At 38.4% G+C, this 144,179-nt stretch overlaps 1 protein-coding gene and 1 pseudogene across 1 annotated transcript; both read left to right on the top strand.

Moving 5' to 3' along the window:
• Positions 1–61,457: 61,457 nt before the first annotated feature.
• Positions 61,458–64,118, top strand: LOC122029155. The gene is made up of 4 exons (XM_042588102.1): positions 61,458–62,348; positions 62,571–63,385; positions 63,474–63,579; positions 63,657–64,118. The coding sequence occupies exons 1-4, from the start codon at positions 61,458–61,460 to the stop codon at positions 64,116–64,118; spliced, it is 2,274 nt and encodes a 757-aa protein (XP_042444036.1).
• A 1,658-nt stretch (positions 64,119–65,776) lies between these two features.
• On the top strand, positions 65,777–131,139 carry LOC122029154 (annotated as a pseudogene).
• Positions 131,140–144,179: the final 13,040 nt, after the last annotated feature.

Raw genomic sequence — 144,179 nt, 5'->3', positions numbered from 1 at the left:
AAGAGTATTAAAATACTTGATCCGATCGAGGTGGAGAATACCTAGCCTTGATGAGTGACTATCTAGCCGAGTGTGGATTCTATCAACTCACTCCTCTGAACACCACGGTGGAATGGTGTATCCGAAAGGAGGAATCGTACCTAATTAGATATGATACGATCGATGATGAGTCACATCTTCCGATCTTCCACGCTACCTATGGGGCTCAAGCTCAGCACATACTCAGCGAGGTTCCATCCAAGGTCGTGATAAAGACACCATAGGGATATGGATGAGAGATGCTGTCTTTCATGAGGATTTGGGGTTGTGAGGCTTCGCTCGATGTCAAGTCTCGCAAGTTAGGACCCAATCCACAAGTGTTACTTTACTTTGGATATCCCAAGAAAACTATACTTTACATACCAGCAGTTGTGTGAGAGTGCGGGGTCTTTCTAGAAAGGGACTTTGTTTCTAGAAAGACTAGAGAGCGTTCAAGATCACAAACCAAGATGCACATGATGCCTCGAATGAAAACCACAGCAAGTGTTGTGGATGATGTTCCACAAGGAGTTGAGGAACAACCAACCGGCAATAGATACCTCTTGTCGATAGGGTACGTCATCACCGAGAGAGATACATTTCTTGTCGACCATGATGACATTGTGCTCATAGAGGATGAGCCTACCACCTATCGAGGAAGTTGTGATGAGACCAGTGAAATGGCTAGAAGCCATGAGATCCGAGATGGAATCCATGTACACCAACCAAGTATGGACTTTGGTTTATCTACCTGAAGCCCATTGGGTGCAAGTGGGTCTTTAAGTGAAAGACCGACATGGATGGACTTATCTATAAGGGTCGCTTGGTAGATAAAGCAGATCATGGTATTGACTATGATGAAACTTTTCTCCATAGCGATGTTTAAGTCCATTCGGATCATGCATGTTATTGCAGCTTACCACGATTACGAGATCTGGCAGATGGACGTCAATGGAAACCTACTGAGGATGTGTACATGACACAACCCGAGAGTTTTGTAGATCCAAAGCATACTAGCAAAGTATAGGTCCATTTATGGACTAAAGCAAGCTTCGGAGCTGGAATCTTCGATGCAGTTTGATTTCATCAAGAACGAAGATGAGCCTTGTGTCTACAAGAAGGTTGTAGGGGATATAGTTGTCTTCCTCATATTGTATGTGGATGACATATTACTCATTGGGAAGGGCATCCCAATGCTTCAATCTGTCAAGACATGGCTAGGGAGTTGCTTAACAATGAAGGACTTAGGTGAGGCATCCCGCATTCTAGGGCTACAGATATATAGAGATAGATCTAAGAGATTGTTTGGCCTAAGTCAGAGTACATACATTGACAAGGTACTCCTTCGGTTTGCCAAAGATTTCTACCGATGTCACATGGCGTGAGTCTTTCAGACCAAGGTCCCTCTTCTAGAGAGGAGAGACGATCCCGTATGCCTCAGCCATAGGATCGATCATGTACGCCATGCTATGTACTCGACCGATGTCTCGTATGCTTTGAGCATGACGGATACCAGTCAGATCCAGTGAATAGCGGTCAAGAATATTCTTAAGTACTTAAGAAGGACTATTTCTTGATATATGGAGGCGATGATAAGCTAGCTATAAAGGGTTACTGATGCTAGCTTCCAAACCCACTGGATGACTATAGATCACAATCGGGGTTCAGATTTTGCATTAATGGTGGTGTTGTTAGGTGGAAGAGTTCAAGGATATAATCGATTCTACAATAGTAAATTGCTGCGCATCGAGGCGGAGGCGATTGATCCGAAGTTCATCATCGAACTTGGGGAGGTTCCATTGTTGACCCCATTGAGCTCTATTGTGACAACAACGGAGCTATAGTGAAGGAACCTTGCTCACACGGACGACGACATACTACGAGCCCATCTCATTCGAAATCATCGAGAGGAGATTTGTACCTACAGAGGCTAACATCGCAGAACCCTTGACCAAGGCTTTGGCACAGAGGAAGCATGATGGTCACACTAGGTCATTTAGGCTTAGAACCTACATTGATTGGCACTAGTGCTAGTGGGAGATTGTTAGCTAGAGCCCTAGAGCCAATCATTTGATGATTGTATTATGGACTTATTGTATCTTATTTTTATATTAATAAAGGCATTTGTTTGGTTATTATACTTACTTGTATTGGTGCCAAATAAACTAAGTATAATAACGTCCTTGAGTAGAAGGTTCTTACCTATATCAATCGATTGGTTGAATCGATAGTGAGATGATATAGGGAACACTATTCTTAATCATTCCTAGTCGAGTATTAATATTCAGGGACAATGTTAATGCAATAAAACTAGCATGTAGGTTAACTCGATGACTTGATCTAACAAGTCATGGATATAGAGATATCAAGTTGACACATGGGTATACATTAGAGAATGTATACTGAATGACCCGCCATGAGAAAGTATCATGGATCGTTATATGAGTGTCATATATTTTCTCATGTGGCTATTAGTATGACTACTAGTCCTTAGACCTGAAGTCACCATAGATCCCTACATAAGGAGTTATGTACTTTGGTTTCGTCAAACATCACCCGTAACTGGGTGGACTATAAAGGCGATTACTGGGTATATAACAAATTATGCAGAGGGATGTGAGTGATGTAGATGGGATCTATCCCTCCTATATGACGGGAGAGACATCGATATTCTTGAAAGAGTGAGACCACGAAGTGCATGGCCATGCCCAAATGAGTCAATATAGGATATTGAGCTCATTTGATTTTCTGAATCTACTTGGAGTTCAAGATTTAGATTGGTCAGAGGATGACACGGTCTATGCCTCACATTGACCAATCTAGATGTCTAGGATAGAAGGACACTTGTCATATATTGTGAGGAGTCACAATTAGTAGTCACAAGGTGATGTTGGATCTCAACATTCTTGTAACTTGGGTAGTGATGATGTGTTGCTAGATACCGCTCATTACTTATGCTCCTAAATGGGTTTAGGGCATTGCCAACGTTACAAGAACCTATAGGTCACACACTAAGGACAATTAGATGGAGATTAGGTTCATATGATGAACCAAGAGGATTAGATTCATTTGATGAATCAAATTGGATTAAGAGTAATCCTAATTGGGCTAACTTGAGTTCGACTCAAGTTGATTCATGTATTCAATGAGCCTATTTTAGATTATGACTCATTGAATCAATTTAATTAAATGAATTAGATTCATTATATTAAGTTGGCTTGAATCAAATGGTTGGATTCGATCAACCATTGAAGAGATTTGGTCAAGTTTGACTTGACTTGAGAGGAAGATAAAAGTCAAGTTTGACTTTACTTTATGCCACCTCATTGGTGAGTTGGCATTGATGTGGACCAATGATGTTACTCCACATCATCATGGGTTCCACCTCATGGAAGTTACAAAGCCATTTTCTTTAATAGCTTCACATTAATTGCACTTAATGCAATTTTTTGGGAGTTACACAACTTGAAAGTGGCCAGCCACTTTTGAATGGGAATCAAATTGATTTTCCTCATTGAAGTGCATTATTCCTTCTTCTTCCTCTTGGAGCTCTCTTCCTCTCCCTCTCCTCCTCAACTTGGCCGAACCACACATAGGTGCTAGCACACCTCTTTGTGTGTTTTTCTCCACCTACGAGTCCGTGTGACTTTGTTAGCTAGAGCCCTAGAGCCAATCATTTAATGATTGTATTATGGGCTTATTGTATCATATTTTTATATTAATAAAGGCATTTGTTTGGTTATTATACTTACTTGTATTGGTGCCAACGAAACTGTTGGGTCCTTCGGGCAGCGAAAACCGCTTTTTCGCGTCGCGGAAACCCCGAGTCACCCAAAGCCGTAGATCCGTGCAAAGATTCGTAAACAAAACTTTTTCGAAAAACTTTTTCTTGTACGAGTTTGTAAAACTTTAGATCTACACTAGATGAAAGTTATACTTTCGAAGCGAAGCTCTTCGGATCTCAAGACCGTCAAGTGTCGGTCCTCTAGAAGTATCCAAACGGACACACTAGATGGAGGTCACCAAAAACCAAGGTGTGCTAGCACCTATGTGGTTCGGCCAAAGAAGGAGGAGAGGGAAAGGGAGAGCTTGAGAGGAAGAACACTAGGAAGAAGAAGGAGTTACACCACTTGAATGGGAAAATCAATTCACACCCCAAAACCAAGTGGCCGGCCACTTTCAAAAACTCACAAATTAATTGCATTAATTGCAATTAATATGAAACCATTAAGAGAGTGGCTTTGTAACTTCCATGAGGTGGCACCCATGATGATGTGGAACATCATTATTGGTCCACCTAATGCCAACTCACCAATTAGGTGGCAAAAGGTCAAGTCAAAATTGACCTTTGGTCTTCCTTCTCAAGTCAAGTCAAACTTGACTCAATCTCTACCATGGTGGATCTAATCCAACCATTTGATTCGAGCCAACTTAATATAATGAATCTAATTCATTAAATTAAATTGATTCAATGAGTCAAAATCTAAATTAGACTCATTTAACACATGAATCAACTTGAGTCGAACTCAAGTTAGCCCAATTAGGATTACTCTTAATCCAATTTGATTCATCAAATGAATCTAATCCTCTTGGTTCATCATATGAACCTAATCCCCATCTAATTGTCCTTAGTGTGTGACCCTATAGGTTCTTGTAATGTTGGCAATGCCCTAAACCCATTTAGGAGCATAAGTAATGAGCGGTATCTAGCAACACATCATTACTACCCAAGTTACAAGAATGTCGAGATCCGACATCACCTTGTGACTACCAATTGTGACTACTCACAAAATAATGACAAGTGTCCTTCTATCCTAGACATCTAGATTGATCAATATGAGGCATAGACCGTGTCATCCTCTAATCAATCTAAATCTTGAACTCCAAGTAGACTCACTCGATCAAATGAGCTCAACATCTAATATTGACTCATTTGGGCATGGTCATGCACTTAGTGGTCTCACTCTATCAAGAATACCGATGTCGCTCCCGTCATATGGGAGGGATAGATCTCATCTACATCACTCACATCCCTCTACATAATTCATTATATACCCAGTAATCGCCTTTATAGTCCACCCAGTTACGGGTGACGTTTGACGAAACCAAAGTACATAACTCCTTATGTAGGGATCCATGGTGACTTCAGGTCTAAGGACTAATAGTCATACTAATAGCCTCATGAGAAAGTATATGACACTCATATAACGATCCATGATACTTTCTCATGGCGGGTCATTCAGTATACATTCTCTAATGCATACCCATGTGTCAGCTTGATATCTCTGTATCCATGACTTATGAGATCAAGTCATCGAGTTGACCTACATGCTAGTCTTATTGTATTAACATTGTCCCAAAATGCTAATACTCGACTAGGAATGATTTAGAGTAGTGTTCCCTATATCATCTCACTATCGATTCAACCAATCGATTGATATAGGTATCAACCTTCTACTCAAGGACGTTATTATACTTAGTCTATTTGGCACTAATATAAATAAGTATAATAACCAAACAAATGCCTTTATTAATATACAAGAATATGATATACATGAGTCCATACAATCATTAAATGATTGGCTCGAGAACCAACAATCTCCCACTAGCACTAGTGCCAATCAAGATAGGCTCTAAGGCCCAATGACCTAGTGTGACCATCATGCTTCCTCCGTAGCCTTGGTCAGGGATCTGATTAGCCTCTTGTAGGTGTGAAATCTTGCATCTATCTTCGCATCGATATCTCTCGAATGAGATAAGGAGAGGGTCAAAGCGGGTTCCTTTATCCTTACATGCTATAGCCCCATTGTTGTCACAATAGAGCTCAACTGCGCATGTTAGGAACCACCAAGGGTGATGATGCGATCCACCACCTTCTCCTCTCGATGCGCATATACTCAAATCTCTTGTAGAATCACCATCGTGTCTCGCCGAACTCTTCCACCACAGACCACCATTTAAGCAAAACACGAACCTCGATCGCGATCGGTAATCATCCCGATCGGTTTGGAAGCTGGCATCACCGTAACCCTTTACAGTTAGCTCATCATTGCCTCCATATATCAAGAAATATTCTTTAGTCCTTCGTAAGTACTTAAGAATATTCTTGACCGCTATCCAGTGACTTTCACCTGGATCCGACTGGTATCCGCTCGTCATGCTCAAAGCATACGAGACATCGGGTCGAGTACATAACATGGCGTACATGATCGATCCTATGGCTGAGGCATAAGGGATCTGATCCATGCGGTCTCTCTCCTCTCTAGAAGAGGGACCTTGAGTCTTCGAAGACTCACGCCATGTGACATCGGCAGAAATCCCTTCTTGGAGTTCTGCATGGCAAACCGAAGGAGTACCTTGTCAATGTATGTACTCTGACTTAGGCCAAGCAATCTCTTAGATCTATCTCTATAGATCTGTATCCCTAGAATGCGGGATGCCTCACCTAAGTCCTTCATTGAGAAGCAACTCCCTAGCCAGGTCTTGACAGACTGAAGCATAGGGATGTCCTTCCCAATGAGTAGTATGTCATCCACATACAATATGAGGAAGACAACTATGTCCCCTACAACCTTCTTGTAGACACAAGACTCATCTTCGTTCTTGATGAAACCAAACTGTTTGATCGCATCATCGAATCGAAGATTCCGAGAAGCTTGCTTTAGTCCATAAATGGACCTATGCAGCTTGCATACTCTGCTAGTATGCTGTGGATCTACAAAACCCTCAGGTTGTGTCATGTACACATCCTCGAGTAGGTTTCCATTCAGAAACGCGGTTTTGACATCCATCTGCCATATCTCATAGTCATGGTAGGCTGCAATAGCAAGCATGATCCGAATGGACTTAAACATCGCTACTGGAGAAAAGGTTTCATCATAGTCAATACCATGAATCTGCTTGAAACCTTTAGCTACCATGCGACCCTTATAGATAGGTCCATCCATGTCAGTCTTTCTCTTAAAGACCTACTTACACCCAATGGGTTTTACCCCTTCAGGTGGATCAACCAAAGTCCATACTTGGTTGGTGTACATGGATTCCATTTCGGATCTCATGGCTTCTAGCCATTTCTCGGAATCTGGTCTCATCACAGCTTCCTGATAGGTGGTAGGCTCATCCTCTATGAGCACAATGTCGTCATGGTCAGACAAGAGAAATGAGTATCTCTCAGGCTGACAACGTACCCTATCAGACCTGCGAAGAGGTATGTCTACTTGAACTGGTTGTTGTTCCTCAACTCCTTGTGGAACAACATCATCCACAACACTTTGTGGTTCCAGTTCAATTTCCATCGAGGCATTAGTGCTATTGTTCGCATCTTGAACTTCTTCAAGATCGAACGCGCTCCCACTAGTCTTTCTAGAAATAAAGTCCCTTTCTAGAAAGACCCCAGTCTTTGCCACAACTACCTTGTGCTGACTGGGAATGTAGAAATAATATCCCTTAGTTTCCTTGGGATATCCGATGAAATAGCACTTGTCGGATTTAGGTCCTAATTTGTCTGAGATTTGACGTCGTACGTAAGCCTCACAACCCCAAATCCTCATGAAAGACACCTGGGCATCTCTCCCAGTCCATATCCTATATGGTGTCTTTATCACGGCCTTTGATGGAACTCGGTTGAGTATGAAAGCTGCCGTGTCTAGAGCATATCCCCATAGATATGTCGGAAGATCTGTGTGACTCATCATAGATCGTACCATATCTAATAAGGTACGATTCCTCCTTTCGGATACACCATTCCACTGTGGTGTTCCAGGAGGAGTGAGTTGAGATAAAATCGCACACTCAGCTAAGTAGTCACGAAACTCATGGCTTAAATATTCACCACCTCGATCTGATCAAAGTACCTTAATACTCTTGCTAAGCTGGTTCTGTACTTCATTCTTGAATTCTTTGAACTCTTCAAAGGATTCAGACTTATGTGTCATCAAGTACACATAACCGTATCATCAGTAAATGTGATGAAGTACCTATAACCGCCTCTAGCAGCAACATTGAAAGGGCCACATAAATCACTATGTATGAGTCCTAACAAATCAGTTGCTCTCTCGCTATGCCCACTAAAGGGCGTCTTGGTCATCTTTCCTCGTAGGCATGACTCGCATATCTCATAAGATTCAAAATCAAATGAGTCCAGCAAACCATCCTTATGGAGCTGGGATAAGCGCTTGTCATTTATATGACCTAAGCGACAGTGCCAGAGGTAGGTTTGGTTCATGTCATTTGACTTGAACCTCTTGGTACTAATGTTATAGATAGGGCTCTCAAGGTCTAGAATATAGAGTCCGTTTATTAGTGGTGCACTACAATAGAACATATCTTTTAAATAAACAGAACAACATTTGTCTTTTATTATAAAAGAGTATCCTTTCTTGTCTAAACAAGAAACTGAAACTATGTTCTTAGTAAGAGCAGGCACATAACAACATTCATCTAATTCTAATACAAGCCCAGAAGGTAGAGATAGATGATAAGTTCCTACAGCAACAGTAGCAACCCGTGCTCCATTGCCTACGTGTAGGTCCACCTCGCCCTTCGTCAATGCCCTGCTATTTCTCAGCGCCTGCACATTAGTACAAATGTGAGAAGCACATCCGGTATCTAATACCCATGATGTAGAAATAGATAGATTGACTTCTATAACATATATACCTGAAGTGGAAGTCTCACTTCGCTTCTTCTTAAGATCCTCCAAGTATACCTTGCGGTTCCTCTTCCAGTGCCCGGTCTGACCGCAGTGGAAGCAGGTAGCATTCTTGGCGACCCCCCCTTTAGGCTTCAGTGCCTTGCCTTTGCCCTTGGCTTGGGACTTTCCCTTGCCTTTGGGCTTGCCCTTGCCCTTATGTTTCTGAACCATCGAATGGGCTTAACCTTCTTAAGGTTAATCTCAGCAGTTCGTAACATGCTAAGTAGCTCGGCAGTGGCTTGTCAATCTCGTTCATGTTATAGTTCAAAACGAATTGACTATAGCTATCCGGCAAGGATTGCAAGATTAAGTCAGTGGCCAGCTCTTGGCCAAAGTCTTTGTAGGTTCTCTATGTACCCAATCATCTTGAGTACATAAGGACCTACAGGAGCCCCATCGACATCTTGCATCGAAAGTGCCTTCGAGATCTCAAATCTCTCATGCCTCGCTTGTCCTCGATATAGTTGGCGAAGATGCTCAACCATATCGAAGCGCCCATCAACTCATGTTGCTTCAAGCTCGAGTTCATGGTCAGCATTAGACAGACACATCTAATGCGTCGTCTTGATGCTTCTTGTAAGCATCTTTGTCGGCTCAAGGCATTGGAGGAGCCTGAATGGGCTCCCACTCCCAGGGTGAGAACTATTCTCAAGTTCCTGTACCAGAAATTCGTTGAGCTTGTCCTTCTCAAGGACGGATCGCAGGAGAAGGAATTCGTGTTCGACGTCATGGTTATCTACAACAGAAAATTTGCAGAAATAAATATCATATTCTTTAGAAATCATTTAATTAGGCCTTTAATTAAATGATGCTCCCACTGAATTCTATAATTCTTGTGGGACAAGATCCACATCATACTAACCCTTGAGTTAGCTTTGGCTAATACGCCCAAGGTTTAGTATGATCGGTAGGTAACGATTACCAATTACATCTCTATGCAACTCTTGTTTATAGAATAAAATCCTCATTTATATTAAAACTCGAGTTAGCTTTGGCTAATACGCCCGAGAGTTAATATAGATGTGATTTTGACCTATCTTTCCAACTATTGGAAGAATGCCTATAGTTGACTCGATCCAACCGAGTAACTATGAATACTCAATCTAATTGAGTTTGTATTCACCCATGCGTTGATAGGCGGGACCAAGATTGTCCCTCCGTACCCTACCAAGATAATATGTATTGCTCTGGCAGATTCAACAATACATGTGATCGAGGTAGTGATAGGTATCACGGCACGGTTAGGCATTTTAGAGTTGGTTCGATCTAGATCTAATCTAATCGAGAAGGATGCATCTTGTGCACGACTTAGATCTAATCTAATCGCAAGGGTGCATCATGTGCACGACTTAGATCTAATCTAATCGTTAAGGCACTAATTAATTAATTAATTATTAAACATGCATCAAATACATAACAATTAATTAATTAATCTATTTGTGATTTAGTCATGGCCCTACTACGATCTTCTCAAGCCAATGAGAAGATCGAATGGTCAACCTAGGGTCAACCAAGCTCCTCCCTTTGACCACCTTGTGTTGCTCGTGCCCGCCTCGGAACTCCGTCTCGTGTGGACCCTCCACCGCTCCAATTTGTACATTACAATTTGAAACTCGAGTTACATTCGAGTCTAAATCTAATTTACAACCAGAATATAAGAGAGAGGCACGACACGCAGGTCGCGAAAATAAAATAAAATTACAAGCACGCACATCACATAACGGCACGCAGTCAGTATTATGAATTACAACACATTGTCCAATCAAATTGGGTCTTTGGGCCATGACTATCATAAATTTAATATATAATCCAAAATTATATATTTTAATAATTTTCTATAATTTTAAAATTAATTTTAAAATTTTTACGAGTAAAATCTCCCGGCGGTCCCAGGCCCAGGGCAGCGCCCTGATCTAACCATCGTGAGGGTTCCTTGCGATCCAAATGTACCTAAATCCGCTGTCCCAAAACGATTTGGGTCGAGACATTGCCAAAAATCTTCCTGGTTCGCTTTTAGCGATTTCGGTGCAATCGGGAGCAAATCTTGCGGGTTAGGGCAGTACCCACGATCTAACCATCGTGAGTTGCTCCTTTGCGATCTAATGCCCGCTGTCCCAAACGAATTTGGGGCAAAACGAAGCCGTTTCGAAGCCTACAAGTGTCGAGACACTTGTGCTTCGCTTCGGAAAAATTACTCATAAAACTCTAAAAACTCAATTTTACAGAAAATTACAGAAGGTATATTTTCATAAAAATACAAACGAACTATGTACAAGTCTTTGCACGTGGCTCTGATACCATTGGCTTCGCGGAAACCCCGAGTCACCCAAAGTCGTAGATCCGTGCAAAGATTCGTAAACAAAACTTTTCGAAAAAACTTTTCTTGTACGAGTTTGTAAAACTTTAGATCTACACTAGATGAAAGTTATACCTTCAAGCGAAGCCCTTCGCGTTCCAAATGATGCGGATCTCAAGACCGTCAAGTGTCGGTCCTCTAGAAGTATCCACACGGACACACTAGATGGAGGTGACCAAAAACCAAGGTGTGCTAGCACCTATGTGGTTCGGCCAAAGAAGGAGGAGAGGGAAAGGGAGAGCTTGAGAGGAAGAACACTAGGAAGAAAAAGGAGTTACACCACTTGGAAAAAATCACCAATTAATTGCACTAAGTGCAATTAATATGAAACCATTACCAATTAATTGCATTAATTGCAATTAATATGAAACCATTAAGAGAGTGGCTTTGTAACTTCCATGAGGTGGCACCCATGATGATGTGGAACATCATTATTGGTCCACCTAATGCCAACTCACCAATTAGGTGGCAAAAGGACAAGTCAAAATTGACCTTTGGTCTTCCTTCTCAAGTCAAGTCAAACTTGACTCAATCTCTACCATGGTGGATCTAATCCAACCATTTGATTCGAGCCAACTTAATATAATGAATCTAATTCATTAAATTGAATTGATTCAATGAGTCAAAATCTAAATTAGACTCATTTAACACATGAATCAACTTGAGTCGAACTCAAGTTAGCCCAATTAGGATTACTCTTAATCCAATTTGATTCATCAAATGAATCTAATCCTCTTGGTTCATCATATGAACCTAATCCCCATCTAATTGTCCTTAGTGTGTGTAACGTTGGCAATGCCCTAAACCCATTTAGGAGCATAAGTAATGAGCGGTATCTAGCAACACATCATTACTACCCATCGAGATCCGACATCACCTTGTGACTACCAATTGTGACTACTCACAAAATAATGACAAGTGTCCTTCTATCCTAGACATCTAGATTGATCATGAGGCATAGACCGTGTCATCCTCTAATCAATCTAAATCTTGAACTCAAGTAGACTCACTCGATCAAATGAGCTCAACATCTAATGTTGACTCATTTGGCCATGACTTAGTGGTCTCACTCTATCAAGAATACCGATGTCGCTCGTCATATGGGAGGATAGATCCCATCTACATCATCCCCCACATAATTCATATATACCCTTTATAGTCCACGCCACGGGTGACGTTTGACGAACCAGCATAACTCCTTAGGGATCCATGGTGACTTTAGGTCTAAGGACTAATAGTCATACTAATAGCCACATGAGATGACACTCATATAACGATCCATGATACTTTCTCATGGCGGGTCATTCATGCATACCCATGTGTCGACTGATATCTCTATATCCATGACTTATGAGATCAAGTCATCGAGCTGACCTACATGCTAGTCTTATTGTATTAACATTGTCCCAGAATGCTAATACTCGACTAGGAATGATTTAGAGTAGTGTTCCCTATATCATCTCACTATCGATTCAACTAATCGATTGATATAGGTATGAACCTTCTACTCAAGGACGCTATTATACTTAGTCTATTTGGCACTAATATAAATAAGTATAATAACCAAACAAATGCCTTTATTAATATACAAGAATATGATATACATGAGTCCATACAATCATTAAATGATTGGCTCTAGGGCTCTAACTAACAGAAACTAAGTATAATAACGTCCTTGATTAGAAGATTCTTACCTATATCAATCGATTGGTTGAATCGATAGTGAGATGATATTGGGAACACTACTCTTAATCATTCCTAGTCGAGTATTAACATTCAGGGACAATGTTAATGCAATAAGACTAGCATGTATGTCAACTCGATGAATTGATCTCACAAGTCAGGGATATAGAGATATCAAGTTGACAAATGGGTATACATTAGAGAATGTATACTGAATGACCCGCCATGAGAAAGTATCATGGATCATTATATGAGTGTCATATACTTTCTCATGTGGCTATTAGTATGACTACTAGTCCTTAGACCTGAAGTCACCATAGATCCCTACATTAGGAGTTATGTACTTTGGTTTCGTCAAAAATCACCCGTAACTGGGTGGACTATAAAGGCGATTACTGGGTATATAACCAATTATACAGAGGGATGTGAGTGATGTAGATAGGATCTATCCCTCCTATATGACGGGAGAGACATCGGTATTCTTGATAGAGTGAGACCACGAAGTGCATGACCATGCCCAAATGAGTCAATATAGGATATTGAACTCATTTGATTTTGTGAGTCTACTTGGAGTTCAAGATTTAGATTGGTCAGAGGATGACACGGTCTATGCCTCACATTGACCAATCTAGATGTCAAGGATAGAAGGACACTTGTCATATATTATGAGGAGTCACAATTAGTAGTCACAAGGTGATGTTGGATCTCAACATTCTTGTAACTTGGGTAGTAATAATATGTTGCTATATACCGCTCATTACTTATGCTCCTAAATGGGTTTAGGGCATTGCCAACGTTACAAGAACCTATAGGGTCACACACTAAGGACAATTAGATGGAGATTAGGTTCATATGATGAACCAAGAGGAGTAGATTCATTTGATGAATCAAATTGGATTAAGAGTAATCCTAATTGGGCTAACTTGAGTTCGACTCAAGTTGATTCATGTGTTAAATGAGTCTAATTTAGATTATGACTCATTGAATCAATTTAATTAAATGAATTAGATTCATTATATTAAGTTGGCTTGAATCAAATGGTTGGATTCGATCAACCATGGAAGAGATTTGGTCAATTTTGACTTGACTTGAGAGGAAGATAAAAGTCAAGTTTAACTTGACTTTATGCCACCTCATTGGTGAGTTGGCATTGATGTGGACCAATGATGTTACTCCACATCATCATGGGTGCCACCTCATGGAAGTTACAAAGCCATTTTCTTTAATAGCTTCACATTAATTGCACTTAATGCAATTTTTTGGGAGTTACACAACTTGAAATTGGCCGGCCACTTTTTAATGGGAATCAAATTGATTTTCCTCATTTGAAGTGCATTATTCCTTCTTCTTCCTCTTGGAGCTCTCTTCCTCTCCCTCTCCTCCTCAACTTGGCCGAACCACACATAGGTGCTAGTACTCCTCTTTGTGTGTTTTTCTCCACCTACGAGTCCATGTGGATACTTCTAGAGGAGTATCTATCTTGATACTCTTGAGATCCGGCACCGTTTGGACGAGCGGGAATGCGAAGGGCTTCGCTTCAAAGGTATAACTCGTTTCATGTAGATCTAGGAGTAGATCTAAGTAGGAACTAGTACTCGTAATTTTGTTTTGAAATCTTTTCTTCGCACGAGATCCGTTGGCTAGGATGATTCGGGGTTTCCGCGACGCGAAAAAGCGGTTTTCGCGGCCCGAAAAATCCTACATGCCGGCCACATCCTCTTATAGGGGTCGGCCCTATAGCTTGGTGACCAAGCTTGTAGGGGTCGGCCAATATTAATTCAAATAAGGAGGGTTGTTTTAAATTTTTAAAATCTTCTCTTTGTAGAAAACTATAAGAGAGATTTTAATTTTTAAAACTTTCCTTATTTGAATTTGGCCACATGTTTTAATAGAGAATTTTAAAAGTTTTAAAACTTTCCTTTTTTAACCATCCTCATAGTTTAAGAAAAAAGAGAGATAAATTTTAAAATTAAAATTTTCTATCCTCATGTTAAAAAAAGGAAATTTTATAAGAGAGATTTTAAATTTTAAAACATGGTTTTAATTTTTAGAAACTTTCCTTTTTTAACTCCAACTTTAGGAAAGAGAGCTTGTTAAATTTTATAAGAGTTTTTCTTGTAAAATTTTATAAAAATAAAATTCCTTTTTCCCCTTGATGAGGTGGCTGGCCACCTTGCTTGGTGCCCAAGCAAGTGGCCGGCCATATTAAATTATTTAAAATCATCACAAAATAAATTTGGTGATTGATTCAATCAAGAAGAAAGAAAAGGAAAAATAAAAAGGGAAAAGGAAAAACTCTTGGATGATTTTATTTTTTGTAAAAAGGTTTTTCTTATTTGCCTTGGGCAAGTAATATAAAAGAAGGGGTGAGGGGGCTTCATGATAAACAACTCTTATTCTTTTGCTTGGGTGATCTCTTGTGGCCGGCCCTCTCCCTTCTCCCTTTCCCTTTGTTATCTTCTCCTTGGTGGTGGTGGTGGCCGAATTCTAGAGGAAGAGGAAGGACTATTTTGTTGGGTTTTTCGGGCCGCGAAAACCGCTTTTCGCGTCGCGGAAACCCCGAATCACCCAAGGCCAACGGATCCGTGCAAGGTAAAAAATTTTCGGAAAAACAAAATATGAGTTTGAAAAACATTTTTAGATCTACTCCTAGATCTACATGTTAAGAATTTTACCCTTGTTGCGTGCCCTCGCAAATCCCGCTCGTCCAACGGTACGCCGGATCTCGAGAGTGTCAACGTAGACACTCCTCTAATGATATCCACACGAACAAGGAGTGTCTCTCACACTCAAAGGATGAAGAAGAGAGCTCCAAGTGTGCTAGCACTTTCTAGAACTCTCGGATGGGATTGGAAAGAAAGAAAAGAAGAAGATACAAAAAGAAATCTTATACACTCACTAGTAGTATCCTCCTTTTGTGATCTTCACTCTTCCTAATGCTCTTGGAATCAACTCAACCATCTTCTCCTCCCATGAAACCCACGACAACAGTAGCAAGGAGGAAGAAAGACAAGGAAGAAGATGATAACATCAATGCACACATAATGCCACAAAATCAAAACCCCTCCATTGCATTAGTGTGGCCGGCCACACAATGTAACCCCCCCATTAATGTGGCCGGCCACATTAAAACCAAGGGGAGTGTGTAACCCCCATGAGGTGGCATGCCTCATGAGGTGGAGGTGATGTGGCAAGGATGAGTCATCCTTATGATGTGGCAATACATCAAGTCAAACTTGATGTTTCAACTTCCATTTGGTCAAGTCAAAATTGACCAATTTCTTCCTTGTTGAGTTAAATCCAACCTTTGATTCAAGTCAATTTCAATTTAATGAATCTCAATTCATTAATATAAATTGACTCAATGAATCAAATTTAAATTAGACTCATTCAACAATTGAATCTAATTGAGTCTAACTCAATAAGTCTAATTTGAATCCAATCTTTGCTGCATCATATGAACCTAATCAAATTGGTTCATCATATGAACCCAATCTCCATCCACTTGTTCTTTGTGTGTGACCCAATAGGTTCTTGTAATGTTGGCAATGTTTCTAAACTCCTTTAGAAACATAATCAATGAGCGGTATCTAGCAATACATCATTGCTACCCAAGTTACAAGAAATGTTGAGATCCAACATCACCTTGTGACTACTAATTGTGACTCCTCACAATATGTGACATTGTCCTTCTATCCTAGACATCTAGATTGATCAATATGAGACATAGACCGTGTCATCCTCTAATCAATCTAAATCTTGAACTCCAAGTAGAATCACTCGATCAAATGAGCTCAACATCTAATGTTGACTCATTTGGGCATGGTCATGCACTTAGTGGTCTCACTCTATCAAGAATACCGATGTCGCTCCCATCATATGGGAGGGATAGATCCCATCTACATCACTCACATCCCTCTACATAATTCGATATATACCCAGTAATCGCCTTTATAGTCCACCCAGTTACGGGTGACGTTTGACGAAACCAAAGTACATAACTCCTTATGTAGGGATCCATGGTGACTTCAGGTCTAAGGACTAATAGTCATACTAATAGCCACATGAGAAAGTATATGACACTCATATAACGATCCATGATACTTTCTCATGGCGGGTCATTCAGTATACATTCTCTAATGCATACCCATGTATCAGCTTGATATCTCTATATCCATGACTTGTGAGATCAAGTCATCGAGCTGACCTACATGCTAGTCTTATTGTATTAACATTGTCCCTGAATGTTAATACTCGACTAGGAATGATTTAGAGTAGTGTTTCCTATATCATCTCACTATCGATTCAACTAATCGATTGATATAGGTATGAACCTACTACTCAAGGACGCTATTATACTTAGTCTATTTGGCACTAATACAAATAAGTATAATAACCAAACAAATGCCTTTATTAATATACAAGAATATGATACAATGAGTCCATACAATCATCAAATGATTGGCTCTAGGGCTCTAACTAGCATATTTTGGGTGGTGTTCATCTTGGCGGATCGTCGCCCACACGACCTCCAAGGTGAGGCGAGGAATACGCCAGAAGATCTCGAGGTCATTAGCTTACAAAGAGAAGGTAGAACTAGTAGTTTTCTTCCGCATCATACTAGTTATTTTCTTTGTAAGAATTCTAAATACAAGAGGCAATTAGATCTAGTTTATCGAATTTGTTTTTTGATTTTGTGTTTTCTTCTTTTTCGAATTTGTGATTCGATTGTTCTTTTTGGTTAACCTAGAGTTATTTAAGGAAATAAATATTAGCTTTCCTTAAAAGGCTTTGCCTAGGCGATAGTGGTTGCTCCCATATCCAAGAAGGCCATGTGCCTCGCCATGCAATCCTGGAAGCCAATTTTGGAAATTAATATTTATGGAATTAATAACTTAGGTAGATTTGAATCAATAGTGTTAAGTTTCGCTTGCGATTCAAATCTAAATCATTAAGAGCAGATAAGTTAAATTTGGAATCAATGATGTTAAGTTCTATCTACGATTCCTAATTTAACTTCTAAAGAACACAATAGGTTATTTAAGGAAAGGTTCGACACTTGTACAAAAATTTTTGTACGGTGGAATCGGTACATTTTTCTAGGACTAACCAACACTGAGGAAATAGCCGAAATGAAGAAGAAACCATATGCCAGTGCTATTGGTAGTTTGATGTACACTAAGTTGTGTACTCGTCCTGATATAAGCTATGTCGTTGGCTTAGTTAGTCATTTCCAGTCAAACCCAGGATCAAGACACTGGAAAGCGGTGAAGAGGTTATTCAAATATCTCAAAGGAATAGTGGATTATTGCCTCTGTTTCAAGGATCATATATGAGCCTAAGTGGCTACACAGATGCAGATTAGACAGGGGACCTTGATGACAGAAAATCCACATCTGGCTAAGTCTTCTTGTTGAATGGTGGCGCCATCTCATGGGACAGCAAGAAGCAGGCTTGTGTAGCCTTGTCAACAATGGAAGCTGAGTATGTGGCTTGTGCAGCGGTTGTGCAAGAGGCTGTCTGGCTAAGAAGGTTCCTGAAGCATCTGAAGATTGCTGATGACAGTGGGAGTCCTGTTACAGTGTACTGTGACAGTCAAGCTACAATAGTTTTTTCCAAGGATCCCAAATATCACAGCAAAGGCAAGCATGTAGAAATTATGTATAATTTTGTAATGGATATTGTTGACAAGAAAAAGGTGATTCTTGAGTACATCCCTACATGAAATATGTTTGTTGATCCTTTTATTAAGCCATTGACTAAAGAGTCATTTCATGGTTATGTGAAGTCTTTGGACTTGAAGAATGTAACTAATTGTAAAGACATTTTGATAAATGAAAAATAGCATGATCTATTCAGTGTATATGTCTTTGTTACATTAGAATAAAAGTCTCGATAAGTATGTTGGCAGATTGAGATTGTCCACTCACATGGACAATCATATCTATTTGTTAAGTACAAATAGAGGTAAGATCGTTGCTTATGGGACAGCTTATATACCTGTGAATAGAGACATACCCATAAGTTAAGGTAGTCTTGATAATTGTGTCAAGATGATTGGAGTAAATGCACCCACCATTTACTGAATCTTCTTAACGGCCAGATTAAAATTCATATGTTGAATTCAGGATTAGACATTAGGTATGTCTAGATCGAAATCTGTATGATGTTAAATTTGGGAAAAATATTTGCTCTTTTTAATAAAGAGAATAACATCGTAGCATGTGATTCATACCACATGTGCTATGGCGACAAGAAGAGTAGTAGGAGAATGGATCCCTGCTTCTCTACTATGTGAGACCCTTGAGATTATAAGTTAATCTCAATCTTACCCTAAGTGACTATTTAGCTGTCTACTTGAAGTTTTGATCAGTGTTTGCTACTTTAGCATATTTCCTATTGGCTATGGATGATTCGATCTATGGAGCATAATTAGGAAAGTGACTGATTAGAATGAATAGATTCTAGCTAAAAAGGAAGATTAAGATTGATTTATAGCTGTGACATTTATTCACTGGTACCAGTTATATTTTTAGTTCAGTACATAAAATGTAATTGTGAATAATTTGTTTAATTAGAGATATTGAACATGCTCTTGACATATAGTCAATATGAGGGATTAGAGATGTTCATAATGATGTAAATAATTTAATCTGGGGTAAAGGTAAGTCATTTATGTCTCTGATTCGTTCTATGGACATTTTTGTTTCTGATTCGTTCTATGGAGCAGCTAAGTAAGGTGTGACAATCTTCTTTGCAGTTGAATGCTCAATGTGCTTGCTGTCGCAAGAATCATTTTCCCTAATGTATGGAATGGATGTTCTTGTTTGGTCTTTGTGACTAATTAATTTTGCTCTGGTCTTCGTGATTTGATCCTCATAAAGTCTACGTGACTTATTTAGTATTTGTGACTAATTTTGCTCTGGTCTTCATGACAAGATCACCTTGTAGTCTATGTGACCATATAACCTTATGGATTAACTTGGATGAGTGGGAGATGTTGGGCATTACAGGAGACGAAGGGGTTCATCTCTCTCGTTGCTGCAAACGTCTCGTTGCTGCAAACACCAAGGCAACAAAGGGGCGCCCTTTCCCCTTTGTCTTCCTCAACCTTCCTATAAAAGGAGCATCCAAGCAATGAGAAAGGCGGATGAAGCGGAGGTGATCAGAGAGCGTACCAAAGTTGTGAGGTGATCAGTGAGCATTAGAGAATGTCCAGAGGTTGGGATTTGGTTAGTGAAAAAGTTCGAGGAGGTTCCGAGTGGCGATCTTCTCGGTGACAGCAACAGCGACGTCTTTGACGATATCTTCAGCGAGTTCATCGGGAGATCCATGTAAGTCATTTACAGTTTACTTTTCGGTTGTATTTCATGCTATCCGAATTGACAGAAACTCTATTTGACTAATGCAAAAAGAATATTTTTGAATGTTAGCATATAATTTTTCATTTTGCAAAACAAGTAGAACTTTTTGTAAATGATTGACATGCTCATCTAAATTCTTACTATAAATCAAGATGACATCAAAATATACAACAAAGTTCCTAATATATGCACGCAAAATATGGTTCATTAATCTCAAAAGTACTAGGTGCATTAGTTAGCCCAAATGGCTTGACTAACCATTCGTACAAACCATACCTAGTCTTAAAAATAGTTTTCCATTCATCTCTCTCACGCATGTGAATTTGATGATAGCCAGACCCGATAGCTGGTGGGAAGTCTAGATAGGTCCATGGGACCTAATATCAGGCGGGGAGTTCGGTTGGGTCTACGGGACCTGACAATCGGCCAAAGTCCAGTTAGTCTACATACCTGACAACTGGTAGGAAGACCTGATGGGTCAAAGGTAAGTCAAGTCAATGCAAGTGGTAAGTGAAGGTAAGCAACTGTAGAAGAGATCCAGTGAGGATGTGTTCCCCATTGAGAGAACAGTAAGCATCGATCCAGCTTAGGTCTATTTGGGAAACCTAAGCTGAGACCTTGACAAGATCCTAATCTTAGGGAGATAAGATCTAATTAATACTCATATTTTATTATATTGTGCTAACACTATTTTACAGGGTAAATATTGTTTCTATTGTCAGTATTAACCTTTTTTGCAAGGAAGAAGCTGCTGAAGAAAAGGGGTCTGGGCGCCCGAACTAGGCTTACCCGTGCAAGGCCAAGGGTGTCGAGGTGGTCTGGGCGCTCAGACTAGGTCCAGGCGCCCGAACCTAAAAAATGATCCATAAGCTGATGTGGAGCGTGTTGGGAATTTCGGGCAGCAAAAACAGCTCTTTCGCGTTACGGAAACCCCGAACCCCAAGCCATTGGATCCGTGCGAAGTAAAATAAAATAAAAATTTTATGAGTACGAGTTTCTTACATCTAGATCTACACTTGGAGAAGGAAGTTACCCTCGATGCGATGCCCTTCGTAATCCCGCTCGTCCAACGGTTCGCCGGATCTCGAGATCGTCAAGCGTACGATCCTCTTGAAGTATCCACACGAACAAACTAGGTGGAGAGGCCAAACAAAAGGTGTGCTAGCACCTATGAAGTGTTCGGCCAAGGAGGAGGAGAGGGAGAAGAGAATGAGAGCAAGAGCAAAAAGATGGAATAAAATGCCTTGAATAAAAAATGAATTCCATTCATCACAATAAGTGGCCGACCACTATTGTAACCTCCTCTCATTTAATGTGGTCATTAAAATGAGGAGGAGATTTGTAATCTCCATGAGGTGGCACACATATGTTCTAAACATGATGATGTGTAACACCATTATTGGCGACTTAATGCCAACTCACAAATGATGTGGCATAAAATCAAGTCAAACTTGACTTTTCCTCTTCCTCTCAAGTCAAGTCAAACTTGACATTATAACTCCCATGGTTGATCTAATCCAACCATTTGATTCAAGCCAATTTAATATAACGAATCTAATTTATTTAATTAAATTGATTCAATGAGTCATAATCTAAATTAGACTCATTGAACACATGAATCAACTTGAGTCCAACTCAATTAGTATAATTAGGATTACTCTTAATCCAATTTGATTCATCACATGAATCTAATCCTCATGGTTCATCATATGAACCTAATCTCCATCTAATTGTCCTTTGTGTGTGACCCTATAGGTTCTTATAACGTTGGCAATGCTCCTAAAACTATTTAGAAGCATAAGTAATGAGCGGTATCTAGCAACAAATCATTACTACCCAAGTTATAAGAATGTTGAGATCCAACATCACCTTGTGACTACTAATTGTGACTCCTCACAATATATGGCATTGTCCTTCTATCCTAGACATCTAGATTGATCAATGTGAGGCATAGACTGTGTCATCCTCTAATCAATCTAAATCTTGAATTCCAAGTAGACTCACTAAATCAAATGAGCTCAATATCTCATTGACTCATTTGGGCATGGCCATGCACTTCGTGGTCTCACTCTATCAAGAATATCGATGTCACTCCCGTCATATAGGAGGGATAGATCCCATATATATCACTCACATCCCTCCGCATAATTTGTTAGATATCCAGTAATTGTAACGCCCTGCCCCTTCCTGCTCAAGCTGACGGGGGTTACTTATCCTTTTCTTCTTATATTATCTTACTTACATACTTGTTAATAATCTTTTCTACTTAAAACAGCGGAAGTCTTGTTTATAGTATATTTTTATCTTTTTAAAACTTTTCTCTTACTTTTCAAATCATCATCACTAACTACCTATCATATAAAGTCATATAGCATGCTTAACATAAATTTAAGCCATAATACTAATAAGCATGATGAAATGTCATGGCGTCATGAAAGAAGGACATAAGCATAATTCTTACTAGATAAAAGCAGGTCTTCCTCTTTTAGCCGAGCTACTACTACACACATCCTTCTTGCCCCTCCTGCTGCTCCCTTGGTACATCCATTCCTTGCCTTTATCTGTGGTACAAGGAAAGTAAGTTATGAGCACAGAAGGGTCAGTAAGATCCTTCCTACTCACAAAAACTGTAAAGCATAGCATATTCATAAGGCATAAAACATAAAGACAACTCATCATATCATGTATAGAAGCATCATATCGTAACATAATCGTAAGGTATCATGGCATATCATAAGTGCATCCTAGCATAACATAACATAATCATAAGTATCATGGCATATCATAACATAATCATAAAGTGCATCCTAGCATAACATAACATAATCATAAGTATCATGACATATCATAACATAATAATAACGTGCATCCTAGCATAACATATCATAATCATAAGTATCATGACATATCATAACATAATCATAAAGTGCATCCTGGCATATCATAACTTAGTCATAAGTATTATGCGAGATGACTTTCAAAAACATGTATCATGAAAAATATATGCAACATGTCTTTTGAAAACTTATTACATACATAAACATAATCTCAACATGATTAGGGCCCCGGCTTGAACCACATACATAAATGCGCGCGTCCTATGTAGGTCCAAGGTACCAAGTCTCGAACCCTACAAGGCATACATACTAGGCTCGTTTTTTAGTCCATCGACGTAGGGGCACTTCGGAGCCCATCCCTAACGAGGCCCGTTTCTTAGTCCATCGACCCTGGGGCGCTTATGGAGCCCACCCTTTGTACAAGCCATATAAAGTAAAGTAGCATGTCATACATATCATGGTTCTTATTATTTCATGCACATCATATTTCTTAACATATCATATCATACAAAATTTGGGCACACAGCTCATCATAATAGCATGCATAATTTGGGCACACAGCACATCATAAATACATGCATAATTTGGGCACACAGCTTATCATAAAAGCATACATAATTTGGCATACAGCTCATCATAAATAGCATGCATAATTTGGGCACACAGCACATCATAAGGGTTATCAACATGCATAGATCATGAGCATACATAATTAAACATAGAAGCATAGCAAGCTCTTATCATATCATGAAAACATTGCATGTGAGACACATGGGAATCATATTTAGGTCTCTAACCCTAATATCATGTAGTGGCCGAAACATATAGTTGTGACTTAGGTTAAAAATCAACATACAAGCATGTGAACCCTAAACCAATATCGTATCATGTATCACAAGGAACATCATGAGCATGCTTAGTTTAGGTTCTAGGTTTCCTAAGCTTAGAAATCTTGTCATGGCCGGATCTTATCAATCATTACATTGGCCAAAAAGCAACATACAAGCATGTGAACCCTAAACCAATATCATATCATAAATCGTGAGGAACATCATAAGCATGTTTAGTTTAGGTTCTAGGTTTCCTAAGCTTAGAAATCTTGTCATGGCCGAATCTTATCAAGCATTACATTGGGCAAAAAGCAACATACAAGCATGTGAACCCTAAACCAATATCATATCAAATGTCATAAGGAAGCTCATAAGCATGTTTAGTTTGGGTTCTAGGTTTCCTAAGCTTATAAACCTACCATGGCCGAAACTTGTTAATCATGGGACTAGGTTTCATGTGGCATAAAAGCATGAAAAACCCTAAACCAATTTCATAGCATTTATTACAAGGAACATCATAAGCATAGTTAGGTTGGGTTCTTAGTTTCCTAGGCCTTTAAACAAGTTGTGGCTGAAAGTTCATAAAGCATGAAAAGTTCTAATCAACCCTACAAGCATGAGCATGTCATGTTAACTTCATATTTTTGTCTTAAGGAACATCATGGCATGCTTAGTTTAGGTTTAAAGTTCTCCTAGGCCCTAAAACCTACCATGGCCGAATATTCATGAGCATGGAATAAAATTCTAATCAATATACAAGCATGAGCATATCATGTTAACTACATATCTTGTCTTATGGAACATCATGGCATGCTTAGTTTAGGTTTAAAGTTCTCCTAGGCCCTAAAACCTACCATGGCCGAATATTCATGAGCATGGAATAAAATTCTAATCAATATACAAGTATGAGCATATCATGTTAACTACATATCTTGTCTTAAGGAACATCATGGCATGCTTAGTTTAGGTTTAAAGTTCTCCTAGGCCCTAAAACCTACCATGGCCGAATATTCATGAGCATGGAATAAAATTCTAATCAATATACAAGCATGAGCATATCATGTTAACTACATATCTTGTCTTAAGGAACATCATGGTATGCTTAGTTTAGGTTTAAAGTCCTTCTAGACCCTAAAACCTACCATGGCCGAATGTTCATGAGCATGAAATAAAGTTCAAACCAACATACAAGCATGAGCATATCATGTTAACGACTTATCTTATCTTAGGTAAAAAAAATCATGGCATGCTTGGTTTGAGTCTTAACTTACCTATTTCCTTTATTCATGCTTGACCGAGAGTCTATGGACATGACTCTATGTTCTAACCAAACATTCTAGCATATGAACATTAGATAAATCCTCTACCATAAGATACATGTTACAAGAACATATTGAACATGTCAAATTTGGGTCTTTACATTTCCTAGGTCCTTCTTGTCTTGGCTGAAAATTCCATGAAGGTATCCTAGGTTTTAGGTAACCAAATCTCATAGGAAATACACAAGCTATTGTACCACAGGTGAGGGAAAACTTACCTCCTTTGGCTTGTGGTTTTTCTTAAGGAAATAGGTACCCTAGGTGCAAAGGAAGGAGAGAGCTTCTTCTTCTTGCACTTCCTTTTTGTTTCTCTTTCTTGGAAGGGGTAGATCTTGAAGGCTTCTTCTTGTAAATTAGTTTTATTGGAGAGGAACCTTAGCTTAGCTTTTGGAATGAGGAGAGGGAGGGCTCTTGGTTTCAGTGAAGAATGAAGAAGGAGAAGGAAGGAGGAAGAAGAAGAATTTATTCCCTTGCTTTTCTTCTCCCAATCCTATTTATTCCTATGTAAATGAAGCATGTCTTCATTCATTCCCTCAACTCCTCTTTTCCCTCATCCCTTTAATCCCACGAAAATAGAGAGAGGGAGGGAAGTAGGCAATTTATCTTTTGCTTGCTTCTTCTCTTAACCAAGAGGAAGAGAAGGTAAGCAACTTGGTTTTCTCTTTCTCTTTTACTTAATCATCTTCTCTCCTTTAACTACCATTTCCATTCTCTTTTATTCACTTATCATTCATTACTCTAGTGGTTCCATCCACTACTTTAACTCTATTACTTGTGGGAGGTTCAAGGTTCAATCCTTGGCCTCACCTCTTCTTATTCTATTTTGGTTTCTATTTTTTTTTTCCTTGTCTTTTATTTTTAAAGAAAATACTCCTAGACATAGCTTAGCATTTCATGGGTGTTATAGTAACCCATACCTCATAGAAAGTTTGTTCTCGAACTTAAAATAGCGACATCAGGTGGCACTGGACTTTCTACTGAGTGCATCGACCACTTTGTTCGCCTTCCCTGGATGATAAAAGATCTCGCAGTCATAGTCCTTGACTAGCTCGAGCCATCTACGTTGTCTCATATTTAGGTCTTTCTATGTGAAGAAATATTTCAGACTCTGGTGGTCTGTATAAATCCTACACTGGGCTCTATATAAGTAATGCCTCCATGTTTTTAGTGCGAAGACCACAGCTGCTAGTTCTAAATCATGAATGGGATAATTCCTTTCATGCTCTTTGAGTTGTCTAGAGGCATAGGTGATGACTTTGCCATCTTACATGAGTACAGCTCCAAGTCCTAGTAAGGAAGCATCGCTATACATATCAAAGCCTTTGTTACTTTCCGGAAGAGTAAGGATTGGAGCACTGGGCAGTCTCTGTTTCAGTTCCGTAAAACTCTTCTCGCAGTCGTCCGTTCATTCATACTTTTTGTTTTTCTTGGTGAGAACCGTCATAGGGGCTATAATTTTGGAGAAATCCTCTACGAACTTCCTGTAGTAGCCCGCTAGTCCGAGAAAACTTCTGATTTCACTAGCACTCTTTGGCCTGTTCCAGTTACTTACAGCTTCAATCTTACTTGGATCTACCATGACTCCATCCTTGGAGATAACATGACCCAAGAATATTACTCGGTCTAGCCAGAACTCACATTTGGAGAACTTTGCATATAGTTGTTTTTCTCGGAGGATCTGCAGTACAATATTCAGATGTTCGGCATGTTCTTCCTGGGTTCTTGAATAGATGAGAATATCGTCAATGAAGACAATCACAAATTTATCGAGATATGCCGCAAATACCCGATTCATCAAATCCATGAACATAGTAGGGGCATTTGTCACTCCGAAGGGCATAACTACGAACTCATAGTATCCGTATCTTGTTCGAAAGGTTGTCTTTGGTATATCATCTTGTTTCACTTTCACTTGGTGATAGTCAGACCTTAGGTCAATCTTAGAGAAGACGGTTGCTCCCTTCAATTGGTCGAACAGGTCGTCGATCCGTGGAAGGGGTATCTGTTCTTGATTGTCGCATTGTTCAACGCTCGATAGTATATACACATTCGCATAGACCCATCCTTTTTTTTTACAAACAACACCGGAGCTCCCCATGGAGAGTGACTAGGGCGAATAAGTCCCTTGTCGAGTAACTCCCGTAGCTATTCTTGAAGTTCCTTCAACTCAGTCGGCACCATCCGGTAAGGTGCTTTAGAGATTGGTTTCGTACCCGGAACTAATTCGATCGTAAATCTATTTCCCTATCAGGGGCTAATCCCGGTAGTTCATCAGGAAATATTTCTGGATAGTTGCATACCACCCTGACCTCTTCTAGCTTCTGGCCCTCGGTTTGACTTGTATCAACCATGTGCGCTAGAAATCCAGTACATCCCTTGTCTAACATCCTCTGTGCCTTTATAGCTGATAAGAATCTTTCAGTTTCCTTCCCAGATTCCCCAATGAATTCAAACATCGGTTCAGCTTCAGGTCGGAAGACTACTTTCCTCTTACGGCACTCGATTGAAGCATCGTACTTGCTCAGGAAATCCATGCCCAGTATAATGTCATAATCCCGCATGTCGAGTACTATCAGATTGCAGTAGAGTTTCCTGTCTGCGATTCGGATAGGTACGGCCCGCAGCATATGATCTGATGGCATAACTTCCCCGGATGGTAGGGTTGTTAAGAACGTGCCATTTAGTGTTTGGGGTGGTATGTCTAATTTCTTCATAAATGGTGCTAAGATGAACGAGTGTGTCGCCCCAGTATCAAATAATACTATAGCATACTGACTGAAAATAGGCAGCAGACCTGTAACGACAGTAGAGGCGCTCGCCACATCTTCTTTAGTAAGCGAGAAAACCCTGGCCTTCGTTGTAGTTGGCGGGGCTTCCAATCTCCCTTGGCTAATCGGTGTTCCTTCAATAGCAGCTTGCATCTGATGTAGTTGTGAGGGGGTACTCTTGTTCTGGTTATTCTGCTGGGGTGGTGCCTGAAACCGGTTAGTGTAGTCTCTTGCCAGATGTCCTTCCCCTCCGTAATTATTGCACTTTCTTGTACCCTTGTGGCATACTCCGGAATGCAGCTTTCCACAAATAGTGTGCTGAGGGTATTTCGATTGCTTATTCACTAGGCCACCTTTTGCATTGTCCCATTGTTTCCTTTTTCCCGTAGGGGTCCCTTTCCAGCTTTTTTTGGTACCTGAAGGTCTCTGTCCTTCTGTTCGGGCCTGATTCTTATTCTCGTTCATCGCTTTCTGATAATGTTCCGTAATCAGGGCACTGCTGACCAATTCCTCTGTAGTCTGCGGTCTATTAATTCCGTCGGCCACGTTTAGTGCTATCTCAGGTCGAAGCATCTTCAGCATCAGTCTGACCCTTTCTCTTTCTGTGTGAACCAACTCTGGACATAGGCGTGCCAGACGGTTGAAGCGCTTTACTGCTTCGTTCACTGATAGGTCACCTTGCCGAAACTGGGTGAACTCGTCGTAATGCCAGTTCGTCACTTGCATATGGAAGAACTCTTCGAAGAACTCTGTCTCGAAGTCCATCCAGTTCATCAGATTAATCTGTCTCTTTGCCTTCATTCTTTCCCACCACATTCTTGCGTCTCCGGAAAAGCAGAATGATACGCATTTGATCTTTTTCGATATGGGCCAGTCCAGTAATTCCACTATGCTTTCCACTGTCTTGAACCAAGCCTGGGCGTCCCATGGCTCGCAAGTACCTGAGAAGTTCTCCTGCTTCAACCTTAGCCACTGTATCAAGTAGTTCTCCTGTCGGACCACTGGGACAGGGGCTATCGGTGGTACTGGTGCAACTACTAGGATGACGGGCATTGCATTCTGATTTCCTGGCGGGGTGGCAGGATTTTCTTGCTGACCCATCAAAGTCATGATCAGCTGTTGTTGCTCCGTGATCTGACGTTGGAGGTCGGTAACTACCTGGGTCAGATCTGGTGGAATCGCTGTCTCGTCTGCTCGGGTAGTACGTCTCCTAGCCATGCTTATCTTCATTAAATGACAATAAATTATCGTTATTTCTATCCAGGCTAACATAAGATCATTATCATTCTTGTCCTACCATCATGCATACATAAACTAGAACTGTGACTTATCATCATCAAAAGAATAGGTAAACATGCATAATATTAAAGCATCATAAAAGAATTAAATTAAGCATATAGATTCTTACTTGGAGCAACAGGATGGAGGCTTGACAAGTGTGTAGTGGAAAGGCTAAACTTGGCTCTGATACCAAACTGTAACGCGCAGCCCCTTCCTGCTCAAGCTGACGGGGGTTACTTATCCTTTTCTTCTTATCTTATCTTACTTACTTACTTGTTAATAATCTTTTCTACTTAAAACAGCGGAAGTCTTGTTTATAGTATATTTTTTTCTTTTTAAAACTTTTCTCTTACTTTTCAAATCATCATCACTAACTACCTATCATATAAAGTCACATAGCATGCTTAACATAAATTTAAGCCATAATACTAATAAGCATGATGAAATGTCATGGAGTCATGAAAGAACGACATAAGCATAATTCTTATTAGATAAAAGTAGGTCTTTCTCTTTTAGCCGAGCCACTACTACACACATCCTTCTTGCCCCTCCTACTGCTCCCTTGGTACATCCATTCCTTGCCTTTATCTGTGGTACAAGGAAAGTAAGCTATGAGCACACAAGGGTCAGTAAGATCCTTCCTACTCACAAAAACCGTAAAGCATAGCATATTCATAAGGCATAAATCATAAAGACAACTCATCATATCATGTATAGAAGCATCATATCGTAACATAATCGTAAGGTATCATGGCATATCATAAGTGCATTCTAGCATAACATAACATAATCATAAGTATCATGGCATATCATAACATAATCATAAAGTGCATCCTAGCATAACATAACATAATCATAAGTATCATGGCATATCATAACATAATCATAACGTGCATCCTAGCATAACATAACATAATCATAAGTTTCATGGCATATCATAACATAATCATAAAGTGCATCCTGGCATATCATAACTTAGTCATAAGTATTATGCGAGATGACTTTCAAAAACATGTATCATGAAAAATATATGCAACATGTCTTTTGAAAACTTATTACATACATAAACATAATCTCAACATGATTAGGGTCCCGGCTTATACCACATACATAAATGCGTGCGTCTTATGTAGGTCCAAGGTAGCAAGTCTCGAACCCTACAAGGCATACATACTAGGCTCGTTTCTTAGTCCATCGACCTAGGGGCACTTAGGAGCCCATCCCTAACGAGGCCCGTTTCTTAGTCCATCGACCCCGGGGCGCTTATGGAGCCCACCCTTGGTACAAGCCATATAAAGTAAAGTAGCATGTCATACATATCATGGTTCTTATTATTTCATGCACATCATATTTCTTAACATATCATATCATACAAAATTTGGGCACACAGCTCATCATAATAGCATGCATAATTTGGGCACACAGCACATCATAAATACATGCATAGTTTGGGCACACAGCTTATCATAAAAGCATACATAATTTGGCATACAGCTCATCATAAATAGCATGCATAATTTGGGCACACAGCACATCATAAGGGTTATCAACATGCATAGATCATGAGCATACATATTTAAACATAGAAGCATAGCAAGCTCTTATCATATCATGAAAACATTGCATGTGAGACACATGGGAATCATATTTAGGTCTCTAACCCTAATATCATGTAGTGGCCGAAACATATAGTTGTGACTTAGGTTAAAAATCAACACACAAGCATGTGAACCCTAAACCAATATCGTATCATGTATCACAAGGAACATCATGAGCATGCTTAGTTTAGGTTCTAGGTTTCCTAAGCTTAGAAATCTTGTCATGGCCGAATCTTATCAAGCATTACATTGGCCAAAAAGCAACATACAAGCATGTGAACCCTAAACCAATATCATATCATAAATCGTGAGGAACATCATAAGCATGTTTAGTTTAGGTTCTAGGTTTCCTAAGCTTAGAAATCTTGTCATGGCCGAATCTTATCAAGCATTACATTGGGCAAAAAGCAACATACAAGCATGTGAACCCTAAACCAATATCATATCATATGTCATAAGGAAGCTCATAAGCATGTTTAGTTTGGGTTCTAAGTTTCCTATGCTTGTAAACCTACCATGGCCGAAACTTGTTAATCATGGGACTAGGTTTCATGTGGCATAAAAGCATGAAAAACCCTAAACCAATTTCATAGCATTTAATACAAGGAACATCATAAGCATAGTTAGGTTGGGTTCTTAGTTTCCTAGGCCTTTAAACTAGTTGTGGCCGAAAGTTCATAAAGCATGAAAAGTTCTAATCAACCCTACAAGCATGAGCATGTCATGTTAACTTCATATTTTTGTCTTAAGGAACATCATGGCATGCTTAGTTTAGGTTTAAAGTTCTCCTAGGCCCAAAAACCTACCATGGCCGAATATTCATGAGCATGGAATAAAATTCTAATCAATATACAAGCATAAGCATATCATGTTAACTACATATCTTGTCTTAAGGATCATCATGACATGCTTAGTTTAGGTTTAAAGTTCTCCTAGGCCCTAAAACCTACCATGGCCGAATATTCATGAGCATGGAATAAAATTCTAATCAATATACAAGCATGAGCAAATCATGGTAACGACATATCTTGTCTTAAGGAACATCATGGCATGCTTAGTTTAGGTTTAAAGTTCTCCTAGGCCCTAAAACCTACCATGGCCGAATATTCATGAGCATGGAATAAAATTCTAATCAATATACAAGCATGAGCATATCATGTTAACTACATATCTTGTCTTAAGGAACATCATGGGATACTTAGTTTAGGTTTAAAGTCCTTCTAGACCCTAAAACCTACCATGGCCGAATGTTCATGAGCATGAAATAAAGTTCAAATCAACATACAAACATGAGCATATCATGTTAACTCCTTATCTTATCTTAGGTAAAAAAAATCATGGCATGCTTGGTTTGAGTCTTAACTTACCTATTTCCTTTATTCATGCTTGGCCGAGAGTCTAGGGACATGACTCTAAGTTCTAACCAAACATTCTAGCATATGAACATTAGATAAATCCTCTACCATAAGATACATGTTACAAGAACATATTGAACATGTCAAATTTCGGTCTTTACATTTCCTAGGTCCTTCTTGTCTTGGCCGAAAATTCCATGAAGGTATCCTAGGTTTTTGGCAATCAAATCTCTTAGGAAATACACAAGCTATTTTACCACAGGTGATGGGAAACTTACCTCCTTTTGCTTGTGGTTTTTCTTAAGGAAAAAGGTACCCTAGGTGCAAAGGAAGGAGAGAGCTTCTTCTTCTTGCACTTCCTTTTTGTTTCTCTTGCTTGGAAGGGGTAGATCTTGATGGCTTCTTCTTGTAAATTAGTTTTATTGGAGAGGAACCTTAACTTAGCTTTTGGAATGAGGAGAGGGAGGGCTCTTAGTTTCGGTGAAGAATGAAGAAGGAGAAGGAAGGAGGAAGAAGAAGAATTTAATCTCTTGCTTTTCTTCTCCGAATCCTATTTATTCCTATGTAAATGAAGCATGTCTTCATTCATTCCCTCAACTCCTCTTTTCCCTCATCCCTTTAATCCCATGAAAATAGAGAGAGGGAGGGAAGTAGGCAATTTATCTTTTGCTTGCTTCTTCTCTTAACCAAGAGGAAGAGAAGGTAAGCAACTTGATTTTCTCTTGCTCTTTTACTTAATCATCTTCTCTCCTTTAACTACCATTTCCATTCTCTTTTATTCACTTATCATTCATTACTCTAGTGGTTCCATCCACTACTTTAACTCTATTACTTGAGGGAGGTTCAAGGTTCAATCTTTGGCCTCACCTCTTCTTATTCTATTTTGGTTTCTATTTTTTTTCCTTCTCTTTTATTTTTAAAGAAAATACTCCTAGACATAGCTTAGCATTTCGTGGGTGTTACAGTAATCGCCTTTATAGTCCACCCAGTTATGGGTGACGTTTGACGAAACCAAAGTATATAACTCCTTATGTAGGGAACCATGGCGACTTCAGGTCCAAGGATTAGTAGTCATACTAATAGCCACATGAGAAAGTATATGACACTCATATAACAATCCATGATACTTTCTCATGGCGAGTCATTCAGTATACATTCTCCAATGCATACCCATGTGTCAACTTGATATCTCTATATCCATTGACTTGTGAGATCAAGTCATCGAGTTGACCTACATGCTAGTCTCGTCGCATTAACATTGTCCCTGAATGTTAATACTCGACTAGGAATGATTAAGAGTAGTGTTCCCTATATCATCTCACTATCGGTTCAACTAACCGATTGATATAGGTAAGAACCCTCTACTCAAGGACGCTATTATACTTTGTTATTTTGCACCAATACAAGTAAGTATAATAACCAAAACAAATGCCTTTATTAATATGCAAGAATATGATACAATGAGTCCATACAACAATCATCAAATGATTGGCTCTAGGGCTCTAACTAACAATCTCCCACTAGCACTAGTGTCAATCAGTGTAGGCTCTAAGCCCCAATGACCTAGTGTGACCATCATGCTTTCTCTGTGCCAAATCCTTGGTCAAGGGATCTGCGATGTTAGCCTCTATAGGTACTCTGCAAATCTTCACATCTCCTCTGTCGATAATCTCTCGAATGAGATAGAAGTGTCGTAGTATTTTTTTGGTCCGCTGGTGTGAGCGAGGCTCCTTCGCCTGTGCTATAGATTCATTATTGTCACAATAGAGCTCAACAGGGTCAGCGATACTAGGAACCACCCCAAGTTCAGTGATGAACTTGTGGATCCAAACTGCCTCCTTTGCTGCCTCTGATGTAACAATGTACTCGGCCTCTATCGTAGAATCAGGTACTGTGTCCTGCTTCGAACTCTTCCATCTCACAGCACCACCATATATGCAAAACACGAACCCTGACTGCGATCGATAATCATCCTGGTTGGTCTAGAAGCTGACATCACTGTAACCCTTTACAGCAAGCTCGTCATCGCCTCCATATATCAAGAAATATTCTTTAGTCCTTCTCAAGTACTTAAGAATATTCTTGACCACTATCCAGTGACTTTCACCTGGATCTGACTGGTATCTGCTCGTCATGCTCAAAGCATACGAGACATCAAGTCGAGTACATAGCATGGCGTACATGATAGATCCTATGGCTGAGGCATAACGGATCTGATCCAAGCGGTCTCTCTCCTCTCTAGAAGAAGGACCTTGAGTCTTCGAAAGACTCACGCCATGTGACATCGGCAGAAATCCCTTCTTGGAGTTCTGCATGGCAAACCGTAGGAGTACCTTGTCAATATATGTACTCTGACTTAGGCCAAGCAATCTCTTAGATCTCTATAGATATGTATGCCTAGAATGCGAGATGCTTCACCAAAATCCTTCATTGAGAAACAACTCCCTAGACAGGTCTTGACAGACTGAAGCAAAGGAATGTCTTTTCCAATGAGTAATATGTCATCCACATACAATATGAGGAAGACAACTAAGTCCCCTACAACCTTCTTGTAGACACAAGGTTCATCTTCATTCTTGATAAAACCAAACTATTTGATTACATCATCGAATCGAAGATTCCAGCTCCGAGAAGCTTGCTTTAGTCCATAAATGGACCTATTCAGCTTGCATACTCTGCCATTATGCTGTGGATCTACAAAACCCTCAGGTTTTGTCATGTACACATCCTCAAGCAGGTTTCCATTCAGAAATGCTAGTTTGACATCCATCTGCCATATCTCATAGTCATGGTATGCTGCAATAGCATGTATGATCCGAATGGACTTAAACATCGCTACTGGAGAAAAGGTTTCATCATAGTTAATACCATGAATCTTCTTGAAACCTTTAGTTACCAAGCGACCCTTATAGATAAGTCCTTCCATGTCAGTCTTTCTCTCAAAGACCCACTTACACCTAATGGGTTTTACCCCTTCAGGTGGATCAACCAAAGTCCATACTTGGTTGGTGTACATGGATTCCATTTCGGATATCATGGCCTCTAGCCATTTCTCAGAATCTGGTCTCATCACAACTTCCTGAAAGGTGGTAGGCTCATCCTCTATGAGCACAACGTCAACATGGTCAGACAAGAGAAATGAGTATCTCTCAGGCTGACGACGTACCCTATCAGACCTGCGAAGAGGTATGTCTACTTGAACTGGTTGTTGTTCCTCAACACTTTGTGGAACAACATCATCCACAACACTTTGTGGTTCCAATTCAACTTCCATCGAGGCTTCAGTTCTATGGTCCACATCTTGAACTTCTTCAAGATCGAACGTACTCCCACTAGTCTTTCTAGAAACAAAGTCCCTTTCTAGAAAGACCCCGGTCTTTGCCACAACTACCTTGTGCTGACTGGGAATGTAGAAGTAATATCCCTTAGTTTCCTTGGGATATCCAATAAAGTAGCACTTGTCATATTTGGGTCCTAATTTGTCTGAGACTTGATGTCTAACGTAAGCCTCACAACCCCAAATCCTCATAAAAGACACCTGGGCATCTCTCCCAGTCCATATCCTATATGGTGTCTTTATCACGGCCTTGGATGGAACCCGGTTGAGTATAAAAGCTGTCGTATCTAGAGCATAGCCCCAAAGGAATATCGGAAGATTTGTGTGACTCATCATAGATCGTACCATATCTAATAGGGTACGATTCCTCCTTTCGGATACACCATTCCACTGTGATGTTTCAGGAGGAGTGAGTTGGGATAGAATCTCACACTCAGCTAGATAGTCACGAAACTCATGGCTAAGGTATTCCCCACCTCGATCTGATAGAAGTATCTTAATACTCTTGCCAAGCTGGCTTTATACTTCATTCTTGAATTCTTTGAACTTTTCAAAGGATTCAGACTTATGTGTCATCAAGTACACATAACCATATCTACTGAAGTCATCAGTAAATGTGATGAAGTACCTATAACCGCCTCTAGCAATGACATTGAAAGGGCCACATACATCACTATGTATAAGTCCTAACAAATCAGTCGCTCTTTCGCTGTGCCCACTAAAGGGAGTCTTGGTCATCTTGCCTAGTAGGCATGACTCACACGTCTCATAAGATTCAAAATCAAATGAGTCCAGCAAACCATCCTTATGGAGCTGGGATATGCGCTTGTCATTTATATGACCTAAGCGACAGTGCTAGAGATAGGTTTGGTTCATGTCATTTGACTTGAACCGCTTGGTATTTATGTTATATATAGGGCTCTCAGGGTCTAGAATATAGATTCCGTTCATCAGAGGTGCACTACAATAGAACATGTCTTTTAAATAAACAGAACAACATTTGTCCTTTATTATAAAAGAGAAACCTTTCTTGTCCAAACAAGAAACTGAAATTATGTTCTTAGTTAAAGCAAGCGCATAACAACAATCATCCAACTGTAGTACAAGCCCAGAGGGCAGAGATAGAAAATAAGTCCCTACAGCAACAGCAGCAACCCGTGCTCCATTGCCTACGTGTAGGTCCACCTCGCCCTTTGTCAATGCCTTGCTATTTCTCAGTGCCTGCACATTAGTACAAATGTGAGAAGCACATCCGGTATCTAATACCCATGATGAAGAAATAGATAAATTGACTTCTATAATATATATACCTGAAGTGGAAGTCTCTCTTCGCTTCTTGTTAAGATCTTCCAAGTACACCTTGCAGTTCCTCTTCCAATGCCCGGTCTGACCGCAGTGGAAGCAAGCATCCTTGGCGACCCCTCCTTTAGGTTCAGTGCCTTACCTTTGCTCTTGGCTTGGGACTTTCCCTTACCTTTGGGCTTGCCCTTGCCCTTGTGTTTCTGAACCATCAGAACAGAGTGGGCTTAACCTTCTTAAGGTTCAGCTCAGCAGTTCTTAACATGCTAAGCAGCTCGGGCAGTGGCTTGTCAATTTCGTTCATGTTTAGTTTAGAACGAATTGACTATAGCTATCCGGCAAGGATTGCAAGATCAGGTTAGTAGCCAGCTCTTGGCCAAGTGGGAACCCCAATTTCTGTAGGTTTTCTATGTACCCAATCATTTTGAGTACATATGGGCCTACGGGAGCCCCATCTGACATCTAGCACTGAAATAGTGCCTTTGAGATCTCAAATCTCTCATGCCTCGCCTGTCCTTGATACAGTTGATGAAGATGTTCAACCATATCATAAGCGCCCATCAATTCATGTTTTTTCTGAAGCTCAGAGTTCTTGGTCGCGAGCATCAGACAGGACACATCTAATGTGTCATCTTGATGCTTCTTGTAAGCATCTCGGTCAGCTCGTGTAGCAGTGGCAGGAGGAGCCTCCGGAATGGGTTGCTCTAGAACGTACAGTTTACGTTCCTGAGTGAGAACTATTCTCAAGTTCCTGTACCAGTCCAGAAAATTTGCTCCGTTGAGCTTGTCCTTCTCAAGGATAGAACATAGGAAGAAAGAGTTCGTATTCGATGTCATGGTTATCTACAACAGAAAAATGTAGAAAATAAATATCATATTCTTTTAAATAATTTAATTAGGCCTTTAACTAAATGATGCTCCCACTGAATTCTATAATTCATGTGGGACAAGATCTACATCATACTACGCCTTGAGTTAGCTTTGGCTAAATTGCCCAAGACTTAGTATGATCAGTAGGTAATCAATTTACCAATTACATCTCTATGCAACTCTTGTTTATAGGATCAAGATCCACATTTATATTAAAACTTGAGTTAGCTTTGGCTAATACGCCCAAGAATTAATATAAATATGATTTTGACCTATCTACCAACCATTGGAAAATGCCTATAGTTAAACTCGATCCAATTGAGTTAACTAGTTACTCAATCTAATTGAGTTGTACTCACTCATGCGTTGATAAGCGGGACCAAGATTGTCCCTCCGTACACTACCAAGATAATATGTGTTGCTCTGCTTTGGCAGATTCAACAACACATGTGATCGAGGTAGTGATAGGTATCACAGCACGGTAGGCATTTGAGTTGACGCGATTGAGATCTAATCTAATCGAGAGGGTGCATCTTGTACACGATTTATATCTAATCTAATTGTTAGGCACTAATTAATTACTAATTATGCATCACATACACTCAAGCAATTAATTAAATTATTTGTGATTAGTCATGGCCCTACTACGATCTTCTCAATCCAATGAGAAGATCGGATGGTCAACCTAAGGTCAACAGCTTCTCAAGCTCCTCCGTTTGACCACCTTGTGTTGCACGCGCCCTCCTCGTAACTCCGTCTCGAGTGGACCTTCCACCGCTCCAATTTTGTACATTATAATTTTTGAAACTCGAGTTACATTCGAGTCTAAACTAATTTACAACAAGAATATAAAATAGAGAAAGGCACGATGCACAGGTCGCGAATCAAATATACAACACGCACATCATATGACGGCACGCAAGTCGTATTATGAATTACAACACATTTCCAATCAAATTGGGTCTTTTTTTGCCATGACTATCACAAAATGATACATAATTCTAAATTATGTATTTTCTATAATTTTCTGTAATTTTTAATACAATTTTTACAATTTTTATGAGTAAAATTCCCAGCGGTTCCGTTTAGCGGGTTTTCGGGTACAATCGCGGAACGAATCTCCTTGCGGGGCCAGGGCAGCGCCCCTACCTACGATCTAACCATCGCGAGTGTTCCTTAGCGATCCTATAGTGTCTTAGCCCACTGTCCCAAAAATATTTGGGGTGAAACCTTGCCGTTTCAGAAAAATCTTCTCGGTAGTCGAAGCCTACAAGTGTCGAAACACTTGTGCTTCGCTTTCTACGAGAAAAATACCCATAAAAACTATAAAAACAGGAAATTTACAGAATATTACAGAACTGCTATTTTTCATAAAAATACAAAATAAACTCGTACAAGACTTCGCACGTGGCTCTGATACCACTATTGGGAATTTCGGGCCACAAAAACCGCTTTTTCGCGTTGCGGAAACCCCGAACCCCAAGCCACCGGATCCGTGCGAAGTAAAATAAAAAAAAATTACGAGTACGAGTTTCTTACATCTAGATCTACACTAGGAGAAGGAAGTTACCCTTGATGTGATGCCCTTCGTAATCCCGTTCGTCCAACGGTTCGCCAGATCTCGAGATCGTCAAGCGTACGATCCTCTAGAAGTATCCACACGAACAAACTAGGTGGAGAGGCCAAACAAAAGGTGTGCTAGCAGATATGAAGTGTTCGGCCAAGGAGGAGGAGAGGGAGAAGAGAATGAGAGCAAGAGGAAGAAGATGGAATAAAATGCCTTGAATAAAAAATGAATTCCATTCATCACAATAAGTGGTCGGCCACTATTGTAACCTCCTCTCATTTAATGTGGCCATTAAAATGAGGAGATTTGTAACCTTCATGAGGTGGCACACACATGTTCTAAACATGATGATGTGTAACACCATTATTGCCAACTTAATGCCAACTCACAAATGATGTGGCATAAAGTCAAGTCAAACTTGACTTTTCCTCTTCCTCTCAAGTCAAGTCAAACCTGAAATTATAACTCCCATGGTTGATCTAATCCAACCATTTAATTCAAGCCAATTAAATATAATGAATCTAATTGATTTAATTAAATTGATTCAATGAGTCATAAACTAAATTACACTCATTGAACACATGAATCAACTTGAGTCCAACTCAATTAGTACAATTAGGATTACTCTTAATCCAATTTGATTCATCACATGAATCTAATCCTCATGGTTAAAATTTGGTGTTAGTCATTTGCATGTCACGTGGCACATCAAATTAATTAAAATTGAAACTCATTAAAATTAATACAAGCGTTGTAGCAACGAGTCCCAAGTCGTATTTTTTTCCAAGGGTTACTAGCAAAATGTGTGTGTGAACTCTAGATTTGATTCAAAATTGATTTCTCACATTAACAAAGTTATTAGGCATTCTCATCAATCAAGAATCATAAAATCATTAATTGACCAAACTACATACAATCCTTAATTTTAATCACTTCAACAACCATTTCAAGAATTCATTCACAACAACATAGAATAGAAGTAGCAATCTAAACATCAAATTAAGCATCCAACACCTAAACAAGATCATAGTCACAAAGATTAAATTGCTAACTAAATCACAAAACTCTACAACCTGTTAGTATCAGAATCACTAAACTAATCAGAATTAGATCTAAAATTTGGGGTTTTAAAAGCAAGAAATTGAAATCAAACACATAAACTCTCAAATAGAAATTGAAATTGCAAATGAAGGTTTCAGATCCGAAGATCTGATCAGAGTTTGAGAACAATTCAAAGACACAACAAAGAAAAAAATAAAACCCTAAACACTCCACATCCCAAAACCGAAACCAAGCTTCATTCACCCTGCTGTGAAACAAAGGTGCATCGAAAATCTCCCCTCAACACCCAACGAACAATGTACAAGCTCCAACTATTATCAGGTGACGTTCACAGCTCTTGGAAACCTCCCCTTAAGCTCACGCCCGATTGGTAATCTCATCAACCGAAGAACAAAGCTAAAATCCTGTGAATTGCGAAACTAATTCAATTGATCAGATCTACTTAGCTTCGCTGTGGAATGGAGATCGGAACGGACTCAGAAACGTCAAGAAACCTCCCTTGAAGCATCTGTTGATTGCGGAAATCGCTGGTCGAGAAAACTCCCTCTGCCAGGATCGCGGCGATGAAACAGAATCCCAAACGCAGCTGAAGAAACCTCCCTTCGGCCACTCTTTGATCTCGGAAGGTGAACGCCGAAGCTTGGAGATCACCGTCGGTGAAGAATGATGCTCTCAGATCTTGAATTGAGGAATGGGAACTGCGGCTGTCGCGCAACGAAGAAGACGACACTGTGGAAAAAATCGCGAGCCGAGTCCACTGGAAAACACTGTAGCTTCTCAGATTTAAATCAGATCTGGATCTGAACAGACGGCTGAGATGATCCCGAGCTAAATCAACGGTGAAAAGTCATCCAAAATATGATCTGAAGGTACTGATGTTGATCTAGGGTCTGGATCTACTCTCTTGTAGGTCGGATCGATCAGATTATCACTGGATGGTCCAGATCCGACCAGTCTTCAATGAACGGTCCAGATTAATCCGGCTGGATCAATGGCTGGATGAACTCAGATCTGGATCAAAACTTCTGGATCTTCATAAATAGCTCAGATCTGCTCCCCATTAAGTTGGATCGGCCAGATCTTCAACGGATGGCTCAGATCTGCTTAATCTTGGATGAACGGCCTATAATGCTCCGAGGCTTGATCGACTTGATTATCCCTTGATTTGAACCCAAATGCAGCCTGATCTGATCGGGTCCATGATCCTTTTGATGCCTACAAAATAAGGATCAAATATTAGCATCAAATTAAGCCATAATAACATAATTTGCAATTTAGTCCAAAATTGATACAATGTATAAAAATGTAATGTAAATATGGGTTCTATATATGAAAACTACATCAAACCATGATTATATGAATGAAAATAGTATAGTAAAATAATGGTTATCAAATTCCCCCACACTTACTCTTGAACGTCCCGTGAAAATAAAGAAAACTAAAAATCATCTCCATAGAAAATTCTCTAGCAATACCTAAAAAAAATAGTAAAAAGAATTTAACTAAAATCATCTTAAAGATCACAAACATTCATGAATACAATTCAAACAATAATCAGTAGGTATGGTGGTTTCAATCCAATTGAAGAATTAAGCAAGTTGCAATCTCATAAGGGATTTACTTATTCTAGCTCTCACACTCAAAATATGTATTAGTGGAGCTCACTCAATGCATCACAACATTTCACTACCATAAGCTTGCTTATTTTCTAATTCTCCACCACTATAAACATAGAATACATGAATCAAAAGGAATATATCATGAAGAATTGAAAATGGAGCAATAAGAACAATTTAAGTGAATGAAGTGGCAAAGGAAAAGGCTTAAATGAAGAAAATGAGAGAATGAGAGTATGGGAGGAATATACTTGATGAGTTGACCATTTGATGTGAAAAGAGATGAATACCATTTGTTTTTAACAATTCAACATATCAAGCTAACCTCCCCTTCAATTTGATGGCAAACAAAGAATCTTGATACTCTTTTGATACACTCTTTGGATGTGCCATTTTTCCTTTCCTTCACTGTGTTTACTGAATTTCCACTTCAATTCTATCACTTCAAAGCTAAAACCATCTCACAATAATTAATCAACAAGAATCCCCTCCCCCACACCTAAAATTTTGCCGTCTCGGACAATGAAACTCAATATGATATCCAATGACTTGATACCTCTAGCCATTTTTTTTTATATTGCAGATTCTTGTCCATTCTTACTCTGTTTCTGTGTCAATCTGATATGACAACTGAAATGTCCTGTTTTGAATCATAAAGGTCATGAAGAGAAGACAACACCAAATATACCAAGATATTAAATGTTGTGCATAAATTTCCTGCTAATAAAGAACTTGCAACCACAATTAGGCTCACTCTTTTGCTCAGCAATATCTTTCATTGTTCATGCATGTCTAAAGAAAACAAAGTCAGCAACAATCATAGCTGACACCTATCCTTTACAATCTTCTTGAATTTTGATTAGTATCTCAATGGTTCATAATCGGATTAATATGGAAATGGAACTTTAACAATTCTGTGCTAATCCAGTTGTGCAGTTTCAACAATAACAACTGCATTCTTCCAAACTTTTGAATAAATAACATCAAATAGCATTGCAAAATAGACATTGAACTTGAATTCGATTTCTGCAACAGATTATGTTCAGAGACTCATTGGCACAGCTATCAACTTTCCAGAAATTCAATTTCAGACACTAGAATATGTTCAGTTCAAATTATGCACCAGTGCATTACAATGAAATACCTTAATTCAGCTGACTTCATTTCCAGAATTTCAGCATTCCTTACCTCATCAGCAGTGAACATTCGAGCAAGGAACTGAATTCAGAATCAATTCCATAAATCATGTTTGAACACAAAACAAAACTGCATTTTAATTTTTTTTAAGCTTCAACTTCAGTGTTGATGATCCAAAGATATCTCATTGTAATCCATGAAAAATTTAGCTTAGAAGAGAATAAACTGCAAACATCATTTAACATTACCACAGGTTCAAGAATTCAAAGAGTGAACAATAGTCATCTGCTTTTAGATTCCAAGGAGTTCATGTTTCACATCAAAAGAATTTGCCAAAGATCAAAAGTTGCAAATTGAATTTGCCACGTGTACTAGGTTCTCAACTTGATATACTTTCTTTGTGCCACTACAAAATGCAATTGGTGTTGATTCACTTTTTGATAGGAAGCTCGGCACAAACCGGCAGTGATTCATAATTCCAAACTCCTTGCTGCAGTAGAATTCCACCACTGCATATTTCTAATTCTAGCCAAGTAATTCTGTTCCCAGTTCCAGCATCTCTTCCAAATTTGGCACAAAAATGCCACACTAACTTCCTGGTTTTTCTGTACTGTATATAAGACAAAATTGTAGATAATTCAAACATCCATGATTTTTCTCAACTTGGCATTCTAAGTGTGGGGAATTCAGCTGAACAAAGATTTCATCTAAAGAGGTATGGACTTAATAATATGGTACTGCCTGGCACTAATTCTTTTTTGCTTCTAGTTTCTTGTCTAGCTTCTGTTCTTGTCTAGCTTCTATTTACAGCATTTCTGTGTTCTGTTTCAGTTTGTTGGACACTTTTACTGAGAGCAATTCAGAAATTCATACCTCTAAATAGAGCCAAATTGAATTTACTTACATCTCTTTGTGTGCCACTTACTCTTCACACGACAACTACCATCAGATTAGTAACAAGTTTCACTAATCAAAGAAATGCTTTTACTGCTATATAGCTTTATCCTCCAATAATAACACTGAATTCATATCAATGATTCAACTTCCATTTCTGATTCCTACAAATCAGCTTCAAAATTGGCACAGCAGCTTCATTAAGGTGCTTTTATACAAGCTCCTACATCCTGCTTCCTTAGAATTCTGCATCTTTTGATCATCTCTGAAATCATATTCTGTGTACAGCTTCAATGACATTCAATAAGATTCAAGAATTGTAAATTGAATCCAATGGAGCTTAAAGAACTTCATAATAAGACCTGATCTAATTCAGATCATTGACACTGCCAAAGAATTTCAAAATTGAAGTTGAATCCTTGAGTTCATCAAATGCAGTAATCTCCATCAAGACAGCAAGTTGCAGACTTCTAATTTTCAGCATCCAACAAAGAATCATTGTCATACAATTTCCTCAAGTTCCTTGCTTCAAATCTCCTATCTCAGTTGAGGATTCCCAATATCCACATTCTCCAAAAGCTATAACAAAGCTCTTGATCAGCAACTCCAACAGAATTTGCAAATTCAGCATTTTCAACACTTTCTTGCCACATAGTCTTGAATGTATCAAGATAGTATCAAGCCTCTAAATCCAAAGCAATTGTAACTTGCTCTTGACATGATAAAATTCAAGAAATTAATTCATTTAGCATACAATCTTAAGAGCACTCATTCATTGCAATATATTTTCAACATTTTCTAAAACAGTAGCACCCCAACCTAAAAATTTTGTCCATCATCGATCAATCTAACTCATCAAGATAGTCAACCAAAACCCTCATTGAAATGGACCAAGCAAAGGTAATCAAAGGTTAAAATACTAGAAGAAAATGTTCAAGAAAATTGTGGGGAAAGAAATGGAAAATATGATGGAACAAAAAATGACAAATATCCTTCCTTTCCATACATACATATGCTATTATGACTTTGAAAAGAAACTAAGCAAGTTCTAGAGTTTCAATTGCTATGAGTGCATGCCACACAAACATAAAATAGTGATTAGGCTTAAAGTGGACCTCACTAGGTAATATTCATGCAAACAAGCTCAATTAATCAAATTGAAATCCACCACCATTTTAACCAATTTCATGTAAGAAAAAACATCCAATCATTCCAAGTGACCTAAATTTGATGATCAAATTTAAGAGACTTTTACCATCTTAAAAGTATTACTTAAAAAATTCCCATGGAGAATTTTATTTAAATGAAATGCTATGTATACCAAACTAAATGCAATGTATGAAAGTAAAATGCAAAATAAAATACAAAATGTAAAAACAAAGTGCAAATGCAAAGTATAGAACCAAAGAAATGTATAACTAATTTATTAGAGAAAAACTAAACACAAAGCATGAATTAAAATGCAAGAGAAAACAAAATTGAAACCAACTCCCCTTTCATTCCCGGTGGTTGAAGAAGGTTTAGAAGTAGTAGCCACCCCGGAAAATGAGTAATTGTGGTTCCACTTAAATTCTTTTTATTACTCATTTTTCCTTTCAAAATTCTTTCTGGAGGTCTTAATCGGTTCAGTTTAAGCACCCACTCCGGAAGCTCATGTTCTCCTACAACATCAATAAAAGAAAATACCTCCCACACGCATGTGGGGTAAAAGGAAAATAGGAGAATGTTAGTGTGGGTATAAAATATATCATGAAATGAATCACAACTAATGAAATCAACAATTGGTACCTCTATAAAATTTTCTGACAAATTATACAAAATATTTACCTTTTCATCTTGAAAGGGACCTGGAGTGGTGTTTATTACCTCCTCTTCATCAATATATGGCTCAAGCTCTAGTTCTGGTGAATGTTCATCCTCATGTAGTGATTCTTGGGTGCTTGGCTCCATAGCACAAGTCTCTACACTTACATCTTCAACTCTTGGTGATTCTTGAGGTAATGCTTCCAGTAAACACTCCCCTACACTTAAATCATCTTCAAAATAATGTTCAGAACCTGATTCACTAACAACATCCTCAAAAACAAAATCATTAGGATCAGAAATTTGCATAATTACATCATTATCACAAAAAATATTAGAAAAATCATGTGAATTAATGGAAGTAGGGTCAGGCCTGACAGAATCGCTACTTTCCATCTCTCCACTGGAGTTTTGTGCTTGCAGCTGATTGATGGTTGATGCAATTTGATCTATCTGACTCTGTATGTTCTGAATCCTTGAAAATTGTTGCTCTTGATGCTCACTCATTTGTTGCATGATCTCCTTGAGTTTCCATGTTGATTCATCCATCTGGGAATTGTCGTGTTGAAAAGAATATGGTTCAAATGATGTTGAAACTTCTTGAAATCCATATGAACTCTGGAAAGCTGGATATGGCTCAATGAATGGTCCTTGTGCACTTTCATACCTGAAACATGAATTATCCACCCAATTAGCATTAAAACCATTTGTAAATGATTCATACCTATTTTGTTGATCCAAATTTGGGTAAAACTGGTACTCAGGTTGAAAACACTGATAACTCTCCATTCCACCTCCAAAATTCTGAAAATATGGATCCATGCTAAAGAAATCTCCTGTTCTTCACACTACACACTAACAATCAAAATTAGAAGATTCAAGAGCATAAAGTTTCAATCACATGAAAACAAAAACAGTAAAGGCACTTAAAAATTCAAGAACAAATCAACATGAAAATACAAAAAGAATAAGCAATCAAATCAACCAAGAAAAATGCTAACCAATTAAAATCACACAAATCCAAAATAAACACACATTGCTAGTTATGTTCCCTGGCAACGGCGCCAAAATTTGGTGTTAGCCATTTGCATGTCACGTGGCACATCAAATAAATTAAAATTGAAACTCATTAAAATTAATACAAGCATTGTAGCAACGAGTCCCAAGTCGTATTTTTTTCCAAGGGTTACTAGCAAAATGTGTGTGTGAACTCTAGATTTGATTCAAAATTGATTTCTCACATTAACAAAGTTATTAGGCATTCTCGTCAATCAAGAATCATAAAATCATTAATTGACCAAACTACATACAATCCTTAATTTCAATCACTTCAACAACCATTTCAAGAATTCATTCACAACAACATAGAATAGAAATAGCAATCTAAACATCAAATTAAGCATCCAACACCTAAATAAGATCATAGTCACAAAGATTAAATTGCTAACTAAATCACAAAACTCTACAACCTGTTAGTATCAGAATCACTAAACTAATCAGAATTAGATCTAAGATTTGGGGTTTTAAAAGCAAGAAATTGAAATCAAACACATAAACTCTCAAATAGAAATTGAAATTGCAAATGAAGGTTTCAGATCCGAAGATCTGATCAGAGTTTGAGAACAATTCAAAGACACAACAAAGAAAAAAATAAAACCCTAAACACTCCACATCCCAAAACCGAAACCAAGCTTCATTCACCCTGCTGTGAAACAGAGGTGCATCGGAAACCTCCCCTCAACACCCAACGAACAATGTACAAGCTCCAACTATTACCAGGTGACGTTCACAGCTCTTGGAAACCTCCCCTTAAGCTCACGCCCGATTGGTAATCTCATCAACCGAAGAACAAAGCTAAAATCCTGTGAATTGCGAAAACTAATTCAATTGATCAGATCTACTTAGCTTCGCTGTGGAATGGAGATCGGAACGGACTCAGAAACGTCAAGAAACCTCCCTTGAAGCATCTGTTGATTGCGGAAATCGCTGGTCGAGAAAACTCCCTCTGCCAGGATCGCGGCGATGAAACAGAATCCCAAACACAGCTGAAGAAACCTCCCTTCAGCCACTCTTTGATCTCGGAAGGTGAACGCCGAAGCTTGGAGATCACCGTCGGTGAAGAATGATGCTCTTAGATCTTGAATTGAGGAATGGGAACTGCGGCTGTCGCGCAACGAAGAAGACGACACTGTGGAGAAAATCGCGAGCCGAGTCCACTGGAAAACACTGTAGCTTCTCTGATTTAAATCAGATCTGGATCTGAACAGACGGCTGAGATGATTCCGAGCTAAATCAACGGTGAAAAGTCATCCAAAATATGATCTGAAGGTACCGATGTTGATCTAGGGTCTGGATCTACTCTCCTGTAGGTCGGATCGATCAGATCATCACTGGATGGTCCAGATCCGACCAGTCTTCAATGAACGGTCCAGATTAATCTGGCTGGATCAATGGCTGGATGAACTCAGATCTGGATCAAAACTTCTGGATCTTCATAAATAGCTCAGATCTGCTCCCCATTAAGTTGGATCGGCCAGATCTTCAACGGATGGCTCAGATCTGCTTAATCTTGGATGAACGGCCTATAATGCTCCGAGGCTTGATCGACTTGATTAGCCCTTGATTTGAACCCAAATGCAGCCTGATCTGATCGGGTCCATGATCCTTTTGATGCCTACAAAATAAGGATCAAATATTAGCATCAAATTAAGCCACAATAACATAATTTGCAATTTAGTCCAAAATTGATATAATGTATAAAAATGTAATGTAAAAATGGGTTACATACCCAGTAATCGCTTTTATAGTCCACCCAGTCACGGGTGACGTTTGACGAAACCTAAGTACATAACTCCTTATGTAGGGAACCATGGTAACTTCAGGTCCAAGGACTAGTAGTCATACTAATATCCACATGTGAAAGTATATGACACTCATATAACGATTCATGATACTTTCTCATGATGGGTCATTCAGTATACATTCTCCAATGCATACCCATGTGTTAACTTGATATCTCTATATCCATGACTTGTGAGATCAAGTCATCGAGTTGACCTACATGCTAGTCTCGTCGCATTAACATTGTCCCTGAATGTTAATACTCTACTAGGAATGATTAAGAGTAGTGTTCCCTATATCATCTCACTATCGATTCAACTAACCGATTGATATAGGTAAGAACCCTCTACTCAAGGACGCTATTATACTTAGTTTTTTGGCACCAATACAAGTAAGTATAATAACCAAAATAAATGCCTTTATTAATATGCAAGAATATGATACAATCAGTCCATACAACAATCATAAAATGATTGGCTCTAGGGCTCTAACTAAAAGAGCGCACCGATTGATCGAGTCACGTGGTCCTGGTGCTCGAAGAGGTTCTAGGCACTCAGAATGGATATATTTAAAGGCCTTCGATCAGAATTTTCAGGACAACACCTATTACAACTTTCTCTTATGCTCGATGTCATGCCCCGAGAGTAAGGTTGTCTTACAAAATTCTGCATACTATAAGCTTTAACAGAACCTGCCTTCAAGCTTAAATAGAAATCTGCATATATAACTAACAAAAATCTGCATGCTACAAAACAAAAATATGCACTACTACGAATTGAAAAATCTGCCCTACTACAAATTGAAAAATCTGCACTGCTACATGAATATGATACAAGCCTACTGCTAATACAAAACTTAACTAAGAATCTACCTAACATGCTACTTGGAATTCTGCATTCTTAGCTAATACATTTCTACACTTTAATCTCTAAAGCAAATCAAAATTCACAGAACTGAATTGTTCATTCCTATAAGTCCTTTATACATGACTCGTTATATCAAGAATTAACTCTACCATAATATGTCCAAACCTTTAGAAAACTTTAGCTATTTAATGATACGGAAATATCAAGGATTGACTCTACCATAATCTGTCCGAACCTTTATTGCATCAAGAGAAAACAAATTCCATCAACATTTATGACACTACCTTAGCCTTCCACAGAAATGGATCATAAACCATCAAAGAACAGATCAGGATCACATAGAAAACCGCTGAACCAGAATTGAAAGGAGAAAAGCAGAGCTCGTCAAATTGACTCAATCAATACCATCACAATTCCAAAGAGAAAGATCAAAACTACAAATCCTAAATCCTGATTTGAAGTACCAACCACACCAGAAAGATCAACCCAACTTCTACACTTAACCCATATCCCATAACAGTTCAGGAAAACAAAACCAACCTAGTAAACCAAAACTGAATCCATCCAACCGAAACAAAATCATTTTGGGCAACTAGACATCTGGTAAGAGGAATCACAGCTAGATCAATTTTATTCAACATTTTCCATGAACAACAGAAGAATGAGGCATCTTTTATCATAACTTAAAACCCATCGTTCTATTCAAACCTTCAAAAACTGGAGGAAGAAGCAAAACTTCGTTAAAACTAGCGGTATCTACTAAGAACTTAGGTCTAAAATCCTGAAGTTCATTAAGCAAAGGAAGAACATTACCATCAAGAAACCCCTTCAGAAACTTGCCTCCTAAAGTCGAACAGTGCAACAAATCGATCAAACACAAATGCCCAAATCTAAACATGTCTAAATCTGATGTACTTAATCATAAATGTGACAGAGTTCTGATCCTGTCTGAGAAGCTGGACAAGATGGAGATCCGGAAGAAAGAAAACCACCGTACTGATGAAGAATAATGTCGTGCCGATGGAGAATAACTTTTGCAGAATACCGATCCGAGAAATCCAAAGCGGATCGGGAAAGAATAAAGTCGCCGGAGATTTTCCTCGTATGAAGACCCGATGACGAAGAAGAAAGCCTACTCTGATCATAAGGAACTCTTGATCCGAAGCTTCCAAGATTTCCTGCGCACAAGAGACCAACCAACACTATCGTCAGTGACCTATGACCGGGGTGGGAATCCCTGGCTAGGCCCTCCGACGCCCAAGTCAATGATCTCTCTTGGTGTGGAAGAAGGAGGAAGAAGATGGTGAACAGTAGCTAGAAAATTAAGGTTATGAATGTGCGCAATAATGTGAACTTACCTAGCCAACGGAGAGGATTCCCCCTTTTATACCACTTCATATAACCTCCGCAGTCATGAAGTGGACCCCGGTTTGTTAGAGTTCGTTATGACATCAGCTGCGTACTTGGGGAAAATGATTTTTAAGGAATCTTTTTTGTACCCCAGATGTACCTTCTTTGTCGTTTAGCGCCTGCAAGACAATCTGAAAGCATATTTCCCACCAAAATATATATTCTCTATCATGAATTATTCTATTCGATATATTCATTTATGATCCTTCCTCATGCGACTTCTATTTGTATCCCTGTTATGTTAAAAAAAAAATAATAATAAGCTACATTTTATTCAACCTGTTTCTAAGGTATTCATTGAAGGAACTGTGTGGGTTCCTTGCTCGAAAGAACCCTCTTGACCGATATTGGCCTATCTTTGCTCTGAAGGTATGTCCCAAACGATATTGGCTTACCTTCATACGGTAGACATGTATCGACCGATATTGGTCTATCTTTGCTCTGAAGGTATGTCTCGACCAATATTGGCTTACCTTCATACGGCAGGCATGTATCGACCGATATTGGTCTATCTTTGCTCTGAAGGTATGTCCCGACCAATATTGGCTTACCTTCATACGGCAGACATGTATCGACCGATATTGGCATATCTTTATCCTGACCAATATTGGCCTATCTTTATCCCGACCAATATTGGCCTATCTTTCTCCCGACCAATATTGGTCTATCTTTATCCCGACCAATATTGGCCTATCTTTCTCCCGACCAATATTGACATATCTTTATCCTGACCAATATTGGCCTATCTTTATCCCGACCAATATTGGCCTATCTTTCTCCCGACCAATATTGGCCTATCTTTATCCCGACCAATATTGGCCTATCTTTCTCCCGACCAATATTGGCCTATCTTTATCCCGACCAATATTGGCCTATCTTTATCCCGACCAATATTGGTCTATCTTTATTAAGGTATTAGCTCGACTAATATTAGCCTATCTTTCTTAAGATATTAGTTCGACCAATATTGGACTACCTCCTTAGAGGTATATCTTGATCGATATTGGCCTATCTTCTCAACTCGGCTATCCCCTTTCCCTTCCTCATCGGGGATCCATGAAACCTCACCCATATCACTAGCCTTCCCTCTTAGTCTAGTCGAAGGAGGTGTCAACCGACTGACTAGACATGAGTTTTTATTTTTTTTCTTATTCTTCTTCCATCTTTCTTTATTACACTTGGTAAACTGCACACTTTTTCTAGAACTTCCTTGATTATGATTTGCTTTTCGATGGTAAGAAAATGTTGTAAGCGCACGATGAGGCATCACCAACCCTTACATGATTCGATTTGTCGCACGACGAGGAGTCACAGCCGTCAAGCTATTGTTGTAAGTGTGTTTTTAATTATATGTTATTAACTTCTTATCACTTCCTCTAACAGCATTATTATTTTGTTTAGTTCCTTGCCTCAAGTCTTCATTTAGACCAGCTGCTCAGTGCTATGGAAAGGGATAATAGTAAATTAAGGGCCCAAATAGAGGTTTTGAAAGCTATTCTTCCTCCTTCTCACAATGATCGCACCCAATTACGAGAAAAAATAGCCTTACAGAATCAACAATTGGAGGCTCTGAAGAAAGAACTGCAGCATCGACATCAATTATTAGAAAACAAAGAGCTTGAGAGGAAAACCTTGGAGTTACAAGTGGATCGGTTAAACTCCAGCCTCTAGGTGGAAACAACTTTGAAGGACAAAGCTATTTGAGATGTTTCTCATAAAAATATTGTCTTAGAGAAAGTAGAGCGGCTTCACAAATTTTTTTTTTAAAGCAGGTTCAAGATTTATCATCAAAAGAAGTTGCTCTTCTACAAGAGCAAGAACAAAGAAAGGCTCAGGATGCAGAGATATCCTCACTCCAAAAAGAACTAGAACAACTTAAATTGGAAAGAGACATTTTCAAAGGTGAAAATACTAAACTACAAGCCGAATTTCAGAGTTATAAGGAGCATGAGGAAGACCGATGGGAGGACAAGCGTTTAGCCTATCTGAGGTCTTCAAAGTTTAATGATGAATATGTCCACTGTATAATAGGGACTTTAAATCATTCAGTGACAGGGGTTATTCAACAATTAAGGGAAGGTAGTTATCTATCTTGAGAACCCTCCTCTCTATTCATAAACCATCGCAGACTTAATCAGGAATTGCCTGAAAACTTGACAAGCAATTTTGAGTAAGCATGATTATGTATTCATAAAAGACTTGTAATTAAATACTTGCATTTTTGTAAAAATTTGTACTTACCTGCTTTACTGACCTTTGTTATCTTGCTACTGCTTCCTTCGAGATGTTCGTGAGAATAAGTACTATCTTGTTCAAGAATTCTTTCTGATTTCTCGAAGTTAGGTACTGTTTTGATAAACTCCTCCATTTGTGGTATCTTAATTGATCATATGATTTTGAAAAATAAGACTTTCCATAAACTCCTTGAACTTCAATCAGGCATGACTATATATATATATAAATATAAGATTCCATCCGTATTCCAAAAGTGCGTATAATCCCGAGCAACTTTATGTGAAAAATTCCCTAGGATTTATGCACTTCGGTGGGGAGTATAACCTCAAGCGATTTTAGATAAAGAACTCCATATGATTGTAACTTCTGATCGGGTACGTGATCCTGAGCAGTAATATATAAGTAAATCATGCAAATCTCATAAGACTATGAATTCTGACCGGGAGACTAATTTTGAATGATTATATATAAAGAACTCGATATGATTGTAACTTCTGATCAAGTGTTTGATCCTGAGCAGTAATATATAAGGAAATCATAAGAATCTCATAAGACTACGAATTCTGACCAAGAGTATAATTTTGAATGATTATATATATAAAGAACTCCATATGATTGCAACTTCTGATCAAGTGCTTGATTCTGAGTAGTAATACATAAGGAAATCATAAGAATCTCATAAGACTAAGAATTCTGACCGGGAGTATAATTTTGAATGATTATATATAAAGAACTCCATATGATTGTAACTTCTGATCGGGTACGTAATCCTGAGCAGTAATATATAAGGAAATCATAAGAATCTCAAAAGACTACGAATTCTTACCAGGAGTATAATTCTGAAAGATTATATATATAAAGAACTCCATATGATTGCAACTTCTAATCAAGTGCTTGATTCTGAGTAGTAATATATAAGAAAATCATAAGAATCTCATAAGACTATGAATTCTGACCGGGAGTATAATTTTGAATGATTATATATAAAGAACTCCATATAATTGTAACTTCTGATTGAGTACGTAATCCTGAGCAGTAATATATAAGGAAATCATAAGAATCTCATAAGACTACGAATTCTGACCAGGAGTATAATTTTGAAAGAATTCCCACTGAATTTTGAATCCTGGTCAGGAGTGTAATTCTGAGTGACAAAGAAATCTAGATGCCTTTGAATTTCGGTCGGGGGTGTGATCCCGAGTGATTCGGGTCCACAAATTATTGTGTTGTATCAATCTCGCATGATTTTACTCATAATAGTTTAAAGCCTCCGGTTCCTCCCATGAAAACTCGTCTGAGTTACTTCACGAGATTTTCCGATCGACTATGCATTTATGATAGTTTAAAGTCTCCGATTCCTCCCATGAAAACCCGTCCGAGTTACTTCATGAGATTTCTTGATCGACTATGTTCATGATAGTTTAAAGTCTCCGGTTCCTCTCAAGAAGACCCGTCCGAGTTACTTCATGAGATTTCCCGATCGACTATGCTTTTATGATAGTTTAAAGTCTCCGGTTCCTCCCATGAAGACCCGTCCGAGTTAATTCATGAGATTTCCCAATCGACTATGCTTTTATGATAGTTTAAAGTCTCTGATTCCTCCCATGAAGACCCGTCCGAGTTACTTCATGAGATTTCTCGATCGACTATGTTCATGATAGTTTAAAGTCTCCGGTTCCTCTCAAGAACACCCGTCGGAGTTACTTCATGAGATTTCTCGATCGACTATGTTCATGATAGTTTAAAGTCTCTGGTTCCTCTCAAGAAGACCCGTCCGAGTTACTTCATGAGATTTCCCGATCGACTATGCTTTTATGATAGTTTAAAGTCTCCGGTTCCACCCAGGAAGACCCGTCTGAGTTACTTCATGAGATTTCCCGATCGACTATACTTTTATGATAGTTTAAAGTCTCCGGTTCCTCCCATGAAGACCCATCCGAGTTACTTCATGAGATTTCCCGATCGACTATGCTTTTATGATAGTTTAAAGTCTCCGGTTCCTCCCATGAAGACCCGTCCGAGTTACTTCATGAGATTTCCCGATTGACTATGCTTTTATGATAGTTTAAAGTCTCCGGTTCCTCCCATGATGACCCGTCCGAGTTACTTCATGATATTTCCCGATTGACTATGCTTTTATGATAGTTTAAAGTCTCCGGTTCCTCCCATGAAGACCTGTCCGAGTTACTTCATGATATTTCCCGATCGACTATGTTCATGATAGTTTAAAGTCTCCGGTTCCTCTCAAGAAGACCCGTCCGAGTTACTTCATGAGATTTCCCGATTGACTATACTTTTATAATAGTTTAAAGTCTCCGGTTCCTCCCATGAAGACCCGTCCGAGTTACTTCATGAGATTTCCCGATCGACTATGCTTTTATGATAGTTTAAAGTCTCCGGTTCCTCCCATGAAGACCCGTCCGAGTTACTTCATGAAATTTCCCGATCGACTATGCTTTTATGATAGTTTAAAGTCTTCGGTTCCTCCCATGAAGACCCGTCCGAGTTACTTCATGAGATTTCCCGATCGACTATGCTTTTATGATAGTTTAAAGTCTCCGGTTCCTCCCATGAAGACCCGTCCGAGTTACTTCATGAAATTTCCCGATCGACTATGCTTTTATGATAGTTTAAAGTCTCCGGTTCCTCCCATGAAGACCCGTCAGAGTTACTTCATGAGATTTCCCTATTGACTATGTTCATGATAGTTTAAAGTCTCCGGTTCTTCTCAAGAAGACCCGTCCGGGTTACTTCAAGAGATTTCCCAATCGACTATCATTTGAGGGAAACTAAAATTCTTGCACCAATCTTGTGATGTTTTTAACGTCTTTGAGAATCCTTAAGGAAGCCTGGTTGGTTCCTACTTAAAGCCCCCAATTGACAGATATTTGAGCTGACTTTGCTGCCTGGGATATTGCTATTAATAATAGTTTCACCTTTGATAACGATCCCTATTTGCTTTCTTATTTTTCAAAACAAAATAGTCTTCTGTATGATGGTTGCTAGTCTTGTGATAAGTGCACCCTCTTCTTGGTGCTTCTTGCTGCATCTCCACATGCTATATTGCTTGTGGACGATATTCTAGATGATGATGGGGTGGGTGAATTACTCTAGGTCCTCTTGGTGGTGGAACAGGAGCAGGAGTTTTCTCCTTAATAGGAGTAGGAGAAGAAGTGGTATCTTCTTTTCGACGTGCAGCTTGAGCTTCTTCGACATTAATAAACTCAGCAGCACATTCAAATAATAAGTCAAAATTGGCAGGAGGATTTCTCACCAGATCTTTAAAGAAATTATTATCATTTAAGCCTTGAGAAAAAGCACTTACCAATATCTCAGTGGTAGCATTGGGCACATCGATGGCTACCTGATTGAATCTCTTAATATAGGCTCTAATGGACTCTTTAGATCCCTGTTTAATTGAAAATAAGCTCCAAGGAGTTTTATGATACCTCTTGTTGCTGGAAAATGATGCAAGAAAACCTTCTTGAAATCTTTGAACCTTCGGATAGAATTCTCCGGCAATCTTTTAAACCAGCGTTGAGCTGCTCCTCCGAGTGTCGTAAGGAACATTCGGCACTTTACTCCATAAAAAAAATTGTTGTAGTAGCGCTACATTGTCGAATTTTAACAAATGATCTTCTGGATCTGTAGTCCCAGTGTACTCGTCGATCTGAAGATTTTGATACCACTTAGGAAAAGGATCATCCAGTACACTTTGAGAGAATAGAGAAATGATTCTTTTCGGCGAGCTATCGCTTAGTTATCATCTTGACTTAGCGCTTTTCTCTGTCTGGTGCTTCGCCAGAGGATTCTTGAAATATAGGCTTTCGTCCTCCTTGTTCCAAAGGAGTGCGAAGGAAAGCTCAAGGACGCCTAGTTGGGGAAGCAATGGCCGGAGGGAAATATACATGTTCTTCTTCTTCTGGCTCCTTTCCTTTCTGGTGCTCAGTAGTCGAAATTGCTGGATTATGAGCTACTGACAGAGTAGCTCCAATATGATCTTGAAGTTGTTGTTATTGTTATTGCAAAGCTTTTAGTACATGAGAATTAATAAGAAAATCTAGATCTTCACGGCTAATAGTGAGTAGATTCGATTTTCCAGCCTCTTCCATCTTGTAGTCTAAGATTCAAGTGAAGTTCCCACAGACGGCGTCAAATTTGATCCTGTCGGAGAAGCTAGACAAGACGGAGATCCGGAAGAAAGAAAACCACCGTACTGATGAAGAATAATGCTATGACAATGGAGAATAACTTTTGCAGAATACCGATTCGAGAAATCCAAAGCGGGTCGGGAAAGAATAAAGTCGCCAGAGATTTTCCTCGTATGAAGACCCTATGACGAAGAAGAAAGCCTACTCTGATCAGAAGGAACTCTTGATCCGAAGCTTCCAAGATTTCCTGCGCACAAGAGACCAACCAACACTATCGTCAGTGACCTAAGACCGGGGTGGGAATCCCTGGCTAGGCCCTCCGACGCTCAAGTCAGTGATCTCTCTTGGTGTGGAAGAAGGAGGAAGAAGATGGTGAACAGTAGCTGGAAAATTAAGGTTATGAATGTGCGCAATAATGTGAACTTACCTAGCCAACGGAGAGGATTCCCCCTTTTATACCACTTCATATAACTTCCGCAGTCATGAAGTGGACCCCGGTTTGTTAGAGTTCGTTATGACATCAACTGCGTACTTGGGGAAAATGATTTTTGAGGAATCTTTTTTGTACCCCAGATGTACCTTCTTTGTCGCTTAGCGCCTGCAAGACAATCTGAAAGCATATTTCCCACCAAAATATATATTCTCTATCATGATTTATTCTATTCGATATATTCATTTATGATCCTTCCTCATGCGGCTTCTATTTATATCCCTGTTATGTTAAAAAAATAATAATAATAAGCTGCATTTTATTCAACCTGTTTCTAAGGTATTCATTGAAGGAACTGTGTGGGTTCCATGCTCGAAAGAACCCTCTTGACAGATATTGGCCTATCTTTGCTCTGAAAGTATGTCCCAAACGATATTGGCTTACCTTCATACGGTAGACATGTATCGACCGATATTGGTCTATCTTTGCTCTGAAGGTATGTCCCGACCAATATTGGCTTACCTTCATACGGCAGGCATGTATCGACCGATATTGATCTATCTTTGCTCTGAAGGTATGTCCCGACCAATATTGGCTTACTTTCATACGGCAGGCATGTATCGACCGATATTGATCTATCTTTGCTCTGAAGGTATGTCCCGACCAATATTGGCTTACCTTCATACGGCAGACATGTATCGACCAATATTGGCATATCTTTATCCCGACCAATATTGGCCTATCTTTATCCCGACCAATATTGGCCTATCTTTATCCCGACCAATATTGGTCTATCTTTATTAAGGTATTAGCTCGACTAATATTAGCCTATCTTTCTTAAGATATTAGTTCGACCAATATTGGCCTACCTCCTTAGAGGTATATCTTGATCGATATTGGCCTATCTTCTCAACTCGGCTATCCCCTTTCCCTTCCTCATCGGGGATCTATGAAACCTCACGCATATCAAGTTCAAACTACATGCTCAAAGTTTATTTAAAACCTCTTCTCATCTCCCTGATGAATTCCACGGTAGAAACAAAAAGGAATTGCTACTGGAAACCCAAAAACTGAATTGTTTCTCATGTTCATTGCCTAGAGCAGCAAAATCTGAAGCAAGCAACCACAAACTAAACAAACAAACAAGCAAACCCTATTTCCTTTCATTGAAGCACACGGCAGAAATCTCAAGACTAAAAAATTTACAACATACACCGAATTCAAGAGAACAAGATCCGAAACCACTCCTACCACAGGTGAGAAGCAACTTACAATGCGAATTCTTGGACTTACAGCCGAGGAAGAGGGCTCAAACGCTTCTAGGGTTTCGGTTGCTCGCAATTTTCGGTGGCTTCTTTGTGTTTCCGAGCTCCCCTCGTCGAGGTGGTCACGCACGGGTGAAGACCGGCCGGAAAAAGCCCTTCGCCGGCGCCGGAGACCAAGCCCTAGGTCCCCTGCTATGTTTTCGCCCGAGAGGGAGTCGCGCCGACGCCGCGTGAGGAGAGGAGGGAAATTAGGGCTCGGGAAACTTATCCCCTCTTTTTGTAACTAGGGTTTTTATTATCAACTATTGCTTAAGAATATTTTGCACTTACCTTATCATGAAATACTCACGGAACAGTTGGTTGGCTGCGTTCTGCTTAAGGTGCGACTCGTGGGTTCAAATCTCGGCTGCAACCCATTTTCTTCTTATTTTTTCTTGGTATTAACTTCTACTACTTAAATAGAATTCTTCCTTTATTTGATCAGTAATGACTGCTGGCCTACTTGGTTAGCCGGGTTCTGACCGAGTCAGAGGTTGTTGGTTCGAATCTCGGCTTGGACATTTTTTTTGTCGAAACTTCTTTCGTCTAGTAAAAATACCAAACGACCTCCAAAAATTGTATAAAAATACTCTAAAAATTCCTAAAATTCTCTAGAATATTTCTAAAGTATTTCTAAATATTTTTGAATTATTTTTTGGGCTCAAAATGAGGAATTTTAGGTTGTTACAATTTCCCATACCTTATAAAAAGTTCATCCTCGAACTTAGAATAATTCCAAATATTTCTGTCTCATACTGTCCTCACGCTCCTAAGTAACTTTCTCGTGCTTCTGGTTCTAAATGACTTTCACTAATGGTACTCTTTGTTCCTTAGTCTCTTAACTTCTCAGTCCTCTATCATTCATATCGCATCATACCCATTCTTGGTCCTTGGAATGCCTGTTATAAAGTCTCTGGAGACCATAGGTGTATTAGTCACACCAAATGGCATGACTACAAATTCGTAGTGTCCATATCTGGTCCTGGAAACTGTTCTGGGTGTATCATTTCCAATTGATGGTACCCAAAGCGCAGGTATGTTTTAGAGAACACTATTGCCCTCTTTAGTTGATCAAATAGATCATCTATTTTGAAAAGAGGGTACTTGTCCGTAACTGTTACTTTGCTCAGCGCTCTAAAATCTATGTGCATCCGCATAGATCCATCTTTCTCCTTAACGAACAACTCTGGAGCTCCCCGGGGTGAATGACTAGGGCGGATGAAACCCTCGTCAAGTAGCTCCTGAAATTGTTCTTGTAACTCTTTTAGCTCTGCTAGAGAAATTCGGTACGGAACTTTTGAAATTAGGCTGGTGTCAGGAACCAATTCAATTTCAAACTCCACTTCTCTGTTGAGAGGTAGTTCAGGTAACTCTTCTGGAAATTGTTGGATCGAGACGCACTAGAGGGGGGTGAATAGTACTCACGGCTATTTCATTCGTTTATCGGAATCGTAAAAACCGTAAGAGTTAAAGCAGCGGAATAAAAACAAAGAGCAATCACACAGAAAGACGCAAGAGATTTTTACTTCGTTCGGAGCCTAGATCGACTCCTACTCGAAGGCCCGCGATCCTTGATCGCTTTACGTGGGCAACAACTATAAGCTCGATAAAAGGATTACAAGATGAAGTACAAGTAAATGCAAAATCTAATTATACCGATGACAAGAATAGAGTCTCGGAGCTTCGGGTCGTCGTAGACTTGTAGCAGCACTTTCGGACGTCTTTCAGAGAGGCACGTTGGAGACAGAAGACTTGGAAATTGATGATCCAAGGTGCTGCTCGAAACCCCTTTATAAAGGGTGTTCAAGGCGCCTTGGAAGCCTCCGAAGGCGCCTCCATGTTGCCGAGTCTCCCGCGTGGATCAAACTTGAACTGGTCGAAGCTCATCTGCATAAAGCACCTTATGCCCTATCCAAGGCGCCTTCTAAGGCGCCTTATACCTCCTTCAAGGCGCCTCCATGGGTGCTTCGCAGCCAGCTCCAGCTTTGCACCCGAGGCGCCTCCAAGCTCCAAAGAGGCGCCTCGAACACTGTTCATCCAAGGGAAGACTTCATTATTTTGTACCTGTAAGACATGTTAGTCCCAAACAATATCCCGCACCACAAAGTTAGCATAAAACAAAAGTATGAATATGATACTAAGTAATGACAGTCTCCGGACTGTCCGGGTTTGACTTCGGATTTTCGTCCGAAAACCCTAGGTCGACCTAACGCCTACTGTTCCCTCTATGGGGAACGCGTCCTCATTACCTGCCGCCAGTACGATCCTCCAGATCGACTGGACTTTTGCTTAGCACTCGACGCTTCCGGACTTTCTGCTGGACATCCGCTTCCCGGCTAGTCCAGTCTTTCACCTGGTTCGCGACAACAGGACTTTCCACCTACGGTTACCACCCCCTAGGACTTTTGCCTGAAGCCATCGACCTACCAAGACTTTCCGCATAGGGTTACCACCCCCTATGACCTAGGGTTACCACCCCCTAGGGTTTTCCCTTTGCCTAACCGCAGCTAGGCTTATCAAGATGGCTTATCAAGATGGCTTATCATGATTGCATCCTTTATAGGAAACAATATAAAGACTGCGTAAGCTGCCCGAAATGTGGCTTATCAAGATGGAAGCTAACCAAGAAAAATGTTGAGAAGAAAGGTGTTCCTGCCAAAATGGTTTGGTATTTCCCTCCCATACCAAGACTTAAGTGCATGTTTAAATCTTTAGAAACTTCCAGAAATTTAACATGGCATGCAGATAGCACAAGAGTTGTTGGTCAGTTACGCCATCCAATTGATTCACCGTCATGGAAATTGGTGGATCATATGTGGCCCGACTTTGGAAGTGAGGCAAGAAATATTCGCCTGGCACTTGCAGCCGATGGAATTAATTCTCACAACAATCTTAGTAGTTGCTACAGCTGCTGGCCAATCATGCTGGCCACATATAATTTGCCTCCAGACATGTGCATGAAAAGGAAATTCATCATGCTAACGATGCTCATTTCAGGGCCGAAACAGCCTGGAAACGATATCGACGTCTACCTTAAGGTTCTGGTTGATGATTTGCAGCTGTTGTGGGAAGGAGTTGATGGAGTTTATGATGCTTATCGAAGGGAGGTTTTCACTCTTAAAGCAGTTCTTTTATGGACCATCAACGACTTTCCTGCATATGGTAACCTTAGTGGATGTACTACACATGGTTATTACGCATGCCCAATATGTGGTGAGGATACTTATGCAAAGCACTTACAAAATGGGAAGAAAATGTCATTTGCTGGGCATAGACGATTCCTACCACGATTTCATCCATATCGGAGGCAAATAAAGGGGTTTAATGGCATGGAGGAACTTGGTGAAGCAGGTAGGCCATTATCTAGAATTAAGTTGTTTGACAAGCTTTCAGACATAACATGTGAGTTTGGAAAGAAAACAAGTGTGAAGGGGAAAATAAGGAAAAAAGCAAAGGAGAATATTGTGGAAGACATTGAAGAAGAAAAGTATGTTGGAGCTACAAATTTCAGTAAATGTTGGAAGAAGAAGTCAATTTTTTTCAATCTTCCATACTGGAAATACCTACATGTTAGGCATTGTCTCGATGTTATGCACATTGAGAAAAATGTTTTCGAGTCTCTGATTAATACTTTGATGAACATCAAGGGAAAAACCAAGCACAATGTGGCAGCTAGGTTGGACATGGTTCAGATGGGAATTAGGCCTCAATTGGCTCCTAAAATTGGTGAGAAAAGAACATATCTACCTCCTACAGCATGCTCATTCACAAAAAATGAGAGATTACAAGTATGTAGGTCATTAATGGATATAAAAGTTCCGGAAGGTTTCTCATCAAACATGAAGAATCTTGTCTGCATGGATGAGATGAAGCTGAGTAGCTTGAAATCACATGATTCTCATGTTATAATGCAGCACTTCCTGCCAATAGTCATACGTAATTCTCTGTCAAAATATGTTAGATATGTTGTCATAAGATTATGCTTCTTCTTCAAAGATATTTGTTGCAAGATTATCGATGTAGCCAAGTTAGATAAGCTGCAATCTGACTTGATCGTTACACTCTGCTTATTGGAGCAGTATTTCCCCCCTTCTTTCTTCGATATCATGCTCCACTTAACAGTTCATCTTGTTCGTGAAGTCCAATTATGTAGACCAGTCTACTTCAGATGGATATACCCATTTGAAAGATGCATGAAGGTGTTGAAAAGTTACGTAGGCAGTCGAAAATATCCAGAAGGTTGCATTGTTCGGAGATATGCAGCAGAAGAAGCAGTTGAATTTTGTTCAGAATATCTCAATGACCTTGATCCTGTTGGGGTCCCTAAATCACTACGTGACCCAAACACAAGCATTCCTGGATTCTCAGCAAGCAATTCATCAATCATCGTCCAACAAATTGATCTCCAACAAGCACACTTGACTGTTCTAGAAAATACAGAAGAAATATCTCCATACATTATGTAAGTGTACTGCATAACTAATAATTATATGTACTTGGCAGTCCATATGTATTCATGAAAATAAAACTTTAGAACTTTACTTCTTCAGTGAACACAAATCCTTCTTGAAGACAATGTTTCCCAAGAAACAGAAAGATGCAAGGTGGATACAAGATGCTCATAATAAGAGGTTCATTGACTGGTTTCGTGCAAAGGTGATGTAGAAGATGCTAACATACAATATTTGTTAATCATTGTTTTGATCACACTAATTAATAGGAATGCATGTCAGGTGGCTGCTGAAATCGATAGTTGTAATGGTGGAATGACATCATCATTGAGATGGCTGGCCCATGGACCACGTGTGCGAGTCTTAAAGTGTGATAGCTATGTCATAAATGGCAATTTATACCAAACAAAAGAGCGGGATGATGAGAAAGTTTGTCAAAACAGTGGTGTTTCTCTACTTGCCAACACGATGCTTGTTTGTAGTGCCAAAGATAAGAATCCCGTGTTAGAGAATGTGACTTTTTATGGAGTTATTGAAGAGATATGGGAACTAGACTATCATCAATTTCAAGTTCCTCTTTTCAAGTGCGCATGGGTATCAAATGACAAAGGAATACAATACAACGATGAATGTGGCTTCACCTTAGTTAATCTGAACAAACGAGGCCACCAGAAGGATGAATTTGTGCTTGCAAGTCAAGTTAGACAAGTATTTTATGTTGCTGACCCACTGAACAAAGGGTGATCAATAGTGCTTCCAGTTCCAAATAGATGTTATGAGGGAGAAGAGGATCTTTGGACCAGAATTCCCAAAGCTCGACCAATTGATAATGTTGATATTCATTGTATTCCTACACGTGAAGGATACTTTAGATCATCTAAAGAGGGTTTCTTTGTAACAAACAAGAAAAAAATGATGTTTTCTACTTTTATGTCATCTGCATTAATATTTATTGTTTTTACTAGTACTATTTTTACTTGTTCGTATGTGTTAATGTTATTATTTGTATCACGTCTTCTTTTATTATATTGTCACTGCAGACTTTATATATCATTATCTCATCATTTATTTTCCTATATGCAGGGAAAAGAAAAATGCGTCCTAAAAAACAGTCAAAAATAGCAAAATATGATGAGCCACGTGTAGTTGAGGACACCGAACTACACCAAGATGCTGATGGGTTAGCCGCTACAGAGCTACGAGGAGAGACTGAAATAGAAGAACCTTCTATTACCGAGCAGAAGAAGACTCGGGGGCCTACATCAATGTGCAGACTTATTGCTGTTGCAAGATGGGGAAAAAAGTCGACGATTGAATATGATGACATGGGACGACCTGTGTATAATGAAAATGGGAAGGCACTACAATCTTTTATAGGCTTTGTTGTTAGATCCATGGTGCCAATTAACATAAAGTCATGGCCCACTATTCCAGAAAACATGAAACAGAAAGTGTGGGAAGAAATATCGGTGAGTATAATCCAATAATACACTTCCTTATGAGATTGCTTATGTTTTTTTTTCATTGTGATTTTTTGAATATACAAACTGATAGTAATTACTGTTGTTTGTTACAGAATGTCTTCGACTTAGCACCTCAAAGCGAGGCAGCAGTGATGAGTTCAGCAGGCCAGAAATGGAGAGACTTCAAAAACAAACTCAACAGTAGGTTTGTCTAGCCATATAGAGATAATCCTGAAAAACTGAGGTCACCACCGGAGCAGTATCAGATCCCATCTGCAATTTGGAAAGCTTTTGTCGATGAGAGGCTACATCCATCTTGGGAGGAACTTGATGATATTATCATGTTATATTTAAATTATTATATGCACCAAGATTTAAAACATTTAGGGCATTTAATTAACAAAATGAAGTTCTATACAGCAGAAATATATATAATAAGTTCATGTATAGCAGGAATATATATAATAAGTTCATCATACTCCATCCTATTGTTTTTAAATTCTAGCAATTCTTCTATAAATTTACTTTTTTTTTACGTGATATAGGTCACTCATGAAAAACAAAAGGAACGGACGAGCCATTGCAAGTATCATCACAAAATGTCTCGCAAGGGTTACATTGGCTTGGAGACTGAATTGGTAATCCATGGAACATTATATTATCCTTTTCATGTAGTACGTCATGTTTTAAATGATCGTTTTTTGGAATTGTAGAGGCAGAGAAAAATATTCAGGGAGGATGAGGAAGTTGATAGGTCATTACTTTGGCGTAAGGCCCGCGAGGACAAATCCGGAAACATCACAAATACAGAGACTGCTGAAGTTACTGAAAAAATTGTATTATTTTAGTTTTATTTCAAGTTCATTCATAATAAGTGAAAAAAGTGTCTTCATTGGATATTTAATGTTACCTCCATATTTTTAGGACGATTTGTTGGATATGAAAAAGAGGGGAGAGTTCATATCTTCTGGAAGCAATGACGTATTAACTACTACATTAGGGAGCGAAGAACATTACGGTAGGGTTAGAGGTGTAGGGGGATTTGTGAAGCCCCAAGTCTACTTCAAAACTCCAAGGAAGAAGAGGGAGTTGGTGTCAAAGGCTTTGGCTGAAAACTTCAAAGAGCAAGCGGAGGAAACAAAGAGTTTGAAAGCTGAAGTTGAAAAACTCAAGACTCTTGCTCGATTTATGCCAGAAACAAGTGATCGAGTTTCTGAACGTGTAGCATCTAACAAGTCATCACACATGGCAGTTCAAACAATGGAAGATGATGTGGAAGTTTTTGAATGCGGCAGTTCATTGAATGAGGTTTTATATTATATTTGGTACATTAAATTTGTTTCCTAGCTTTAGATATTAAAACATAATGTCTTATTGTTCAGGGGAAAAAATGTCATTTGGCTCTGAAGAATAAGGGGAATGTGGTGGCATATGGCACGATAGTATCTGGCAGAGGCCCAAATGTTATGCTACACAATGCTCCACTTGGGGAATGCAACTTAAAGGTGTCTGTTGATGTTGTTTTACAGGAGGAAGCGGAGCTTCCAATTCCACTTAAGTCGGGACCAACAATAATGGTAGATGCTGTTGGAACTGTGGTTGGCTGGCCAAAAGAGTTGGTGACATTTCCGACGACAAAGGTATTTTCAGTTCACTTTTCTGTTGCTATAGTTATATATTTTGCTACAATTATTTAAAATTGCAGAAAAAGGAGAAACCTGCACCACCATTTGCTATTTTGGAGGTTCCTGATGAGAAAAATAAATTCAAGGAAGTTGAAAGTGCTCTACCAATGCCATGCAAGTTTTTGTATTCTTATGTTGTTAAACTGATGACTGAGGAGGAGACCATTCCTATCGAATTTGATGAAGCCATGTTTGGACGTAATGTGAGTACATCGTTGTTGAGAGAGGATGTCATGCGCTGTATGGAAATGAGAGAGATAGGGTCCAGGCAAATTTTGGTTTACATGGGGTAAGTTATGTCTTATATACAATTCTTCTCTTTGCATGAGTTCATGTCTTAAGTAACCATGTTTTTTATTACTTGAATGCAGTTACTTGTACAAGTACTTGAAGGAAACAAACATGGCTGAGTATGTGTCGTTTGTGGATCCCAACAAAATACCAGCCGCTCAAGATGGCAGTACCTCTTCACAACACATTGCTAATCAGTTGAAAACATCAAACGGAGACAACATATGCCTTATCCCATACAACACTGGGTATATTTTTAATCCCTGCTCAAATCCTAATACATAGTAGCTTAGCTATATATTGACAATCATGCAGGTACCACTGGATCTTGACCGTTATAAATGAGGACAAAGATACAATTTATTTGTTGGACCCTATGGGTAATAGGAACCGAGATAACACTTGGAAAACTACAGTGTGCAAGTATGTTTTAGATTATGTAGATTGTGAATAGATTGATTAGCAAATATGAAATGAAATAAGTTCTATTTTTACAATGTAGTGGAATGAGGACGTACCTTTGTATGAGGGGTAATCCAAAACGACCAACTTTCAAACAGTTGACGGTATGTCTTATTGAAAACATGCATTTCTGGTTCTTATATATTTGGGTTTTCACTTTGCATTAACTTTGATTCATTAGGGTAATCTAAAACAACAAGGTTGTGTTGAATGTGGATATTGTGTCATGCGGTACATGAAAGAGATTGTTGAATGTGAGGATCTACAGTTGAAGAGGAAGGTGTGTGAATTTTTTCCATTTTGAACAGGAATGCAACTGAATCAAATCGATATAGTGTTGCACATTGAATCAAATCGTTCACGCCCTGCTACTGCTTTCTTCTCATGCTTTGATATGGCTTCTTTCCTTCTTTTTTTTCCTCGCCCTTAGATGACACCCTGTTTATGGTTTTATACAAAACTGTGTTATGCATAACATGCGTACTTTCCTGTGGGAAGAGGGGAAAGGTGAATATGGGTACGTTTTTTTTTAGTTATTTGTCTATACAAAGTGTGTATGTGCTTAGTAATGGGTTGTGTGTGTGTGTGCTTAATAATATTGTATGTGTGTGTGTGTGTGTGTGTGTTGGGGGGGGGGGGGGGGTTGAGTATTCTGCAAAATCCATTCCAAATCGGGCTTCTGTAGCCACTGAGCTTACTTCAAGCATCCAAGTTGCTGGGTTATACTTCTCTTTGATTTTTAGGATTCCAGAAATTACCTATAAAACATAACAGATTTTTTGCAAAAGTTAGCTACAGATATGTTAAGCAACCTGAGCTTCACACAACCTGAGCTTACTTTAGGCGGATTTTTTTTAGGATTCCAAAAATTATCTTTTGTGATAGATAATGCTTACTTCAGTTAGCTTACTTCAAGTATTGCTGGTCTCCAGTTAGGTTACTTCAAGTGTTGCTAGACTTCACACAACCTGAGCTTACTTCAGGCAGATTTTTTTAAAAATATTCTTTTGTGATAGACAATGCCTCAACTTTTAGTCCAGTAAAATAATGAGCATGTAAGGCCCAAATGTATTTAGGCTTCTTTGACCCACATGTTATAATTCGAACAAAATTGTTACTATGAGAGTGCATATAAAAATACATATTTATTTGTCTTATCATGCTTTTGTTAATTTAATTCATGATTTTTTTGTCAACTTACTGTGTTTTGATTTAACGTTTTCAGTTACAAAACATAACATGATGGTTCTTTCTAAATTGCAGTTTGCATTTTATGTGAAGAACCAGTACTATACGCAGACACAATATGATAAAGTGAGAATTGAATGGAGTGAATTTGTGTACTCGTTCTTGAAGTGAATTGCAGGTTGTGTGAATGAACCATTACATGTTTTTGGTTTTTTATGGCTTATTTTGACCATATTTAGGGAGATTGTGTACTTGTTTTTTATGGTTGTGTAAATTGCAGGTTGTGAGATTTGTTTTGTGTAAACATATGCTGAAATCATGGCTTATTTTGATCAAGGCTTATGAAGTTACCTTTTGTGATGCTCAAAATTACTGAAGTCTAAAAATAATGAAGTAAAAAGGGAAAAAATACTTCACTTTATTCATAAAATCCAAAGTAAAATCTACTTATAACTTCGAAGCAATACAATTTGTTGCTGTAAAATAGTATCAACTACTTCGGTTATTACCAAAAATTCCGAAGTAATATCTATCTATTACTTCGATCCAGAACGAAGCTAAATATAATTTAATCGATAATTACTTCAGAAATTAATGATATATGTCGAAGTAAAAGTAATCCATTACTTCATTTTTAACCGAAGTTAAAGTAGGTATATTACTTCACAATAAATACTAAACGATGAAGTCGAAAAGGATTAATTAGTTCGGTGTTTTTAAAAATCGACGAAGTTAAATGCACTTTTTACTTCGTAATATGTCCGAACTCGACACCCAATACGACTTCGTTTTTCTGTGCCTACGACTTTGGAGTTTATCTGAAGTAAAATAAATCTTTTTACTTCACGCGTGTCTACTTCGGTAAAAATAGGTATTTTACTTCAGGTAATCAACGAAGTAAAAAGTCATTTTTCACATAGTGCCCATGCTTCCCTAACGTACTATCATCCAAAAATTTCATCAGTACTGTGGGTCAAGTTAAACCTGACCCATTTTAATCTAACCTTAATTACCCTGCTGGGTAATCTACTCTTGTTTTACCCATTTCAGGTAGATTAAGTTCAGTTACCCTGTCGGGTAGTTCAGTTGGGAGTGCCAGCTATTCTGGATCCTCCATCTATCTTTTATTTGATTTTAATTTTAAATTTTTAATTTGATTGTTGTTTTTTGAATTTGAATTTATTTTTGAATTTTGATTTATTTGATTTTTGAATTTTGAATTTAAATTTCAAATTTTTAATTTGATTTTTGATTTTGGAATTTAAATTTATTTTTGAATTTTGATTTATTTGATTTTTGAATTTTGAATTTAAACTCGAATTTTGATTTCTGATTTTTGAATTTTGAATTTAAATTTTAAATTTTGAATTTATTGTTGGGTTCTTCGGGCCGCGAAAACCGCATTTTCGCGTCGCGGAAACCCCGAGTCACCCAAAGCCATGGATCTCATGCAAAGATTCATAAACAAAATTATCGAAAAACCTTTTTCTTGTACGAGTTTGTAAAAACTTTAGATCTACACTAAAGTTAAGATCATTACCCTTGTAGCGAAGCCCTTCGCGTTCCCGTTTGTCCAAGATGGCGTTCCTACCGAAAAATTTTGGCAAAATCTCCCCTGTACCGGTGACCAAATTCATAATACAAACAATATATACGCAGCCACAGGCGGCTGGAACATATTTTATTCACAATCACGCAGTAATAAATCAAAAGTAAAAGAAAGAAACTACTCTAGCAAAAGCAACCAACTACATCACTCCACCAATAATACAAGTGAACTACTTACAAGTGCGGAATAAGCTTAAATACACTCTCAACTCAAAATAACACTTAAGGAAATCTAAAAGAATTAAACAGAAAGTCTTAACAGTTTTGTCAGCTAATTCTGGATCCCTCCACAGTCCAGACATCACACACCTTCATCACCACCACCATCCTGTCGCCTCCCTTTCATATCTTAGTTTTTCCTTTATCTGCAGTAGGAGGAAAGAAACCAAAACTATAAGCGAAAATGCTTATTAAGTACTAATCTATCTCACAAAAACATCAAAGTGCATAAAAGTAATGCAATAATACAGAAACTGTAATGTTAAAGCAAAGATGCATGTACTCATGGTATACAGAAATAAACCTGAATACTAAACATACTCACTAATTGACAGGAAATTAATGAAACTACTACTGTAGGCTTAGAATTAAAGAACTAAACTTTTATTGATTCTAAGCATAAACTTGTTTCATTTTCTTATATCCTTATACTAGAAATTAATCTTTTAATTTCTCTTTCACTTTCTTCTTCGTGTTCTTCTTAATTTCTTATACTTGAAATTAATCTTTTAATTTCTCTTTCACTTTCTTCTTCTTGTTCTTCTTTTCTTTTCTTTTCTTCTTTGGGCCCAGGCTTAGTACCATCTTTGTTTTGCGCGCTCTCTAATAGTGACTGAGGTAGCGAGCGTCTAGTCTTATGAGGTAAAGACCTTGGTCTTACCAGGGCCAAGACCTTGGAATTGGTCACCTGGATTTGTTTAACGACAACCTTGGAAGTCGGGTACTAGCCTCTTGCTTTAGTTTACTTGTTATCTATTTTTAACTAGACCTTGGTCTTTTTCTTTACTCACACTTCTCATAATCCTTTATTTGAGTTTATTAGAATCTTTTAGATATATCTAACAAATATGGGATTACAACTAACCAAGCATGCTATATAACAATCACACAAGGGAAGTAGATCCGAACTCTCTATGATCATGTTATAAAATAGAGCAAAAGGAAGCAAATCTGAATTTTCTAAACATTCTATAAAATAATGCAAAAGAAAGCTTATTTAGACTTCCTAAACATGCTGTGATAAAAGCAAAAGAAAGCTAATCTAACCTTACTAATCATGCTACAAAATAGAGCAAAAAGAAAACTAATTTGATCTTGCTAATCATGCTACGAAATGGAGCAAAAGAAAACTAATTTGATCTTGCTAATCATGTCCAGTTAATTGCACAGATCAACCAATTCCTAATTGTTATTGTGAAACTTTTTGCTGTAAACCCAAGCCACAATTACTCTTCACGCAGTGTGCCACAACAACAGAGGAAAACCGAAAACAAATGCTAGCTTCCATGCAACCCGATTATGCCAACTAAAATGCTAAGTTCAAGCCTGAAGAACAATCCTCATAGCCCTACTGGAAACTCTACATGAACTGTAAAACTTGGAACTGCACAATTCGAAACTGTAAGTCACAACCTAAAAACAAAAGCTTCTTAAAACCTGCTGTGCTTAGCAAAATCCAACTGAAATCCTTAAACGAGTCAATAGGGAATCTGTTCACGCTCGGCAAGGAAAAGGAGGCAAAAATCGTGAAGCTACTCCTACCACAGGTGAGTAGTACTTACCCCTTGTTTGCTTGGACTTACAACCGAGAGGAGGAAGGAGGTCTAGGGCTCGGGTGAAGCTTCTCGGCAACTCCTTTGTGCTTCCGAGCTCCTTCCGTCGGGATGACCACGCACGGTGAAGCTTGAAGATTGGTCGGAAGAGTCCTTTCACCGGCACCGGAGAGGAATCCTAGTGTTGTCGCCTCGGTGTGTTTTCCGCCCGCATAGCTGCCGCACGCGAAGGAGAGGGGAAGAAAGGGTTCGGCCGCAGAGGAGGAAAACCTAGGTTTTCTTTTAAAACCCCGGCTTTATTATTAACTACTCCTTAAATATGTTTCTCTTCGTATTAGGTTAACAAAACGAGCGTAGCTCGGCTGGTTGGCTGCGCCCGGTTAGGTCGGGTTCAACCCGACGTCATGGGTTTGAGTCTCACCTTCAACATTTTTGGTCAAAACTTCTTTCTTTTTGTAAACATACTAAATGACCTCCAAAAATTGCGTATAAATACTCTAAAAATTTCTAAAAATCTCTAGAATATTTTAAAAGCATTTCCAAATATTTTTTATGGACATTTGGAACTCGAAATAGGGAAAATCGGGTCGTTACACACTGATAAAAGTAAAATACTTGTTATCTTTTAATACTTCTACTATATAATGCCTCGGCATTTTCTTTAGCACCTTGTGTGCCAAAATCCCTAAAGTCTTGACTTTGAGATCTACTTAAGGCCTTGGCCTTTTTCTTTTTTTTTTCTTTATCTTTCTTATACTTGTTAATACTTCTAATAAAAGAATGCTTCTTAAAAAGAAACTGAAATATTTAAAACAATTTCTAACATTGAAGTACTAAACTGCACAACCAAGAGATCTAAACTGCACTAAAGTTCTGCATACTATGCTACAAAATTCTGCATACTATAAGCTTTAACAGAACCTGCCTTCAAGCTTAAATAGAAATCTGCATATATAACTAACAAAAATCTACATGCTACAAAACAAAAATATTCACTACTACGAATTGAAAAATCTGCCCTACTACAAATTGAAAAATCTACACTGCTACATGAATATGATACAAGCCTACTGCTAATACAAAACTTAACTAAGAATCTACATAACATGCTACTTGGAATTCTGCATTCTTAGCTAATACATTTCTACACTTTAATCTCTAAAGCAAATCAAAATTCACAGAACTGAATTGTTCATTCCTATATGTCCTTTATACATGACTCGTTATATCAAGGATTAACTCTACCATAATATGTCCAAACCTTTAGAAAACTTTAGCTATTTAATTATACGGAAATATCAAGGATTGAGTCTACCATAATCTGTCCGAACCTTTATTGCATCAAGACGAAACAAATTCCATCAACATTTATGCCACTACCTTAGCCTTCCACAGAAATGGATCATAAACCATCAAAGAACATATCAGGATCACATAGAAAACCGCCGAACCACAATTGAACGGAGAAAAGCAGAGCTTGTCAAATTGACTCAATCAATACCATCACAATTCCAAAGAGAAAGATCAAAACTACAAATCCTAAATCCTGATTTGAAGTACCAGCCACACCAGAAAGATCAACCCAACTTCTACACTTAACCCGTATCCCATAATAGTTCAGGAAAACAAAACCAACCTAGTAAACCAAATGTAAATCCATCCAACCAAAACAAAATCATTATGGGCAACTAGACATCTGGTAAGAGGAATCACAGCTAGATCAATTCTATTCAACATTTTCCATGAACAACAGAAGAATGAGGCATCTTTTATCATAGCTTAAAACCCATCTTTCTGTTCAAACCTTCAAAAACAGGAGGAAGAAGCAAAACTTCGTCAAAACTAGTCGTATCTACTAAGAACTTAGGTCTAAAATCCTGATGTTCATTAAGCAAAGGAAGAACATTACCATCAAGAAACCCCGTCCAGAAACTTGCCACCTAAAGCCGAACAGAGCAACAAATCGATCAAACACAAATGCCCAAATCTAAACATGTCTAAATCTGATGTACTTAATCATAAAGGTGAAAGAGTTCAAACTACATGCTCAAAGTTTATTTAAAACCTCTTCTCATCTCCCTGATGAATTCCACGGTAGAAACAAAAAGGAATTTCTAATGGAAACCCAAAAACTGAATTGTTTCTCATGTTCATTGCCTAGAACAGCAAAATCCGAAGCAAGCAACCACAAACTAAACAAACAAACAAGCAAACCCTATTTCCTTTCATTGAAGCACACGACAGAAATCTCAAGACTAAAAAATTTACAACATACATCGAATTCAAGAGAACAAGATCCGAAACCACTCCTTCCGCAGGTGAGAAGCAACTTACAATGTGATTTCTTGGACTTACAGCCGAGGAAGAGGGCTCAAACGCTTCTAGGGTTCCGGTTGCTTGCAGTTTTCGGCGGCTTCTTTGTTTTTCCGAGCTCCCCTCGTTGAGGTGGTCACGCAGGGGTGAAGACCGGCCGGAAAAACCCCTTCGCCGGCGCCGGAGACCAAGCCCTAGGTCCCCTGCTGCGTTTTCGCTCGAGAGGGAGTGGCGCCGACGCCGCGTGAGGAGAGGAGGGAAATTAAGGCTCAGGAAACTTATCCCCTCTTTTTGTAACTAGGGTTTTTATTATCAACTATTGCTTAAGAATATTTCGCACCTTACCTTTCCACGAAATACTCGTGGAACAGTTGGTTGGCTGCGTTATGCTTAAGGCGCGACTCGTGGGTTCAAATCTCGGTTGCAACCCATTTTCTTCTTATTATTTCTTGTTATTAACTTCTACTACTTAAATAAAATTCTTCCTTTATTTGATCAGTAATGACCGCTGGCCTACTTGGTTAGCCGGGTTTTGACCAAGTCAGAGGTTGCTGGTTCGAACCTCGGCTTAGACATTTTTTTGTCAAAACTTTTTTCGTCTAGTAAAAATATCAAACGACCTCCAAAAATTACATAAAAATACTCTAAAAATTCCTAAAAATCTCTAGAATATTTCTAAAGTATTTCTAAATATTTTTGAATTATTTTTGGGGCTCAAAATGAGGAAATTTGGGTCATTACAAGCATATCACATAAATATAATAAAATAACTGCATAAATAAGCAATCAACAACATCAACAGGTATAATAATAACAGTGTATGCACGGATGGTCACCCCACCCACCCCTCTGTACCACGACCCTTGTATGGTCAAGAGGTCGGATCAATGATAACTGTACAACACTCAAAGACCGCCACTACTCTCGAGTGACCAAGTGGGCAGGTGCTGTGTAGCTATCTAGCTACATAGCGAAGGGGGTCCTTGCTGGTCACAACTCCAGTTAACACTACTCATGAGTGGCCGAGTGTGGCACGATAGGACAAGCAACATCTGATCTAGCTTGCACTACCCATGAGTGGCCGAGCGTGCGGCTCTGGCCAACGACCCTCTCAACCACAAGGGAGCATGGTTGTTAGCATGCATGCAATGACATGATGTACAAGATGTAGTAGTCATCACATATATAAATAGAAATCAGGTATGCTACATGAAGCTACCATGCTCAACAAGGTATATGAATAAACAGAAATCAAAATAAGTATGGTATATCTAGTATCTACTAAATATCATGGATAGCAATGTGAGGCTGTATATATATCAAGTTGATTATCTCAAAAATTGAGTGGATAAGTATCAAGCACAGAAAAAATACAAATGGAGTCAAGGTAAATACATCAACTATCCGAATATATAGTTCATGTACTAAGGTCAAAGTACTAAAGAGACAAAATAGGAAGTACCCGCCTTTATCAGCCGATCATGATAAACCAATCCCATATTGAGACGTTCGTCTCAAATCAACATCCTGCAAATCACATGATGTATAGTTTAACTAATTACATATGCATAAACTAGCTAAACTCAAATCCAAACTAATTTGGGAAAATCCTAATCGAATGATCATTAATTCTAATTAATGATTAACTTCAATTACTCTCATCCATGAATCCTTTAATCTTTCTAATCATAATTTACAATATATTAATCAATCCAATATAGCTTAATCCATTTCTACAATCCATTAACCTAATATTAAATTCATTATAGCATCTACTAAACATCATGAATCAACCTTACATAATTCATCCAACTCAATTAAGCCAACCCACATCACACTATTCACATCCAATGTAGAAATAAAATCAACTTCATTCAACCAAAAACATTAATCACAATAACAATCAATCCACATGATAATCAATCACAAATTTAAATCCACTAAAGCAGCATATCACAACTAAATAGAATTAGGACACCTAACCATCACACAAATCAAATTCATTCATCCATAAACACCTCACTATATTCTATCAGTTATTTGATTAAGCATTAACTATTAAACATGATAGAGCAATGAACAGACCAAATCTCACCTAATCAGATCTGCATTGCCCAGGAACAATTGTGCAGAAATGGATCTCTTCCTTTGAATTGTTGCTAATGTCGCACTCCTTGAACAATTTGACAAAAACCTTCTCCTCATAATAGAAGGTAGGATCAAGCATCAGTCACAGGGGTGGACAGTGGTCTGGATCTAGTAGTGCACATGATCTCCACAACTATGGATCTGCAACCACACATGATGGTCGAATAACTGACGATCAAACGAAAGGAAGGCAGAGATAGAGGAACTCACCGTACCCTTTGTGGATCGAGAAACGCACCTAGTGGCTACGATTTAGGGGATTCTGGCTAGAAGCTTCACATCAAAGCAGGTGGTGAAGTTTGATGGTTGGAGACGTAATGCACAGACATGAGACAACAGTAGATCAAGGCTAGGATGAAACTCAGCAATTAGAGGAGAAGCAGCTCAGTCGGTGGTGGATTGGGTAAGATGAGCCGACGATTGGAGCAAGAGAAGAGAGGTTCAGTCGGCGGTGGCAAAACTAGGGCACAACCCTGCGGAGATGGATGAGCTCAGTGGCGATCGGGAATAGGCTTTGATGTGGATCTATGCCGGAGATGAAGAAAGGAGGTTGGCTCTCATGGTCGTCGGCATCGTTAGTCGGTGGTTGACGATCGGCGGATCAGAGCGACGCGAGTCACACGATGGGGGAAGACAGCGATCGTGAGAGAAGAAGATGAGTCGGCGATGAAGAGATCGGGAAAGAGAGCGTTGACAAGATGGGAGAAGGAAGAGATTCGGCAATAAAAGATTTGGGACAGAAGGCACAGTAAGTAATGAGCCTATATAAATTTTATTAAACACTAAGTTAACACTTAAATCAACTCACACTTTATATGATTATTCAAATAGGCTTTATTCAAGCCTAATAGTTTTATCACCTTAAACATGTCATACAGACTCCGTTTAAATCCAAAAGAATTTTAAAAATTTCTAAAAAATCGAATAAGGTTATTCCTCCAATAACACTTATTATTTAATTGCCAAATTTTACACTCAATGCTTTGAAAAGGCTCCCACAACGTTGAAAAGCTCCTCCGATAACCGGTGATCAAGATTCTTTTCTTTTTGTTGTTAGTTACATTATTTTATAGTTCTTATACTTGAAATTAGTAACTTTTTTGAACTATTAGTGAATTGCCCAACGAAAGCACTTGACAAGTGCAGGCCTTGGAGTAGGAGTCGTCGAAGGCTTCAAACCAAGTAAAAATAACTTGTGTTAGCATTGTTTTTCTTGCTTATATTGTTTGCTGTGTAACTTAGTTTTCAAATTGAATTTTCAACAATCGCTATCCCCCCTAGCGAATTTCTGATCCAACAAGTAGTTTCAGAGCAGTATTTGCTATGAATTGGAGCAACCACCAATTAGGAAAGGGGTGATTTTTTTCTTGTTTTTAATATCTCTTTTCATTTTTTTGAGCATTTTCGATATAATCCAAATTGGTATAATTACCTCTTTGGATAAAGTTTTTTTCGTTTCAAAATATTTTGAATTGGTGCAACACATTGCTAATCCAAGACCTAGTCTTGGGATTTCCTTTTTGTTTATTTATTTGTGTGCAAAGGTTACATAAATGGCCCAAAATGAGGGATACAACATCGTCATCCTCCCCTCTTCAACGGTGATGACTTCTTATACAGGAACAAGCAGATGGAGGTGTACTTGAAGACCGACTTTGACCAATGGTTCAACATCACCAATGGATACAAGGCGCCCGTCAACAACGCCGGAATTCCAATGGACCCAGAAAATTGGAATCCAGAAATGAAGAAGAAGGCTCAAATTGACCAAGGAGGAGCTAAACCATGTCAGCCCACACGAAAACGTGAAGGAGCTATGGGACAAACTCATCGAACTACATGAGAGAACCAATGATGCAAAGGTAACAAAAAGGGATCTATTTTTAAATAAACTATTTAACATAAAAATATAGGAAGGAGAATTTGTGAGTCAACTACATGTAAGGATAAAATACATCCTCAACAGGCTCCACAGAATTGACCATCAAATAGAGAACCGGGACTTAATAAGATATGCTCTAAACACGTTTCCTTGAAATGCACTGTGGGCATCCATCGTGGATGCTTACAAAATTTTGAGGAACCTATTTAAATTAAAATTAGATGAGTTAATTTGTGAACTTGAACTCCATAATAGACTAACTCAAAATAGGTCGAGAAATGTATTGCACGTTTTGCAGGTCCCTCGAAAGAAGCTAAACACAAGAATAAGATAGAGATAGAATCTGAATCTAACTAAGATGACAAAGAAGAACAACTCGTGAACATGGTTAGAAAAATGTTCACAAGAAGAAAGAACAATTTCTCGAAGAAGGGCCTACCAAAGGTAATCAAGTCAAATGACATGAAGGTGAAGATCACATGTTACGGGTGTAACAAGAAAGGGCACTACAAGCATGAGTGTCCAAAGATAAAAGACGACAAACCCAAAACAACCAGAAGAAGAAGGCACTCAAGGTAACGTGGGATGAATCTTCTTCAGAAGAATTAGATGTCGAAGATCAGAAGCATCACAACTAACTCACATTGATGGCAACGGAATGGGAATTAGAAAATGAGTTGGAACAAGATGATGAGTCCAAAGATGAATCAAGCCACGAGTCTACACTCATTTCCGAAGGTCCAAACGAGATATCTTCTATCTTAACCTCTAAATTTTTTAGAATAATTGCATGTTTAAATAATAAATTAATCAAACATGAAAAACAAAATGAATCACTTCTTGAGGAAAATCAACACCTCAAGGAACAAATTAAAAATAAAAATCCAAATAAAGATGTAACACTTGAGGAGGAAAACATAAATTTAAAAAATAAAATTAATAAACTTAAAGGATTATTAGAAACTTTCACCACTAGATCAAAAAATTTAGACTTAATTCTTAAAACTCAAAAAGCTGTATACAGTAAGTTTGGGCTCGGATACAAGTCCAGCTTAACAAACAAAAGTTTTATATCACTGATAAGTCAAAACAAAAAACTAACTAAAGCTTGGGTTCTGAAAGTGTGTCTAACCACGCAAGTAGGATTCAATCAATTCTATGTACCTAAAACTAAAATTCATTATTTAAAACCAAATTCAACTAAACCCATTAACTGAAAACTAAATCAAGATAAACCTTCAAAGGTAAATTTCAAACTTAAGAATAAAATTAAATTAAATAAAAGAGAAAATAAATTCAAATAAAAAAACTACAAAGATAATTTGAATTATCATCAAGTCTCTTTCAACCACAAAAATAATTGACATAAAACCTAAAAGTTTAATAATTCAGGGGAAGACTCCAAATTAGTTGACACCTCAAGATAATAGTTTACTCACCTGGGTAATTAGGATTAGGTTAAAAAGGGAAAAATTTTAACTTAAAAAATAGTAATGGAGAAGTTTTGGATGGATAGTAGGTTAGGGAAGCTCTGTTTATACATGTCTAGGAAGATATGGCTTCGACCTGGGGCATTTGGCTTAGTGGAACTAACTGAAGCTTACCAATCCTAGCTGGTTAGACCAAAGTTTTATTTTAAGTTCAATGGATAGGACTATTTGGAAACCTCGAAGGTGTGGTTAGTTTAATGATATCTAGGTGACTCACCACAACTTAGAAGTTTATCCAGAAAATGTCTCTTTGTTAAATCCAAAGATAAACTTGAATCTAACACAAGTTTAAACCTAACCCTAAAATTCAATTTAAACTCATCTCATAAAATCATAGGATCCCCCTGTTTGAAAAATTAGACTGGTGAGATGAATAAGGATAAACTAACTTAAATTTAAATAATTAATCTAAAATTAAATAATTAATTCCTTAAAAATTTGTAAATAATCATAAAGATATTGCTTGTACTTGAAAAATCTTAGATCAAGGTGGAAGATATTTATTTGGATGATTTTTAAATCCTAGTAGAATTATTTACTTATGTTTTCTAAAAAAATTTCTATTTCTTTAGTGTTCCATAGAAAGCATGATCCTATAGATCTAGGAATTGAGCATCTCACAAACACACTAGCTTTACCTTGATTGTATATTTATAAACATTGAACGGTGTGAGATGCGTAGGCATTTTGCCTAGACTTCATATGCTTATATCAGTGCATTAATATAAGTCTTGGTAAAAAATACAGCAGTATAGTGATCAAGTCAAATAATCCTTTTTTTGGCAAATATCTAATTGGACATAAATACTTGACTCGACTAATCAGGTAAACACTACTATCTTCTGATAGTTAGTTAGTAATCGAGGATTAGACTGTTAAGGACCAATAGTAGATGAGTATGTTTAACTAAGCCTTTATTACTACTATTCTTAAACATAATTAGTTTTCTATCCTAAAATTAACTTAATCTTTGACTTAATCAATTATTGACTCAAATTAATCTTCAATTAATTAATTAAAGAAATTAACCATTAATTGTTCTTAATTTATGTCTTTCCTAAAAACTCTTAATTAACTTCTTAAGTTAATCAATTTTCAAATTAATTAACCTTTAACTTAACTTAACTTTTTAAACTCAATTAATTCTTAACTTAATTTTAAATAGTTTGTTAAATAACTCAATTATTTTTAAATTGTTAACATAACCTCAACTTAACTTTTTTTTTTTTAATAATTAACTCAATATTTTTTTTACCTTAACTTAATTTTTTTAATTATTTTTAAACAACCTCATTTTCAACTTACTTAATTTCCATATCAACTTAATTTAACTAATCTACAACCCAAATCAATTTCTCAATTAATCCTCAATTTAAATTATAAACTTAACTCAAATTAATTGACAAACTTGAATTAATTTCTCAATACTCAACTAAAAATTATTAATTAATTTTTAATTCTTGACTGAAATTATTTTAATTAAGCTTTAACTAATTCTTAAATTAACTTCTAAAACTTAATCAATTTGTCACTTAAATCAATTTGTTAACCTAGTCAATTTTAACTTGTTCAACTTTCATACTAATTAATCTTAATTTAATAATTTTTAAATTTTTAACTTAAATAAATATTTAACTCAATCCCTAATTAATTAATTAATTTTAAAAAAATGTGCAAACCAGGTGCCCAAAACCAAGGACGGGCGCCCCTAGTATGGGCATCTGGGTGCCCAAACTCTAGGCGGGCGTCCCTAGTATGGGCATATGGGCACCCAGACCAAGTTCGAGCGCCCTACCCCACCACCCTGTCGAGGCACCCGGAACACAGTCCGGGCGCCTGGACGTGTAACGCCCCGCCCCTCCTGCTTAGGCGACGGGGGTTACTTACACATACCTATGTATACTTACTTGCTACAGCGGAAGTCTTATTTATAAAAAAAAAAAGAAACTTTTCTTTTCTTTAAAACCAACATGACTAATCACCTGGACATATAAAATCACATAGCATACTTAACATGATTTGTAAGTCATAATGCCCAAACACAAAATTAAATGTCATGGAGTCATAAAGCAGTAACATAACTAGACATAGTTCTTATTAAACAAAAAACAGGTCTTTCTCCTTTAGCCAAGGCACTACCACACACATCCTTCTAGCCCCTCCTGCTGCTCCCCTAGTTCATCCATTCCTTGCCTTTATCTGTGGTACAAGAAAGTAAGCTGTGAGCACTCATGGCTCAGTAAATTCCTTTCCTACTCACAAAAAAATCGTATAACATATTAAAATCACAAGACATAACACATGGAGGAAATTCATTATATCATGCAGCATATATATCATGGCATATCATAACGTAAGCATAAGGTATCATGGCATAACATAACATAATCATCAACTGCACCCTGACATATCATAACATCATCATAAATATCATGACATAATCATAAGATATATGCAAGGTGAATTCATAAACATGTATCATAAAAACATATGCAATATGTCCTTTGAAAACTTATAATATACATACTTAAAACATAATCTTAACATGATTGGGGCCCCGACTTATACCACATACATAAATGCGCGCGTCCTATGTAGGTCCAAGGTAGCAAGTCTTGAACCCTACAAGACATACATACTAGGCCCGTTTCTTAGTCCATCGACCTAGGGGCACTTTGGAGCCCATCCCTAACGAGGCCCGTTTCTTAGTCCATCGACCCCGGGGCGCTTATGGAGCCCACCTTTGGTACAAGCCATACATAAAGTAAAATAGCATGTTTATACATATCATGGTTCTTATCTTTTCTTGTACATCGTGTCACTTATCATATCATACCATATAGACTTTTGGGCACACAGCTCATCATGATGGTATGTAAAGATTTGGCACACAGCACATCATATATTTCATGTATAAATTTGTACATAGCTTCATCATAAATAATACACACCATAGCATAAGGGTTTCCATCATGTATAGATCATAAGTGTGCATAATTAAACATAGAAGCATGGAAATCTCAAAATCATGGCATATAAGATACATGGAAAACATAATTCGATCTCTAACCCTAATGTCTCTTAGTGGCCGAACCATATAGGTTGGGTTTATGGTAAAACTTCATCCCAACATGTGAACCCTAAGCAAGCATCACTTCTTATACCATAAGAACTATCATGAGCAAGTTTAGGTAGAGTTCTAGGTTACTTAAATTTACAACCCCTCATGGTCGAACCTTATCAAGCATGCATTGGGTTAAAGACTATCATTCAAGTTTGTGAACCTTAAACAACTTTCATAGCAAATATATCAAGGAATAACATGAGCATAGTTGAGTTAGTTCTAAGTTTCCTAAGCCCTAAATCTTGAAGTGGCCGAAACTTGTAGGGCTTCATATTAGGGTTCAAGTGCCCTAAAAATATGAGAAACTTAAACAACTTTCATAGCAAAAATATCAAGGAATAACATGAGCATAGTTGAGTTAGGTTTTAAGTTTCCTAAGCCCTAGATCTTGATGTGGCCGAAACTTGTAGGGTTTAAAATTAGGGTTCAAGTGCCCTAAAAACATGAGAACCTTAAACAACTTTCATAGCAAATATATCAAGGAATAACATGAGCATAGTTGAGTTAGGTTCTAAGTTTCCTAAGCCCTAGATCTTGATGTGGCCGAAACTTTTAGGGCTTCCTATTAGGGTTTGAGTGCCCTAAAAACATGAGAACCTTAAACAACTTTCATAGCAAATATATCAAGGAATAACATGAGCATAGTTGAGTTAGGTTCTAAGTTTCCTAAGCCCTAGATCTTGATGTGGCCGAAACTTGTAGGGCTTCATATTAGGTTCAAGTGCCCTAAAAACATGAGAACCTTAAACAACTTTCTTAACAAACATTTCAAAGAATAACATGAGCATGATTGAGTTGGGTTCTAAGTTTCCTAAGTCCTAAATCATGAAGTGGCCGAAGGTTATATAGCATGAATTTAAATTTCCATACAACAATTAACATAAGCACATTATATTAACTACACAATCATTTCATCAAGGAGATCATGAGCATCTTAGATTTGCTTTAAATTCTCCTAGGCTTTTTAAGAACCAAAACATCCAAACCTAGCCGAACCATCATGGACATAAGTTAGAGTTCAACTTAACATATAATCATGAGCATATCGTAATAGTTTCATATCTTATCTTAAGGAGATCTTGGTATACTTAATTTAAAATTAAAGCTCCCCTAGGCCCTTAGTTCTACCATGGCCGAATACTCATAAATCTAAGTTCTACCAAACATTTCAACATAGATAACTCCTTACTATAAAATACATACTACAAGAGAAATATCAAGCATATAAATGTTTAGATCCTTTCTTTCTCTAGGTCTTTCCTTTGATCTTATCTTGGATAGAGTTTCTTCATGATGTTTTTCTTAGCTTTTTATGTGACCGAATCCTACATAGGAAAATAAGAGCTATTGTACCACAGGTGAGGGGAACTTACATCCTTTTGCTTGTGGTTTTCCTTAAAGAGAAAAGCGTTCTAGTGATAAGGAAGGTGGAAGCTTCTTCTTCTTGTACCTCCTCTTGTTTCCTTTTCTTGTAAGGGCTAGAACTTGAAGTTTCCTTCTCGGAAATTAGCTTTGTTGGAGAAGAACTTAACTTAGAAATTGGTATGAGGAGAGGAAAGGGTTTCTTGGTTCGGTGAGAATGGAGAAGGAAGAAGGAGGAAGAAGAAAATGAATTAAATCCCTTTATTTTTCTTCTCTAATCCTATTTATCCCTTTGCCAATGAGACATGTCCCCATTCTTTCCCCCAACTCCTCTTTTCCCTCACTCCATTAATTCCCACGAAAATAGAGGGAGGGAGGGGAGTAGAAAATCCCTCTTTTGCTTCCTCCCTTTTCTTAACCAAGAGGGAAAAAGGAAGGTAAGCAACTTGATTTTCTCTTGTTCTTTTTGCTTAGTTTTCTTTTCTCCTTTAACTAAATTTTTCATTCCTTTCTATCCAATTATTTCTCCTTACCCTAATGGTTATCATGCATCAATTTATCTCCATTAACTGTGGGAGGTTCAAGGTTTAATCCTTGACCTCACCTCTTCTTATTCTATATTTTCTTTGTTTTTATTTTCCTTTTTCTCTTATTTTTTTCATTTCTTTATGCTCTAAGGAAAAATAATATTCATATACCTATTTTAAATTTTCGTGGGTGTTACAGGACGCCCCTATAAAAGGGGGAGTAGGGGCACCCCCCCCCTACCCTTGCCCCTCACCTTTTTCTTTTGCAAAAAGCTCCTCACCGGGCTTTACAAGTAAAAACATGAAAAGGAAAAATAATTTTTTCCTAAACTTTCCTACTTTAGTTCTCAAGCCGTGCATTGCAGATCAATAGAGGATGTGAGTTTTATTATAAATATTCACGTTGCATCGGTAAAATTTTTAAACCTAACTTTATTTTCTTCCTTTGTTTGTTGCTTAGAATTTCATTTTTAGGATGTTATTTGTTAATTAGGAAATGATCACATCCTGGTACTGGCCCCTCAATTACTAGTATAGGCCCTAGGTTTCCTACTAATGAACTTAGGGTTACATATTCCTATACCATATATGTTCCTATACCTTCTAGACATTTAGATAGAAACTTTTTCATGCGATCATCCATTCCTTCTATAGAGGTTATTGATTATTACAGCTTGCAGCGATTAGTTTATTACTCTAGTTTAGTTAACATAGGTCTGTGTGCTGAGCTGTATAACAATCTAGTTAAAGTCGATGATTTTACCTACACCACTAGGGTCTCCAGTACATATATGATGTTAATCCCCCACTATTATTCGAGACTTTTTGGGATTGTGTCCATCCGCATGTCCCTTCCATTGTTACCCTCCTCAAGATCCACCATTTGGTGATCCCTACTCGCATATTACACTTGATACAATCTATTCATATTTTTTTGGGGACAGTGAGTAGCGACTGTTACCCTATTTTGATTAGCCACACTTAGAGTTTAGGACTATGTCCTTTATAGAGTCCTAGTCACATGTATTTTACCCCTAACCACTCACAACATAGCGATGATGCGTCCTTTTCATTCATTTCTCCTTTATACATTTTGTCATAGGTTAGATATAGATATTAGTTTGCACATATTTCATACCATCATGTATTCGAATGGTATTGGTCTGGGCAATGGTCAAAGCTTTGATACTTCGACCATCTTGGGCATTAAATGCCCTAATGTAAGGACATAGGTGAAAATTCTCCTAGGAGGTGTACATATAGATTGTAACACCCACGAATTCTTAAGCTAAGTAGATGAAGATTTCTTTTAGAATAAAAGAAGATAAGATAGAAAATATATATATATGTATATATATATATATATATATATATATATATATATAAAGAATTGGTCAAGGATTGAATCTTGAACCTTCTTAAGCTAAGAATTATAGAATTACCACTAGACCATCATGAGTTATTGTTAAATAGAGAATGGATATTATAGATAAAGATAAAACCATGATTAAGAGAAGAAAGCAAGAAAACATCAAGTAGCTTTCTTCCTACTCTTGATTAAGAAGCAAGACAAGTTGTTTTTTTTTCTTCCTTACTCTTTTTCATTTTCGTGGATGACAAGAGAGAAGGAGAGGAGAGGAAGTAGGGGGATGAATGAAGACATTTCTTCATCATTAAGAGAATAGAAGATGAGTTAAGAAGAGGGGAAAGCAAAGCCTCTTTTTGCTTCTTACTTCCACCTAGCATAAGAGGGAAAATCAAGAAGGGACTTCATTTTTTCTTCCCTTCCCTCATCTTGCCGTGACCTAGAGCCTCCTCTCTTCTTTCCCAAAAATCCAACTAAGGTTTTCTCCCTAAGAAAACCAAACCACAAGAAGGAAGCCTCAAGATCTACCTCTCACAAGCAAGAAAAACACAAAGGAGCACTAGGAGGAGGAGCTCTCTTCTTTCTTTTCACCAAAGGGTACCTTCTCTTAGGAAAAGACCAAGAAAGAGGATGTGAGTATCCCCTCACCTGTGGTACAAGTGGTTATATGATTTTTGTTGAGTTTATATGAATTTATAACCTAGAGTTTTCCCATAGAAATTTCGGTTATGATACTTGTAAAGTTTATGGAAGCTTAAAAACCAAAACCAATATGTTTAAGTTTTCCTCATGATATGTTAGGAATATGACTTTGATATTTCATTCTTGCATAAGGCTTAGAGTTAGGTAATACTCTACCTTAGGGTTCGGCCATGAAGAGGCTTAAAAACCTAGGGAAGCTCAATTTAAAAACTAACATGTCTATGATCTCTCCTATGATGTTATGTGAATATTTTCCTTGATGTTTATACTTGTATGTTGTTTAGAACTAGTAGGAACCTATCACAAGGTTTCGGCCATGAAGGGATTTAATACCTTAAGGAGGCTAAACCTCAAATCTAGCTTGCTTATGTTTTACCTTATGAAAAGATATGAAAAATAACATAAAGCACTTGAGATTCATGTTGCTTAGGTTTTTACATGGTAAACATTCGGCCACCATGATATGTAGGGCTTAGGCAAGCCTAAATTCAACCCTAACATGTTTAAGTTCCTCCCCATGATATGCTATGAAATTCATAAGGTACTCACATGCTTGTAAATTCTAGAAGAGGTATCAAGTATGAAGTTTTCCACTATATGTTGTGAATGTTCTCTTGATGTTTCATACTTGTATGTTGCTTAGAACTAGTAGGACCCTATCACAAGGTTTCGGTCATTAAGGGATTCAATACCTTAATGAGGCTCAACCTCAGATCTAGCTTGCTTATATTTTACCTTATGAAAAGATATGAAGATAACATTATGCACTTGAGATTTCATGTTGCTTAGAGTTATGTTTTTTTCACATGTTGAACATCCGGCCACCATGAAATGTAGGGCTTAGGCAACCCTAAATTTAACCCTAACATGTTTATGTTCCTCTCCATGATATGCTATGAAATTTATAGGGTACTCATATGTTTAGAATCCATGCTTTGTAGCATTCGGCCACTTACACTTGGTGAAATTAGGAAGCTTGAACTTTAACCTAATATGCTCATGTGAATGCCTAGGATAAATGCATGGAAAATTTATTTAGATTCACATGCTTACATGCTATTGTAACCAAGTTTGGACCTTGTATGTTTCGGCCAAGGTGGGTTTAAAACCCTAGGAAGCATAGAACCTAAATCACATATGCTTATGATGTTCTTTATGTTAGATGTATGGAAATGAATGTGGGTTCATATGCTTGTATGATTTCATGAAACCTAAATGAGCCTATGCATGTTTCGGCCACCCTTAGTGGGTTGAGAATTTAGACTAAGTTATGACTCAATATGTACTTCCCTTGCCATGACTTGAATTGGAAGAAGTTAACTTGTGATCCATGCATGATTATGTTTCTTTTTGTGTTATATTGCTCATTTGAATATGTTTATAAACCATGCATGAGAATGATATCTTAATGGCTATGTGCTAAAATATGATGGCTATGTGCCCAAGACAAGTATGATGGCTATGTGCCTAAGACAAGTATGATGGCTATGTGCCCAAGTATGCATGGCTATGTACCCATTTATGCATACCTTATGAATGACATGAATGATATGAACATGATATGCCATGAATGGCATGAATGAAATATGCTATGAATGACATGAATACGATATGCTATGAATGACATGAATATGAATTTCCATGAATGACATTAACATGATATGCTATGATTGGCATGAATAAGATATGCTATGAACGACATGAATATGTTATGAAATGATAGAGATATGATATGACATGTATTTTACTTTGAATGGCTTGTACCAAAAGAGTGGGCTCCTCATGCGCCCCTAGGTCGAATTACCGGCCTAGTAAAGGGTGGGCTCCTTACGTGCCCCTAGGTTTAGCTACGGGCCTAGTTTCCTAGTAGGTTCAAGACTAGCTACCTTGGGTCTACTTATGATGCGCGCATTATGTATGTATGTGGTACTAAGCCGGGCCCCTTTCATGTTGAGATTATTTTCAAGTACTATATGATATTGTTTTAAGACATCTCACACATGACATAAATCATGTTTTGAAAGGCATATTGCACATGACATTTACATTTCCCATGTTTTAAAGGACATCTTGCATCCATGCTCATGATATGATGAAAAGTAATGCTTACAAGATATGCTATGATATGATGCCTTGATGTTATGAAAAGAAATGTCATGATGTTTTCACTTATGCTATGATGTACACTTATGTTATGATATGATCTATACCATGATATGATGATTTTCTTATGTTATGATAGTACCTCCATGCTATGATAGGATCTATGCCATGATGTGATGATTTTCTTATGTCATGATAGTACCTCCATGTTATGATATGATTTATACCATGATATAATGATTTCTTATGTTATGATGTGATTTATGCTATGATAGGATGTTACTTGTACCATGATAAGAATTAGGCCATAATATGTTGTTTACTTTACCTTATGTCATTACTGAGATTCATGCCATGATTTGATATGTTTTAATTACATGATGATATGAGCATCAATTACTCTATAATGTATGATATGATGATGTTGCATGATACGTTGGTTTTTGTAAGTAGGAAAGGATCTCACTAAGCCTTGAGTGCTTACAGATACTTTTCCTTGTACCACAGATAAAGGTAAAGAATGGAGAAACTAGAGGCGCAGCAGGAAGGGGCAAGAGATGTGTGATGGTGACTTGGCTAGAGAAACAAAATAACCTGCTTAAGTGAACTTAGAATAATATGTTATATTATGTGATGTCTTTCATGATTCTCTATGCATGAGTTAGAAATGAATACTATGACTATTTAAGTTGAACTATGTTATTTCTTATACATATTCTTACTATGTTACTCTATGCTTAGAAACATAGATATGCTTCCGCTATATGTATGTATGAATGTTTAAGTTACTAAGTCTAAGGATAAGGAAAGTATCCCCGCCCTCACTAGGCAGGAGTGGTAGTAAAGGGGCGGGCGTTACATAGATGATGAGGGTGTCCTGTCCTGGAGAAGAGAGGCCCAGCACCAACCCGACCCAACCGCTCAGCCTCCACTTGATCCAGCTACCCAGCCCTAGCTTGATCCTGTGGTCTAGGATCAGCCTAATCTAGCTTCAAGAGAGGAGGCAGAGCTAGATGTGTATATTGCTGATCTTTTTGGGGCACTGTCATCTTCATTTCCTCGAACATTAGACGACTGAGTTACCAGACTTGGGGCATCCATGACGAGTCTTCGCCAGGAGGTCTCTGATCTTCACCGTGAGAGCCAGGCTCATCATGTTGAGTTGCTAGAGTTATTATGCTCCCAGGATTCTGGCCCATCTTTCTCGTTTTCATAGTAGTACAATTTTTTACTACTATTTTGTTGTCTGTTGTTTAATTCCTACTTTACACAGACTTGATGTTGCCAATTTTTTGACTTCTATTACTAGTATTCAGTTTCCTTTAGTCACTTTTACTTTAGTTATTTAACTTTGTGTTGCCTATTTATTACCAAATGCTTGATATGCCATTATAATTTTCTTATATCAAATTAAGGGGGAGGATTTGTCTAGATAATTTAAAATTATTTATTTTTTTTTAAATATTTCATAATCTTTCTTTGTTTCTTTTTGTTAGAGAGTATACTAAAAACCTAGCTTTTGTAAACATTTATTTTTGAAATAAAAGAATCACATTGGCCAATATTTACATATATTTGTTAAATGTAAATGTTCAATTAATTTATATAAGTAGATAACATGGTGTGTGGTGTCACACACAGAAGATCATGTTGTTGGTTCTTTATAAATTATAAACAGTTGCTCACGACTAAGATGGAAAGGAACACACCATCGGAATAGTCGTAGTATAATTAAGTATTAATTTATCTTTATTAATAAATTATACTGGTACACTCTAAGTGTATTGAGTAGGACCATTTAGGTAAATTCTTTTTGTTCTAACTTAATAAAAGAACTAGACCTTAATTATTATAGAAGTGTGTGCTCTTAATCCAAATATAATAACAAGCACATATATTTAATATTTATTTCTTTGACTTATCAAAGGTGAGGTTTAGCTCGATAAATCAATATGCCCGATAAGTTGGGAAATGATATTACTTATAGTGTGTGTTGTTGATTATAGAAGGAATCTGTGTCCTAGTTATCTAGGTTGAGAATGCCCCCAAGAGGAGCTCATAAGGATTACCATGTTAAACCTTGCAGGTGGACTTAGTCCGACATGACAATGAAGTTGAGTGGTACTACTCTTGGAGCTAGATATTAATTAAGTGAGTTGTCAGTAACTTACTTAATTAGTGGACATTCGTTATCTTAAACACAGGGAGACTAACACACTCATGATAAAAAGAAGCCCATAATGTAATTTGGGATTGGTGCGATTGTGCGATAGTAACTCTCTCGTGGAATGAGTTATTATCGATGAACTTGAGTTGTGTGTTCGGGGCGAGCACGGGATACTCAAGCTCATCGTAAGGCCAAAACCAATTTCTCCTCTAGGTCCCTATTGTAGCCTCATTATAGCCTCAAGTCCATCCAAATATAAGCCCATCTTGGTGTCCAAGAAGGGGGCCGGTCCAATGCTTGGTGACCAAGCAAGGGTCGGCCACATCCTCTTCTATAGGGGCCGGCCCTTTGCTTGGTGCCCAAGCATGTAAGGGCCGACCACAATAATTCAAACAAGGAGGGTTGTTTTGAATTTTTAAAATCTTCTCTTTGTAGAAAACTATTAGTTTTAAAAGAGAGATTTTAATTTTTAAAACTTTCCTTATTTGAATTAGGCCACATGTTTTAATAGAGAGTTTTAAAAGTTTTAAAACTTTCCTTTTTAACCATCCTAATGGTTTAAGAAAAAAAAGGAAGATAAGTTTTAAATTTTAAATTTTCTATCATCATGTTAAAAAAGGAAATTTTATAAGAGAAGTTTTAAATTTTAAAACATGGTTTATATTTTAAGAACTTTCATTTTTTAACTGCTACTTTAGGAAAGAGAGCTTGTAAAATTTTATAAGAGCTTCTCTTTTTATAAAATTTTATAAAAAAATAATATTTCTTTCCACTTATGGGGGCCGGCCACCCTTGCTTGGTGCCCAAGCAAGGTGGTCGGCCATATTGAAAAAAATAAAATCATCAATTATTTTTTTGTGATTGATTCAATCATGAGGAAAGAAGAGGAAAATAAAAAGGGAAAAGGAAAAACAAGAGGAAGATTTTAATTTTTGTAAAAATTCTTCCCTTATTTACCTTGGGCAAGTATTATAAAAGAAGGGGTGAGGAGGCTTCATGAGACACAACACTTATTCTATTGCTTGGAGATCTCTTGGTGGCCGACCCTCACTCTTCTACCTTTCCTTTTGCTCTCTTCTCCTTGGTGGTGGTGGTGCCCGGGTTTCAGAGGAAGAGGAAGAAAGCTTTTGGGTGGTGTTCATCTTGGAGGATCGTCACCCACACGACGTCCAAGGCGAGGCGAGGAATACGGCAGAAGATCTCGAGGTCATTAGTTTACAAAGAGAAGGTATAATTAGCAATTGTTTTCCGCATCATGCTAGTTATTTCTTTTTGTAAGAATTCCAAACACAAGAGGCATTAGATCTAGTTTTTCGAATTAGTTTTTTGAGGTTGTGTTTTCTTCTTTTTCAAATTTGTGATCGATTGTTCTTTTTGGTTAACCTAGAGTTATTTAAGGAAATTAAATATTAGCTTTCCTTAAGAGGCTTTGTCTAGACCATGGTGGTTGCTCCCATATCCAAGAAGGCCATGTGTCTCGCCATGTAGTCCTGGAAGCTAATTTTGGAAATTAATATTTAATGGAATTAATAACATAGGTGGATTTGAATCAATAGTGTTAAGTTCCGCTTGCGATTCAAATCTAAACCATTAAGAACAAATAAGTTAAATTTGGAATCAATGATGTTAAGTTCCGTCTGCAATTCCTAATTTAACTTCTAACAAACACAATAGGTTATTTAAGGAAAGGTTCGATACTTGTACAAAAAATTTTTGTACAGTGGAACCGGTACGTTTTCCTAGGACTAATCAACAATTGGTATCAGAGCTAGGGTTTGCCTCTGTGTGTTTAGTATTCAAATAGGTTATGCACATGTCATACATAATTTAGGCAGGATAATAGTAGTATGTGCTAACTTTTTGGTTGCAAGCTCCAACTATTATGGCTTATAGATGTTGTGTGTGATTGGACCCTTGGATATGTCAAGGGCATTATTGTGTGTGTAGATGATTGTATGTAACTAATACAACAGGAGCTGTATTAGCCCTAGGATTTTAGAATTTTATTTTTGATCTAGATTTCATGTACATTTCCTCGTGGAATATAGGATCGACACATGTAAAATTCTATTTTTGTCACAGATCGAATGCTTGTGAGGCGTGGTACTTTTGAAGCACCAGAGGCGCAGTGGAATAAGAAGCAAGATGGATGCGACGTCTCGACTCGATGACGGTGGCTAAAGGTGGCAGCAGCTAGGGTTGGAGCACACGGAGGACAGTGATGGAAAAGGCCATAATAGTTGAAAAAATAATTTCCATATTTATTGCTTTTATTTACTGTGATGTGTATGTATGCATGTGATGTATACTAGGATAGTTTAAAATTCCTCACTTTAAATAACTAAGTGGGAGAGGGATTTATTTTAACAAATTCCACGGTCTCCATTACTGGTTTTTAAGTGATGCAAACAAACTTGCGCGTTGGCTTTGAGTGCCTTCCTCCATATCGGATGAGTTTGTTTACGGATCACTAGATCAAACATCCATTTAGGATGACTATAGGAAATTAATTAAGAGCGTGTGATCTTCCCCAACGGAAGGGGCACAATTTTATTAATGGACTTAGTGTCAAGTAATGGTATACACTTAGGCACATCTAATAGTATCCTCCCCATCGGAGTCACTGCTATTATTTGTGTGACCGAAGGAAAATCAACTATTAATTTTATTTGTCATAAAATTAGGTTTACAAGAATAAAATTAATGGGTAAAACCTCCTCTTACAAATGTTTGATTTTGTATACGTCCACACTATCGTGGCATGCAAAATTCATGGTGATTTGAGGTGTTGGTTAATTTAAAATAGTATTGTTAGAGAAATCAATATTATTCTAAATTTAGAGTCCTGACCAAAGTTTATTTTTGTAATTCTTAGGATAACTTTCAACCCACTGGCCATTATACTGAAAGAAAACAAACTTACTGGTCCTAACTTTATTGATTGGAAAAGGAACCTGGACATTGTTCTTACTACTGAAAGCTATAAGTTTGTACTGACTGAGGCTTGCCCTGATGCACCTAACAGTGACTCTACCCTAGAGGAGATTGAGTATCATAAGAAATGGGTAAAACCTGATGAGATGGCGTGGTGTTACATTTTGGCATCAATGTCAAATGTATTGCAACATCAGCATCAAGATTTACCAACAACTTATGATATAATGAACAATCTCAAAGAACTCTTTGGGCACCAGAGTCGGACTGCTAGGCAAGAGGAAATTAGAAAGTTAATGACGACCACCATGTCTGAGTGAACACCCGTGAGGGATCATATCCTCAAAATGATGGCATATCTGAACGAAATACAAGTTCTTGGAGGAGAAATCGATGGAGAAACCCAGGTCGATATAATTCTCCAAACGCTACCCAGAAGTTTTGAGCAGTTCTACCTGAACTATAACATGAACAAAAGAGAGTATATGTTGGCGGAACTTCTGACAGAACTACAGGCAGTAGAAGGTATATTTCGTCAAAGTTCTCAGATTCACTATACTGAAAATGGTTCTACTTCTAAGCCGAAAGGCAAGAAGAAGAAGAAATAGGTCTTTTCAGCAAAGAGAGTGATTAAACCTAAGGGACAAAAAGCTGGAATGAAGAAGCCGAAGGGCAAGTGCTTCCGCCCCTCCTGCAAGTAGGGCAGGGTTACTTACTTGCAAGGGGAACATACATGCATATTAAAACTTCTTTTTCAAAAATAAAACAGCGGAAGTACTTATTTTTTATATATATATTCTTTTAGTGAACGAGGTCACGATGTCAAATTCTATCATAAACCTGAATAAGTATCATGAAATCATGCGAAACTTTAACATAAATAAACTTAGTTCATGTCAACATAAAATAACATAAGCAGGTCTTCTTTTTTTTCTTAGCCGAGCCACCACCACACACATCTCTTGCCTCTCCTGCGGCTCCCCTAGTTTATCCATTCCTTGCCTTTATCTGCGGTACAAGGAAAGTAAGCTATAAGCACACAGGCTTAGTAAGATCCTTTCCTACTCACAAAAACATATTTCATATCATAATCACATAAGCATATAACAATGGAGACATAATCATCTAACATTATATCATGTAAACATAGCATCATAACATATCATCTCATAAAGAACATCATGCTATATCATATCATAAATCATAAGAGCATCATGTCATATAAGTCATAGGAGCATATCATATCATAAAGGAATATCATGATGTATCATAAAATAAAAGAGCATCATGTCATATAAATCATAAGGGCATATCATATCATAAAGAAATATCATGATGTATCATATTATAAATAAAAGAGCATCATGTCATATAAATCATAAGAGCATATAATATCATAAAGAAATATCATGATGTATCATATCATAAATAAAAGAGCATCATGTCATATAAATCATAAGAGCATATCATATCATAAAGAAATATCATGATGTATCATATCATAAATAAAAGAGCATCATGCCATGTACATCATAATAGCATATCATATCATAAATAAATATCATGCAAGATGTCTTTTAAAACATGTGTCATGTCATGTGCAAGATGTCTTAAAACATATCATATAGTACTTGAACATAATATCATCATGAGGGACCGGCTTGTACCACATACATACATAAATGCGCGCAATCCCTAGGACAGGGTAGCTAGCCCCGAACCTACTAGGGAACTAGGTCCGTACTATGACCGTCGACCTAGGGGCGTACTAAGGAGCTCATCCCTTTTTACTAGACCCGTTCATAGTCCATCGGCCTAGGGGTGCTTATGGAGCCCACCCTTGGTACAAGCCTTACAAAGTAAAATAACATGTCATAGTTACTTATCATATCATGAAGAGTGCTCTTAGTCCCACTTCACAGGGAAGCAACTCTTAGGCCTTTACTTATCATATCATAAAGAGTGCTCTTAGTCCCACTTCACAGGGAAGCAACTCTTAGGCCTTTACTTATCATATCATAAAGAGTGCTCTTAGTCCCACTTAATAGGGAAGCAAATCTTAGGCCCTTACTTATCATGTCATAAAGCATGCATACTTGAGCATATAGCACATCATAAGAGTCATCATAATGCATGATTCATAAGCATACATAAATGAGCATATTACTTGTCATATCATAAAGCATGCATACTTGAGCATAAATCACATCATAAGAGTCATTATAATGCATGATTCATAAGCATACATAAATGACCATATTACTTGTCATATCATAAAGCATGCATACTAGAGCATAAATCACATCATAAGAGTCATTATCATGCATGGTTCACAAGCATACATAAATGAGCATATAATGCATCATAGGAAACGTAATCATGCATGGAAAACCTTAACTAGCATCTCTTCATTCATATCATAGCACGTGAGACACATAGTGAAATCATAATTGGGTCTCTAACCCTAATTTCATGTAGTGGCCGAAAGTTCCAAGTCTAGCCCTAGGTTATAAACAACATAAAAGCATGTGAACCCTAAGCCAATTTCACATCATAAATCATTAAGAACATAATGAGCATATTTGGTTTAGGTTCTAAGCTCCCTAGGTTCTTGGTCTTGTTGTGGCCGAAAGTTATCATGCCTAGATCTAGGTTATAAACAACATAAAAGCATGTGAACCCTAAACCAATTTCACATCATAAATCATTAAGAACATAATGAGCATATTTGGTTTAGGTTCTAAGCTCCCTAGGTATTTTAACTTGGTTATGGCCGAAACTTAGTGGTATGCAACTAAGTTCTAAACAACATACAAGCATATGAATATCAAGCTAACTTCATATCATATCATAAGGGAATTCATGAGCATGTTAGATTTAATTTTAAGCTTCCTTTGACCCTAAAATTAATCATGGCCGAAACATAAGGAGACATGTATCTAGATTTCAAGCAACATTCAAACATGATATGTAACACCCACAAAAACTAGTAGTTATACATATGTGAGTATCCTTTGTTTTTTATAGAATAAAAAGGGAGATAGAACCAAAAAGATATAAAAAGAAAAGAGGAGAAGTCAAGTATTGAACCTTGAACCTTTTTTATTAAATGGCAACCTTTAGGAGTTATGGAATGACCACTAGGCCATCATGGATTATTGTTGAAAAGGGGATGGAAATTTTAGATAAAGTAAGAGTATGGTTAAGAGAAGGAAACAAGAAAATATCAAGTAGCTTTCTTCCTCCTTCTCTTGATTAAGAACAAGCAAAAGACAATTGTCTTTCTCTTCTTCTTCCTTCCATTTTCGTGAGGATGAAGGAGGAGATATGATTAGAAGAAATTAAGGGGATGAATGGGGACATATTCTCATTAGGGAATGAGTTAAGGAGAAAGGGAAGGCAAAGTTCATCTTTGTTTCTTCCTCCCACTTAGCATAAAGAAGAAAGAAAGAAAGGGATTTCATTTTTCTTCCTTCTTTCCTCTTCCTCACCATTGCCAAAACCTAAAGCTCTCCCTCTCCTAATTACGAAATCCACCTAAGGTCTTTCTTCCTAAGAATACTAATCCACAAGAAGGAGCCTTCAAGATCTACCCCTTCCAAGCAAGAGAAGAAAAAGGGAGTGCTAGAAGGAGAAGTTCTCTTCTTCCTCCTCACAAGGGTACATTTTTCTTTAGGAACCACAAGCGAAAAGAAGTGAGTATTCCCTCAACTGTGGTACAAGTAGCTCATGGTTTTTCCATAGATTTAAATGGCTTAAAAACCTAGGAAGTTTTCTTACAACTTTCGGCCATGCCAAGTTTAAAAGCCTAGAAAGTTTAAACTCAAATCTAACATGTTTATGATCTTTCTTATGACATGATATGAATATTTCCTTGGTGTTTCATGCTTGTATGTTACTTGGAATTAGATGAACCCCACCTTAGGGTTTCGTCCATGACAAATTCAAAAAGCCTAGAAAAATTTAAACACAAATCCAACTTACTTATGATTTTCCTCATGATATGGTATGAAGATAACTTGATGTACATATGATTTCATGTTGGTTAGAACTAGGTATTCATGCTTAGAATTTCGGCCAAGTTAGGATTAAAAGGGCTAGGCAAGCTTAAACTCAACCCTAACATGCTCAAGTTTTTTTTCCCTATGATATGATATGAAGATAACATGATATTCTTATGCTTGTCTTTGGTTTAGAACTTAGTTTCACACTTCATGACTTTTGGCCACATCATGTTTTGTAGACCTAGGAAGCTTAGAACCTAAACCAAAAATGCTCACGATGTTCCTTATGATAAATAATATGGAATTGGTTTAGGGTTCACATGTTTATATGCTAATTGTAACCTAGGTTTAGGCTTTGTATGTTTCGGCCACAACATGATTGGTAGACCTAGGAAGCTTAGAACCTAAACCAAAAATGCTCATGATGTTCCTTATGATAAATAATATGAAATTGGTTTAGGGTTCACATGTTTATATGCTAATTATAACCTAGGGTTAGGCTTTGTATGTTTCGGCCACAACATGATTGGTAGACCTAGAAAGCTTAGAACCTAAACCAAAAATGCTCATGATGTTCCTTATGATAAATAATATGGAATTGGTTTAGGGTTCACATGTTTATATGCTAATTGTAACCTAGGTTTAGGCTTTGTATGTTTCGGCCACAACATGTTTTGTAGACCTAGGAAGCTTAGAACCTAAACCAAATATGCTCATGATGTTTCTTATGATAAATAATATGGAATTGGTTTAGGGTTCACATGTTTATATGCTAATTGTAACCTAGGTTTAGGCTTTATATGTTTCGGCCACAACAAGTCTTGTAGACCTAGGAAGCTTAGAACCTAAACTAAAAATGCTCATGATGTTCCTTATGATAAATGATATGAAATTGGTTTAGGGTTCATATGCTTGTATGTTGCTTTCAACCTAGGTGATCCCTTACATGTTTCGACCACCTATGATAGGTTGATGATTGAGACCCAATTATGACTCTTTATGTACTTCACATGCCATGATATGAATTAGGAGATGTTAACTTATGTTCCATGCATGATTATGTTCCCATGATATGATATATGTTCATCTATGTATGCTTATGAATCATGCATTTAAAATGTCTCATATGATGTGCTATATGCTCAAGTATGTATGTTTAAGATATGCTAAGTGAAAGGCCTAAGAGTTGCTTCCCTACTTGTTGGGACTAAGAGCACTCTTTATGATATGCTAAGTGAAAGGCCTAAGAGTTGCTTCCCTATCAAGAGGGACTAAGATCACTCTTCATGCTAAGTTAAGTTATGAATGACATGAACATGATGAATGATGAATGACATGAACATTATATGGTATGAATGACATGAACATTATATACTATGATTATATGACATGTTATTTTACTTTGTATGGCTTGTACCAAGGGTGGGCTCCATAAGCGCCCCTAGGCCGACGGACTATGAACGGATCTAGTAAAGGGATGGGCTCCTTAGTACGCCCCTAGGTCGACGGTCGTAGTACGGACCTAGATCCCTAGTAGGTTCGGGGCTAGCTACCCTGTCCTAGGGATTGCACGCATTTATGTATGTATGTGGTACAAGCCGGGCCCTCACGATGATATTATGTTCAAGTATTATATGATATGTTGTTGTTTTAAAAGCATCTTGCACATGATATTACCCATGTTTTAAAGGATATCTTATATTGTATATATGATTATGCTATGATATGATACGTCATCATGCTTACTCTTACGTTATGATATGATATGACATGATACTTGCAATTATGTTATGACAAGATATGACATGATGTTTCTTTTATGATATGATATGACATGATGTTCCTTTATGCTATGATATGGTATGATATGATGTTCTCTTTATGCTATGTTAAAATGTGATATGATACTCTTGCGTAACATGTTGGTTAGATGTTTTTTGTGTCCATGCTATATGTTGTATGAATTTGCTATGACATGTGTTTTTTTTTGTGAGTAGGAAAGAATCTCACTAAGCCTTGTGTGCTTATAGTTACTTTCCTTGTACCACAGATAAAGGTAAAGGATGGATAAACTAAAGGACCAGCAGGAGGGGCAGGAGATGTGTGTGGTGGTGGCTTGGCTAAGAAAGAAAGACCTGCTTACGTTGATTTAGGATTGATATGAACTTTGCTTAATTTATGTTGATGTCTTGCATGATCACTTTACTTATGCTTATGTTAGAAATGGATATTATGACTGTTTAAGTTCATAACTATGCTAAGCATGCTCGTATGATTAGTTGTGTTTTAAATGATAAATGATTACTTCCAAATTTTTTGAAATTCATGTACGTATGTTATGTATGTAGAAAGTAACCCCGCCTCTACTAGCAGGAGGGGCGGGCGTTTACAGGTTCGTATCAGAGCTAGGTCAGCCTTCCCGCTACACACACATCAAACCTCCATCCTGCCACTCCAAGTAACACTTTCTGTACTTACTCTATGTTATTGATGCATGATAAGAAATGTTTAGTGTCCATAAACCTGAGTATGACTAATATAGATTTCCTTTATGTATGATAAGCGACATTTAATATGCACGAAAATAAGTAGGGATTACTCTAGACTTATGTTAGTGTTATTGTTATTTATAAATAGATATGGCTAGAAGACGCAGTAACAGGGGCGATGAGACAGTGACCCCACCGGATCTGACCCAGGTAGTCACAGATCTCCAGCGTCAGATCACAGAACAAAAACAAGTAATCACTGCTCTAATGAATCAGTAAGGAAATCAGAATACAATGTCCGTCATACCAATAGCTGCACCAGTACCTCCAGTAGCGCCTGCCCCAGTGGTCCGATAGGAGACCTACTTGATACAGTGGCTAAGGCTGAAGCCGTAGAACTTCTCGGGTACTTGTGAGCCATGGGACACCCAGACATAGTTCAAGACGTTGGAAAGTATAGTGGAATTGCTGGACTGGCCCATATCGGAAAAGATCAAATGCATGTCTTTTTGTTTTTCCAGAGACGCAAGAATGTGGCGGGAAAGAGTTAAGGCTAAGAGACAAGTTAATCTGATGAATTGGACGGACTTCGAGACAGAGTTCTTCGAAGAATTCTTCCATATGCAAGCGACGAACCGACATTACGACGAGTTCACCGAGTTCCAGCAAGGTGACTTATCAGTAAATGAAGCAGTGAAGCGCTTCAATCGTCTCACACGCCTCTGCCCAGAGTTAGTCAGCACGGAAAGAGAAAGGGATAGACTGATGCTGAAGATGCTCCGACCCGAGATAGCACTGAATGTGGCCGACAGAATTAACAGACCGCAGACTACAGAAGAGCTGGTCAGCAGTGCCCCTGGAAGGGAAACTCTAATGGAAAAAGCACTAAAGGAGGACCAGCAAATAAGCAACCTAAGTACCCTCAGTGTACCATTTGTGGGAAGCAGCATTTCGGAGTATGCCACAAGGGTACGAGGAAGTGTTGCAGTTGCGAACGGGAAGGACATATGGCCAGAGACTGCCCTACCCAGTCCCAGACACCATCTCAGCAGAATAACCAGAGCAGGAGTACCCCCCTCACAGCTACACCTGATGCAGGCTACCATTGAAGGAACTCCGATTAGCCAAGGGAGATTGGAAGCCCCGCCAGCTACTACGAACGCCAGGGTTTTCTCTTGATGTGGTGAGTGCCTCTACAGTTGTCACAGGTCAGCTGCCTATTTTCAGTAAATATGCTAATGTGTTATTTGACACTGGGGCGACACACTCGTTTGTCTCTACACCCTTTGTGAAGAAGTTAGAGATACCACCACAAGTTTTAAATGGCAAATTCTTAACAACCCTACCCTCGGGAGAAGTAATGCCATCTACTCATATGTTGCGAGCCGCACCTATCAGAATCGCAGACAGAGAACTCTACTGTGACTTGAGAGTGCTTGACATGCAAGATTATGACAATATATTGGGCATGGATTTTCTGAGCAAGTACGGCGCTTCAATCGAGTGCCGTAAAAGAAAAGTGGTTTTCCAACCTGAAGCTGAACCAATATTTGAATTCATTGGAGAACCCAGAGAAAATTTGTGCTACGGGGCTGAAGACGTGACCGGACAACTCTCTACCCTGACTATAGCACCGACGCTATTCGATGATGTATTGGAGAAGCAAACTCGTGACCTAAGCATCCAGCGGATAAAGCAAGAAGTGTTAGAGGGAAAGAATGATGGATTCCGTATCGCTGACAGTGGAATATTATACCTCAAGGATCGTTTATGTGTTCCCGATGACCCAGAATTGTGAAAGAAGATACTAGAAGAAGCCCATTCAACGCCCTATGCAATGCATCCGGGATCCACCAAAATGTACCAAGATTTGAAAAAGAAATTTTGGTGGTCCGGTATGAAAAGAGATATGGCTCAGTACGTCAGTACCTGCCTGACCTGTAAGAGGGTTAAAGCATAACACCAGAGGCCTGGAGGATTACTGCAGCCTGTCCAAATTTCGGAATGGAAATGGGAAGATCTCTCTATGGACTTTATTTCAGGATTACCCAAGACAACAAATGGCTATGATGCTATATGGGTAATCGTGGATAGATTAACCAAATCCGCCAATTTTCTAGTAATCAGGATGACTTATTCAATTTAGCAAATGGCTCAATTATATGTCAAGGAAATTATTAGACTACATGGGATTCCTAAGACCATCATTTCAGACAGAGATGGTCGCTTTGTTTCACACTTTTGGGAATGTGTCCAGAAGACTCTTGGCACGAAGCTATTATTCAGTACTGCCTTCCTCCCTCAGACCGATGGACAAACAGAAAGGGTGAACCAAGTACTAGAAGACATGTTACGGGCTTGCGCCTTATACTTCAAAGGATGCTGGTGCCGATATTTATGCTTAGCGGACTTCGCTTACAACAATAGTTACCAGGCTACTATTGGAATGGCGCCCTACGAGGCCTTGTATGGGAGAAAATGTAGATCCCCTATATGCTGGTACGAAGGCGGTGAAAAGAAAGAGATGGGATTCCAAACAGAGTTCATCGATAACACCACCCATGTTATACAGAACATCCGTCAAAGAATAGAAACTGCTCAGAGTCGACAGAAGAATTACGCGGATAAGCGACGAAGGCCATTGGAATTCAGTGTTGGAGACTCAGTATTTCTCAAGGTAGCTCCTATGAAAGGAGTAATGCGGTTTGGTAAGAAGGGGAAGATAAGCCCGCGCTATGTGAGGCCATATCAAGTTCTGAAAATAATTGGCAAGGTAGCTTATGAAATAGAGCTGCCTTAAGAGATGTCAGCTATTCACAACGTGTTCCATGTTTCGATGCTAAAGAAATGTATTTCGAGCACGGACCAAGTGATCGAACCACGGACGGTACAAGTGCAAGAGGACCAAACCTACGAGAGCCGACCGGTTCAAATATTGGATCGGGATGAAAAAAGGCTAAGGAACAAAGAAGTGCCCTTAGTAAAAGTCCCGTGGTAAAATCAACGGTTCGAAGAAGCCACTTGGGAACGAGAGGATGATATGAAACGGAAGTATCCGGAGCTATTTTAAGTTCGAGTACGAACTTTCTATGAGGTATGGGGTACTGTGACACCCACGAAAACTAGTAGTTATACATATGTGAGTATCCTTTGTTTTTTATAGAATAAAAAGGGAGATAGAACCAAAAAGATATAAAAAGAAAAGAGGTGAAATCAAGGATTGAACCTTGAACCTTTTTTATTAAATGGCAACCTTTAGGAGTTATGGAATGACCACTAGGCCATCATGGATTATTGTTGAAAAGGGGATGGAAATTTTAGATAAAGTAAGAGTATGGTTAAGAGAAGGAAACAAGAAAAATATCAAGTAGCTTTCTTCCTCCTTCTCTTGATTAAGAACAAGCAAAAGACAATTGTCTTTCTCTTCTTCCTCCTTCCATTTTCATGAGGATGAACGAGGAGATAGGATTAGAAAAAATTAAGGGGATGAATGGGGACATATTCTCATTAGGGAATGAGTTAAGGAGAAAGGGAAGGCAAAGTTCATCTTTGTTTCTTCCTCCCACTTAGCATTAAGAAGAAAGAAAGAAAGGGATTTCATTTTTCTTCCTTCTTTCCTCTTCCTCACCATTGCCGAAACCTAAAGCTCTCCCACTCCTAATTTCGAAATCCACCTAAGGTCTTTCTTCCTAAGAATACTAATCCACAAGAAGGAGCCTTCAAGATCTACCACTTCCAAGCAAGAGAAGAAAAAGGGAGTGCTAGAAGGAGAAGCTCTCTTCTTCCTCCTCACAAGGGTACATTTTTCTTTAGGAACCACAAGCAAAAAGAAGTGAGTATTCCCTCACCTGTGGTACAAGTAGCTCATGGTTTTTCCTTAGATTTAAATGGCTTAAAAACCTAGGAAGTTTTCTTACAACTTTCAGACATGCCAAGTTTAAAAGCCTAGGAAAGTTTAAACTCAAATCTAACATGTTTATGATCTTTCTTATGACATGATATGAATATTTCCTTGGTGTTTCATGCTTGTATGTTACTTGGAATTAGATGAACCCCACCTTAGGGTTTCGGCCATGACAAGTTCAAAAAGCCTAGAAAAATTTAAACACAAATCCAACTTACTTATGATTTTCCTCATGATATGGTATGAAGATAACTTGATGTACTTATGATTTCATGTTGGTTAGAACTAGGTATTCATGCTTAGAATTTCGGCCAAGTTAGGATTAAAAGGGCTAGGCAAGCTTAAACTCAACCCTAACATGCTCATGTTTTTTTCCCCTATGATATGATATGAAGATAACATGATATTCATATGCTTGTCTTTGGTTTAGAACTTAGTTTCACACTTCATGACTTTCGGCCACACCATGTTTTGTAGACCTAGGAAGCTTAGAACCTAAACCAAAAATGCTCAGGATGTTCCTTATGATAAATAATATGGAATTGGTTTAGGGTTCACATGTTTATATGCTAATTGTAACCTAGGTTTAGGCTTTGTATGTTTCGGCCACAACATGATTGGTAGACCTAGGAAGCTTAGAACCTAAACCAAAAATGCTCATGATGTTCCTTATGATAAATAATATGGAATTGGTTTAGGGTTTACACATTTATATGCTAATTATAACCTCGGGTTAGGCTTTGTATGTTTCGGCCACAACATGATTGGTAGACCTAGGAAGCTTAGAACCTAAACCAAAAATGCTCATGATGTTCCTTATGATAAATAATATGGAATTGGTTTAGGGTTCATATGTTTATATGCTAATTGTAACCTAGGTTTAGGCTTTGTATGTTTCGGCCACAACATGTTTTGTAGACCTAAGAAGCTTAGAACCTAAACCAAATATGCTCATGATGTTCCTTATGATAAATAATATGGAATTGGTTTAGGGTTCACATGTTTATATGCTAATTGTAACCTAGGTTTAGGCTTTGTATGTTTCGGCCACAACATGTTTTGTAGACCTAGGAAGCTTAGAACCTAAACTAAAAATGCTCATGATGTTCCTTATGATAAATGATATGAAATTGGTTTAGGGTTCATATGCTTGTATGTTGCTTTCAACCTAGGTGATCCCTTACATGTTTTGGCCACCTATGATAGGTTGATGATTGAGACCCAATTATGACTCTTTATGTGCTTCACATGCCATGATATGAATTAGAAGATGTTATCTTATGTTCCATGCATGATTATGTTCCCATGATTTGATATATGTTCATCTATGTATGCTTATGAATCACGCATTTAAAATGTCTCCTATGATGTGCTATATGCTCAAGTATGTATGTTTATGATATGCTAAGTGAAAGGCCTAAGAGTTGCTTCCCTACTTGTTGGGACTAAGAGCACTCTTTATGATATGCTAAGTGAAAGGCCTAAGAGTTGCTTCCCTATCAAGCGGGACTAAGAGCACTCTTCATGCTAAGTTAAGTTATGAATGACATGAACATGATGAATGATGAATGACATGAACATTATATGCTATGAATGACATGAACATGATATACTATGATTATATGACATGTTATTTTACTTTGTATGGCTTGTACCAAGGGTGTGCTCCATAAGCGCTTCTAGGCCGAAGGACTATGAACGGGTCTAGTAAAGGGATGGGCTCCTTAGTACACCCTAGGTCGACGGTCGTAGTACGGACCTAGATCCCTAGTAGGTTCGGGGCTAGCTACCCTGTCCTAGGGATTGCACGCATTTATGTATGTATGTGGTATAAGCCGGGCCCTCACGATGATATTATGTTCAAGTATTATATGATATGTTGTTGTTTTAAAAGCATCTTGCACATGATATTACCCATGTTTTAAAGGACATCTTAAATTGTATATATGATTATGCTATGAGATGATACGTCATGATGCTTACTCTTACGTTATGATATGATATGACATGATGCTTGCAATTATGTTATGACATGATATGACATGATGTTTCTTTTATGATATGATATGACATGATGTTCCTTTATGCTATGATATGGTATGATATGATGTTCTCTTTATGCTATGTTTGTTGGGTTTTTCGGGCCGCGAAAACTGCTTTTCGCATCGCGGAAACCCCGAATCACCCAAAGCCGTAGATCCGTGCAAGGAAAAAATTTCGAAAACACAAATACGAGTTTTATACTACGATCTACAGTAGATCTACAAAGGAAAAATCATTTTACCTTCGATGCGTGCCCTTGCAAAATCCCGCTCGTCCAAGGTACTTGTCGGATCTCCAAAGTATCAAGGTAGATACTTCTCTAGTGATATCCACATGAACAAGGAGTGTCTCTCACACTCAAAGGATGGAGAAGAGAGCCCCTAGTGTGCTAGCACTTTCTAGAGCTCTCGGATAGGATTTAAATGGAGGGAAAAAGAAAGAAGAAAGGAAACTCTTACACTCAAGAAGTAGTCTCCTCTTTTGTGACCTTCACCCTTTCTTTCTTCTCTTGGAATACAACTCAACCACCTTCTCTCCCTTCATGGAACCCACGACCAAAAGAGAGGAGAAAGCAAGAGAGAGCTAAGGAGGAAGAAGATGGAATGAATGAGAATGAATTGCATTCACTCTCCTTCATGTGTGTGTAACCCCCTTCCCATTTAATGTGGCCATTAAAGAGGGGATTTGTAACCTCCATGAGGTGTCACACACATGTGCAACCATGATGATGTGGAGCATCATCAATGGTCCACCTTATGCCAACTCACAAATGAGGTGGCAAATGGTCAATTCAAAATTGACCTTTGATCTTCCTTCTCAAATCAAGTCAAACTTGACCAAATCTCTCTCATGGTTGATCTAATCTAACCATTTGATTCAAGCCAACTTAATATAATGAATCTAATTCATTTAATTAAATTGATTCAATGAGTCATAATCCAAATTAGACTCATTGAACACATGAATCAACTTGAGTCTAACTCAATTAGCCCAATTTGGATTACTCTTAATCCAATTTGGTTCATCACATGAAACTAATCCAATTGGTTCATCACATGAACCTAATCCAATTGGTTCATCATATGAACCTAATCTCCATCCACTTGTTCTTTGTGTGTGACCCAATAGGTTCTTGTAACGTTGGCAATGTTTCTAAACTCCTTTAGAAACATAAGCAATAAGCGGCATCTAGCAATACATCATTGCTACCCAAGTTACAAGAATGTTGAGATCCAACATCACCTTGTGACTACTAATTGTGACTCCTCACAATATGTGACAAGTGTCCTTCTATCCTAGACATCTAGATTGATTAATGTGAGGCATAGACCGTGTCATCCTCTAATCAATCTAAATCTTGAACTCCAAGTAGACTCACTCGATCAAATGAGCTCAACATCTAATGTTGACTCATTTGGGCATGGCCATGCACTTCGTGGTCTCACTCTATCAAGAATAGCGATGTCGCTCCCGTCATATGGGAGGGATAGATCCCATCTACATCACTCACATCCCTCTGCATAATTCGTTACATACCCAGTAATCGCCTTTATAGTCCACCCAGTTACGGGTGACGTTTGACGAAACTAAAGTACATAACTCCTTATGTAGGGATCCATGGTGACTTCAGGTCTAAGGACTAATAGTCATACTAATAGCCACATGAGAAAGTATATGACACTCATATAACGATCCATGATACTTTCTCATGGCGGGTCATTCGATATACATTCTTGATGTATACCATTGTGTCGTGACATGATATCTCTATATCCATGACTTGTGAGATCAAGTCATCGAGCTGACCTACATGCTAGTCTTATTGCATTAACATTGTCCCTGAATGTTAATACTCGACTAGGAATGATTTAGAGTAGTGTTCCCTATATCATCTCACTATCGATTCAACTAATCGATTGATATAGGTATGAACCTTCTACTCAAGGACGCTATTATACTTAGTCTATTTAGCACTAATACAAATAAGTATAATAACCAAACAAATGCCTTTATTAATATACAAGAATATGATACAATGAGTCCATACAATCATCAAATGATTGGCTCTAGGGCTCTAACTAACAATCTCCCACTAGCACTAGTGCCAATCAGTATTGGCTCTAAGGCCTAATGACCTAGTGTGACCATCATGCTTCCTCTGTGCCAAAGCCTTGGTCAAGGGATCTGCGATGTTAGCCTCTGTAGGTACTCTGCAAATCTTCACATCTCCTCTATCGATAATCTCTCGAATGAGATGGAAGCGCCGTAGTATGTGCTTGGTCCGCTGGTGTGAGCGAGGTTCCTTCGCCTGTGCTATAGCTCCATTGTTGTCACAATAGAGCTCAACTGGGTCAGCGATGCTAGGAACCACCCCAAGTTCAATGATGAACTTGCGGATCCAAACTGCCTCCTTCTGATGCAGCAATATACTCGGCCTCTGTTGTAGAATCAGCTACTCTGTCCTGCTTCAAACTCTTCCAACTCACAGCACCACCATTTAAGCAAAACACGAACCCCGACCGCGATCGGTAATCATCCCGATCGGTCTGGAAGCTAGCATCACTGTAACCCTTTACAGTTAGCTCATCATTGCCTCCATATATCAAGAAATATTTTTAGTCCTTCTTAAGTACTTAAGAATATTCTTGACCGCTATCCGATGACTTTCACCGATCTGGTATCCGCTCGTCATGCTCAAAGCATACGAGACATCGGGTCGAGTACATAGCATGGCATACATGATCGATCCTATGCATAAGGGATCCGATCCATGCGATCTCTCCTCTCTAGAAGAGGGACCTTGAGTCTTCGAAAGACTCACGCCATGTGACATCGGCAGAAATCCCTTCTTGGAATTCTGCATGGCAAACCGAAGGAGTACCTTGTCAATGTATGTACTTTGACTTAGGCCAAGCAATCTCTTAGATCTATCTCTATAGATCTGTATCCCTAGAATGCGGATGCCTCACCTAAGTCCTTCATTGAGAAGCAACTCCCAGCCAGGTCTTGATAGATGAAGCATAGGGATGTCCTTCCCAATGAGCAGGATGTCATCCACATACAATATGAGGAAGACAACTATGTCCCCTACAACCTTCTTGTAGACACAAGGTTCATCTTCGTTCTTGATGAAACCAAACTGTTTGATCGCATCATCGAATCGAAGATTCCAGCTCCGAGAAGCTTGCTTTAGTCCATAAATGGACCTATGCACCTTGCATACTCGCTAGTATGCTTTGGATCTACAAAACCCTCAGGTTGTGTCATGTACACATCCTCGAGTAGGTTTCCATTCAGAAACGCGGTTTTGACGTCCATCTGCCAGATCTCGTAATCGTGGTAAGCTGCAATAGCAAGCATGATCCGAATGGACTTAAACATCGCTACTGGAGAAAAGGTTTCATCATAGTCAATACCATGAATCTGCTTGAAACCTTTAGCTACCAAGCGACCCTTATAGATAAGTCCATCCATGTCAGTCTTTCTCTTAAAGACCCACTTGCACCCAATGGGTTTTACCCCTTCAGGTGGATCAACCAAAGTCCATACTTGGTTCGTGTACATGGATTCCATCTCGGATCTCATGGCCTCTAGCCATTTCTCGGAATCTGGTCTCATCACAGCTTCCTGATAGGTGGTAGGCTCATCCTCTATGAGCACAATGTCATCATGGTCAGACAAGAGAAAAGAGTATCTCTCAGGCTGACGACGTACCCTATCAGACCTGCGAAGAGGTATGTCTACTTGAACCGGTTGTTGTTCCTCAACTCCTTGTGGAACAACATCATCCACAACACTTTGTGGTTCCGGTTCAATTTCCATCGAGGCATTAGTGCTATTGTTCGCATCTTGAACTTCTTCAAGATCGAAAGCGCTCCCACTAGTCTTTCTAGAAAAAAAATCCCTTTCTAGAAAGACCCCAGTCTTTGCCACAACTACCTTGTGCTGACTGGGAATGTAGAAGTAATATCCCTTAGTTTCCTTGGGATATCCGATGAAATAGCACTTGTCGGATTTGGGTTCTAATTTGTCTGAGACTTGACGTCGTACGTAAGCCTCACAGCCCCAAATCCTCATGAAAGACACCTGGGCATCTCTCCCAGTCCATATCCTATATGGTGTCTTTATCACGGCCTTGGATGGAACTCGGTTGAGAATGAAAGCTGCCGTGTCTAGCCCCAGAGGTATGTCGGAAGATCTGTGTGACTCGTCATAGACCGTACCATATCTAATAAGGTACGATTCCTCCTTTCAGATACACCATTCCACTGTGGTGTTCCAGGAGGAGTGAGTTGAGATAAAATCCCACACTCAGGTAAGTAGTCACGAAACTCATGGCTTAAGTATTCACCACCTCGATCGGATCGAAGTATCTTAATACTCTTGCCAAGCTGGTTCTGTACTTCATTCTTGAATTCTTTGAACTTTTCAAAGGATTCGGACTTATGTGTCATCAAGTACACATAACCGTATCTACTGAAGTCATCAGTAAATGTGATGAAGTACCTATAACCGCCTCTAGCAGCGACATTGAAAGGGCCACATACATCACTATGTATGAGTCCTAACAAATCAGTCGCTCTCTCGCTGTGCCCACTAAAGGGAGTCTTGGTCATCTTGCCTCGTAGGCATGACTCGCATATCTCATATGATTCAAAATCAAATGAGTCCAACAAACCATCCTTATGGAGCTGGGATAAGCGCTTGTCATTTATATGACCTAAGCGACAGTGCCAAAGGTAGGTTTGGTTCATGTCATTAGACTTGAACCTCTTGGTATTTACGTTATAGATAGGGCTCTCGAGGTCTAGAATATAGAGTCCGTTTATCAGAGGTGCACTACAATAGAACATATCGTTTAAATAGACAGAACAACATTTGTTCTTTATTATAAACGAGAATCCTTTCTTGTCCAAACAAGAAACTGATATAATGTTCTTAGTCAAGGCAGGCACATAACAACAATCATCTAATTCTAGTACAAGCCCAGAAGGAAGAGATAGATGATAAGTTCCTACAGCAATAGCAGCAACTCGTGCTCCATTGCCTACTCGTAGGTCTATCTCACCCTTCGTCAATGCCCTGCTATTCCTCAGCGCTTGTACATTAGTACAAATGTGCGAAGCACATCCGGTATCTAATACCCACGATGAAGAAATAGAGAGGTTGACTTCTATAACATGTATACCTGAAGTAGAAATCTTATTTCTCTTCTTTTTAAGATCTTCCAGGTATTCTTTGGAGTTCCTCTTCCAGTGCCTTGCTTGTCCTTGATATAGGTGACAAAGATGCTTAACCATATCGTAAGCGCCCATCAACTCATGTTGCTTCTGAAGCTCAGAGTTCATGGTCGCGAGCATAAGATAGGACACATCTAATGCGTCATCTTGATGCTTCTTGTAAGCATCCCGGTCAGCTCGCGTGGCAGTGGCAGGAGGAGCCTCCGGAATGGGCTGCTCCAGAACGTACAATTTTCGTTCTTGGGTGAGAACTATTCTCAAGTTCCTGTACCAGTCCAGGAAATTTGCTCCATTGAGCTTGTCCTTCTTAAGGACAGAACGCAGAGAGAAAAAGTTCGTATTCGACGTCATGGTTATCTACAACAGAAAATTTGCAGAAATAAATATCATATTCTTTTAAATCATCTAATTAGGCATTTAATTAAATGATGCTCCCACTGAATTCTATAATTCTTGTGGGACAAGATCCACATCATACTAACCCTTGAGTTAGCTTTGGCTAATACGCCCAAGGCTTAGTATGATCGGTAGGTAACGATTACCAATTACATCTCTATGCAACTCTTGTTTATAGAATCAATACCCGCATTTATATTAAAACTCGAGTTATCTTTGGCTAATACGCCCGAGTGTTAATATAGATGTGATTTTGACCTATTCTTTTCCAACCGTTGGAATAATGCCTATAGTTGACTCGATCCAACCGAGTAACTAGGAATACTCAATCTAATTGAGTTTGTATTCATCCATGCGTTGATAGGCGGGACCAAGATTGTCCCTCCGTACCCTACCAAGATAATATGTATTGCTCTGCTTTGGCAGATTCAACAATACATGTGATCGAGGTAGTGATAGGTATCACGGCACGGTTAGGCATTTTGAGTTGGTTCGATCTAGATCTAATCTAATCGAGAAGGATGCATCTTGTGCATGACTTAGATCTAATCTAATCGCATGGGTGCATCATGTGCACGACTTAGATCTAATCTAATCGTAAGGCACTAATTAATTAACTACTTATTAAATATGCATCACATACACAAGCAATTAATTAATCTATTTGTGATTTAGTCATGGCCCTACTACGATCTTCTCAAGCCAATGAGAAGATCGATTGGTCAACCTAGGGTCAACAACTTCTTCAAGCTCCTCCCTTTGATCACCTTGTGTTGCTCGTGCCCGCCTCGGAACTCCGTCTCGTGTGGACCCTCCACCGCTCCAATTTGTACATTACAATTTGAAACTCGAGTTACATTCGAGTCTAAATCTAATTTACAACAAAAAAATAAGAGAAGGCATGACGCGCAGGTCGCGAATATAATACAACACTCGCAAACACATAACGGCACGCAGGCCGTATTATGAATTACAACACAACCAATCATATTGGGTTTTGGGCCATGACTATCACAAAATTTATATATAATTCAAAATTATATATTTTCATAATTTTTCAATAATTTTAAAACTAATTTTTACAATTTTTATGAGTAAAATTTCCCGGCGGTCCCGTTTAGCGGTTTCGGGCGCAATCGCGGAACGGATCCCCTTGCGGGGCCCAGGGGCAGCGCCCCTACCCGCGATCTAACCATCGCGAGGGTTCCTTTGCGATCCAACAGTGCCTAAACCCGCTGTCCCAAAACGATTTGGGCCGAGACATTGCCGTTTCGGAAAAATCTTCCCGGTGGGTTCGTTTTAGCGATTTCGGGTGCAATCGTGGAGCAAATCCTTGCGGGGTTAGGGCAGTACCCCTACCCATGATCTAACCATCGTGAGTTGCTCCTTTGCGATCTAATGGCACCCAAGCCCGCTGTCCCAAACGGATTTGGGGCAAAACGAAGCCGTTTTGGAAAAATCTTTCCGGTAGCCGAAGCCTACAAGTGCCGAGACACTTGTGCTTCGCTTCTACGGAAAAATTACCCATAAAAACTATAAAATCATAATTTTACAGAAAATTACAGAAACTTTAGTTTTCATAAAACCAAAAAACAAACTCGTATTCGCCTTGCACGTGGCTCTAATACCACTCTTGGGAATCACCCAAAGCCGTAGATCCGTGCAAGGAAAAATTTCGAAAACACAAATACGAGTTTTATACTACGATCTACAGTAGATCTACAAAGGAAAAACCATTTTACCTTCGATGCGTGCCCTTGCAAAATCCCGCTCGTCCAAGGTACTTGTCGGATCTCCAAAGTATCAAGGTAGATACTTCTCTAGTGATATCCACATGAACAAGGAGTGTCTCTCACACTCAAAGGATGGAGAAGAGAGCCCCAAGTGTGCTAGCACTTTCTAGAGCTCTCGGATAGGATTTAAATGGAGGGAAAAAGAAAGAAGAAAGGAAACTCTTACACTCAAGAAGTAGTCTCCTCTTTTGTGACCTTCACCCTTTCTTTCTTCTCTTGGAATACAACTCAACCACCTTCTCTCCCTTCATGGAACCCACGACCAAAAGAGAGGAGAAAGCAAGAGAGAGCTAAGGAGGAAGAAGATGGAATGAATGAGAATGAATTGCATTCACTCTCCTTCATGTGTGTGTAACCCCTTTCCCATTTAATGTGGCCATTAAAGAGGGGATTTGTAACCTCCATGAGGTGTCACACACATGTGCAACCATGATGATGTGGAGCATCATCAATGGTCCACCTTATGCCAACTCACAAATGAGGTGGCAAATGGTCAATTCAAAATTGACCTTTGATCTTCCTTCTCAAATCAAGTCAAACTTGACCAAATCTCTCTCATGGTTGATCTAATCTAACCATTTGATTCAAGCCAACTTAATATAATGAATCTAATTCATTTAATTAAATTGATTCAATGAGTCATAATCCAAATTAGACTCATTGAACACATGAATCAACTTGAGTCTAACTCAATTAGCCCAATTTGGATTACTCTTAATCCAATTTGGTTCATCACATGAACCTAATCCAATTGGTTCATCACATGAACCTAATCCAATTGGTTCATCACATGAACCTAATCCAATTGGTTCATCATATGAACCTAATCTCCATCCACTTGTTCTTTATGTGTGACCCAATAGGTTCTTGTAACGTTAGCAATGTTTCTAAACTCCTTTAGAAACATAAGCAATGAGCGGCATCTAGCAATACATCATTGCTACCCAAGTTACAAGAATGTTGAGATCCAACATCACCTTGTGACTACTAATTGTGACTCCTCACAATATGTGACAAGTGTCCTTCTATCCTAGACATCTAGATTGATTAATGTGAGGCATAGACCGTGTCATCCTCTAATCAATCTAAATCTTGAACTCCAAGTAGACTCACTTGATCAAATGAGCTCAACATCTAATGTTGACTCATTTGGGCATGGCCATGCACTTCGTGGTCTCACTCTATCAAGAATAGCGATGTCGCTCCCGTCATATGGGAGGGATAGATCCCATCTACATCACTCACATCCCTCTGCATAATTCGTTATATACCCAGTAATCGCCTTTATAGTCCACCCAGTTACGGGTGACGTTTGACGAAACTAAAGTACATAACTCCTTATGTAGGGATCCATGGTGACTTCAGGTCTAAGGACTAATAGTCATACTAATAGCCACATGAGAAAGTATATGACACTCATATAACGATCCATGATACTTTCTCATGGCGGGTCATTCAGTATACATTCTCCAATGTATACCCATGTGTCAGCATGATATCTCTATATCCATGACTTGTGAGATCAAGTCATCGAGCTGACCTACATGCTAGTCTTATTGCATTAACATTGTCCCTGAATGTTAATACTCGACTAGGAATGATTTAGAGTAGTGTTCCCTATATCATCTCACTATCGATTCAACTAATCGATTGATATAGGTATGAACCTTCTACTCAAGGACGCTATTATACTTAGTCTATTTGGCACTAATACAAATAAGTATAATAACCAAACAAATGCCTTTATTAATATACAAGAATATGATACAATGAGTCCATACAATCATCAAATGATTGGCTCTAGGGCTCTAACTAACAATGTTAAAATGTGATATGATACTCTTGCATGACATGTTGGTTAGATGTTTTATGTGTCCATGCTATATGTTGTATGAATTTGCTATCACATGTGTTTTTTTTGTGAGTAGGAAAGAATCTCACTAAGCCTTGTGTGCTTATAGTTACTTTCCTTTTACCACAGATAAAGGTAAAGGATGGATAAACTAAAGGACTAGCAGGAGGGGCAGGAGATGTGTGTGGTGGTGGCTTGGCTAAGAAAGAAAGACTAGCTTACGTTGATTTAGGATTGATATGAACTTTGCTTAATTTATGTTGATGTCTTGCATGATCACTTTACTTATGCTTATGTTAGAAATGGATATTATGACTCTTTAAGTTCATAACTATGCTAAGCATGCTCGTATGATTAGTTGTGTTTTAAATGAAAAATGATTACTTCCGCTGTTTTTGAAATTCATGTACTTATGTTATGTAGGTAGAAAGTAACCCCGCCTCTACTAGCAGGAGGGGCGGGCGTTTACATGATAACCCTAAGTTAGCTTTATATCATGTCATAAGAAGAGTCATGAGCATGTTAGAGTAAGTTATAAGCTCTCCTAGGTCTTAATTCTCATCATGGCCGAAGCCCTAAGGTGCAATGCATCAAGGTTCCAAACAACATACAAGCATGAAACCCTAAGAAATCTTCCTAACTTTTCATAAGGAAAGTCATGAGCATGATAGATTAAATTTTTAAACACATCTAGGTCTTCATTTTTATCATGGCCGAAACCCTAATTCCCTAAGGTGGCATGCATTTAGGTTCCGATCAACATACAAGTGTGAAAACACTAAGTACTCTTCATAACATACTAATAAACAAGTCATGATCATGGTAGACTAAATTTTTAACCTCTCCTAGTCAATTATTTCTATCATGGATGAACACTTCATGAGCATGAATTTAGGTTCTAATCAACATACAAGCATAAAAAAACACTAAACTAATCTCTTATCATAGGGTACATATCATAAGGACATAGTGAGCATGTTTAGTTTAGGTCTTAAGCCTTCCCAATCCTTTATTCACACTTTGGCCGAAAGTTCAAGAGCATGGATCTAAGTTTTAGGTAAGCATACAAGCATAAGAAACATTAACTAACTCCTATACTAGGGTACATATCATAAGAACATAGTGAGCATGCTTAGTTAGGTCTTAAACTTCTCTAAATCCTTTATTCAAGTCTTGGCCGAAAGTTTCAAGAAGTAATCCTAGGTTTTTAGGCATTCTAACCTCATGGAAAACACATAAACAACTTGTACCACAGGTGAGGGGATACTTGCATCCTCTTGCTTGTTTTTCCTAAGATGGTACCCTTGTGAAGAGGAAGAAGAAACTTCTCTTAATAGTTCTCTGTTTTCTTCTCTTGCTTGTAAGGAGTAGATCTTGAGGACTCATTCTTGTGAATTAGTTTTCTTAGCAAGAAAACCTTAGCTTGGATTTTTGGAAATGAGAGAGAGAGAGGTTCAGGTCTCGGTGGAGGAGGAAGAAGGAGAAAAAAAATGGAGGAGGAAGAAGAAGGAGGAAGAATTAACCAAACTTTCTTTCCCTTTTCTTCTCTCATTCCTATTTATTCCCAATGAGGATGAAAAGTGTCCCAATTCATCCCCTTGCCTTCTCTATCTTCTCACTCTCTTAATTCCCACGAAAATAGAGAAAAAGAAGGAAGAAAGGCAACTTGTCTTTTGCTTGCTTCTTTTCTTAACCAAGAGGAAGAGGAGGAAAGCTACATGCTTTTCTCTTGTTCCCTTACCTAATTATACTCTTAATTTTAACTACAATTTCCATTCTTTTCTATTCATATATCATTCATTACTCTAGTGGTTACCATACACCAATTTAACTTTATCATTTGTGGGAGGTTCAAGGTTCAAACCTTAACCTCTCTTTCTTTTTATTTCTTTTTGGTTCTATTTCCATTTCCTTTTTCTTTTATTCTAAGAGAAAAATACCCATAGGTATAGCTTATCATTTCGTGGGTGTTACAGTACCCCATACCTCATAGAAAGTTCATCCTCGAACTTAAAATAACGACATCAGGTGGCACAGGACTTCCTGCTGAGTGCATCGGCCACTTTGTCCGCTTTTCCGGGATAATAAAAAATCTCACAATCATAATCCTTAACTAACTCAAGCCATCTATGTTGTCTCATATTTAGATCTTTCTAGGTGAAGAAATATTTTAGATTCTGGTGGTCGGTATAAATCTTACACCGGACTCCATATAAATAATGTCTCCATGTTTTGAGAGCAAAGACCACAACTGCTAGTTCTAGGTCATGAGTGGAGTAATTCTTTTCATGCTCTTTGAGTTGTCTAGAGGCGTAGGCAATGACCTTGTCGTCTTGCATGAGTACAGCTCCAAGTCCTAATTTGGAAGTGTCGCTGTACATATCAAAGCCTTTGTTACTTTCCGGAAGAGTAAGGATTGGAGCACTAGTCAGTCGCCTTTTTAATTCCGTGAAACTCTTCTCGCATTCATCGTCCATTCATACTTTTTGTTCTTCTTGGTGAGAACTGTCATAGGGGCTGCAATTTTAGAGAAGTCCTCTACAAACTTCCAGTAGTAGCCTGCTAGCCCGAGAAACTTCTGATTTCACTGACATTCTTTAGCCTATTCCAGTTACTTACAGCTTCAATCTTGTTTGGATCTACCATTACTCCATCCTTAGAGATGACATGATCCAAGAATGATATTCGATCGAGCCAAAACTCGCATTTGGAGAACTTTGCATATAGTTGTTTCTCTCGAAGAATCTGTAGTACGATATTCAGGTGTTCAGCATGCTCTTCTTGGGTTCTCGAATAGATGAGAATATCGTCAATGAAGACGATGACAAATTTGTCAAGATATGCCGTAAACACCCGATTCATCAGATCCATAAATACAGCCAGAGCATTTGTCACTCCGAAAGGCATAATTATGAACTTATAGTGTCCGTATCTCGTTCGAAATGTCGTCTTTGGTATATCATCCTGCTTCACTTTCACTTGATGATAGTCGGACCTTAGGTCAATCTCAGAGAAGACAGTTGCTCCCCTTAATTGGTCGAACATGTCATCGATCTGTGGAAGAGGGTACCTATTCTTGATTGTCACATTGTTCCCTGTGGGTTACACGGATTCGGACTTCCAATCAGATAGGGACAAATGTAAGTCTACGTCAGGCTATGTGTTTACTCTAGGAGGTGGAGCCATTGCATGGAGGAGTGTTAAGCAGAAATGCGTCTCGGACTCAACCATGGAAGCTGAGTATGTGGCAGCCTCTGAGGCAGCCAAAGAAGCTATATGGCTCAGGAACATTCTAATGGACTTAGATGTGATTCCTGGTTTGCCAAAGATCATCACAATTAATTATGATAATAGCGGTGCAGTTGCAAACTTGAAGGAACCGCGAGTTCATAAGGCAAGTAAACATATAAAGCACAAGTACCACCTGATACGAGACATGATCAAGCGAGGAGAAGTTTTCGTTGCCAAGATTGCATCAGTATATAACCTGGAAGATCCTTTCACTAAGGCCCTTCTGGCGAATGCTTTTGATCGGCATGTGGAGGGGATGGCAGCTTAATCTTTTAGTATAAGTGGGAGATTGTTAGAGTGGATACTAAAAGCCTTGCTTTTGTAAACAATTATTTTTGAAATAAAAGAATCACATTGGTCAATATTTACATTTATTTGTTAAATGTAATTGTTCAATTAATTTATATAAGTAGATAACATGGTGTGTGGTGTCACACACTCAGAAGATCATGTTGTCGGTTCTTTATAAATTATAAACAATCGCTCACGACTAAGATGGAAAGGAACAAACCATCGGAATAGTCGTAGTGTAATTAAGTATTAATTTATCTTGATTAATTACACTGGTACACTCTAAGTGTATTAAGTAGGACCATTTAGGTAAGTTCTTTTTGTACTGACTTAATAAAAGAACTAGACCTTAATTATTATAGAAGTGTGTGCTCTTAATCCTAATATAATAACAAGAACATATATTTAATATTTATTTCTTTGACTTATCAAAGGTGAGGTTTAGCTCGATAAATCAATATGCCCGATAAGTTGGGAAATGACATTACTTATAGTGTGTGTTGTTGATTATATAAGGAATCTGTATCTTAGTTATCTAGGTTGAGAATGTCCCCAAGAGGAGCTTATAAGGATTGTCATGTTAAACCCTGTAGGTGGATTTAGTCCGACATGACAATGAAGTTGAGTGATACTACTCTTGGAGCTAGATATTAATTAAGTGAGTTGTCAGTAACTTACTTAATTAGTGGGCATTCGTTATCTTAAACACAGGGAGACTAACACACTAATGATAAGAAGGAGCCCATAATGTAATTTGGGATTGGTGCGGTAGTGCGATAATAACTCTCTAGTGGAATGAGTTATTATCGATGAACTTGAGTTGTGTGTTCGGGGTGAGCACGGGATACTCAAACTCATCGGAAGGCCAAAACTAATTTCTCCTTTAGGTCCCTGTTGTAGCCTTATTATAGCCTCAAGTCCATCCAAATATAAGCCCATCTTGGTGTCCAAGAAGGGGGCCGATCCAATGCTTGGTGACCAAGCAAGGGCCGGCCACATCCTCTTCTATAGGGGTCGACCCTTTGCTTGGTACCCAAGCATGTAAGGGCCGGCCACAATAATTCAAACAAGGAGGGTTGTTTTAAATTTTTAAAATCTTCTCTTTGTAGAAAACTATAAGTTTTAAAAGAGTGATTTAAATTTTTAAAACTTTTCTTATTTGAATTAGGCCACATGTTTTAATAGAGAGTTTTAAAAATTTTAAAACTTTCCTTTTTTAACCATCCTCATGTTTTAAGAAAAAAAAAGGAAGATAAGTTTTAAATTTTAAATTTTCTATCATCATGTTAAAAAAGGAAATTTTATAAGAGAAGTTTTAAATTTTAAAACATGGTTTTAATTTTTAGAACTTTCATTTTTTAACTCCTACTTTAGGAAAGAGAGCTTGTAAAATTTTATAAGAGTTTTTCTTCTTGTAAAATTTTATAAAAAAATAATATTCCTTTCCTCTTATGGGGGTCGGCCACCCTTGCTTGGTGCCCAAGCAAGGTGGCCGGCCATATTGAAAAAAATAAAATCATCAATTAATTTTTGGTGATTGATTCAATCAAGACGAAAGAAAAGGAAAATAAAAAGGGAAAAGGAAAAACTTAGAGGAAGATTTTAATTTTTGTAAAAATTCTTCCTTTATTTGCCTTGGGCAAGTATTATAAAAGGAGTGAGGAGGCTTCATGAGACACAACTCTTATTCTCTTGCTTGGAGATCTCTTGGTGGTCGGCCCTCTCTCTTCTACCTTTCCCATTGCTCTCTTCTCCTTGGTGGTGGTGATGGCCGGATTTTGGAGGAAGAGGAAGAAAGCTTTTGGGTGGTGTTCATCTTGGAGGATCGTCGCCCACACAATGTCCAAGCCGAGGCGAGGAATACGGCAGAAGATTTCGAGGTCATTAGTTTACAAAGAGAATGTATAATTAGCAATTATTTTCCGCATCATGCTAGTTATTTCTTTTGTAAGAATTCCAAACACAAAAGGCATTAGATCTAGTTTTTCGAATTAGTTTTTCGAGTTTGTGTTTTCTTCTTTTTCGAATTTGTGATTCGATTGTTTTTTTTGTTAACCTATAGTTATTTAAGGAAATTAAATATTAGTTTTCCTTAAAAGGCTTTGTCTAGGTGGTGGTGGTTGCTCCCATATCCAAGAAGGCCATGTGCCTCGCCATGCAGTTCTGGAAGCCAATTTTAGAAATTAATATTTAATGGAATTAATAACATAGGTGGATTTAAATCAATAGTGTTAAGTTCCGCTTGCGATTCAAATCGAAACCATTAAGAACCGATAAGTTAAATTTGGAATCAATGATGTTAAGTTCCGTCTGCGATTCCTAATTTAACTTTAAAGAGCACAATAGGTTATTTAAGGAAAGGTTCGACACTTGTACAAAAAATTTTTGTATAGTGGAACTGGTACGTTTTCCTAGGACTAACCAACACTTTTAGTACTTTAAAAATTAATCATAAAATGTATGTCTTTAAAAGTACTTTAAAAAAATGTTTCTTAGAAAAGTACCTTAAAATTAATTTTAGAAATACTTTTATAACTTTACAAATATTTATTTAAAAAAAATAAATTTTAGAAAAAATTGCTTTAAAATGATAATATTTTTTTCAAATATTCTTATTTAAAAAATACTCTTAAAAATAATTCCTTAAGTTGATTTGTTCTTAAAATTTTTAAAAGTTTCCTTAGAAATTTTGTTTGAAGTAATGATTTCAAACCTCTCCCTAAGTCTGAGATATACAAAGCATTCAGTTTTTTTTTCATTATTGTCTGCATTATTTGTATGTTTACATTTCCATTAGCCTATTTTTTAATGAATGCCAAAGGTGGAGGGTAAGGGTTAATGTAGTAAAAAAACAAATAAAATAATGTAAATAAATTTAATCATTTGTTTGTTTTTTTGTCTCAATATTATCTTTTTCTAACTTTAATCCAGGTTATCATTACATCAAAAAGGGGGAGATTGTTGGTGCAATTTGCACAAATGATCTAACTCATATTTTGATGAATGAGAAGGGGTTTAAAGTTAGAGTGTTTTGTTGTCTAACCTTTCTACTAAGTGTGTCGAAGTTGACTGATCTGAAAGACCTAACACCAGGCAAAAATCCAGCTAGGTTTGCGGGATTCGATAGCTGGTGGGAAGTCCAGATAGGTTCGCGAGGCCCGATATCTGGCGAGAAGTCTCGTTGGATCCATGGGACCTAATAATCATTGGAAGTCCAAATGGGTCTATAAACTTGACAACTGGCAGGAAGACCTGGTAGGTCAAAGGCAAGTAAGTGACTGCAAGTGGTAAGTGAAAGTAAGTAACTGGAAGAGAGAATCCAGTGCGGACACATTCCCTGTTGACGGAACTATAGGCATCAGTCCAACTTAAGTCCATTTGGGAAACCTAATCTGAGACTTTGACTAGATCCTAGTCTCGGGGAGACAAGAACTAATTATTACACATATTTTATTATATTGTGCTAACTTTGTTTTGCAAGGTAAATGCGTTACAATGTATACTAAAAGCCTAGCTTTTTGTATAAATATTTATTTTGAAATGAGAATCACATTGGTCAAATGTCTGCATTTAGTTAAATGCATTTGTCCATTTAATTTATATTGTAGATAACATGGTGTGTGGTGTCACGCAGAAGATCATGTTATCAGTTTCTTATAAATTATAAATAGTAGCTCACAACCAAGATGGATTGGGACAAACTATTGGAATGGTTGTAGTGTAATTTGGTATTAGTTTATCTTGACTATAAAATTACACTAGTACACTATGTGTGTATTGAGCAGGACCATTTGAGGTTGTTTCTTTTATACTGACTGCATAAAAGAACAGAACCTCTGTTATTATGGATGTGCGTACTCTTAATCCCGATATAATAACAAGCACATGTACTTAGTATTTATTTCTTTAATTTATCAAAGGGTGAGATTTATTCGATGAGATATCCCCTTGCAGAGCTCATAAGGATTGTCATGTAAACCCTGCAGGTGGACTTAGTTCCGACATAACAATGAAGTTGAGTGATACTACTCTTGGAGTTAGATGTTTATTAAGTGAGTTGTCAGTAACTCATTTAATTAATAGGCATACGATATCTTAAACACAGGGAGATTAACGCACTCATAATAAGAAAGAGCCCATATTGTAATATGGGATTGGTGCGGTAGTTCAATAATAACCCTTTAGTGGTATGGGTTATTATTGATGGACTTGAGTTAGACGTTCGGGCTGAGCACGGGAAGCCCAAGTCCATCAGGAGGCCAAAACCAATTCCTCTTCTAGGTCCCTGTTGTAGCCACTTTATAATAAAAAACTCGTATCCAACCAAGTCCACTTCTTACCCAAGTAATGGGACAGCCACATCCCTGGTTGGTGCCCAAGCAAGGGTCGACCAAGCTTTGCTTGAAGCCCAAGAGGTGGTCAACCATGCCTTGCTTGGTGCCCAAGCAAGGGGCCGGCCACAAAGAATTAAAATAGAGTTTTAATTTTTTAAAATATTTCCTTTTATAGTCATCCTCCAAGGGATTTAAAAGAGAGATTTTAATTTTAAAATATTTCCTTTTATAGCCATCCTCAAAGGGATTTAAAAGAGAGATTTTAATTTTTAAAAACTTTCCTTTTATAGTAATCCACAAAGGGATTTAAAAGAGATATTTTAATATTAAAATCTTTCCTTTTTTTGTAGCCATCCACAATGGTTTAAAAGAGAGATTTTAATTTAAAATTTTTCCTTAATTGTTGCTCAAATAAGGGCCGACCACACATAATAGGAATTAAAAGGAAGGTTTTAATTTTAAATCTTTCCTTTTTTGCATTTACCAAGGATTATAAAAGATAGGTAGATGGTGCCTTATGGTATAACACAACCTAAGTCTCTTCTTTAAATCCTTGTTTTGGTCGGTCCTCTTCCCTTTCTATTCTCCCCATGTTTCCTTTACCAAGGGCCGGCGGCATCAAGAGGCTCTATCTTCTTATGGCTGGTTGCTTGGAGGAGAAGAAGGAGAGAAGGAGGCTCCCTATTCTAGCATCCCTTAGTGGCCGAAAGTCTTGGAAGCAAAGAAGTGGTTCGGGTGGTGTGTCTTGGAAGATCGTCGCCGACACGACGCCCAAGAGGAGGAGAGGAATACAACAGAAGATCAAGAGGTCTATTGAAACAAAGGAAAGGTATAACTAGTTAATTATTCCGTTGCGTATTAGTTAGTTTATTTTCTTTGTATAGATCCTGAAATACCAACACAAGAGGCCAGTGATCTTGTGCTTCGATTGTGGTCTCTATAGTTAAACATAAGGTTACGGTAAGGAGTTTCAATAATCAATTTTTTTGAAAGACTTTGTCTAGGAAGTGGTGGATGATCCCATACCCAAGAAGGCCGAGTGCCTTGCCAACGACCTAGAAGCCAATCCTTGAAATAGATATTTAATCAACTTCTGTAATATGGTTTAACTTCTGATGAACACATCGGTTGGACTTGGATTAATAATTTTAAATTTCGTTTGCAATCCAAGTTTAACTTCTAAAAAGCACATGGGCTGCTAGGAAAAGTTTTGTGCTTGTTCAAATTTTTATACAGGGAAAACAAAATGGAATTCTGAGTAGCGCCAACAATTGGTATCTGAGCTAGTTTTATGCCTCTGTGTGTTTGGTTTTTAGTTAAATTATGCACTTTTCATACATAAATTTACCAGGATAATAGTAGGATGTGCAAATAGATTAACTCTGTGGTTACAGGCATCCTAGTTCCAACTATTATATCCCTATTGTGTTTGTGTGTGATTTGAACCCTTGGGTATGTCGAGGGAATTTTATGTGTGTGCATGATTGTAATTATTAAATAGAGTAGGATTTGTATTATTTTTAGGATTTTACATTCTATTCGATCTAGATTACATGTACATTCCCTTGTGAAATATAGGATTGATATATGTAAAATTTTATTTTTGTCGTGCATCGTATCCTTGCGAGGCATGGTGCTATTTGAGGAGCAGAGGCACAGCGAAAAAGGAAGCAAGATAGACGCGATGACATGACCCGTTGGCGGCAGCTTGGGTTGGTGGTACACGGAGGACAGCTATGGATGAGGTCATAATAGTTGGAAAATTATTTTTCATATTTATTTCCTTTTATGCTGTTTATATGTGTTGTGTGTATGTGCATGTTAAAATTCCTTATTTTAAATAACTAAGTGGGAGAGGAATTATTTAAATTCCACGGTCTCCATTACTGATTTGTAAGTGATGCATTCAAATTTGTGCGTTAGTTTTGAGTGCCTTCCTCCACATCAAATGAGTTTGTTTAAGGATCACTAGATCAAACTCCCTTTATGGATAATTATAGGAAATTATTTAGGTTTGTGTGATCTTCTCCATCTGAAGGGACACAATCTTATTTAATGGACTAAGTATCAAGTAATGGTATACACTTAGGCACATTTAATAGTATCCTCCCCATTGGAGTCACTGTTATTATTTGTGTGACCGAAGAAAAATCAACTATTAATTTTATTTGTCATAAAGTTAGGTTGACAAGATAATAAAATTAATGGGTAAAACCCCCTCTTACAAATATTTGAATTTGTATACGTCCACACTATCGTGGCATACAAAATTCATGGTGTTTTGAGGTGTTGGTGAATTTAAATGATTTTGTTTGAGGAATCAATTTTATTTTAAATTCTAAAGTTTTGACCAAATATTTTGTGATTCTTAGGATTTCAAATGGCTTTCAATCCTCTTGCTATTATATTGGAAGAAAACAAACTTACTGGTACCAATTACATTGATTGGAAATGAAACATGGGCATTGTCTTAACTGCTGAAGGTTACAAGTTCATACTTTTTTAGATCTGTCCAAGCGTGCCTAATAGCGATTCTAGTGAAGAGGAGATTGAGTATCATAAGAAATGGGTCAGGGCAGATGAGATGGCGTGGTGTTACATTTTGGCTTCTATGTCAAATGTGCTGCAACATCAACATCAGGTCATGCCTACCGCTTATGACATAATGCGCAATCTCAAGGAACTCTTCGGACACCAGAATCAGGTTGCTAGGCAGGAGGCTATGAGAAACTTGATGACGACCACCATGACTAAGGGGATACCCGTAAAGGATCATATCTTCAAAATGATGGCTCTTTTGAATGAGATGGAAGTCCTTGGAACAGAAATCGATGGGGAAACCCAGGTCGATATCATCCTCCAAATGATACCTAAAAGTTTTGAGCAGTTCTGCCTGAACTACAACATAAACAAAAGGGTTTATTCGTTGGTGGAACATCTGATAGAACTTCAAGCTGCAGAAGGGCTATTTCATCAAAGTTCTCAAATTCATATTGTTGAAAATGTTTCTGCTTCTAAGCCAAAAGGCATAAAGAAGAAAAAGAAACAAGTTGGTTTAGCAAAGAAAGTGAATCGATCTCTAGGGACTGGGTCGCATGCAGTGTGAAGAAGCCGAAGGGCAAGTGCTTCACATGCAAGCAGTCTGGACATTGGAAAGTGGACTATCCTCGTAGAAAGGAGAACAATAAAGGTATATCTTATTCTCTAGTGGTTGAAACATGTTTAGTGGTGTTATCTACCGGTACCTGGTGTGTAGATACGGGAGCCACTGATCATGTCTACAATTCATTGCAGGGATTCTAGGAAACTCGACGACTACATGAAGGAGAGATTACCATCTACATGGGTAATGCTATAAAAGTGGCGGTTGTTGTAGTGGGAGATGTTTTTTTATCTTTTGAAAGAAATAAAACATTGATTTTGAGAAATTGTCTTTACATACCATGTTTTATAAAGAACTTGATTTCAGTTTCTAAACTATTTATGGATGGATATTTTATTTCTTTTGATGACAAAGTAGTTGTCAAGAAAAATTGGGTAGTTATCTTTTTTGGTACGTTGGTTGGCAATTTATATACTCTAAATCCAATAACTCCCACGATACAACAAATAGAAATTAATAACACATCTTCTAATTCTAATAAGAGAAAGCAACCTTCGGAAATAAACCAAACATATCTTTGGCATCTAAGGCTTGGTCATACTTGCGAAGCCATGGATTCAAAGGCTAATAGTCGATGGACCTTTGGGTTCATTAGTGGTGAAAAATTTTCCAACCTACGAATCTTGCTTAGAAGGAAAAATGAACAAGAGACCTTTTAAGGCCAAGGGGTATAGAGCCAAAGATGTGTTGGAATTGGTTCATTCTGATTTGTGTGGACCTATGACTATCAAGGCAAGAGGTGGTTTCGAAGATTTTGTCTCCTTTATAGACGACTATTCAAGATACGGTTACATTTACTTGATGCACCACAAGTCTGAGTGATTTGATAAGTTCAAAGAATACAAGGCTAATGTGGAGAAACATCATGGTAAAGGTATCAAGACACTACGGTCTGATCGTGGTGGCGAGTACTGTTGGTTCAATCAACCTAGGTTTTAATGTGCGTGTCAAAGAGTTTAAGTTAGGCTTTCATATGTATTTAATATATGTATAAGTCGTGCAGGACTTGGAGAAACACATGAGGAACTTGGTGCAGTCAAGTATGGAAAGCTCATCCAAGGGCTTGGATCCTTGAGTCGGTGAAGGATGGTGTGGAAAACATCTGAGGGACCGCCGGACGAGGAGCAATGGAGTGGAGCTGAGGGAAGTGGACTTCAAGGCAATTTGAAGGATGGCACGGATAGGAGCCGCGGGCTCGGGTGGATCTGAGGGACGAAGGCCGAGGAAGAGCACTTCAAAGGCAACTACGAGGATGAGTGTGTGAGAATGTACTGGGCCAGTCGATTGGTCATTGGACCAGTCGACTGATCCTATTTCACAGATGCACAGAATGATTCTGTGCTTGTCAACAACGGGGACCAGTCGACTGGTCATGGGACCAATCGACTGGTATATGCCCGTTGGCAGAAATTGGCTTTCTACAAAGAGCCGTTGGGTGTGTCCAACGGCACATCAGCCAACTGGTGTGTGGACCAGTCGACTGGTCACTACAACAAAAACTGCAAAAGACAACACCCCTACGATAACGGTTTTAAGAGAAAGCGTTGCGTATTTGCTCAAAGACAACGGTTTTTGCGAAAACCGTTGTCTTTGAACTCCCCATTAAATATAAAAGACAACGGTTTTAGAAAAACTGTTGTCATTGAGTGACTTTTTTTTAAAATGACGACACTTTTTACAACAGTTTTATAAACCGTTGTCTTTATCCACATTTTTAGCGGCTACGACAACAGTTTTGAAAAAATCGTTGTAATTGAATTTGGTCATTTCCCCCCGTCACTGTTTTCCTTTCCCTCGTTGTTTTCTTTTCAGCACCGTGTTTTTACGTTCCCAAACCTAAGCCATTTATCTTTTCCTCTCCTCATACGACGTTGTGCTCCTTCTCGTTTCTCGGTGAGCGGCGGCGTTCTCCAATGGGCTGCCGAAGATCCAGACGTACGGGAGGGAGAAACCGGAGAACGGGATCTACCACGACGACAGCGCGCCGCCGGTGAAGGCGAAGACCATCGATGAACTGCACTCCCTGCAGAAGAAGAGATCAGCGCTGACCACCCCCATCAAGGACGGCACGCAGCAGGGCAACGCTGCCTTCGCCACCATCTCAGAGGAGGAGCGCTAGAAGCTGCAGCTCCAATCCATCAGGTAAATATTTAATCTCCAAACAAACATCTCTTTCTCAATAATAAAAAAAGGGGGAAACATCCATATTCCTTGCTGGATACTGGTGGGCCACCGCCGGATCGATTTTTCTAAACCTAAAAGGAAACAATTCTTGAGAACAAGAAGGTGGAATTCAATCTTTCTCCCACGTTTCTTGTAATGAAATCATGCTATGCGCAGTGATTCATTGGCGTCACTGACGAGGGAGACAGGGCTGAAGGTGGTGAGGGGCGATCCGGCCAGGAAGGCGGAGGCGACCAAGGTCGCCGCCGAGCACCACCACTACTTGATGCCGACCATCAACGTTAGCGACAGTGCCCTCAAGTTTACCCATGTCCTCTACAACCTCTCCTCGCCCGGTATCTGCTCTCATCTCCTCTTCATCACTCAAATCATCACATTTCATTCTCATTGAAAGAATCATGAATTCCTTGTATAACTCTACGAGCAAGCCATAAAACATGAACATGGATCATTCATAACATCGACCGGAGCCTTGGCTACCTTGTCCGGCGCGAAGACTAGCCACTCGCCGAGGAGCAAGCGCGTCATCAAGGATGAAACCACTGCCAATGAGCTTTGGTGGGGAAAGTAAGTCCACACAACTAATTCATGATCCTTCCATTGATGGTTCCTTCTCAAAATGTATGTGCACTATTCACGCAAAGGCTCACCGAACATAGAGATGGATGAGCACACCTTCCTAGTGAACAGGGAGAGGGCTGTCGATTACCTCAACTCTTTGGATAAGGTACACATGCACATCAAGTGTTTGATGTAATTCCTCATAGATCCTAATATGCCATCTGAATGATACAAGGTATTTGTGAATGGCCAATTCCTCAACTAGGATCCCGAGCATCGAATCAAAGTTCAAATTGTCTCTGCAAGGGCCTATCATTCCCTGTTCATGCACAACATGTAAGTGGAAAATACTACTAATAAGAATGCTAAAGATGCTCTTCAATTCTACAGTTCGACAGTTATCCAGATAAGTTATCTTTGCGTTGGTTCTGTTGATCTCTAGTAGTGAATCATAGTTGTGTTAGTAGCAGGCTGGATCATACATATGCATATATTAGTGTTAGAGAGATAACTATCTCCTCTTTCTCTCCTTAATGCCAAGGGAAAACATGTAAACTAGAAGAAGAAAAACTCTCTTTTGCATGAAATAATTGGAAGGATCGTAGGTGCATCCATCCTACGCCTGATGAATTGGAGGATTTCAGTACTCCGGACTTCACAATTTACAATGCTGGCCAGTTTCCATGTAATCGATACACACATTACATGACTACCTCCTCCAGCATTGATCTTAATCTTGATAGGAAAGAAATGGTCATCCTTGGCACACAGTATGCCGGGGAGATGAAGAAGGGTTTGTTCGGTGTGATGCACTATCTAATGCCTAAAAGAAACATTCTCTCCCTGCACTCTAGCAACAATATGGGCAAAGATGGTGATGTTGCCCTCTTCTTTGAACTATCAGGTAAGTGTTGGTCGGACGAGATTCTGGCGCATCACCTTCCCATTGCATGGTTACTATACTGCCCTTTGCAACTTAACTAGAAGCATTCCATGTGTAAATGTGTAGAATTATGTTGCACTGCAGTGTTTTCGCCATATGGCTTCTTTGTTCTTATGACTTTTGCTTCGTTGTTTTAGGCATAGGGAAAACTACTCTGTCTACAGACCACAACAAGCTTCTTATTGGTGATGATGAGCATTGCTAGAGTGAAAATGGTATTTCAAACATTAAAGGAGGTTGCTATGCAAAATGTATCGGCCTATCAAAGGAGAAGGAACTTGACATTTGGAATGCCATCAAATTTTATGAACACACTAGGGAAGTAGACGACTCTGATAACTCTATTACAGGTGATTAACAAGATGAAACAAACTTCTTGAGTGAATTGGTATTGTGTGAAAGGGAATCTGGTTCAATGGAATTGTTAATGTTGCCGAGAACACTCGAGCTTCATATCCAATTGAGTATATTCCTAATGCGAAGATACCGTGTGTTGGTCCGCACCCTAAGAATGTCATCCTCTTGGCATGTGATGCTTTTGGCGTGCTTCCACCAGTTAGCAAACTTACTTTACCGCAAACAATGTATCACTTCATCAGCGGTTACACTGCTCTGGTGCATAGTCCATTGCATCAAGCACATCGTTATATCTTGGAAAATGATGTTGACGTTGATCCTTATATCGAGTAATTCTCTTACTTATTAATATTTATTGCACTATTCTTACATTTTAGTAATTAACCTATTAGTATTCTATTAGTTAACTTATCCCTAATCTGTTCATTAGGGATAAGTTCAGATTTGTGGATCCACAAACCTTTCCAGTAATGCCATATGTATCCAAACTTGACAAAAATGAAAAGACTGAATACTTGAATAGCTAGGCAAGTGTTTTGGCTGATAGGCTGAGTGGTGCAACAAAAAATCAGCTAGTTTTGGCACCTCACAATGTTGGGTAAATAAATATTACAATTTTATTTTTAATAGATTTATTTCAACAATTCTGTTGAATTTATGCATTGACTCTATTTTGTGCATAGTTGTCATTCGATTTTGACTATCATCGACCCTTATGTGGAGATGGTTTATTTGTTCAATTCATTTAATCATCACAATCGTTATGAGGACTAGAAATATGTAGTGGATATGTGAGTACATATTTGTTTTTTAATTAAGCATTTAAGTTAATTTATTAATCATACGTCAACTCTTGTTGTACAAAGGAGCTTGAAATTGTTCAATTCGAACAAGCAAAGGAAAGAGAAAAAGAAGCCTATGTGGGAAGTCGTAAAGGTTTGTATATTATATATACACACATATGTTTACATGTGATTAATTTAAAAATATTTAACTGTGCATTATTCGTTGATAATTTTTTGTTAACATAGGGTCCTTGACAACCTGATGCTAAACAATGTGGGTTTTATGTGATGAAATTTATGAGAGGAATTATTGAAGGAAATGCTACCGGTGAGAGGGATTCACTTAGCTCAATGGTAATATTTGACATATTCTCAATTTTCTCAAATAATTTCTTTTATTTGACTTTGCTTCTTCATTACTGATTTTTTACTAATATAATCTGGGTTTGTTAACAGTTCATGAAAACAATTTACTCCAACGAAGAAATTGACGAAGTGTGATCCGAATGGGCGGATTGCGTACTAGACTATATTCATTACTAGGTATAAATTACTAGACTTCAAAAGATGGTTGAACACTTTGTTTGTGACTCCATGACTTATTGATTTTGATTCCTTAGTGCTAATAATTTGTTTGTTCACAGCTAGCTATCTCCTTTGCTCAATACTTCATTCTTGCATTCCTACCATAAGCATAATTAGCTGACATTTCCCTTATTTATTGCCTCTCTTTGTGGTCCAAAATTAATAATGACTGGGTTGTGTGAGTAGCTGACATCTATATACTGCAGTTTGATTTCTTAATAGTTTTATCTATATACTTTTGCTTGGACGAGCCGTGTAAATTACCCGTGAATTACACGTGCATTGCACCTAAATTTGTTAGATTTTCTCTTTGTATTGATGAAATGAGAATGAAAAATCTATTTTTCCAGCTAGAATGTAGTGAATGTTATAGCTCTTAATCTACACTTATTTGATTGACACTTTGGTCCTTTTAGGTGTCCTATGTGTTAGCTAGAGCCCTAGAGCCAATCATTTGATGATTGTATTTTGGACTTGTTGTATTATATTCTATATAAATAAAGGCATTTGGTTTTGGTTATTATACTTACTTGTATTGGTGCCAAATAAACTAAGTATAATAACGTTCTTGAGTAGAAGGTTCTTACCTATATCAATCGATTGGTTGAATCGATAGTGAGATGATATAGGGAACACTACTCTAAATCATTCCTAGTCGAGTATTAACATTCAGGGACAATGTTAATGCAATAAGACTAGCATGTAGGTCAACTCGATGACTTGATCTCACAAGTCATGGGTATAGAGATATCAATTTGACACATGGGTATACATTGGAGAATGTATACTGAATGACCCGCCATGAGAAAGTATCATGGATCGTTATATGAGTGTCATATACTTTCTCATATGGCTATTAGTATGACTACTAGTTCTTAGACGTGAAGTCACCATGGTTCCCTACATAAGGAGTTATGTACTTTGATTTCGTCAAACGTCACCCGTAACTGGGTGGACTATAAAGGCGATTACTGGGTATGTAACAAATTATGCAGAGGGATGTGAGTGATGTAGATGGGATCTATCCCTCCTATATGACGGGAGAGACATCGGTATTCTTGATAGAGTGAGACCACGAAGTGCATGGCCATGCCCAAATGAGTCAATATGAGATATTGAGCTCATTTGATTGAGTGAGTCTACTTGGAGTTCAAGATTTAGATTGATTAGAGGATGGCACGGTCTATGCCTCACATTGATCAATCTAGATGTCTAGGATAGAAGGACACTTGTCATATATTGTGAGGAGTCACAATTAGTAGTCACAAGGTGATGTTGGATCTCAACATTCTTGTAACTTGGGTAGTAATGATGTATTGCTAGATACCGCTCATTACTTATGTTTCTAAATGAGTTTAGGGGCATTGCCAACGTTACAAGAACCTATTGGGTCACACACAAAGAACAAGTGGATGGAGATTAGGTTCATATGATGAACCAAGAGGAATAGATTCATTTGATGAATCAAATTGGATTAAGAGTAATTCTAATTGGGCTAATTGAGTTGGACTCAAGTTGATTCATGTGTTCAATGAGTCTAATTTAGATTATGACTCATTGAATAAATTTAATTAAATGAATTAGATTCATTATATTAAATTGGCTTGAATTAAATGGTTGGATTAGATCAACCATGAGAGAGATTAAGTCAAGTTTGACTTGACTTGAGAGGAAGATGAAGAGTCAAGTTTGACTTGACTTTATGCCACCTCATTGGTGAGTTAGTATTATGTGGACCAATGATGATGCTCCACATCATCATGGTTACTTAAGTGAAGTGCCACCTCATGGGAGTTACCAAAAGTTGTGACTCTTAATATCCCATGGAGGTTACAAACCACTTAATTAGATGAAAAGAGTTTCATTTTTGCAAGTTTAACTCTCATTCAAGTGATCTTCCTCCTCCTAAGCTCTCTTCTTGCTCCTTCTCTTCTCTTGGTCGTGGGTTTCAAGAAATGGAGAAGGTGTGTGAGTTGTGTTCCAAGAGAATAAGGGAAAGTGAAGGTCACAAAGGAGGATACTACTAGTGAGTGTATAAGATTCCTTTTTGCTTTCTCTCTTTTCTCTCTTTTAAATCCTACCCGAGAGCCCAAGAAGTGCTAGCACACTTGTGGTGCTCTCTTCTCCATCCTTGAGTGTTAGAGAACACTTCTTGTTCGTGTGGATATCACTAGAGAGTTGTCTACGTTGACAACTTCGAGATCCGGCGTACAGTTGGACGAGCGGGATTTGCGAGGGCATGCTTCAAAGGTATAAAATATTTTTCCTTTGTAGATCTACTGTAGATCATCGTTTTAAACTCATACTCGTATTTTCAAAAGTTTTTCTTCACATGGATCCAATGGCATGGGTGATTCGGGGTTTCCGCGACGCGAAAAGCGGTTTTCATGGCCCGAAAAACCCAACAGTGGTATCAGGGCCACGTGCGAAGCGAGTACGAGTTTAAATTAGTATTTTTATGAAAAATATGCATACTGTAACATTCTGTGAATTTCTTAATTTTTATGATTTTATGGGTATTTTTCTCGTAGAAGCGAAGCACAAGTGTTTCAACACTTGTAGGCTTCGACTATCGAGAAGTTTTTCCAAAAACGGTAATGTTTCGACCCAAAATCTTTTGGGACAGCGGGCTAAGGCACTCTTGGATCGCTTAGGAGCAACTCGCGATGGTTAGATCGCGGGTAGGGTACTGCCCCTAACCCCGCAAGGGGATTTGCTCCGCGATTGCGCCCGAAATCGCTAATCGGGACCGCGGGAAAAATTTACTCATAAAATCTGTAAAATTATAAAAAATTACAGAAAATTATAGAAATATATAATTTTGAATTATATATTAATTTTGTGATAGTCATGGCCCAAAGACCCAATTCGATTGGACAATTGTGTTGTAATTCATAATACGGCCTGCGTGCCGTTATGTGATGTGCGTGCTGTATTTATTTTATTTTATTTTATTTTATTTTCGTGACCTGAGCGTCATGCCTTTCTCTTATATTCTGGTTGTAAATTAGATTTAGACTCGAATGTAACTCGAGTTTCAAAATGTAATGTAAATTTTGAAGCGGTGGAAGGTCCACTCGAGACGGAATTACGAGGAGGGCGCGAGCAACACGAGGTGGTCAAAGGAAGGAGCTTGAGAAGCTGTTGACCTTAGGTTGACCATCCGATCTTCTCATTGGCTTGAGAAGATCGTAGTAAGGCCATGACATAATCACAAAATTATTTAATTAATTGCTTTTGTGTGTATGTGATGCATGCTAATTAATTAAGTAATTAATTAGTGTCTAACGATTAGATTAGATCTAAGTCGTGCACATGATGCACCCTTCGATTAGATTAGATCTATCGAGTATATGATACGCATCATTGTTTATATTAGATCTAAAATGCGTCAACTCGTAATGCCTACCATGTCGTGATACCTACCACTACCTAGATCGCATGTTGTTGTTGAATCTGTCAAAGCAGAGCAACACATACTATCTTGGTAGGGTACGGAGGGACAATCTTTGTCCCGCCTATCAACGCATGGGTGAGTACAACTCAATTAGATTGAGTATTCCTAGTTAACTCAGTTGGATCGAGTATAACTATAGGCATTCTTCCAACGGTTGGAAAGATAGGTCAAAATCAAATATATATTAACTCTCGGGCGTATTAGCCAAAGCTAACTCGAGTTTTAATATAAATGCGGATATTGATCCTATAAACAAGAGTTGCATAGAGATGTAATTGGTAATCGTTACCTACCGATCATACTAAGTCTTGGGCGTATTAGCCAAAGCTAACTCAAGGGTTAGTATGATGTGGATCTTGTCCCACATGAATTATAGAATTCAGTGGGAGTATCATTTAGTTAAAGGCCTAATTAAATGATTAAGAATAGGATATTTATTTCTGCATTTATTTCTGTTGTAGATTATCATGACGTCGAATACGAACACCTTCTCTCTGCGATCTGTCCTTAAGAAGGACAAGCTCAACGGAGCAAATTTCCTGGACAGGAACCCGAGAATAGTTCTCACCCAAGAACGTACTGTACGTTCTGAGCAGCCCATTCGAGGCTCCTGCCACTGCCACGCGAGCAGACCGAGATGCTTACAAGAAGCATCAAGATGACGCATTAGATGTGTCCTGTCTTATGCCCGCGACCATGAACTCTGAGCTTCAGAAGCAACATGAGTTGATGGGCGCTTACGATATGGTTGAACATCTTTGTCACCTATATCAAGGACAAGCAAGGCACTGGAAGAGGAACTCCAAAGAATACCTGGAAGATCTTAAGAAGAAGAGAAATAAGATTTCTACTTCAGGTATACATGTTATAGAAGTCAACCTCTCTATTTCTTCATCCTGGGTATTAGATACCGGATGTACTTCGCACATTTGTACTAATGTACAAGCGCTGAGAAATAGCAGGGCATTGACGAAGGGTGAGGTAGACCTACGAGTAGGAAATGGAGCACGAGTTGCTGCTATTGCTGTAGGAACTTTCTATCTATCTCTACCCTCTGGGCTTGTACTAGAATTAGATGATTGTTGTTATGTGTCTGCCTTGACTAATAACATAATTTCAGTTTCTTGTTTGGACAAGAAAGGATTTTCGTTAACAATAAAGAACAAATGTTGTTCAGTCTATTTAAACGATATGTTCTATTGTAGTGCACCTCTGATAAACGGACTCTATATTTTAGACCTTGAGAGCCCTATCTAACATAAATACCAAGAGGTTCAAGTCAAATGACATGAACCAAACCTGCCTCTGGCATTGTCGCTTAGGTCATATAAATGACAAGCGCTTATCCCAGCTCCATAAGGATGGTTTGTTGGACTCATTTGATTTTGAATCATATGAGATATGCGAGTCATGCCTACGAGGCAAGATGACCAAGACTCCCTTTAGTGGGCATAGCGAGAGAGCAACTGATTTGTTAGGACTCATACATAGTGATGTATGTGGCCCTTTCATTGTTGCTGCTAGAGGCGGTTATAGATACTTCATCACATTTACTGATGACTTCAGTAGATATGGTTATGTGTACTTGATGACATATAAGTCTGAATCCATTGAAAAGTTCAAAGAATTCAAGAATGAAGTACAGAACCAACTTGGCAAGAGTATTAAGATACTTCGATCAGATTGAGGTGGAGAATACCTTAGCCATGAGTTTCGTGACTACCTAGCTGAGTGTGGGATTCTATCCCAACTCACTCCTCTTGGAACACCACAGTGGAATGGTGTATCCGGAAGGAGGAATCGTACCCTATTAGATATGGTGCGATCTATGATGAGTCACAAAGATCTTCCGACATACCTTTGGGGTTATGCTCTAGACACGGTAGCTTTTATACTCAACCGAGTTCCATCCAAGGCCGTGATAAAGACACCATATATGATATGGACTAGGAGAGATGCGCAAGTGTCTTTCATGAGGATTTGGGGTTGTGAGGCTTACGTTAGACGTCAAGTCTCAGACAAATTAGGACCCAAATCCGACAAGTGCTACTTCATTGGATATCCCAAGGAAACTAAGGGATATTATTTCTACATTCCCAGTCAGCACAAGGTAGTTGTAAAAAGGGACTTTGTTTCTAGAAAGACTAGTGGGAGCGCGTTCGATCTTGAAGAAGTTCAAGATGTGAACAATAGCACTGATGCCTCGATGGAAATTGAACTGGAACCACAAAGTGTTGTGGATGATGATGTTCCACAAAAAGTTGAGGAACAACAACCAGTTCAAGTAGACATACCTCTTCGCAGGTCTGATAGGGTACGTCGTTAGCCTGAGAGATACTCATTTCTCTTGTCTGACCATGATGACGTTATGCTCATAGAGGATGAGCCTACCACCTATCAGGAAGCTGTGATGAGACCAGATTTTGAGAAATGGCTAGAAGCCATGAGATCCGAGATGGAATCCATGTACACCATCCAAGTATGGACTTTGGTTGATCCACCTGAAGGGGTAAAATCCATTGGATGTAAGTGGGTCTTTAAGAGAAAGACTGACATGGATGGACTTATCTATAAGGGTCGCTTGGTAGCTAAAGGTTTCAAGCAGATTCAAGGTATTGACTATGATGAAACCTTTTCTCCAGTAGCGATGTTTTAGTCCATTCGGATCATGCTTGCTATTGCAGCTTACCACGATTACGAGATCTGGCAGATGGAAATCAAAACCGTGTTTCTGAATGGAAACCTACACAAGGATGTGTATATGACACAACCTGAGGGTTTTATAGATCCACAGCATACTAGCAGAGTATGCAAGCTGCATAGGTCCATTTATGGACTAAAGCAAGCTTCTCGGAGCTGGAATCTTCAATTCGATGATGCAATCAAATAGTTTGGTTTCATCAAGAACGAAGATGAACCTTGTGTCTACAAGAAGGTTGTAGGGGACATAGTTGTCTTCCTCATATTGTATGTGGATTACATACTGCTCATTGGGAAGGACATCCCTATGCTTCAGTCTGTCAAGACCTGGCTAGGGAGTTGCTTCTCAATGAAGGACTTAGGTGAGGCATCCCACATTCTAGGGATACAGATCTATAGAGATAGATCTAAGAGATTGCTTGGCCTAAGTCAGAGTACATATATTGACAAGGTACTCCTTCGGTTTGCCATGCAGAACTCCAAGAAGGGATTTCTGTCGATGTCACATGGCGTGAGTCTTTCGAAGACTCAAGGTCCCTCTTCTAGAGAGGAGAGAGACCGCATGGATCAGATCCCTTATGCCTCAGCCATAGGATCTATCATGTACGTCATGCTATATACTCGACCTGATGTCTCGTATGCTTTGAGCATGACGAGCAGATACCAGTCAGATCCAGGTGAAAGTCACTGGATAGCGGTCAAGAATATTCTTAAGTACTTAAGAAGGACTAAAGAATATTTCTTGATATATGGAGGCAATGATGAGCTAGCTGTAAAGGGTTACAGTGATGTTAGCTTCCAGACCGACAAGGATGACTATAGATCGTAGTCGGGGTTCGTGTTTTAGCATTAATGGTGGTGCTGTGAGCTGGAAGAGTTCGAAGCAGGACACAGTAGCTGATTCTACAACAGAGGCCGAGTATATAGCTGTATCAGAGGCAGCAAAGGAGGCAGTTTAGATTCGCAAGTTCATCACTGAACTTGGGGTGGTTCCTAGTATTGCTTACCCTATTGAGCTCTATTGTGACAACAATGGAGCTATAGCACAGGCGAAGGAACCTCGCTCACACCAGCGGACCAAACACATACTACGGCGCTTCCATCTCATTCGAGAGATCATCGAGAGAGGAGATGTGAAGATTTTGCAGAGTACCTACATAGGCTAACATCGCAGATCCCTTGACCAAGGCTTTGGCACAGAGGAAGCATGATGGTCACACTAGGTCATTGGGTCTTAGAGCCTACACTGATTGGCACTAGTGCTAGTGGGAGATTGTTAGCTAGAGCCCTAGAGCCAATCATTTGATGATTGTATTTTGGACTTGTTGTATCATATTCTATATAAATAAAGGCATTTGGTTTTGGTTATTATACTTACTTGTATTGGTGCCAAATAAACAAAATTTAATAACGTCCTTGAGTAGAAGGTTCTTACCTATATCAATCGATTAGTTGAATCGATAGTGAGATGATATAAGGAACACTACTCTAAATCATTCCTAGTCGAGTATTAACATTCAGGGACAATGTTAATGCTATAAGACTAGCATGTAGGTCAACTCGATGACTTGATCTCACAAGTCATGGGTATAGAGATATCAAGTTGACACATGGGTATGCATTGGAGAATGTATACTGAATGACCTGCCATGAGAAAGTATCATGGATCATTTTATGAGTGTCATATACTTTCTCATGTGGCTATTAGTATGACTACTAGTCCTTAGACCTGAAGTCACCAGGGTTCCCTACATAAGGAGTTATGTACTTTGGTTTTGTCAAACGTCACCCGTAACTGGGTGGACAATAAAGGCGATTACTGGGTATGTAACAAATTATGCGGAGGGATGTGAGTGATGTAGATGGGATCTATCCCTCCTATATGACGGGAGAGACATCGGTATTCTTGATAGAGTGCGACCACGAAGTGCATGGCCATGCCCAAATGAGTCAATATCAGATATTGAGCTCATTTGATTGAGTGAGTCTACTTGGAGTTCAAGATTTAGATTGATTAGAGGATGACACGGTCTATGCCTCACATTGATCAATATAGATGTTTAGGATAGAAGGACACTTGTCATATATTGTGAGGAGTCACAATTAATAGTCACAAGGTGATGTTGGATCTCAACATTCTTGTAACTTGGGTAGTAATGATGTATTGATAGATACCGCTCATTACTTATGTTTCTAAATGAGTTTAGGGGCATTGCCAACGTTACAAGAACCTATTGGGTCACACACAAAGAACAAGTGGATGGAGATTAGGTTCATATGATGAACCAAGAGGATTAGATTCATTTGATGAATCAAATTGGATTAAGAGTAATTCTAATTGGGCTAATTGAGTTGGACTCAAGTTGATTCATGTGTTCAATGAGTCTAATTTAGATTATGTCTCATTGAATAAATTTAATTAAATGAATTAGATTCATTATATTAAATTGGCTTGAATTAAATGGTTGGATTAGATCAACCATGAGAGAGATTAAGTCAAGTTTGACTTGACTTGAGAGGAAGATGAAGAGTCAAGTTTGACTTGACTTTATGCCACCTCATTGGTGAGTTGGTATTAAGTGGACCAATGATGATGCTCCACATCATCATGGTTACTTAAGTGAAGTGACACCTCATGGGAGTTACCAAGAGTTGTGACTCTTGATATCCCATGGAGGTTACAAACCACTTAATTAGATGAAAAGAGTTTCATTTTTGCAAGTGTAACTCTCATTCAAGTGATCTTCCTCCTCCTAAGCTCTCTTCTTGCTCCTTCTCTTCTCTTGGTCGTGGGTTTCAAGAAATGGAGAAGGTGTGTGAGTTGTGTTCCAAGAGAATAAGGGAAAGTGAAGGTCACAAAGGAGGATACTACTAGTGAGTGTATAAAATTCCTTTTTGCTTTCTCTCTTTTCTCTCTTTTAAATCCTACCCGAGTGCCCAAGAAGTGCTAGCACACTTGTGGTGCTCTCTTCTCCATCCTTGAGTGTTAGAGAACACTTCTTGTTCGTGTGGATATCACTAGAGAGTTGTCTACGTTGACAACTTCGAGATCCGGCGTACCGTTGGACTTGTGGGATTTGCGAGGGCACGCTTCAAAGGTATAAAATGTTTTTCCTTTGTAGATATACTGTAGATCATCGTTTTAAACTCGTACTCGTATTTTCAAAAGTTTTTCTTCGCACGGATCTAGTGGCATGGGTGATTCGGGGTTTCCGCGACGCGAAAAGCGGTTTTCGTGGCCCGAAAAACCCAACACTATGTAATTATTAAAGCTGGGCGTATGTGATTTCTATTTTGAGGAATTTGTGGAATTGTTTTAGCTCTACAAACAATTCACCCTACCATAACTCATCATGATGATCCAATTCTTTTGGTTCAAGTTTTAATTGGAGGATTTTTAACCCATGTTTTTTACTTTCACTTATGCTTTTGTGATGGGTCTATTTATTGCAGATCAATTTGCAGCTCCTGGCAACTTGTTACTTGCAAAATGGAAAAGCATATTGTGCCTACCAGGTCTCAAATGTAATGCAGTCTGGAAAATGGCACAGAAAATTGCATGAATATTTTGTTTCAAGATGTTAATGGATGTAATGCGCTTTGCATCGATTCTATTGATCTTGGATGATAGTTCACTTAAATAATGTTAGCTGCATGCTGTGCTAATTATTTAATAAACTATGCTAAGCTAGGTATCACTGCTCCTAGTAGATTCCATGTACTATTATTCTCTAATAAACACCTCTTTTGTTCCCTTCATTTGGTTTGTTTTTTCCTTCTATGCACTACAGATTGGTTAATTACATTCTCCTTTTGAAATTCTGGAATTTGATAAGTTTTGTTAAATTTTCTCTTGTAGGTCAGGCAATTTGTGAGGCTTGAGTTTTTTTGATGCAAGAAGTGAGCTTTGTTAGGATGTAGCTTGCCTTGCTAATTTCTAAATTAAAAGCCATATGGAGAACAACAAATGGAAAACATGTGATTTAATATATATGGAGAGTAATGGAAAACATGTGATTTAATATATATGGAGAGTAATGGAAAACATGTGTATTTTGATGAGTAATAACTCATTTTGTATATGTAGCTACAAGATGAATTATATATGGATGTTTATTTTGGATTTAATGTAATAAATATTTAGTTTTGTATTGGTGGTTTGCTTATAGTAAAATAAGAATGGTTGTTTGGTATTAATGAACATTAAAGACAACAGTTAAAAATGTTGTAGAAACTAGGTAAACCACAATGAAATTTTTTTGTAAAAAGTGATAAAAGACAACGATTTTATCTGTTGTAAAATATATTAAAATTGTTGTTAAAAAATAAAACGTGTCAAATATTATCTACCACAATAGTTTATATTTGTTGTAAAAAATGTCTACAACAACGGTTTATTTCTGTTGTTGAAATTATCTACCAAAACAGTTTTAAAACGTTGTCGTATCCTTCGTAGCCAAATTTTGGGCATACAAACAACAACAGATAAATACCGTTGTCAAATGTCTACAAAGGCAACGGATTCAAAACTGTTGTCGTAGGGCAATACATTCTACAACACCCTCAGTTACAACGGTTTTTTGACCCTACGACAACGGATAATATTCGTTGTTGTTTACAGTTTTTGTTGTAGTGGGTGTTAGGTTTGAGTTGATTAGTGATTAACTCTCTCCTCTTATTTAAGGGGAGCTTTGGGGCATGAAGAAGGTTACTCATGCACATTGAATAACTTCTAGGCTCTGCCCAAAGCTTCCATAGTTCACTCTCTTCCTCCTACACCTAAACTTCATCTTGTAAAGAGGGAGAGATTCTTTGTGAGAGTTTTGCTCCACCGAGAAGGAGAAGCTCTAGCCGGAGATTGCTGGGGACTGATCCACCGAAGGATCAAGGGCTTGTCCACCTCAAGGACACGCCGTGCAGTAGGAGCAAGCAATCTCCGAACCACGTTACATCGAGCTTGTTAGCGTTTGTATTTTTCCTTGATTGCTTTCATTGTTTTGTTTAGTGTATTCTGCTGGGTACTAACCTTCTTGTAGAGAAGAAATCGATTTGGGGGTGGCCTAGCTATCAACCCCCCTTCAAGCCGGCCACCGATCCTCCTACAATTGGTATCAGAGCAAGGTTGCCCTTCAACGGACTAATCGCCGAGAAGAGCATTCATCAAAATGGTCGGCTCAAACATTCATCCACCCAAATTCGAAGGTGACTTCTCTTGGTGGAAGAAGAGAATGGAGGTATTTTTCAATACCGATTTTGACATTATGCTAAGCATGAGAAGTGGTTTTGAAGAGCCCAAGGATGAATACAATGAGACAATCGACATAACAAGATGGACCAAAAGGCAAAAAGAAGAGCATCTAGCAAATTCCACGGCAATCCATCATCTACTAAATGTTCTTCCCCAACAAGAAGTAACAAGGGTTGGAACCTACTCAAGCGCCAAGGAGTTATGGAAAAAGCTAGTGAAACTTCATGAATGGACATTGGAAGCAAAATTGGCAAGAAGAGACCTCCTTTGAACTCAACTCAACAATATCAAGCTTGAGAAAGGAGAAAAGGTATCAATTTTACATTCTAGAATTAAGGAAATTATTAATGGACTAACAGGTGTAGGTGAGACACTTTCAAATCGAGACATGATGATGAAAGCCCTAAATGCTTTCCCAAGAACCACAACTTGGAGCTCCATTGTAGATTCATACTACATATCAAATAACCTAGAGAAATCCTCTCTAGATGAACTCTTCTCAACAATGGAGCTCCACGAAACAAGAGTTGAAGGATTAGATGGAGAAGCTCATAGATCAAGAGGAGTAGCCCTTGTGGCAAACAAGGGAAAGGGTAAG

The sequence above is a fragment of the Zingiber officinale genome, chromosome 10B (genome assembly GCF_018446385.1).
Source record: "Zingiber officinale cultivar Zhangliang chromosome 10B, Zo_v1.1, whole genome shotgun sequence".
Lineage (NCBI taxonomy): Eukaryota > Viridiplantae > Streptophyta > Magnoliopsida > Zingiberales > Zingiberaceae > Zingiber > Zingiber officinale.
This window is presented reverse-complemented; position numbering and strand designations above follow the sequence as displayed.

Coding starts and splice junctions, on each gene's coding strand:
- LOC122029155 (XM_042588102.1), top strand. CDS start 61,458: ATGGCTTATCATGATTGCATCCTTTATAGGAAACAATATAAAGACTGC. Junction 62,349..62,570: donor AGTTTGGAAAGAAAACAAGT/GTGAAGGGGAAA, acceptor ATGAACATCAAG/GGAAAAACCAAGCACAATGT. Junction 63,386..63,473: donor GAAATATCTCCATACATTAT/GTAAGTGTACTG, acceptor TTACTTCTTCAG/TGAACACAAATCCTTCTTGA.